Genomic DNA, 123,912 nt, shown 5'->3' with positions numbered 1-123,912 from the left:
GCTGGGGGAGGAGGGGGAAGAAGGAGAGGAGGGGGGAGTGGGAGGACTTTTCCCCCTCGTTTTTACAAAGGCACCAGGCCTCCAGCTTGGCAGATCCTCTCCAGCTTCCAGGGCTCCCTCAAGGGGTGGAGAGATGCCTGAGCAAGGCAGAGAGGGGAACTGCGAGAAGGCCCATCGCCTCCCTGGGCTGCCAGCCCAGATGGGATGAGGGTGGTGAGACAGCGCCTGGCCCCCGGGATGGCAGGCTCCCCCCGACCCCTGCAGGAGGCCTCAGCGGGCAGCCTGGCACAGGCTCTCGCCAAGGGGCTTCCCGGCCACATCCTCGTCCATGGGCACGCTCTGGGCAGCCCCTCTCTGCCCCTCTGCTTCCTGGCCGGCTGGAGCCACGCTCGAGGAGACCCACTGGGGCTCCTTGGAGCCCTGCCTGCAAAGGAAGGGTGGCCGGCTCGCTGGGCAAGCACGTGCCCAGTTTCTTCTTTTTTTCGTTTGGATTGTTTCCCAGCCGGGTGCAGAGGAAGGAGGCTGGAGAGGGAGTCAGGACGTTTGGGCCACCCTCTCACCTGTGCCAGCGCATAGCTGGTGCCCGGGGATGAGCCAAGCCAACAAAAATGGATTACACTTCCATGTGTGCCAGGCCAAGGCCCAAATGCAAACCACCCCTGGTTAGGAATGCCCACGGGAGGGGGGGGGCATTGAAAGAGGAAGAGAGCGCTGACAGCCAAGGCTTCTGGTAGGAGATACCCACTTGGGCTGATCCTTAAAGGAAGCTGGGAACTTCATCTCTCCTGGCCTCAGTTTCCCCCCCCACCCCCGGGAAATGGGTATCATCATCATCCAAACCTCCAGAGATAGCACGGAGAGTGGACAGAGAGGCAGCCTCAGAATCAAGAAGCCTTGGGTTCAAGTACTGCCTCTGACACACCCTGGGCAAGTCCTGCCCACTCTGAGTCCCCTAAAGCAACCCTCTAAGAAGACCAACCCAACGTGTAATAAGCCCCAAAGCACAGCCGAAACGGGAACTGTTCCTGTCGCCCAGAATTTTGCTCGTCTTGGAAGGACTGCCAATCAGTTCTGCCTCCCTGCCTCCTCCCACACACGTGCACACACGCACGCACAAGCACGCACAAGCACGCACAAGCACGCACGCACACACACACTGTGACCTGAACTTAGATAATGAGAAGACTTTGGGCAGGGCCATGAGCGTGCTAGGACATTGGGAGACATCCAGTCCCTCTCTGCCGGCCACTCCTCTCATCCCTCCCCAATTACTCCCCTTCCAGGGACCGTTTCACACAATTGTGGCCACAGAGACCCGGGAGAACGTCCAGTTCAAGCCGCCTCCCACACTCGTTCTACAAAAGGAGGAAACTGAGCCCAGGGAGGGGAGGGGACTTTGCCAGGGTCACGCAGCTAATAAAAGGCAGAACCAGGACTCAGAGCGAGGTCCTCAGCCTCCAGGCCAGGGGTCCCTCCACCCCATCCCACTGCCCTTCTCCCAGATTCAGGCCAGTAGAAAGAGGCGAATAATGAAAGCCGGACACCAGCACTCGGCTGGCAGAGCTGGGCTTGGCTGGTGGGATTTGTGGAGCAACCATGCTATCTGCCCATTTGGAATTGTGGGAGACAAAACGGGGCTTCACGCTCTCTGTGTTTGGCCCGAGCTCTCCCATGAGGAGGCCTAAACTCCACGGGAGCCGGATCATGCCAAAATATCCAGAGCTGCACGTAGTGTGATAGCGAAGAACAGAAAACACGGCGTGTGCCCATTTACTGCAGAAAGGCTGAGTGACCGTGGAACAAGAAAGGACGGCTGCGGGATGCAGACAAACGGGAGCAAAGGGAATGAACTGAGGAAGGGAAAGAAACCCCAGACACAATGATGTCAGCAACAGAAATGACAAGACTGGGGCAGCTGGGTAGCTCAGTGGATGGAGAGCCAGACCTAGAGGCGGGAAGTCCTGGGTTCCAATGTGGCCTCAGACACTTCCCAGCTGGGTGACCCTGGGCAAGTCACTTGACCCCCATTGCCTGGCCCTTACTGTTCTTCTGCCTTGGGACCAATACACAGTACTGATTCCAAGATGGAAGGTGAGGGTTTAAAAGGAAGAAGAAGAAGAAATTACAAGACTAAGCTACCAGGTCTGGTCCTGGAGAGCCGAGATCAGAAAACCCTTCCCTCCATGGGGAAATGATGGACTTTAGGGGCAGGAGAAGGAATAGGGAGCCACTGAAGTTTATGGAATAGAGAGAGCAGCAGTGTTCCGGCCAGACCAGTCACTACGTTGGGTGTTTTCTCTTCACTTGTTTTTTCTCTGTTTCGAGGGAGGCCTCCATTGGGGGGGGGGGGGGGGATATCCAGAAATGACCCCGATGTGAAAACAAAAATTGCCAATTAAAACTCCTTTTAGAAACAAAAAGCAAAGTCAGCCAGTTCCCTCCATTTGGCTGGGCACCGGAGAGGGCATCAGACCAGTTCTGGTGGGAGTCTGCTCTTCTGCTAGCAATCAGCCTCCCAATCCCCCACTCTAGGTGTCTAAACCATCCTGAAAACAAAGCGGGTTCTCAAGCAGAATTTGAGCCCATTGGAGCCTCATCCCGAGGCAGTGTCCCAGGCTAGGTTGGGCTGATGGCAAGGCTAGCAGGGAGGGAAAGGAAAGCCAGTCTGGTCTCCAGGGGCAGACTCTGCTTCCCCCAGTTTGAACACAGGACAAGTTGTTTCCAAGGCTCAAGGCTACCACTCAGTGGCACCTCCAAGAATGACAGCCCTTTCCCATTGCCCACACAGCACAGCCCTTGGACCTTCCCCCAAGAAGACGATGAGGGCATCTCAGGAAATCGGTCAGTCAATAAACATTGATTAAGTGCCTACTGTATGCCAAGCTTTGGGGACACAAAAAGAAAAAAAATAAAAGCAGGCACAATCCAACCAGGGAGAGAGCAAGCAAACAAATCAATCCAAACAATTTATACACAGAATTAACAGGAAATAATTAAAAGAGGGAATCTAACAGAATTAACAGGGGTTGGAAAAGGCTTCCTGTAGGAGACAGAATGTCAGTTGGACTTGAAGGAAGCCAGAAAAGTCCAAAGGAAAAAAGGAAGAGGAATGGCATTCTAGGCATGGGGCACATCCAGAAGAAATGCCTGGCATTGGAATGGGAAGTCTCTTCTTTGGGGCAATAGCCAGGCAACCAATGTCAGTGGATTAAAGTACTTGGAGGGTAGTGTAGTGTGAGAAAACTGGAAAGATAGGAGGTAGCTAGGTTGTAAAAGCTTTGAATGACAAGCAGAGGATTTTGTAGTTTGATCCTAGGGTGATAGGGAGCCATAGGTGTTTATTGAGCAGGAGAACAGTGCCTGGTCAGACCAGAGCTCTTTTAAGATAGGCAGACTCAGCAGCAGCTATTGCAATGGTCCAGGTGTGAGGTGACAAGGCCTGCATTCAAGTAAAGGCTGTATCAGAGGACAGAAGATAGCATGGGAGAGATGGATTCTGCAAAGGTGAAACTAATAGGCTTTGCACCATATTGGATGTAGAAGAGGAGACATGGTGAGGAATCTGGGATCATTCTAAGGCTGTGGAGCCTGAGGAACTGGGGGAGATAGCATGGCCCTCTACAGTAATAGGGAAGGTTGAGAGGGAAAGCTAATGGGTTCTGTTTTGGATGTGTAGAGTTTAAGATGGACATCCTCCAATCACAGAAGAAAAACAACTGCTTGATTACATGAGTCGAGGGAGATATGATTGGATAGGCAGACTCCAAATGATCATCCTTGTGCAAACATCAACCACATGAAAATAGGTTTTGACCAAGGACACATGTAAAACCCAGTGGAATTGTGTGTCGGTTACAGGAAGGGGTGGGGGAAGGTGAAGGAAAGAATATGATTCTTGTAACCAAGGAATAATGTTCTAAATTGACTAATTAAATAAAATTTTCAAAAAAAAAGATGGACATTCTCCAGTCTGAGATGTCTGAAAAACCTTTGGAGAGGTGAGACTGGAAGTCAGCAAAGAGGTTGGTACAGGATGGATCAATGGAGAATCATCAGCAAAGAAATAGAAATTAAAGCCATGAGATTGATAAGAATTAGGGTTAGACTGGAGGGATTCCATGTGAACTGGAACGACATCCAGGAACTGATGCAGAGTGAAAGGAGCAGAACCAGGAGAACATTGTACACAGAGACGGATACATTGTAGCACAATCAAATGTAACTGACTTTACTACTAACAGCAATTCAGAGGGACTTATGAGAAAGATGCTACCACACCCAGAGAAAGAACTGTGGGAGCGGAAACACAGAAGGAAAAGGACTGCTTGACTACATGGTTCGATGGGGATATGGTTGGGAATGTAGACTCTAAGTGATCAACTAGTGCAAATATTAATAAGGAAATAGGTTTTGACCAATGACACATGTAAAACGTAGGAGATTTGCATGTCAGATATGGGAAGGGGTGGGGGGAGGGGAGGGAAAGAATATGATTCTTGTAACCAAGGAAAAATATTCTAAATTGACTAATTAAATAAATTTTTCCAAAAAATTAGGGTTAGAACTGGAATTGGGGTCCCCCTCTGGCCATAAGTTCAAGGGAGAAGGGGTGTGTGGTGCTCTGCTGGGCACCGAAAGCATCTGCATGTCAATGGGGCTTGATTCAATCTGGCATCAAACGCCGTTACTCCTGCCTGTTAAATGGGCATATTGTATATCCTATAGCTGATGGCCAGGCAGCCAATGCAGAAGGAAGAAGAAAGCAGTCCAACCTGAATTTGTAGGATTTCTCAAACTGCTCGCCTTGATGCTATCCTGATTCCTGTCTACACTATTCCTCATTTCCCCTTCCAGGATGATACTGCAAGTTTCTTAAAGGAAAGGATTCATTTCTCTACGATTTTCCTCATCCTCTCAGCATGGTGCAATGGAAGGAGCTTTGGTTTGAGCTGAGGAACTTGGGTTTATCCACTCCAGACAAGTGCCGAGTCCTGTGCTCTGCCCTAAGCGAAGTCATCAAAGGACTTAGCCTGCCGCTTCCTTCAGGGAGCTTCCAATCTGGCCAGCTTCATTTTGAACGAACATTTCCTGGTCCTCCGCAGGGCACCATGCCAGGCACAGGCTGGGAGATCCAGAGGGGGTTTGCTGTAGTACAATGGGAAGGGGGACAGAGTCCATCCAAGAGGGCTCAGCTGGAATCCCAACAAACACTCCACTACTTGGGTGACCTTGGACAAGTCCTTTCACACCTAGAGGCCTCAGGTACACGGACTCTGGGAATTGAAAGGAACCTCAAACCCCGTACTCCAACAAGAATCCAAACAGACGGTGGCCCAGCCTTTGCTTAAAGCCATCCCCCGTCTCCAGAGGAAGCACCTCTCACTTCTGGGTAACTTCTGGGAACCCTTTTTCCTTCCACCATCTGCCCATTTGCTCCCTCCATCTACTACCTCAATCTGTTTTGTGGGGCCCAACAAGGCACGTCCAATCCTTCTCTCTGAGCAGCCCTCTAAGTGCACGAAGACAGCCATTGTGGGCTCCCTGGGTCTTCCAGGCTCCTTCTACCAGTCCTCATACGGCACGAGGCAGTTCCCGGTTGGGGAAGTGCCCACAGAGGGCCCTTCCAATGCATCAGTGTCCTTCCTAAAGACCAGAACCAAAGACAAGACCCTAAAAGAGATGTGACGGGAGGAGACGGGAGCAGCCTTGCACTCCGTGTCCTAGACGCTCGGGTTTTCTTTTCCTTTGTTTTTTCATCCCTTACCTTCCGGCTCAGTATTACTTCTTCAAGACGGATAAGGCTAGGCAGTTGGAGTTAAGTGACTTGCCCAGAGTCACACAGCAAGGAAGTATCTGAGGTTAAATTTGAACCCAGGGCCTGCTGGACTCTAGGCCAGGCTCTCTAACCACTGTGCTACCTGGCTGCCCCTGCAATAAAGTTACAAATGCATCAAATAAAATACAAAGATTACAAAGGAAACAGAACTATTTTAAGACCCTCGAAGGAGCGGGAGAGATCTCTCGGCTCTCCTTCAGCTATAAAGCCAATCTAGCTCCATCCAGCCTCTGAAGGAGCCATTAGCCGAGGCACTGGGAGGCAAAGACCAAAGCCTCCCGAAACTAGGGGTGGATTATGGCTGTCCTATGAAGGAGCAGCCCTCCCATGTTTACAGAGCCCTTTGCAAACACTCATTACCTAGTGTGATGCCTTGGGAGGCAGGAGCTAGAAGTGTCCCCATTTTACAAAGGAACAAACTGAGGCCAGAAGAAGCGAAATGATTCAATCAGAATCCCACTCCTAGTAAGAGGTGGAAATGGAAATTGAACCCAAGTCATCCTCGCCGGAGGCCTCGAATGCTCTTCACGAAGGTATATTCCTGTCAAACAGATCTGTGATCATGTGTGTCAGGGCATGTCTTCCCGAGTCCCCAGGAGTGCTGAGAGCGCCGCCCCCCCCCCCCCAGGACAAGAGGCCACTGAAGGCCCAAGGGAGCAGTGGTGCCATCTTGCCTTGAGCCCTTCGCTGTACAGAGGGGGAGCTCGCTGAGCTCTGGGCCTCCTCCCCGGCTTCTCGACACTCCTTCCCTTAGTCCAGACCCCACATGGGAGGCCAGACCTCGGCTGAACAGGACTCGGGGTCCCTGCTCATGGACTTTGTCCTGGGCTGTTGGGCAAAGTTGGAGAGCAGGAATGAGTTCGAGGCTGCGCAGTGAGCACCAGGGCTCAGGTGGCTTCCTGATTTATGCCCCTGAGGCCACTATTCTCAGCCAATGGCACCCAGTTGAAGAGTCGACACCCAGAGCCAGCTAGGTTGCTCAGTGGTTAGAGAGCCGGGGCTCTAGGTAGGAGGTTCTGGGTCCAAAACTGGCCTCAGCATCTTCCCAACTATATGACCCTGGACAAGTCCTTGGCCCCCATTGCCTCACCATTACCCCTCTTCTGCCCTGGAACCAATGCACAGGATGGATTCTACCACAGGAGGTAAATGGTTTTAAAAAGGCCATTTCTCCTTTCTGAGACTCAGTTTCCTCCAATGTAAAGTGGGAGGGATATTTATTGCATGCTCTTGGGAGAGGAGGCAGCGGGGAGGTGCAATGGGTAGAATGCTAAAGCTGGACCTGGGACCCTGTAGGCAGCCCCCTGATCTGTGAATGTGTGGGGCTGCATTCGATGACCCCCACGGCCTAAGGCTCGGGGTCTAGGCGCCTTAAAGGGCCAGGAAATGGGAATTACCAGAAATCCTTGGTTTTCCTGGAGCTTTGGGCTCCCAAGGAGTCTGGGCGGTTCTGCTAACACGGATGATCACATCCAAAGCAAATGCCAAAGTACTCCAAAGGGACGGCTGCCTTAGTAAGTAGTGAGTTCCCCATCTATGAGCGTATGCAAGCAAAAGGGGAGATGCCCTGGCTGGGGAAACCCAGTTCAGATGGGAGGCCCCCTGGAGGGGCCCTTGGAGCGACAGCAAGGAATTCTGGGTGATCTCTTGCTCGTTATGCCTCCTAACTGGCCCCCTTCCTCCCTCTGAATTAACGTCCCCAGCCAGTGGGCCAGGCTGCTTGTGGTCGGGCCCAGGATGCTCCCCGCCCTCGGGCTGCCCAGCTGAAGAACGCCTGTGTCCATCCTCGCCTCCCCAGGCTTTAAAAACAAGCCCACACTGCCCCCGTGTGGCCGAGCAGCAGCCCGGCTTCCAGGCTCTCATCGCCGGCTGGACCGCGTGGGCTCACCTCCGGCCTTCTCCAGCCGCGGTCCCAGCGGAGGCCCAAAGGCGGGGCGTCTGGGACACGGGGAGGAGGGAGACGCTGGCCAGGAGCCCCTCACTGCGGGCGGACGGATCCCCGAACTCAGCCCCGCCCCGCCCCCGCGGCGGCATCTACCCCGGAGGACTGCCGTGCCCAGAAGCCCTCAGCGCGGGGCCCGCAGCCCCCCCGGCCCCCGCCCCTCCACCACCCGCCCCGCCGACCCCGGGGTGGCCCCGGGACTGAGAGCTCCCCCACGGGAGAGCACCAGGACTTCTGCTTCGGGATCCACAATTGTCGGGCCGGAGAAGAGACTTGCCCGAGATCACCCGGGAGGGTGAGATTTGAACCCAGCTCCTCGGTGCTCTGACCCCGGCCCGTGCGGGCGCCCCCTCATCCTCCCTGGGCTTTTCAGTCAAGCCAGCTCCGGGAGCTCAGCGGCTTCGGAGGGCCAACGGAGGCCTGGGACACTGCCGGGAGCCACAGCTCTGGCCCCAGGCAGGGTGTGGACTCCTTCCTCTCAGGGGGACAAAGGCACGACTAGAGGGGGATGGGAAAGAGGGATCGGGTCCGAATTCCAATCCTGCCACTTTAGCGGACCTCAAACAAGGAAAGGGGAGAGACAGGGCGGCTCACTGATCCCTACCGCTGCCCCTTAAGCTCGTGCTTAAGGCAGCTACTGGCGCTGTTGAGAGGGGGTTGGACCTAGAGTGGGGAAACCCTGAGTTCAAATTCGGACACTTATTCGCCAGCTGACCCTAGGCAAGTCACTTAACTACTACTGCCTCGGTTTCCCCCACTGTACAGTGGATGTTTTGTTAGTCCCTACCCCACAGAGTTGTGAAAAAAAAATGAAATTGAAGGCGCAACATAAATGCTTGTTCCCTCGCCCCTTCCTAGGAGGTTTTTGGTTCTCCAAGATCTAAAGCCCACAGCTGGAAGAGGGGTCAGGCCCCTCCTGTTTGCCTGCCCCTCACAGCCCTGCCCCCCCCCCCAAAGAAGCAAGGAGAGCCCATGGAGGCTAGAGCGAATCTCCTAACAATTCAGGCTGGCTGTGGAGGTAGTGAGCTCTCCGTCCCTGGGGGTCTTCGGGCAAAGCCCGGATGGCCCTCTGCTCAGCTTTGCTGGGCCTCTTCGGGGCGTCTCTGTCCTTCTTTGGCCCTAGAGGGCACACCTGGGTCTGCTGCAGGCCTGGACTGGTCGGTGCTCCATGATGTCCTCGATGGTGCTTGAGGGGTTCAAATAAGAACCACCAGGGATGGGGGGGGGGCGATTTGGGCTGCTCTGAGGCAGGAAAGGGGCGCCATCACTAGAGGGCAGCAAGAAGGGGTTCATTTCCTGAGGAAAGAGGCCTTTCAGGGGCCGGAGAGCCGACCATGAAGGAGCCTCGGACAAGACCGGACAGGAAAACCTGTCAGGATGACAGCGACAGCAGAGAGCAGAGCGCCAGGACAGCTTAGAAAGTAAAGGGCGGGACTTGTCCCAGGCTCAGTGGACGGAGAGCCAGGCCCAGAGACCAGAGGTCCTGGGTTCAAATCTGCCCTCAGACCCCTCCCGGCTGGGTGACCCTGGGCAAGTCACTTTGCCCCCATGGTCTAGCCTTTACCACTCTTCTGCCTTGGAGCCCATCCACAGGAGTGATTCTGAGATGGAAGGTGAAGGGTTCAAAATATGTTTCAAAAAAGGAAAAGCCACAGAGGAATCGGTGTGGGAAACAGATGGATGATGGGGAAGACCTGAATCCACATCCCCTTCCCGTGGCTTGATTATCTGAGACTCCCTTAATCGCTATTGTGGCATTAAGCAGCTAATGCTAACATGGCTGGAGTGCCTGGAGTCCGGAAGACCTGAATTCAAATCCAGCTTCAGACACTGACGAGTTGTGTGACCCTGGAAAGGTCACCTGGCCTGTGTGCCTCCTTTCCTCAGCCGGAAGATGGGGGTAATAATAGCAGCCCCCTCATAGTGGTCGTGAGGATCGATTGAGATTGTGTTTATGAAGTGCTTGGCACAGTGCCGGGCACCCAGGAGTGGCTACAGAAAGGGATCTCCGGTGTCCTCTCATCCTACTGCCTCAAGCTACAGATGAAGAAACCGAGGCCTTGAAGCCTTTAAGGGACTTGTCCAAAGTCTCCCAGCAAATCAGGGGCCTCTGATCCTCAAAATCTAGCGCTTTTCCCTGCGGCAGCTTCTGGTTCCCAGTGCAGAGCCCTGCTGTCCACCAGTCACAGACACCACGCCTTACCCCCAGGTCATTCATACTGGGCTTGGGGGCCACTGAAACCTCCAGCTCCTCTTTTACAAGAACATCTGCTTCTCCCAGGCACCCTCACGCTAGATACAAACACTCCTTTTTTAGAGACAGAAAGAGTGCGGAAAGCAAACGCAACAACAGAGAGGGCAGAGCTTTGCCAACACCTCCCAAGAAGGACAGCTTTGGCATGGTGACGACAGTCCACTTTATTGGGCGGCACGTTCTTGCCAGGGTCCAAGTAGCCTTTGTCCACGTGGGGGTCCTCCCAGCTTCGGCATCTCCCTCAATCCTGGTCTAGAATTCGAGGAGGACCCCGGCGGGAGAGCTGCAGGGACCCGGGACACACACACAAAAGTCATCCGGGCAGTTACCAGGAAAGACTCGAACGCTCGGACTTCCTGAGCTGAGGTGGGTGGGTGCCATTTTGAAAGGGAAAAGGCAAGCAAACGCCAGCAGAGGCTCCTTCCAAGCTGAAAGGCGTCCCTTCCGGGGGGCAGGCAGGCTAGGACGAGGGGTGGGTGGGGCTCAGGACGTCCCGGCAGCCACGAAACGTGGCCCCTCACAGCATCGGGGGGCCTCAGCAGAGCCCCAAAGGGTTCAGGGCGGCAGTCTTTGAAGTCATTCTAAGGCGCTTCCAGGGGGCTGAGCCATGACCATGCTAAGCTGGAGAGCAGACACGCCCGTGGCCAGGACCGGCCCTCGCCCTGCTGGAGACGGCACCGTTGGCCGCTCTGCTTGGGAAAGGGGGGCTTTCAACAGGCTCACAGAGTGAGAACCTAAAGGGACCCTTGAACCCAGGCCCTGATTTCAGAGGCAAGGAAACAAAGAGGTAAGAGGTTACGTGGCCACGGCTAATGGGGGTCAGAGGAGGGCTACAAACTGGGGTCTAATGACTTAGATGGAGAAAGATTAAATGATCTGCCCAGAGTCACATAACTAACTAGTCAGAGTCGGAGGGATTCAAACCCGAGTCTTCCTGACTCGGAGTCCAACCCTCTGGCCCCTGGGTCACACAGTCTCTCTCTTGAAAGAAGGGGGTTTCTTTAACCTGATGGAGAGATGCCCTGGAGAGGGTGGCAAGGAGATGGCAGCTGTCTTTAAGGCTTTGAGGGTTCCCCCACTAAACTGGGCTGTAGAGGGCAGAACCAGAACTGGCAAAGGGCTGCAAACAGGGAAACCGAGGCTCCGTGTCAGCCAACCACTGGCCCTCCTCTCATACAATGGGGCTCTAGTCTCTTAAGTGTCACCAGGGTTAGAGCAGCCTCGGTCAGAAGGGCCCCATCAAGCACCACGGGCATGTGGGCGCCGGCCTCTAGCAGACTTTGCTCCCTGAGATAAACATGGGGGCGCGGGCAGGGCGGGGGGACCTTCACCCCAGTCTGGGGTGAGCTTCAGCTTCGTGATTCCAAGGGTGAGCCTCCACTTCCCCATCTTTAAAATGGGGGGAACCAGGGCTCTCATTTGGGGGTCTAGATCATCAGAGGGAGGGGACGGTCCACGTGACCGAGATGCTGCCTTGCCAGTCCAGATAGGCTCCGTGGCCACGTGGCCAACCAGTCAGAAGGAGGCAGAACGCTTGGGGAAAGCACAAATCAGGCCGAGGAAACAAGAGCGAGAGTGAGGCGCCACTCCTGAGCTGCGCCTCTGCCACGGGCAGCTTCATTCGTGCTTCCTCATCAGCCCCAGGATCTCATCATAGAGCCTCGAGGGGGCGTCCAGACCCCAGATGAAATCCAGATGTTCCCACTCGGGGATGTTCTTGTGGTACACCAGGTTGGTGATCTGAGTCAGCAGGAGGCCCGTGTCCTTGGGGTCCGCCAGCCAGTCCCGGCTGCCAGTCCACATGGCCGTCGGGACCAGCATGTCCTTCACGCGATAGAACGGAGGGCGAGTCTGGAAAAGAAAGGCCCAGGAAGGGAGCGTTTAGGCCCAGCACGAGGAGAGCCACGGTCCCAGAGCCATGTCAAAGGAGCAGAAGGAGCTTCCTTCCAACCGAGGGGCTGCCGCCTTCTCTTCCAAGCCACGGCAAGAAGCCACGCCTGGCACGGGAGGGCGGCATTCCCCGCTCTGGCTTGTTATGGGGGGTGCAAGTGTGGGAGGAAGGAAGGGAGGGAGGGGAAGGGAGACCCCACTGCAGGCCCACCCACCATCTGCGGAGCAAAGGAAGGAGCCCGCAGGGTCCTCCACTGAGGCTCATCGCAGCCCCAGAATCCTCACCTGGTTGTAGTGAAAGTAATTCTTATCTTGGCTTCCCCAGTCATAGGCTTTAAACTCCCCAGTTTTGAAAGCCTAAACAAGAATTTGAAATAAATGGAAAGGTTAGAAAGAGCTCACAGACCCATGGGAGGCGACCTCAAGGACCCGATCCCCCTGCCACAGCAACCAGCGAGCCACCATTCACGTATGGAATAAAAACCCCGACCTTCTTCCTGTCTTAGAATCCGTACTGTGTGCTGAGAGTGGTAGAGGCTAGGCAATGGGAGGGAAGTGACTTGCCCAAGGTCACACAGCTAGGAAGTGTCTGAGGCCAGATTTAAATTCCGATTTGAATCCCTGTCACTAAGCCTAGCTCCCCATCCACTGAGTCACCTAGCTGCCACTCAACCCTCATTTATCAAATGAGCTAGAGCCTGGAAATAAAAGACAAAAATGAAGAGGGCCAGTCTTTGCTTACATCCAATCCTCACATCCTAAGGAAGCCGTTTCATTCATTGACTCTAATGAACGTGGAGCAATGGAAAGCGCCCTGGCCTGGAAATCGGGGGGTCTGGACTGAGACTCTGCTTCTGCTGTGTTAGGCAAGTCACTGTACCTCAGTTTCCTCGTTTATAAAATGAGGTGATTGGGGGCAGCTGGATGGCTCAGTGGATGGAGAGCCAGGCCCAGAGATGGGAGGTCCTGGGTTCAAATATGACTTCAGATACTTCCTAGTAGTGTGACCCTGGGCAAGTCACTTTACCTCCATTGCCTAAGTTGGAACCAATATGATTCTAAGACAGAAGGAAAGGATTAAAGAAAAAGTTGATCTCCTATTAGAATGTGAGCTCTTTGAGGGCAGGGAAGGACTTCCTTTTGGTTCCCATTTGTATCCCCATCATTTAGCACAGTGCCTGGCATACAGGAGCCTTAATAAATGCTTGTTGACTTCAGGGCAACATTTTTTTCATTTCCAGCCCCTGATATTCTCTCCACATAGAAGCTTCCCTTGTAACAAAAAGTAACAATGCGCCTGCTTCCCGGTGCCCAGTGTGGAGCCTCCCTGGGTGCCACCCCTTTCCCAAGCAAAGACAAGTGTCTCCTTCCATTCTGTCAGAGGAAGATGGTGTATAAGAGGGAATGACCAGAAGCAATGAAAAAACTGAATTTTGAAGAAATGTCTCAGAAGAAGAGCAGATGGAACCCCAGATGACATCGGGGGATGGGATGGAATTTCCAGCCAGGCTCAAAAGGCCGTTGGGGGAACACCAAGAGGTCTTGTCCTGGGTTCCTGGAGCCGGGAGGGAGAACTACACTTGGCTGTGGAGATACACAAATCTCTCAATCCTTTCACCTGAGCAGCAGAAGATCTTCTCTCTCAACTGGTCACAATCTTTAGGATAAAGACTCCTTTTTTCCCTTAGGGGAACCCAGAGCTTCTTTCTAAAGAAGACTTCCTGGTTCAAACCCTCAAGATCTGTATAGGGAAAATCACTAGGGATTTCCTTTTCCATCCTGTTTACCCTTCAACCCTCTATATCTAAATAAAATGGACATCTTGATTTGAATAGAAACTTGAATCAGAGTCTGTGTGTTAGGAGGGGAAGCTCAAAAGCATCACTTCAAGAAGGAGGCTGAAGGGAAAATCTGACTTGCTCTTTTAGTCTAGTCAGACTGACTCCATTGGCCAACAGCTCAACTTGGGGGAAGGGGAGGAAGGAAGGGAGTGTCACCTTGTATTCAATCCCCAAGTGTTCAGCAACTTTGGTTCCTCCTTCAAATCCCCCACTATTACAATTTTGGCACCCCAGTGAAAAGACAGAATCTGTCTCAGGCAACAGAAAGAGGGGTTGACAGTTGGAACCCCTAAACAAGGGTAATCATTTTGAGAGGCTCAAGGACAGAGGAGTTTAGTTTATAAAAAGAGAAACAAAATGTGACAGATACTTTTGTGGGCTTCTGTATTCATAGCAATAGGAATTTACTGGACATACTGCATCATCTACAACACCGTGACATCTGTAATGATGCACACAGTGGAACTGATTGCTAATTCTACATCTTTACTAACTGTAAACCTTAAAATTTCTTAGGCTTGTGAATGATTTCCTTGTCACATAACTCAGTAGTTTGGCAGGTGGTGACTCAAATCTACGTCATCCTTATGGCTACCATTCAAACCCCATCTTATCTGAAATCTGTTTTGAGGATGCTATCACCAAGAAAGTCAGCACAAATACTAATTTAGATAACAAACTGGAAGACCTTGTAAAAAAGATGACTATTTGGCAAAGATAAGGGCAATGTTAGTGAGATGGGGACTGCTGAAACAAATAAGGATAAAGTTGAAGACAAAGTTAATCCAGGCTAAAAAAGATAAAACCAATGACACAACAGTTGTAGAAAAGGTTTCTAGCAATACTAAGGAAGGTAGTAAACTAGACAACATAACAACAGATGTCACAGGGGCTCACAAAATCATGCCTTTCCATGACATGGCACGGATCACTGATGGATCAGCCATTTTGCACACAAAGGTGCACAAGTCTTTTACCACCCAAGACTTGGAATCGCTGAAGAAACAGTTTCCAAAATTTGTCTCTGAGCCTTACAAATGTGTAAAGGAGCTGAAAAGGGTGTTCAAAGTTAATGAACCTGATTTTCAAGATACTGAACTTATAATGGAAGAAGTTTTTAGCCCCCATGAACAGAGACAATTTGTGGGAAAGACCAGGCAGGATGAGAGCTTGACTGACTGGCCTAGGGCACATTAGCATGAGGATTTTGATTTTGTAAGACCGGCTAATTTCACATACCTCAAAAGAGGCAGGGAAGACCTCCTACAAGCAATTAGATCATTTTGCTCTAGACCAAAAGCTTGGAGCAAGTTTGACAGGATGGTCCAAGACAAAAATGAACACCCTGCTAGTTATATTGACAGGTTAACTGAAAATATTGAATCAATAATGGGAATTAGCCAAGCCTCAGGAATCAGTGACCCATATCCGGAGGCAGTTTCTAAAAAGATGTAATCAGCAGTTGAGGAATTTCTTTAGGCATTTTTTCCCTAAACATGATTCCATCACAATCTCTGAACTTAGGGACATAGTCACATATCTCCATGAGAATCAGAAAGTGCAGGAAAGGGAGAAAAATGAGCTAAAGCAGAAACTGCAAGAGACCAAAGACACATTGAGACATAAAGAAATTGAAGAGGTGAAAAACTTAAATACCATCAAGACTTAAGACTAGACCTACTTATCAAACTCAGAGAGGTCAGAGAGAAACTAGGAAATATTTTATGTGCAATAAGACCAAACACATAGTTAGAGATTGTTATATGAAACAGAAATATGAACAGAGTCACAACAGAAACACAGGACATCAGACAAATACCCAGAGCAAAAGTTATTATAAGAATACCAAGAGCTATTGTGAACATTGTAAACTTAAGGAATCACACACACCAGATTTGAAATCTATGCAGGAAACTCTACTTAAAAAAGAAAAACCACATTATTCAGATGTTGTGGCAAAAGGAAGATATAAAGCATGAAGCCAGGATTCAGAATTGTTAGTGCAAGAGACTGTGTATGGGGGAAATTAATGGACTATTGTCAAAAAAGAAGAAACAAAAGGGATTGAAATTAAAATATGGAAAGGGTGATGGTGTTACAAGGGTGGTATTATAGGAAATTATAGGTTCTGTGAGGAAGGATTAAAACAAAATATTAGTAAAAAGCAGAGAGGTTATGGAGATGGAAACAGAGATCAGAAATATAATAGCAAAGATGAAACAAGATTCAGATGTGGGGAGTATAGTAATTGGACAAGAGAAAAACAAAGAACAAGTTAAAGCATATTTAGAGAATTTCTTTGAGTGCAGATTTGGTTTAGGGATTGGTCAGAGAAGGAAATGTTATACAAACTTACACCACCACTATAAATTTACATCAGTAAAAAGACAACAAAATCACAATTCTCTAAGCCATTTCAACAATGTAAAAACAGAGAAAACTGTTACAAAGAAACCTGTAACTGAATAAACTGAATATAAAGTTAATACTCTAACAGAACTAAACAAATTCCCACCTGGACTAATTGAAAGGACCAAGACTGTTTAGGGACTACTCCTATGGACAAAGGGACTAGTTTGAACCCTGAAGCTGAAATATTTCATCCATTACTGTGTAACAAGGAAAGTTCAAAGCTAAGTGATTGTATGCCTGGCAAAGGGGTTGGCATGACCAGTCAAATTCAAAATCTTGGGATGTTAACCTCATTACCAGAATATGCAACAGACATATTTGAAAATATTGATGGAATTCAAAAAATGGCAACTGCCAAGGTGGCTCAGTGTTCAAACAGCCAGCATGATGTCAACATTCGAAATGCAAGGGAAGTGTCGGACCCTCTGTGTGAGAAACAGCAGGCAGCTGTCCATGGTTTTGATTCTCATTCCCACTCAATGAAACAGTTTAAGGAACACAGAGTTAATGGAGAACAGTCAGGAAATGATTTAAACCAAGAAATTTTAATTAGTCCAACCATACAGTCAAAAGCTGATATAGGAGCAGTGCAAATCAACAATATGACAATTGGTTCATTAACAGCTGATACACCTGAACCATATGTATGGATTAAAGTGGGAAAGAAAGAATACACAGATGTCAATGATATAGGGGAAAGTGCATCTGTTCTACAGTCATTCCCAGAAGATATCACCATAAAGGGAATGGTTTCTACCTCAACAGATTCAAAAGAGGGAGCATATAAGAAAAACCCTGAGATAAAAGATATGGTAGAACCTGTGCACTTCAGTAACATCATAGCAGATCCTCAACATGTAGTAAACTCACAAGAATCAAATTTGTCACTACAGAACAAACATCTAGAGCATATTACTGGGCAACAGTGAGAAAAACAATTGGGAAATATAGAATTCACTGACGGGGTCAGACCAAGACACAAAACCTGACTTAACAACACCTGACACAGGATTATATGATACTGAACAAAATCCAATGAAAGACCTGAAGATTATAGAAATTAGTAACGAAGAGTCAGACTCAGACCCAGATGATATAGTACCAAATGGTAGAATAATAGTTGACCAAAATAGTGATGAAGAATGAGAACCCTATGAGTACATCAAGCTCTCTGATAAAGTTCACAAAGACTGGGATGAGTGGGACACAAATTGGTATAGTGAACAAATGAATTCAGAACAAACAAGCTTTTCTAACTGATTCTGATGATGAAGCAATGGTAAAAATAGGAAACTATCAGTAGACGAAATACTTTATATTGCTAGAGTCAATAGTTATGACGAATTTTGTAGGAAATTTGACTTGGGGGTAGTGACGCTGAAGAAATATGATAAAGAACAAGCTGGAGAAGAGATAGACAATAACACATCTGTTTTCTCTAACTTTGAACGTCATAACAAAACAGATATCATCTATTGAGAAGATTTGGGACCAGGACTGGTTTGAGTTTCATAAGGTAACAAATAACATGAAACCTTATGAGAACCCAGACTGATACTAGGTATAAGATCTGACATAAGAACCACTAAAAAACCTTAATTAAATCAGAAAAACCCCTAAGCTGATAATGACAAACCCTGACTACATAACTAAGAAAAGTCCAAAGACCCCAGTAAACAAAGATGGGAAATATCTTAGATGCTATTGGAGCACCTTACCGACACAGGATGAAACCATGAATCTGATATCAAAGGCACATAAAAGCAACTTACAGATGAGAACTGAAACAGGTTACCCTGATCTCTTATCCTCCACCTAAAAAACAATCTCTACAGGGGGAGGAAGGGAGGGAGGATATCCAATGGAGATATTAACTAATAGTGTCAGGTATCGCACGTAAAACAACATTATGCCCACAATATTGATAGCATTACAGAAGATCTAGAGAAAAATCCCAAAGAAAATACAAAAGAAATACCAGAATCTGAAGTAATGCCAAATGCCCTAGCAACAACTGAAATTGCCCCTATAAATGAGAATAACAAGAATGAGAGTGAAGACGAAATAACAGAATAAATGCACTACACTAAAATATAGGATAATTCTAGGTATCAAGAAATACCTCCAGTTAACAAACAAATCTCTGCTAACATAGAACAAAACTCTGCTTATATAGAACAAGAATCTCTGCTAACACATAATATCAAAAAGAATTTCTGTTTAGATCAACAATCAAGGTTAAACCAAGAATAGAAAAGTTTCCATCTCCAGATATCCAGATATCCAAATTCAAAATCTCAAAACCCAAATCATACATTAAAACCATATGATACACTTATTAGATTAGATTACATTTTTTATTTTTTTATTTTTTATTTTATCTAATATTTATATATTATATATATAAATAATAATTATCTAATACAGATTAGAAAACTGCATTGCATACACCCATACATGAAGATTGCATAATAGAAGACTGACATGCACACATGAAGATTTCATGCTTACTTACATGCACATGCACACATGAAGAAAATGAATCTTATAATGCATGCATACGATAATCTCACACACTTGCATGATCCTGTATTTTAAAATCATCAGAGAACAAAGGACTTCAATCAAGGTGAGACGACGGGCAAATATGAATGCTGTACAGAGGAAGCCACAGGACCTGTATAGTTGTATTCAATCAACACCAAGGCCACCAAGAGAACTTTAAAATCAAAGACTGATGATAATGGGTCACGTAAGATTATTTGTCATACATGTTAATTTCACATATAGGGAAATGCATTCACATATACACTAAAATCATAACATGAAGAGGATTCAGTGACAGAGTCAGTCTACAGCAACATGAATTGGCACACACACACGTTTATACACACTGATATTTTGGGGGTTGCATCGTACATAGGATCAACCTATTTGAGCTTCTGCAGGGCTCCTGCAGGCAAGAATATACAAAGATTCTTGTCTGAATGACTTCTGGTCAGGACTCATGTAAAAAGGCGTCAGAGCTGTACATCTGTAAAGTTTGTATAGGAAAACAATGTACATTTGTAGGGTACTAATGAACTGACTTACTAATATAGCTCCAGAATGCTAATATGCCGATTGTTCACACACAGGGAAAGAGGAGCTTGGGGAAGTTCGGAACTAGAGCTAGATCAGAGACAGAACGATGCTCTATCTTCGGATATGAGTTTAAAAGAAATAACAGAAATCTTAGGAAATAACAGAGGTTATCCGAGTTGCTAGATAGATAGAACATTGTTGTGGGTCACTTTGATGGGAAGATTTAGTTGGTTACAGAAAACCGTTACAGTGTTGAATATGTTCAAAATACTTCTGATTTTGAATTCTTTTTCCTGCCCTTCCACTTTCCTCTCACCCTGAATCTTAGCATGGAATGTAGAGTTTGGGATAGTGAGAAGAAAGTGGGATTTGTTATTTGGGGGTGGAACACTTAGGAGAGTGTAGTTGATAAAATAGATAGTAGAAGACATTCGCTAAGTACTGAACTCTAGTCCAGAAGTCTGGTTGACTTTGGATGAACACAGAAATGGGGGATGTGTAAGAGGGAATGGCCAGAAGAAGAGCAGATGGAACCCCAGATGACATCGGGGAATGGGATGGAATTTCCAGCCAGGCTCAAAAGGCCATTGGGGGAACACCAAGAGGTCTTGTCCTGGGTTCCTAGAGCCGGGAGGGAGAACTACACTTGGCTGTGGAGATACACAAATCTCTCAAGCCTTTCACCTGAGCAGCAGAAGATCTTCTCTCTCAACTGGTCACAATCTTTAGGATAAAGACTCCTTTCTTCCCTTAGGGGAACCCAGAGCTTCTTTCTAAAGAAGACTTCCTGGTTCAAACCCTCAAGATCTGTATAGGGAAAATCACTAGGGATTTCCTTTTCCCCCTGTCCTTCATTACCCTATATCTAAACAAAATGGACATCTTGATTTGAATAGAAACTTGAATCAGAGTCTGTGTGTTAGGAGGGGAAGCTCAAAACCCATCATTTCAAGGAGGAGGCCGAGGGAAAATCTGGCTTGCTCTTTTAGTCTAGTCAGACTGACTCCATTGGCCAACAGCTCAACTTGGGGGAAGGGGAGGAAGGAAGGGAGTGTCACCTCACATTCAATCCCCAAGTGATTGGGAACTTTGGTTCCTCCTTCAAGTCCCCCACTAATACAATGGCTCACCCATGAAATGGAATGTGGGTCTTTGCTGTTACTTTCCAATGGCCCAGTTCTGAATTCAATGCCCCCGTTCCTTTCCTTTTTGCAAAAAGGCTTCAAACCAGTCAGCTCCCATCAATCCCTCGGTCCCAGATTCTTAGGCTTATTCCAAATGAGCAGCTGTCTAGAAATTCTGCCTCCATCTCTGAGCCCTGGGAGCTCAGCCAGGACCGCCCAGGGGACCTGTCCAGCCATAGCTGTGGGCAGAGTCCACACTGCAAGGATAAAGGAGCAACAATCATCCAGAGATGCCGGCTTTGGGATCAGTCTCCCTCAGAGGCTCCTTTTACACGTCTAAAGTACTTCCACCAGGCAGCCCTCCCAGGGAGCACTTTGTAAAGCTGAAGGCCCTCTGGAAATGTGGCTCTCCAACATCCCCCAGATGCCAGCCCCTCTCCAAGGCCAGGATGCCACAAAGGAGCTCAGGCTCTGGGCCATCCCTCTGAAGCTCTCCTCTATCAGGGAACCCTGGAATCCAGGAAATGCTCATTACAGCCATAGTATGCCTTGGAAGGGGCCAACAACAACAAGGACAAATCTCCAGAAACTGCCCAGGTGAATCGAGCCTGGTTAGAGAGACTTTGTCCACTTCTCCACGGCTTTTTCAGGCTGCTCCCTGGCAGCCTATGGTTGGTTCCTCTCGCTTGAGCTATCTGAAGAGCCTTTTAGTGGGTCTCCCTGGCCCCAAGTTTCTCCCTGCTGCCCTAAGTTGCTTATGGGATTAAATCCTTTGGAGGTGGCTCTGACCCTATCAAGAAGGTTCAGAGGCTGCTTCTGCCTCTAGGATCAAATATAGACTCCTCTACTTGGCATTTCAAGCCCTCCATACTTCCTCACGTCCAGCATTCCCTCTCTGGTCTCCATTCCTCTTCCAGGCTGTCCCCCCATGCCCAGGGTGGGGTGCTCCCTCCTTACCTCCACCCCACATCTGGAGACCAAATGACAGCGGCCAGGGCTCTGGAGGATGGACAGAAGGGAGCTTTTCATTGACCTACTTAGCCAAACAAAAACTGGCCCTGAAAAGTAGAGGCCACAGACCACGCTGTGGAAATGAGGCACCCCAAGGTGGCCAGACAGACCCAAACAACCTGACGGGCCTGGCCATAACTGTGTCCACGCGGCGCACAGCCACAGTGGTGTGGGTCTGAGGAGGTCCAAGGCCAGGACTCCCACAAGCCATCGCTCCTTTGCTCATGCCCTTCCTCTCACTCCTCCTGTGTCTGCGCCTTGGGGGCAGATATGAGACAGGAACTAGCTGGACATTCCCGCCTAGCCAAGCATTCTGAAGATCCCGGCTCTGGGTTTTCAGGTTGGCCCCAATCCTGATGCCAGGATGGATGAGAAGAAGACAGAGGACTCTGGGAGAATCCGGTCATCCTCTCAAGTTCGACACTCCACTGACGACCAAAATAACAAGTATTACAACGATGGGAAGACAGGAACACGGGGCCCGTGGCGGGACTGTTTCCTGGTCCAACCACCTGGAGAAATACCAAAACAAACACTGCCCTGTCTATACTGACCCTGAGCTCGGTGAGACCCTCACTCCTAGGTGTGCCCCAAAGAGGTGAGAGGCAGGACAAAGACAACCCCAGAAGAAGATTTAGAGCCACGTGTGTTGTTGCAAAAAACCAGAAACGCAACAATAGGGGAAGTGATGGGAATCTGTAAAGGATGGAATGGAAATGACAAACAGGAAGAACTCAGAGAAGCCCGAGAGGAGCTCGATGCAGAACAGAAAAAGCAGACACAGGAGGAGAGCACACAGGACATGCACAAGACTGAGACTGACGACGAAAGGATTCAGAATAAAGCAGAGGCCCTGATGGAGAGCAGGAGGGTCAGACACGGCCGGTGCGCTCGTTGGCTTTGCTAAATGACTTTGGCTACAAGATAGGTGTGTGAGGAGGGGACGAGCCACTGGGGAGCCAACATGATGTAAAGAAATTGTACGGATTTTTTTATTTCAAGCTTATCGTCCTCCACTTCTACCCCTCCAAAAGTGCTCTTGGGCCCTGCGGGACTCAGCGGGGACATTCAGTCCAGTAAGAAGTTCCCTAATGAAGACAACGTTACAAATCTGATCTCTGCATGGCCAGACACCAGGGCTAGAAGGTGCAAAAAGACCCATTAAGGATGGAAATCAGGGGAGAAAAGCCCACTAATGAAGAAGATCTCAAAGCAGAGCAGGCAGAGGGACCGCTAGGTGGCTCAGTGGGTAGAGAGACAGGCAAAGAGATGGGAAATCAATTTGGCCTCAGACACGCTGTGTGACTTTGGGCAAGTCACTTAACCCCAACAACTTAGCCTTTACTGATCTTCTGTCGTAGAACAGATACTTAATGCCAACCCTAAAACAGAAGACAAGAGTTTGTTTTTTAAATTAAAAAAAAAGAGAAGCAATGATGGTAACTCCACATATATAACTTTTTCTAATTTCTTACTTCTAACCAGAGAAGGCCAGCCAGGTGGCTCCGTGGATGGAAAGCCAGGCCTGGAGATGGGAGGTCCTGGGTTCAAATCTGGCCTCACATATTTCCTAGCCACAGAACCCCGGGCAAGTCACTTCATCGCAAGGACCCCTCTTCTGCCGTGGGACCAATACACAGTATCGATCCTAAGACAGAAGGCAAGAATTGATTTCATAAAAATAAGACAAATGCGGGTCAGGAGGAGGGGAGAGAAGAATCCAGGTCAGCCGAGGAGCGTGGGGCGAGTGCTGGGCCCTCCAGGGCCCCTCGGCCGCCTGTATGTGCTCCAGGGTTTCGGACGGTCCAAGCTCTGGACACGGCAAGGAGGCGGCCTCCAAGAAGGGCCCCCCGAGGGTCCGGGGCCTCTGCTGTCTCCCTGCTGCCGCCTCAGGTCAGACGGACCCTGCAGCAGCCCAAGCTTCCCGTTCCTTTTCCCCAAACCCTTTCGTCTTCATATCGGTTCTGAGACAGCAGGGCGGCGAGGGCCAGGCCGTGGGGGTGAAGGGACTCACCCAGGACCAGCCAGCTAGGAAGAGTCTGAGGCCAGACTGGAACCCAGGACCAGCCTCCAGGCCTGGCCTATCCCGCGTCACCCAGCCCGGGCGGACCTGGAGTCACGGAATCACCTTCTCGGTTACCGAGGCGGGAGGTGAGCCGAGCCCCCCCCCCCCCCCCCCGGGTGAGCTCAGAGTATCCGGCCAGAAGCTGGGGGGGGAGGGGGGGCCCTAAACCAGGAGGAGGGAAGCAGAACCTCTCAGAGCCCTGCGCTGGGAGGCCTTTTGTCCAAAGAGGAAACCGAGGCACGGAGACAGCACGTGACCAACCCAAGGCTCCAGCCCCCCAGACCCTGCCCAGCGCGCGGAATCGCCCCTACCTGACTCCAGTGGAGCATGTTCTGTATCGACGTGCCGGCAGGATTGTGGCTGCTGTACACGTCCACTCTGGACTGCAACACAAGGAGACGTGGGGGGGGGGGGTGAGCCCGAGCGGGGGAGAGGCGGCCCCCCGGCCTGCAGGGGAGCCCCAAGGCCAGGCGGGGCAGCTGCTGCCTCAGACAGTCGCCCTCCGACCCCTCTGCAATCTCTGCTGCCCGTCTCCGATCCTACCCGAGTTATCGCTGCTTCCTCACCCAGAACAGGACGAGGGCCGGGATCGCCTGTGGGGTGCCTTCCAGGCCCGGCCCAGGAGCCGAAGGGGCAGATCTGGGCCTGGTCCTCGGGCCACCGGCCCTCCCGCCCCTCCTCTCCCATCCCCTGGGGGAGACAGAGCCCGGCTACCAGGCCAGCCTTGGCACGATGCACAGCTCCCTCCTGAATGCAGCTAAAGGGGCCCGGCCCCTCCCCCAACACCCAAGACTGACCCAAGGAGGAAAGCTGAGAGGAGGGAGGGAGGGAGGGAGGAAGAGGGAGGGAGGGAGGGAGGAAGGGAGGAAGGGAGGAAGGGAGGAAGGGAGGAAGGAAGGAAGGGAGGAAGGAAGGAAGGAAGGAAGGAAGGAAGGAAGGAAGGAAGGAAGGAAGGAAGGAAGGAAGGAAGGAAGGAAGGAAGGAAGGAAGGAAGGAAGGAAGGAAGGAAGGAAGGAAGGAAGGAAGGAAGGAAGGAAGGAAGGAAGGAAGGAGGGAAGGAGGGAAGGAAGGAAGGAAGGAAGGAAGGAAGGAAGGAAGGAAGGAAGGAAGGAAGGAAGGAGGGAAGGAGGGAAGGAAGGAGGGAAGGAGGGAAGGAGGGAAGGAAGGAGGGAAGGAGGGAAGGAAGGAAGGAAGGAAGGAAGGAAGGAAGGAAGGAAGGAAGGAAGGAAGGAAGGAAGGAAGGAAGGAAGGAAGGAAGGAAGGAAGGAAGGAAGGAAGGAAGGAAGGAAGGAAGGAAGGAAGGAAGGAAGGAAGGAAGGAAGGAAGGAAGGAAGGAAGGAAGGAAGGAAGGAAGGAAGGAGGGAGGGAGGGAGGGAGGACAGAGGGAGGGAGGGAGGGAGGGAGGGAGGGAGAACAGAGGGAGGGAGGGGAGGGAACAAAAGAGATGAGAAGAAAGGACCATTAAAGACTCATGAAAAGCCAATTCTTAAAGCAAAAATACCATATTGAGGTTGTGCTCATTGAACCCACAGAGCACAAACAGGAGGTTCCCGCAGAGCTCCTTCAGTAAACTGTGGGTGCACACGTGGGTCCCCAGCCACTTCAAAATCCAATTTTCGGGGAGAAATTCCTTCGTTCCAAATAAATCCTGCACAGAAACAGAAATGCCGGCAGCAAGTTTCAGGGCGAGGACGCTTCCCCAGAGCCACCAGAACGGAATCAGCGCTTGGGCCCGAGACAGCTTCTGGCTGGCTTCTCTCTTCCTCATCCTTTTCCCCCTGGACTCCTGCCAGCCAGATGGGGCCAGAGACGCCCAGGAATGGCAGGGAATTGCCCAGAGTTCAGTCAGGACATGTCGGAGGAGAGTTCACATGGCTTCTACTTCCAGGTAGGAGACCTACCAGACTATAATAGCACAAGGTGGCACCATAGCGCTAATCCAGCCTGACACTTACTAGCTGTGTGACCCTGGGAAAGTCACCCATACCTGTTTGCCTCAGTTTCCTCATCTGTAAAAGGAACTGGAGAAGGAAATGGCCCAGGAAACCCCCAACAGAGTCACAAAGAGTTCATCACGGCTGAACATGGTCATCCCTGGGCCAGAGGCTTCTCTTCCACAGAGAGGAACCCCGTCCCCATTCCTCCCAGAACTAGAGGCAGCAGAGCACAGAGCTCAGGAGCCTGGCGCAATCCTCCTCACAATTTGAAAACCAAACCAAACCCTGGACTACCCGCTCTGCGGCCCCCCTAAACCTATGGTGCCGAGCATTGGCCTTCTGTGGGCTCACTTTTTTCTTGGGGGGGGGAGGACTAAGTGGCCCAGGAGCCCCCCAGGGCTCAGTCGGTGGCCCCTCGAGCTCTCTCTCCATCCAGGATCCCTACCTTGAAGACGAAATCTGGGAAGTTCCCCAGCTTGGCCAAGGGGCTGATGCTGAACTTGACAGTAGCCGCGGGCGCCAAGGCAAAAAACATCTTGATCTTCTTGGCCAACTGGGGCAAAGTGGAGAAGGCGATGAGGGCTGCGTGGGAGGAGACACAAGACAGGGATTCAGGACTCTGTGCCCAGGGAGCCAACACGGATTGGGCGCGTGTGCGCTGGCGCCCTCCAAAGGCACTGAAGAGCCCAGGGGCCTCTCTCGGGGCTGCCCAGCTCCCAGGCCAGCAGTGTCTGCTATTGACCCAAGAGAGTGCTCGGGCTAGCCTCAAGGACGTGTTAAGTGCATGTTCCTCAAGCTGCCTCAAAAGCGGCTGGAAGGAAGCCAGGAGGCCTGGCTGGGCCTGAGCTGAGGCTGCTGCGCCATCCACCAGGCTAGAGAAAGGCGGCCCAGGCACGAAGGGGGCCTCCTGGTGCCCCCGCAGCCCATGCTTCCTAGGGCAGAGAGCCTGCCTCAGACCCCCTCCGTCAATGGTCGAGGACTCAGAAAACACTGGCCAACCCTTAAAAATCTGGGCCCAGGATAGCACTGGTCCCCGCTCCGGGCCGGGCTCCTGGCCTTTGCTGACTCCAGGGAAAGCATCCTCTCCACCCTCTTGCCTCCACTTAAGAGCGAAGGAAGAGAACTGTGAAGTTTGGAGAGACCAATGGCCCTGCCCAAAGAGCTTTCTTAGCTCTTTATTTATTGTTTGTTTGTTGATTATCTGTTAAATGAGGGCAAGTCATTGGGCAAATCACTTCATCTCCCCGTGACTCAGTTTCCTCCTCTACAGAATGGGGATGATCACAGCACCTACCTCACAGAGCCGGACCGAGCTGTGTAAATGCCAGCTCATCCTTAAGCATTCCTCTCACGTCCTCCAAGAGAAGGGCCATCGGACGCTCCTCTTGGGTCCCAGGTGAGGACGCCCCTCTCCCTCCTCCCTACAAGGCCCGGGGCTCCCCAATGGGGCTCGCCACTGCTACCCTGCCTGGTTGGCTCACACCGACATGAAGAAGCCCTACGCCCGGCGACGATCGGAGAAGGCTCTCGTGGGGGCTGCCAGCGTGCACGCGGAAGCCTACCTAGCGTGGTGCCTTGGGAATGGCCAACGTAGTACAGCTGCTCCTGCCCAGTCTTGTTCAGGGCAAAGTTGACCACGGCAGGCAGGTCGTATTTCGCCATCTCGTCGAAGCTGTAAAGCAAAGAGAGCCCGACCCAAAGGGAGCGTCATCCCCGCAGGGCATGGACGGGATGGGAGGACCTTCCCTTCGCTCGTCCAGTCCAGCCCCCTCACCGTTCAGAGCAGGACCCAGAGAGGCCCAGAGAAGTCCGGAGGTGGAGCGGACCGAAGCCCAGCGCAGGGGCCTTAATGCATGCATGAACAGGCGCTTTACCCGCCCAAGATTCAGCTTGTCACCGGGATCCATGCCAAGACCCAGGGCTCCTCCGCCTCCTCCTCCTCCTCCAAGAATAACAATAATCATTTGGTACCACTTGAATAACAATAATAGCCAACATCAATAGGGCACCTCCTCTGGGGCAGACATGGTGCAAAGCCCCTCATTTGAACACCTGCTATCATTGTCCACCTCTTACAAATGAAGAAACTGAGGCAAACAGAGGTTAAGTGACTTGCCCCAGTCACAGAGTTAGTAACCATCTGAGGGGGATTTTGACTTTAAGTCTTCTAGACTCCAAGTTATACTTTGTCCATGGTTCTACAAGCCGCTTAAAGCTGGCCCCTGCCCTCGAGCCTCCCAATACTCCTGCATGGTAGGTTCCAAAGGTACGGATCATCCTCAATTTACAGATGAGGAAACTGAGGTCCAGTGGTGGGACATGCCCAGGGTCACAGAGCTGGGACCTGCTTGAGGCAGATTCAAATCCAGGCCTCTCCAAATGCCAAATCATAGTGCTACCGACCCTGTGTCTCACAGGCTGTCTCAACTGCTGAGTGTCAGCCCATGCACTGTGATTCTTAAAAACTGCTCAGACTCTACCTTGGAACATTTGGTTAAGGCTATTCCCCATTTAAACAATGGAGGTACTTGATCAGGAATGTATTGGGAATTTTACATTACTCCACCCATACTTAGGCATACTTTAGGGGAAGATAAAGTTGTAAAACTCCTTACTGAACAATGTAAAAGTCCCTAACTCATACTTACAGTGAGGCCAAGCCCTTAAGCTAGGTCTATTTTTAGATCTAATACAAAAGGGTGCTAAGTACCTATAAAGGTTAAATTAATCACTAAAAGGTCAAGCAACTTACAAAATGCAAGCTTAGCAAGAGGTGTGAAGTTTTAGTCTTCTCAGAGAAGGTGATAACAAAAGAAGATGTGAATTAAGAATGGTCAGTCCTATGGAAAGCATCTACTGTGATTGGTATATGTGAAAATTTAGGGGAGGTGACATAGGAGAAAATTCTCTTTAAAAGGAGGTCAGGAGCTCAGAGCTGAGCTCTGAACTTAGTTGAGTTTGAAAGCTGAATTGGAGGGTCTCTCTGAACACTGGAGTCTTGCTTGGGACAAATCTTGTGGCGAGTTGATAAAAGACTGACTAGTCTCTCTTAAGGCCTAGGCCAATTGGCCTACGCCCTTCCTACTATAAACTCATCTCTCTATTCTTTTTCTTCCCTTAATTCCTTCATTTGTATTAGTTAAAAGCTCCATAAAACCCAGCTGACTTGGGTACTACATATTTGGGAATTTTTCCCATGGCAACCACTTATTTTTGATATAAAATCAAGACACTAAAATTTATCTTTACCAGCGTGGCCAAAACCTTACAGTTTGGCCATTTATACATTTTCGCGGTCACAGCACCAGCCTGCACCATGGGAAGTACAAGTAAGGGGTGCATTTCTGGGGCATTCATTCAGGGGAGCACTCTCCCTCCAGTGCCTAGTCAGTGTGAATGAACACTCCCCCCTCCCAGTCTCCACTTCATCCCTACCTGAAAGCCCAGAACTCATCCTGGAAAACAGAGAGCGTCCGGTGTTTGCGGGACCAGGTATTCCCTCGGCTGTTCCCTATCCACACATCGTAACCGGCATCAGCCAGGATGAAGCCCAGGCTGTTGTTGTCCAGATTCGTGACCCAGTTACTCCCATCAGCAAGCAGACCGTGCTGCAGAAACACCACCGGCCTGGGACCTGAAGGACAGAACACACATGGCAACAGAGCACTGAGCTTGGGTGTGAATTTTAGATTACTCCACCCTACTTAGTCTAACAAAATCAGGAATGTCTACACCCATACTTAAGGATTAAGTATTTAGGAGGGTGGCCTATGACAGACACATGTGCTAGCAAATGACAAATCAGAAACAACTGACAGACCCCTGGGCCTTCCTAAGTCAAGCTTAAGCTACCATTGGTACAGGTGAGATGCAGGAAAGTGATGTAAAATAGTCTATATATTTCACGTCACTTCCTCTCCCCGGCCTCTTTGGGGTAGAGAGGTGGCTAGCGGCAGCTTGCTAAGCGTGCTAAGTGTTCCGGTATCTTGGAGTGGTGGCAATTATTGTCCGGTTTGGCAGTGAGTTTTCCTTGATACTATACTGGGAGAAGCTGAGTAGCCTAGTTCAGGTGAGGCATCTTCACTGAGCTCTATTGGAGTTTAGGCTGATTCTTTCTCCTTTACCTTACAAACACTATCCTCTTAGAAAGCCACTAATCTTCAGAGATCTCGTGGCGGAGGACTTTGAACTCCCCCTGGCACAGGTCAGGCGGGAGAAATCCTACACCCTTTCCCTCTCCCTTCTCCTTAATTCCTTTCCTCTATATCAATTAAACCACCATAGATTTACTAACTGACTTGGGTATTTTATTTGGAATATTCCCTGGTGACCAAAATTAATTTAGATTAGGTCACAACCCTAAAATTATCCTTACATGGGGAAGGTCAAAAAAGGAGAAATGCTTCCTCTCGGTGGTACGCCTGGCCATTGGGAGACCCTAGGCAAGTTCTGGAGGGGGCCTCGGGCCATCCAGAATCACCAACTCCCACCTTCCCCTACTCAGAAGCTATTGGGATGGTAGACTCACGACAGCGAGGGGCCAGAGAGCGGAGGAGCCCTTGACCAGCAGGGCCTGGGCCATCAGGGCACCCCACATGTCATGAGATAAAAAATGGCAACAAGGGCCCCAAAGAAGTCAGAAGGCCAGAGTAAAAAGAGGCCTGTGTCCATCCCCTTCACCAAAGAGAGCGCATCAATGAGGGGCCAAAAGGTGCCCACAGACAAGGCAAAATGTGGGCACTGAAGTACTGTTGGTGACGCTGTGAACTGGTCCATCTCTTCTGGAGGACAATCTGGAACTGTGGAAAATTAATACTGAATTCTGATATTCTTGTGAAATGGTTTTCCCCTTAGCAGAAGGCAGGGCTAACACAGCTCCCCCCTCCGACCTCTCTTCTCCTGTTAAAATCTTAAAAGAATAAAAGGAAGAAGGCAGCATGGAGCAATCATGTGAACCCTGACCCAGGTGAGAGATTAGGGGAAGTCGGCAAGTTCTGGCAGCCATGCTGGACTGGCTTAAAGTAAGTGGGCTGTGCCTGAAGGGGAGGAGGAAAGGTCGAGCCGGCATTTCCTTTGGATGGAAGAAGAGCCATCTTCTCCCTCTCCAAGTCCACCTCCTCAGTGGCTATTTGCCCATCCGAGATGTCTCGGAATGTCAAGGGGAAGAAGGGAGTGAGCGGCGAGCTCCCCTGGGTCAGAGGACGGAAGCTTGCTTTCCTTCTGTCCATTTGTGGAGTCAGCTGACCAGCGAGGATGTCTTGGCCACTTGATTAATGAATAATTCTAAAGTCCAGAAATGCTGCCTCTCGAGGACTTCAGTCACTCTAAACTACGCCATGAAATCGTGCCTGCCCTTTGACCCGGAAGAACCCCGCCTTGGCCTGTATCCCAAAGAGATCAGACAGGGTCTATTTGAACAAAACTGTCCAAAGCCGCTCTGAGTGGTGGCGAAACACTGGGAAGGGAAGGGACGTCCATCCCGTGGGGAGCCTGCGATCATGATGGGACACTCTGAGCGGCACGACGAGAAGTGGCGAGCGGGACAGGCTCAGAAAAGCCTGGGGAGGCTTATAGGCTAGGAGGCGAAGCAGATCTCCACCGTAACAGCAGCATCGCGGCACGCTCAGTCCAGAGGAAACGCCATCCACCTCCTGACAGAGAATGGATGAACCGAGTGCCGGCGGAAGCAGACTGTTTCCACTCTTTCTTGTGTGTGTGTGTTTCCTTTGGCAGCGTGGCTCATATGGAGATGGCTTTGTATGTTTCCACGTGTAAAACTGAAATAATGCTTCCTGGCATCTCAGTGGGTTGGGGAAGAGCGGAAGAGAGGAAGAGAATTTAGAACTCAAAAAAAAGGGTTTCAATGAAATTTTAAAATGGTTTTTAAGGCGAAAAAAGACCACTTCTGGGAAAGAGGCAAAGAAGAGAGAGAGAGCAGAGCGTCTCGGCGCTCATCTTGCTTCTATTCTCTCCCGCAAAGAGAAGGATTTTGGCCTGGGATGGGCAGAGCCACCACTGCCGAATCCGAGGTAAGTCGGGGCAGAGCAAGGGAACGTCGAGGTGGTCCTGAGGAGGGCAGGTCCCAAGGGGGAGATTAAGGACATCTCCACCACGACCAGGACAAGCTTCTGCGATTAGGGAGCGACTGTCAGAGAGACGAAAGGCCGGAGGGGAAGGAGAGGTGCCCCAGGCCTGGAGATTGGGAAGCAGCCCAACTTTCGGGAAAGGAACTCGGATGGATTCTAAATGTCGGGTTTTGTCGCGGGCGGGCAAAATGTTGGCGTGTTATGACCAAAGGGACGGTGAGCTCGCCTCTAGAAAGGGAGGCAGCGATCCCAGAGACTTCGGCGCCGGCAGGCACAGTCACACCGGGCTGCACCGAGACTGAGATTTTAGAGGGATGGAGCTGATAGTCTCACGGAAAACTGGAGAAAGCGAGGCTAATGGCAGAACAATTGGCCACCTGCCAAGAGTTGTGATTAAGAGATCAGCATCCCTTTGGGGGCGCCTCGGGGCAGGCAGTCGGTAAGCCTGGCCCCGGGCCCTTGGAGAGGGTTCCGGGCTCTTTCCTTTGGCCAGTGCCATGCCGCATCTTGACTTCAACAAGAGCACAGAGGGCAGGGCACCGCCAAGGGGAGCCGGGAGCTGAGGGATGCAAACTAAGCCTGTCCACAGCCTGGAGAACTGCACCGAAGGCTTGTCCGGCTTTAAACAATGCCGTGGGCAGCCGAGAGCACCCCGAGGGCTGAAGGGGCTCCCATTTCGAATGTCTGGAGGGCTCTGGGGCAGAAGAGAGACCAGCCTGAGCAGTGATCTAGGATCCAGAGCCCGAGTCGGTGCCATCCTAAGACGGCTGGGCAGTCCTGGCAGGCAGTCAGAAGGGAGCCCAGAGAGCAGGCAGTCCAACGCTTTCATTTGGCAGATGGGGAAACTGAGGTCTGATAAGAGGCACAGTTGGGTTTTGAACTTGGGTCCACCGGCTCCAAACCTGGCTCTTTCCACTGCCTCCCAGGCAGTACCTGGCAGCTCCACCACCGAGGGGGCGTTCAAGCAGACCTACCAAGGGCGCGTGGGGCAGAGCCAAGGGGTTGGACGGCTCAGCGAGGCGTCGCCCTGGCAGACAGACGGACTCACGGGTGGATTCACCGTAGTTGGTCCTGGGGCCAAAGTTCAGTTGTCTGAAGTGGAAAGACCTCACACCGCCTGCCAACGCCCCCAAGCCCACCCCCAAGCCCACCGCCCTGGCAGAGGAAACGGGGCAGATCAGAAACTGGCCCGATGCGAACAAGCAAGATGCCCACCACTGAAGAATGAAGGCGGAAAGTGCTCAAGGCAGAAGGGATGAACGGAGGCTGCTCTGGAAACTTCCCAGAAGCCTTTGGGCCGCTTCTAAATATTACATCTGACCAACCTGGAGACCCTGTCGGGGCAGCAGGAAACAGACCCAGCGAGGCAAGGGGCCAACACACAACGGCTGCCAGGACGGACGGTTGCCAATGTCCAACCCCCAAATGCTATACTACAAGGTCTCCTGATTGCCCCCACTGGGATGGGACTCCAAAACCAATCCTCCTGGCCCTGGGCGCGCCTCACTGCTCCTTTCCCTATTCCCCCACCCCATGGCACTCCCCCTTCTGCTCCTCCCCATTAAAGCTCTGCTGTTTACCTTACTTTGCCCCTCCTCCTGTCCAGTGCCAGACCCACAACACCCAGTCCTTTTTAGAATGCAGCCTCAATACTCAATCCAGATCAAGCCAACACCACAAAAGGAAAGCTGGGGTCAATTTCCTTAATGAATACAGCTACCAAAATGCAAAACAGGGGCAGGTAGGCGGCTAATTGGATGGAGAGTCAGGCCTAGATCAGGAGGTCCTGGGTTCAAATCTGTGTGACCCTGGGCAAGTCACTTGACCCCCATGGCCCAGCCCTTACTGCTCTTCTGCTTTAGAACCAATACACAGTATTGATTCTATGACAGAAGGTGAGGGTTTAAAAAAAGAAAGAAAAATGCAAAACCAAACTGTCAGCAAATGGAACGTCGTGACACGTTTAAACAAGCATCAGAGCCAAATAGAATCCATTTCAGTAACAGAAGGGCGTAACTCAGTATTAGAAGGGAAAGCCCAGCACATCACACAGAAGAAAAACCATTAAAAATCACTTGATCACCTCAATAGATATAGAAAAGGTCTTCAATAAAACCCTACCGTCCTCATAAAGTCCTAAAAGCACCGGGAAGAATAAATGGATTCCCCCCACCCGCAGCATAACAAAAATGCTGAAAGCCGGCATGAATTGTACATAGGAAGATCCCCTAGAAGCCTGCCCACTCAGCACGATTGCAAAGCCAGGGGATCCACTTCCTCCCCAGGAACACTAAAACTGCTGGGACAGGAAAAAGCAATTCAAGGGAGAGCACGGCAGAGGAAGAAAATAAGATTATCTGTATAGACAGGGACCAGAGTGTTTATGGACTGAATTCAACTGTTTGTTTAGATCAGACTTAACAAAAATTAACAGGCGAGGAGTGAGTTCAAACAAGTTTAGAGATACAAAACAGGGCCACCAAAATGAATTGAATGTGATAAGCAATTGGCAGAAATCAAGAAGAAAATAAATGTGATCCATATAGATTAACTTAAAAAAAATAAGAGGGAAGAGGGAGGCCTAAATAATTGGGAGAAAAACCATGTTGAAATAATATAGTAAAAAAGAATACCTTCTAAATAAATGTATATGTTTAAAGTGATATCAATAATAACGACATTTATAGGGAAGGAGAAACAAAAGCCAAAAAGATTATGAGCCAATCGAAAGGGGACACAAAAGCTGATCAAAGTGGGTTTGCTATTCCAGACTTGAAAATATATTATAGGCTTTGTCTGCTGTAGACAATTTAATATGATGATTTTTCATATTAAATTGTCTACATATTCTTTATTTTTAGCAAAAAAGCAGTATGACGGGATGGGAGAAAATTGATTTCTTGGCCTATTGGTTGATTGATAAGACATAAATCTGTCCACTCCGCAGCCTCCTCTTCTGGGAAATAAAGGCATTTGTTCTAGAAGGTTATGTCCTTTCTCGATGGAAATCTTAGGAGCCTTGGAAGAGCTGGGCTCAGTTGGGGAAGAGAAGGCTCAGGGAGGACCTGAGAGCTGGGTTCAAGTCGGTGAAGGGCTGTCTGATAGCAGAGAGAAATTAAACTTGCTGGGCTTGGCCCCAGGGGCAGTGAATGGAAGTTGCAAAGAGGCAAGTTTAGGAAAAACTCACATTCTATAAGGTTTGAAGGTTTACAATGCAATTTTCTGCAAATAACACTGGGAAGAAGGCAATATAAGTTACCATCCCCTTGTATGCTGAAGAATGGCTGGATGGACGGACAGATGGATGGATGGACAGATGGATGGACGGACTGATGGGCGGATAAGTTTCTGAGATGGAGTGGCTTGCCCAGTGTTCCCCTCACTAGCAGCTGTGTGGTCTTGGCCAAGCTGCTTCCCTTGGAACTGCCTCACAAGTTTCCTGCTCCCATGAGTCTTCGAGCAAATGCTGGGTGGCCAATTGCTAGGGAACAGAGTGGCCCAGCTGAGGCTCCAGACAACCTCCCTCGTCTAAGCTCTGTTATTCTTTCCTAGAAGAACTCAGCCTTTACCCACTGAGCTCCTTATCAGGCCTGGAGCCACCTAGACTGCCAGAGCTGATGGCTAACCAACAGCCCTTCTGGAGCTCTTAGCCCAGGAGGGGGCTCAGGCAGAGAATGAGTCCCCGCCCAGGAGGCCCAAGTAAACAAGCCATTCCCCAGAGCCTGCAGATAAGCGATCCCTCAGAAGGCAGCGACAACCTATCCAGCAACCTAGCTAGGTCTACTCTCTGCCAAGGGGCCGGCCGGCTCACCAGAGCTCGTCCCAACAGGCTCAGCTCAGGATCCAGAGGCAGCCTCCGCGTCCTCATCAGTCAGACGGGGAGAATAACAGCTCCTACAATACCTGTCAACTAAAGGGTCCTTTGCAAACCCCATGATGCCAGCTGAACTTGGGGGTGATCCGTGGTTCCTCTCCTTCCTTCTCTCTCGCAGTCTGACCATTCCTTCCTTAGCCACAACCAACCACCAATAAGGTGTTTAAGCTCCATTGGGGTTAACAAGGACTAGAGGGAGAGAGAGGCAGAGAAAGGGGAGGAGAGACAGAGACAGAGACAGAAGGAGAGAGTCAGAGAGAGACAGAGAGGAAGGAGGGAGGGAGGTGGGGGAGGTGCAAAGGGGGTACCGCCAAGGACCAAGGAGGCTCTTCCGTTTAGAGCTCTGCAGTAAACATGGTCAAAGTTCTTATGTCCCAAAAACTCTGCACTGTGGCCAGAGCTCTGGATCTGTAGGAGGAGAAGAAGGAGACAAAAGGGAGGAGGGAGAAGAGGAGTAAAAGGGGGGAAAGAGGAGGAAGGAAGGAAGGAAGGAAGGAAGGAAGGAAGGAAGGAAGGAAGGAAGGAAGGAAGGAAGGAAGGAAGGAAGGAAGGAAGGAAGGAAGGAAGGAAGGAAGGAAGGAAGGAAGGAAGGAAGGAAGGAAGGAAGGAAGGAAGGAAGGAAGGAAGGAAGGAAGGAAGGAAGGAAGGAAGGAAGGAAGGAAGGAAGGAAGGAAGGAAGGAAGGAAGGAAGGGAGGGAGGGAGGGAGGGAGGGAGGGAGGGAGGGAGGGAGGGAGGGAGGGAGGGAGGAGGGAGGGAGGGAAGAAGGGAGGGAGGAAGGGAGGGAGGGAGGGGGAAAGAAAGAAAAAATGGAGCCAATTAGGAGTTGATCCTAGAGTCAGGAAGACCTGGGTTCCCTTCTTACCTCTAATACATCCAGGATCTATGGCCCTGGACAAGTCACTTGGCTTCTCTCTTGGTAACTCAGCCCTAGATAACTCTCTAAGACTCCTAAGTCACCAAAGAGGATATGTGAATCAGTAGAGGAGGTGCCTCACTGTTTGCTCCCTGTGTTGATGAAATCATAGGTCCATCCTAATCATCATGGTTAGTTTGACATAACTCCTACTGATAAAGAGCTTTGCAGGTGGACAAGTCCTTTATCTCACTTAATCCTTACAACAACAAACTTTCTTTCTTTCTTTCTTTTTAAGGAAACGATACAAAGCAGGGACTGCCAGTTTCCCAGAGTCCTCTCATTTTATTCTGCTGAGTAAAAGGAAATGCTCTCTTTCCTGCTCCTTCAGTTCTGAATTTTTGCAGCCTCCTTTCCCCTACAGAAGGGAGGGCAGAATAATTGGGGCCCAACTCAAAATCCTCCAAGAAACTCTCAGAGGCCTGGCTTGGTCTTGCTCTCTCTCCAGTGACCTCACTCCCCAGCCCCTCTCAGACTCTAAATCCCTCTCAAAATGCTCAGACAAACAAGTCCACCCTGGGACTGAGCCTCACTGATGGACCCATCGAAGTTCCGGCTGTTTCTTCCCTCTCCCAGGCCCTCTGGGTGATTTCAGCCCCAGGGACGGAGCCCTTTCTTTTTCCTGGAGACATGGCTTGGCCAGAGGCTCCCAGTGTCCTCTTCCATCTATATCACAGCTGGTGATAGGACTGATCCAACTTTCCTTCCCTGAAGAGATGTGCATTTGCCCTTTTTCAATCAAGTGGAAGAGCCTCCCTTTGGTGGGTTTCCTCTTCCCATCTACAAGGCCTCCCCTTGTCCCCCTGCTAATAGTCATGAGGTTAGTTTGCTCCATCCCAAGTCTATAGCCTGGTCCACCGTCCCATCTTTCTGTCCCAGTGACTCTCCTCTCCATTCCCTGATTGGTACAGTGGAAAGAACCTTGGGTTTGGAATCTTGGAGATGGAGTCACACAGGGATGACTTTGACTAAGTCCCTTTCCCTCTCCTAGACTCAATAAAGTGAGGAGGTTGAATCGAATGATCTCTAGAACTTTTTCCAGGTACAAATTCCAGGATCTCCTCCACCCAGAGCCCTCTCTTGCTCTCAGTTAGCTGCCAACTAGTCTACTTAAGTGTTCATTCATCCCAAGAGTGTTTGGATTCTTGCTACAGTTTATAATGCAAAGGACTGAATCCAAAATGGCAGGCGTTTGGGTGACCGGCAGTAACAGTGCTTTGGAGAGTGACGGGGACCTTCCAGAAACAGTGCAAGAATCAAATGAATCATTTTCCAGAGAAGGGAACTGAGGGCACATGAGGTAAAATGGCTGCATCCTCATTGCCTCTTCTTCATCTTCAGAGGCCACCCAGCAGATGGAATTACTCTCTGAACAGACATCCTGCTCCTCCATCCTCCACTCAATGGCTTTTGACCACAGGAATATACTGAGTCACAGAACTGAAGAGCTGGAGGGGACTTCAGTGGCCATCCATGTAAGCCAATGCCTTCTGCCATACTCCCCCAACAAGTTCATCCAGCTTCTGCTTGCAGACCCCCGAGGACAGGGTACCCACCACCCCTCCAGGCAGCCCGTGGACTTCTGGACGACCCTAATTATTAGCAGAGTGCTCCTGGTCTTCAGCCTCGGTCTGCCTCTTTGTGCCTTGTACCTACTGCCCGTGCTAATGGTCTGGGGAACCAAGCAAAGAAGTATGATGGCCCATCAGTCATCCCATGAGTCTTCTCCAGGCTGAGTAATGAACAACGTGGGGTCCTTCCCTTCTCTCCAAGCCATTTTCCTCTCCTGGGAAATGAGTCTCCAACTGGCCAGTGGTCTTCCTTTCATCCTCTGCCGTCAGACTTCCTCCTACATTTCTAAGATGCTGCTACAAGCCAGTTTTCTTGGTGCCCCCCTGGAGCCCCAGGAATGGTACCCTCCAGGAACCAGAAGGAGAGAAAGGCAGAGGAAGGGCGGATGCGGCCCCTTCGATGACTTAGCCTTGGGGTGTGATCTCAGAGCAGCTGAGAAAGTGAAGGTCCCCTTGATGGAACCAGGAGGCAGGAGGGGCTCAGCCTCAGGAAGCCTTCCCTAGTGCCTGGGAGACCGAGGCGAGGCTCCAAATGGCAACGACCAGAGACGATGGCCAGGCCCCCTTGGGTCAGTCAAGCCGTGTCTTCATGCATGCAATACTCATTCAGTTCCACGCATCTGAATTCGCGAGCGTCACTCTGGGCCAGTGCCACTTGGGACCAGGATCCCGAATTTGGCAGGGGAAGGGACCAGAGGATATCTAGGCCAAGCCTCTCATGTTGCATGGGAGGAAACCGAGGCCAAGGGAAATTAAGGTGGCAAATGGCAAAGCCAGGACTAAGCCGGGGCTCCTCTCCCCCACCCCAATTTTTTTCTTAGCCCCTGCACCTAGCATGTAAGTGTTACGTGGTCTACTTTTAGTATTCTAAAGCTTAGCAGGAAAACACAAATGCCCACAGGATGGATTCACGGGGGAGTCAGCAGCTGGCTGAGAGGAGAGAAGGCCCTGGGAGGAGGAGGGCCAAAGAGCAAAGGACTGGAAGGGAGCCTCCTGTCCCACCACTTCCGCCGAACTCTGAGGAAAGAAGGAAAAGGAAGACTTGCTGACTGATCCGTGGCGACCGGCCATGCCGCAGGGGGCAGAACTTCTGTTCAGCAGCTCCCCCTCCGGTGAGGGCTCAGGCTCTGCCTCCGACTCCTCGGCTCCGGCCATCCGCTCCAGCCGCTCCGCATCACTGAGGCTTTCTACGAAGCCCCATCGAGGACCTCGCAGGTAAAGCAAGCGGCTGTTGGAGCCCTTGGCTTGGCTCAGAGGACGTTAGGAACCGGGCATGAGCTTGGGCGAGCAAATGGCTCCGATGCCAACACCACCACCGCTAGCGAGAGGGAAATGAAGTCAAGAAGCCCTTGCTTTGTCCCCTCCCCCACCAGGACCTCCAGAAAAGAGGCTTCTCCTTATTTGGGCTATTCTTCTTCTTCTTCCTTTTTTTTAATTAAACCCTCACCTTCTGTCTCAGAGTCAATACTGTGTATTGGCTCCAAGGCAGAAGAGTGGTCAGGGCTAGGCCATGGGGGTCAAGTGACTTGCCCAGGGTCACACAGCTGGGAAGTGTCTGAGGCCAGATTTGAACCTAGGACCTCCCGTCTCTAGGGCTGGCTCTTAATCCACTGAGCTACCCAGCTGCCCCCTTTTGGCTATTCTTCAAAAGAGGATGTACTTATAAGCCTCGCTGGCAAAAACCGTCTAGAGGAGAACTTCTGAGCTCTCAAGCTGAAGAAATCAGGACAAAGGGCAATATGATCACACTCCAGCTGAATGCAGTCTTTAAGGGTGCCTCTAGCCCAGAGGCTGCCCTTCCTCATTCATGTATTTATTACATAAGCATATTTTTAAAGCCTTATCTTCCATCTTGGAATCAATACTGTGGATTGATTCTAAGGCAGAAAAGTGGTAAGGCCTAGGCCATGGGGGTCAAGTGACTTGCCCAGGGTCACACAGTGCATAAGAGGGAATGACTAGTAATGAAAAATTGAATTTTGAAGAAATGTCTCAGAAGAAGAGCAGATGGAACCCCAGATGACATCGGGGGATGGGATGGAATTTCCAGCCAGGCTCAAAAGGCCGTTGGGGGAACACCAAGAGGTCTTGTCCTGGGTTCCTGGAGCCGGGAGGGAGAACTACACTTGGCTGGGGAGATACACAAATCTCTCAATCCTTTCACCTGAGCAGCAGAAGATCTTCTCTCTCAACTGGTCACAATCTTTAGGATAAAGACTCCTTTTTTCCCTTAGGGGAACCCAGAGCTTCTTTCTAAAGAAGACTTCCTGGTTCAAACCCTCAAGACCTGTATAGGGAAGATCACTAGGGATTTCCTTTTCCCCGTCCTGTTTACCCTTCAACCCTCTATATTTAAACAAAATGGACATCTTGATTTGAATAGAAACTTGAATCAGAGTCTGTGTGTTAGGAGGGGAAGCTCAAAAGCATCACTTCAAGAAGGAGGCGGAAGGGAAAATCTGACTTGCCCTTTTAGTCTAGTCAGACTGACTCCATTGGCCAACAGCTCAACTTGGGGGAAGGGGAGGAAGGAAGGGAGTGTCACCTTGTATTCAATCCCCAAGTAGCTCAACTTTGGTTCCTCCTTCAAGTCCCCCACCAAAACAAGAGCCAGGAAGTGTCTGAGGCCAGATTTGAACCCAGGCCCTCCCATCTTTGGGCCTGGCTCTCCATCCACTGAGTCAACCAGCTGCCCCCTACATAAGCATTTATTAAGCACCTACTAGGTACAAAAGCAGTCCCATCGGAGGAGGGAGAAGTTTCAAATTGCCCATACCCAAGTTGGTCATTTAGTATTCCATATGAATCTAGCCATCATCGACAACAGACACGGCACGGAGACGGGATCCCAAGGCCTCCCCCGGGAAATCTCCGTACCTTTATCCCATCGGTTCTTCCTGCCATGCGGAATTCGGTTAACACTGAGAATGTAGCCATCGTCGGTCACCACGTTATACTCCTCGCTGGGGAAGCCCCAGTGCGAGATGATCTCACTCTGTGGAGAGAAAACCAAAGGGGGACGAATGCGGGAGGAATCCTGAAGGCCAGCCCGGGGGCAGCCGGGGCCGGACCCCGTCCGACTGGACGTCCTTCGTGAGTCCGCCCCCTCCATCTTTCAGCCGAGAGGATCACGTCCGGCTCGGTCTCCTCGACGTCCTTGCAGGGAGCAGGCACGGACTCCCCGATCCTCTGCCCGTAGCCAGGGGCTGCAGGGTCCAGAGCCTGCCTCAGACCGACTCTCCATCTGCTGACCGCACGCATTCCCCTCATTCCCCCACCCGGCCAGTCGGTTGATTTGCTCTGCTGGGCTGGATGCGTTGCCAGGGAGGACCTGGGGCTCGGGCTGAGCGGCGGGTCCTGCTGGGCCGCTTTAAAAATCATGGAAGCCCAAAGAAGCTCAGACAGGAGCCCTGCCATTAACAGCAATTTGGTTACGACTGTTACGATGAAGAGGCGCTGTTTTCCGTGCAGTAGAGGCTGCCCTGCCCGGCCCCGTGTCCTTGTGGTGACAGTCACGTTCAGAAGGAAAAAGGACTTTTCTAAGCAGAGCCCCACTTGGCCAGCCTCTGGGAAGCTTTCCCATCCCTCGGGCCTCTGCCTCCCAAGGAAAGGAAGAGAGCTTTCTCTCGGGGGCTGAGTGGGACCTGGGAGCCCCCCTCTTTGCATGCTCTCCCTCCTCCCCTTCTCTGGCTCTCCTCAAGATGCCAGTGGCAGTGCTTGGCCCTGCCATTGCTGGTGCCATCCGCCATCCCCTTCTGTCTCCTCTGCATGCATCTTGTGTTCTCTTCCATTCCGACGGGCCCTCCTTGAGGACCAGCATCGGGGGGGGTCTGTGTGTCCTCAGGGATAGCCCATTGCTCAGGCAATGTTGACCCCGGTGCCCCTTACAAGGCTGGGACGTCCGAGACTCCGGACTCAGACTGCTGCCCTCTGAAGTCCTGAGCCACGGGGGAGCCCCCACCCCGCCTTCCCACGACTGCTTAGTCCCACTCCATAACTCCATTCGGCTGGAGCTTAACGATCTAACTGAGAGGGAGAGGGACCCGAAGCCAAAGAGAAAGAAGCCAAGCATCGCTTCCCTGTCCCTCCTCCAGGGACCTCCCCTCCAGATTCCAAAGGAGCAGACTAAGGACTGTTTCTTGGTTGCTCAAGCAGAATCGCCCCACTAGTGCCAGGGGCCCTTCTACCGCCCCCGTGGCTTGTGTGGGCTCCAACTTCTCATTTTCACCACCTCAATTAGAGAAGAGAAAGGAGAACAGAAAGAACCAAAAGTGGCTTGTTTACAATTCTCTTCAAAGGTCCTGGGAAGAGCAAGGGGTGAGAGGTAGCAGGAGGCAAAAGGTTAAACTGGAAATGAAGGCCAGAAAGCAAGACCAGTGGGCAAGAGCAGCAGCCCTGACTCAGCAGCACGCCCAACCCCAAGTCACGGAAATGTCCAAACCGAGAGCACGAGGCCACACATCACCCTCCTTGAACCTCAGTTTCCTTAGCTGTAAAATGAGGTCAGATTAGATGGCCTTGGAGGGCTCTTCCAGAGCTGAAGACCTGTGAATGTGAAGATGGAGTCTCATGTGTTGTCTAAAAGTGTCAGCCGTGCCACTTGCTCACCACCCTGGAGACGAGCAACTTTCCCCGACTGCGCCAAACTCAGTAGTGGCCATGAAACAGCCAAGGCCAAAACTGTTCAGTGAAGCCCAGAATGGCCTGAGGTGGCATGTGTGGGTATGCTTCCCGACCTGCGGGAAGAGGGGACGGGGAAGGGAAGCATTTAAACCTGAATGAACCTAATCTAATTATTCTGGCTGGAGTGAGGGAGAAAGCAAAAAAAAAGAGAAGGGAAAAGGGGAGAAAAAGGAGAGAAGGGGGAGGAGGAGAGAAACAAGAGGAGAAAAAGGAGACAAGGAGAGGAAAGGAAGAGAGGAAGAGAAGAGAGATGTGAGGGAAGAAAGATGAAGGGGAGAGAGAAGGGAGGGAAGAAAGAGAGAAGAGGGGAAAGGAAAGGAGGAGAGGGAAGAGAGAAGGGAGGGAAGAGAGGAAGAGAAGAGAGATGTGAGGGAAGAAAGATGAAGGGGAGAGAGAAGGGAGGGAAGAAAGAGAGAAGAGGGGAAAGGAAAGGAGGAGAGGGAAGAGAGAAGGGAGGGAAGAGAGGAAGAGAAGAGAGATGTGAGGGAAGAAAGATGAAGGGGAGAGAGAAGGGAGGGAAGAGAGATAAAAGGGAGAGAGGAAAGGAAAGAAGAGGAAGAGGGAAGAGAGGAAGAGAAGAGAGAAGGGAGGGAAGAGAAGAAGAGAAGAGAGAAGGGAAGGAAGAGAGGAAGAGAAGAGAGATGTGAGGGAAGAAAGATGAAGGGGAGAGAAGGGAGGGAAGAGAGACAAAGGGGAGAGAGGAAAGGAAAGGAGGAGAGGGAAGAAAGGAAGAGAAGAAGGCAGGGGAAAGAGGAGTCAGGGAAAGAGAGAGAAAAACAAAGCCGATGGGGTGGGAATGGCATCTTAAAGCTTAGGACAAGAGAAGGATGGGAGGCAGAAAATGCAATTAGGAGCTGACTCTCAATGGCAGCTTCTCAGGGCAGCCTGAGCAGGCCCCCAGAAGGAGGCCAGGGACTCTCTTCTCTCAAGCATTTCCCAAATCTTCTTAGAGGAAACTCACAATGTTCATGTACGCCTCGGGATCCACAGATCTCTTCTTCCTGGACTGTCCCTCGGAAGGCGCCACGCCAAGGAGCACGCAGGCCACCACTGCCAAGAGCCACTTCTGCATTCTGCACAGAATAATGGATCTTTCATTAACGAGGGAGCACTGCAATCACCATGATCAAACCTGGCCCTAAAGGAAAGAAGAGAAAATTCACCTCCTTCCCTTAGACTCTGGGTGGGAGCCGTTGTTTAAGACGGCCCCAACTGTAGGGACTGACGACCAGACCAAGAGCTCCCAAAGGACACGGCCCAGGTCTGATGGAAGCTTCGCCTCCCCCTCGGCCCCTGCCAGTGAACTCTGCGCACACAGTCGGAGCTTACTGAATGCTGTTCTGAACTGGGCTGCAATCCTCCTAACAAAGCATCAAAGACCATTTTTATGGCGACTGAATCAAAGGAAAAAAACCATTCTGTCCCTGCGACTAAGCCAAAACGTGCCTGAGATGAAGAAGGGAAGGGAAGAGGGAAGAAGGCCTCCCCCCAGGCCTGACCAGCATCTGACCAAGTGGCCATGGTTTCCGCCCCCCCTTTCCCACACCCCTTGCCTGAAGGTTCAGGAAGCCAGTCCTTGTTTTACTTCCCTCTTTGAAAGCCTGAGTGGGTGATCTCCGGAACAACCTCGGTTACTCCATCTCCCCTACACCCATCTGGCTCTCTTTCCCCTCTTCCCTTCTGAGATTTGAACCTCACCCCACACACCCCTCGCCTGAGGTCCGGCCTCCCTTCCCTCCCGGTCCCTGACGGAACCCCAAGACCTTCATCTTTCATTCTCCAGGAAAAAGTGAACGGCCACGTGGGAGAATTTGTGACAGAGAGGGAAAGAAGAGTGAGAGCAGGCCTCTGGCTTCTGGACCTCCATCCTCCGCCCACACTCAATGAGGGGCCCTTAGAATGGCGGAGCATTAAAGCTGAGAGCTTAGATACAAGCTGGGACAAGGCTTCTTTTTTTGTTTAAACCCCTTCGGGCTTGACATCAAACTTGTGTACAGGCTGCAAGGCAGAAGAGCAGTCAGGGCTAGGCAATGGGGATCAAGTGACTTGCCCAGGGTCACACAGCTGGGAAGTGTCTGAGGCCAGATTTGAACCCAGAACCTCCCACTTCCAGGCTGAGCTCTCCATCCACTGAGCCACCTGGCTGTCCCCTGAGACGATGTTTCAAAGGAGTTCAAATCCTACTTTTGTCACCTCCCACCCCTCCTGTGCTACCTTCAGAGTCACCACTTCTCAAGGTCTCAACCTCCTCATCTGGACAAACTCCCTTGGGGCTCTGAATCCCCCTCACCAGAGGCAGCAGGAAAGGGGTCACATGGGCTGTCCACCACCCTCACCCAGAGGCAGCTCAGGGTCACAGCAAAGGCCCCCCTTGTTTTATAGATGAGGAAGCTGAAGCCTGGTGAGGCTGGGAATGGTCCAAAGTCACACAGGCAGAGAGAGGATGATTCGAACCCAGAGCTGGGTCTGCTGACCCCTGGTTTGCTCTTTCCAGGCCAACCAGGCCATCTCACCAATCGAGGGAGCCTGCTAGGTCACCTCCCATCCACCCGTTCACAAGCGGTCATCAAGCAGCTGCCATTGCTAGTCCGCATCGACTTCCCTACCAGAAAACACTCCTTGGCTTTGTCCTCTCTTTGTATCATCGGAAACTGGCACAGTGCCCTGCGCATAGTAGGTGCTTCCTAAATGGCTGCCAGGCTGTGCTGGGCATGGGCTACCCAGACTAAAGAAGAGAACTCTTTCCATGAGAAAGCATAAGCTCCGGCTAGAGTCTGGGAAGGAAGAAAAGCTGGGGAGATGCCTCCAGACACAATCAAACCCAATCGCTTAAGGCAGCCGGTCGGCCTCCGACCTCCCCCTCCTCCTCTCCAAACCCGCTTTATCTGTCTACACCGATCACCCTTCCCAGAAGCCCTTCCGAAAGTCTCCACTTTACTCCGAGAGGCTCTCCAAGGGGGCTGGCGGGACGCCACTTGAATGTGGGCCCCGCATCACTGGAGAAGCTCCGAAGCTCCAAGAAACTGTGGTGGTCCTGCCAGAACTTTCAGGAAGAGCAGAGGGGGAGGATCTGCATTGGAGGCACCAAGAAGCCGGAGCAAAGGAATTTCGAGGAAACTCCCCGCGCCCAACACACGCGCACACGGCCCTCCCAGCCCCCGAAACCTTCCTAACGGCCATCGAGGGGAAACTGAGGCTGCGGGGTGCTGGCTGCCTTGCCAGTGGTCGCAAGAGCTTCGAGCTGGGATGGACTTTGGACGTGCTTTGCAGAAAACAGCCCGCCGCGTCTCGCAGAGGGGCGAGTGGAGGCAGAGAGAACTTCGGTGCGTGGCCGGAGGGCAGGGGTCGGCGCTTTTCTGCAGCGCGGGGCTAGAGCGAGCTCCGGGATTGTGCACCGCCCCCCGCGCCGGCCGCCCTCTCCAGGCAGCGGACTCACCTGAAACCCAGAAGGGGGCCCAACCGGCACGCGTAGCGGGAAGCTCTGGCCGAGGAGGAACTGGCCGGCCGGAGACTGTGGGTAAAGAGAGGCCAGCCCCAGCCCCAGCTTCTCAGGACCCAGCTCAGCCTATCCCCTAGGCGGCCAATCAGCAGCGCCGGCGCATGTCGGCCAGCCCCCCGCGGCCCGTGATTCGCTGTCTCCAGCAGGGGCAACCCCCAGCGTGCTCCGTCAGGCCGCGCCGGCTCGGGGCGGGGCGGGGCCTCAGGAGGAAAGCGGGGGGGGGGGGGGGGGGGGGGGGGCAGCGCTCCAAGGGGCAGAGCGCTGCCCTCGGGCCCCCTCTGCACCCCCGAGAGCCTTAGGTGGCCAGGCTGGGAGGGCCTTTAGAACGTTGGAGCTCGGATCGTCCCAGGAGCTCTAGATCCCCCCCTGGCACGTAGGCTGTCCGTGAGCCAGAAGCCTTAAACCCCGGGCTGTGTCCAAGAACGAAGGGCTTAGAACATTGGACCGAGCCTGGAGCTCTAGAACCCGGGAGGCTTTAGAACTGTGTGTCGGAACCAATAGAATATAGACTGGCGAAAGGGAAGCGACCTGACCATCCGGAGTAGTAGAACCCAGAGGAAGCAGAAGCTGGACTGTCAAAGCAAAAAGGATTCTGAGAAATGGAACTTAGAACTGAAAATGGCTGAGCTTGGAAGGGTAGAGTGGAAGGAAAGAGACTGTCTGAACCAAAGGGGTTTGGGGTCACGACTTACTTATTAGCTGTGTGACCTTGGGCAAGTCACTGGACCCGATCTGCCTCCGCTTTTTGTTGTTAGTCAGTTTTCAGTCCTGACCCCGTTTGGGGGCAAAAATACTGCCGTGGTTTTACCACTTCCGTCCTGGCTCGTTTTAAAGATGAGGAAACTGAGGCAAACTGGGTTCAGTGATTGGCCCCAGTTCACACAGCTAATAAATGTCTGAGGCCACATTTCAACTCAAGTCTTCCTGACTGGAGACCCTCCGTGCCACCTAGCTGTCCAAGTTTGCCTCAGTTTCCTCATCTTTCAAATGAGCCCAGCCAAAGTGACAAACCACGACAGTATCTTTGCTCAGAAAAACCCCAAATGGGGTCCCAGAGAGTCAGACAGGACTGAACAGTGAATCAACATAACTAGAACGTTCTCTGGGGAGCGAGAAGGGAACTTTGAAACCCAGGCTGGAACCTTCATAGAGTGTTGACTGGAGAACACAAACGGAGGGAAAGGGAGTGAAATGTCCATTCACAGACTATCATGGGATCCTAGATGGTGAGACCCCTCTTAGCTCTAATGCCTTCCCTCTCTTCTTATGTCCCATTTAGCCTGCATTGTCTGTATTTGTTGCCTGTCGTCTCCCCCACTGGAATGAAGCCCCTTGAAGGCAGGGACTGGCTTTTGCCTCTTCTTGCATCTCTAGAGCTTAACAGAGTGCCTGGCATGCAGTAAGCACTTAATAAATGTTTATTGAATTGAATTAAGGTGTCTCCAAGGCTATCAAATACCCTCATTTAACAGCTGAGGAACTTAACAAGATATTGAGGTAGCAAGCTGTCAGATGTAGAATTTGAACCCAGGTCTTCAGACTCCAGAGTCCACTGTAGCATGCTATCTGGGTAGAAGACTTTAAAGTGCAAAAACAAGACAAAACAAAACCAAACCCGACATGTTCCCCCTTGACCTATGAGGAAACCAAGAGTCCAGCAGGGGATGAGTTCTACCCAAAGTTCCCCAAGTGGGGTTTGACTCTGAGTCATCTCTGCCTCCTGACCTTCCTTCAAGTCCCAGCTAAAATCCCCCCTTCTACAAGAAATCATTTCCAATCCCCCTTAAGGCCAGGGCCTTCCCTCTGTTGATTAGCTCTCATTGTTCCTATCTGGAGCTTTTCCCATTGTTGTTGGCTTGTTTTCGGTCATATCTGACTCTTAGTGACATTATTTGGGATTTTCTTGGTAAAAAAAAAACTGAAGTGGTTTGCCATTTCCTTCTCCTATTTATTTGACAAATGAGGAAACTGAGGCAAATGGGGTTCGGTGACTTGCCCAGGGTTACACAGCTAGGAAGTATCTGGGGTCAGATTTGAACTCAGGAAGAGGAGTCTTCCCGACTCCAGGCAAGATGCTCTTTATACAAGGCCACGTCCAGCCCTCCACAAAACAACAAAAACAACTTTTTCCAGGCAGAGCTATTTTCATTGCTGTGCTTCCCAATGGATTTAAGTACACCTCAAAGTCCACACAAAACAAATATGGACTCAGATAGGCCATTTAGATGGACACAAGCAGCTGGGGAAAGGGGCAGTCAGGAAAGGTCTCCATGCTGTTTCCTAGTTATCAACCCATCAGCAAGCATTCCAGCTTCAACACAGATACCCTGGGCAAGTCACTTAAATGCTGCCTGCCTCAGTTTCCTCTTCTGTAAAATGAGGGTAATGATAGCACCTACCATATAAGGTTGTTGTGAGAATCGAATGAGATCATGTTTGTAAAGGGTATGACAGACAAAGCTGGATAAATGTGAGCTCTTATTATTTAGACCCCAAAACAATAGTGAAACTGTCCCTGCCTTCCGAGAATCCAGTCTACCAGGGGAGACCCTATGATTATGGGCTGTTCACTCCATTTCTTTTTTTTTTTAAACCCTTACCTTCTGCCTTAGAATCAATACTGTGCATTGGTTCCAAGGCATAAGAGAGGTAAAGGCTAGGCAATAGGGGTTAAGTGACTTGCCCAAGGTCACACAGCTGGGAAGTATCTGAATTGTTCAATTTCTTATGGCCTCAGTTTCCCTATCTGTAAATGGTGATGTTGGCTCAGAGGTCCCCTCCAAATATAGATCTATGATCTTATTGTAAAAGTGGTTTGGCTGCCTAGGATGCCATTGCCCAAGCAGAAGATGTTAGAGGGCTGCTCTTGGGAGCCTGGAAGGCCAGGGCCATCATGGACATTCTGTGGGGGCCTGCTATGGGGTTGGTATTAGCATCTTTCCATTGACTGTGTAGGAGGAATTGTCTGTATCCAAGATACAACCTGATTCCATGTTTGAGTGAAAATGAATGTGAGACCATGTGGGAAGAGAGGAGGGCACCAAGGTTGCCTCCTCCCTCCTCCCCCTTAGTCTTGGCACCCCAAGAAACAGGCTCAGGAATTCAGGCGAGTTGTTATAGGCAGCCCAGCCTCAAAGCTCTAAGGCAGTGGTTCTCAACCTGTGGGTCACAACCCCGGCGGAATGACCAAAACACAGGGGTCACCTAAAGCCATTGGAAAATACACGCTACTTTATGCTACTTTACAGCAAGATCTCGGAAAGAACGGGGACCCTGCTGCCCGCACATTGTACTAATATTAGTTACTTATCAGCAGCCCTCCCCCTATGAGGGTGATGGATTTACCCTGTTGCCTGGAGACGGGACTCAAACAGAGACCCAGAGAGAACACCTGGGCGCTGGCTCCAGAGGGGTTAAGAACAAGTCCTGGAGCGGATAACAGAGCCGAGTAACCCCAGCAAAGTGAAGCCTCAGCTCGAGCTGGAGGGAGATGACAGGAAGAAGAAGGCAGCGTCTGTGGACCCCCTCCCCAGGCAGGACTTACCTCCTGCCCCAGCGCTCAGGCTGCCTTCTGCTGGATTAATATTTTTCAACATATAATTAAATATTGTTTTTGTGATTAATCACTGTTTAAATTATGTTTGATTTGTAGCAATGAGAATACACAATGCATATCAGGTATTTACATTCCGAATCATAACTGTAGCAAAATTACAGTTTTGAAGTAGCCACCAAAATAATTTTTTGGTTTGGGGTCACCGCAACATGAGGAACTGTATTGCGGGGCCACAGCATTAGAAAGGTTGAGAACCACTGCTCTAAGGAGTCCCAAGGATCTCAGGAGGATGCCAGCTCAGCAGGGGTAAATTTGGCTGCACTAGTGTTATATATGCCTGGAGCTAAGCTATAAGCCTTTTTTTCTCTTTGTGTTTCCTAGAAACTGAGGCCATTTGGGACATGCTGGGAGGATTTCATGCCCCAAGGGATTGGGAAAGTGTTTGTAAATCTGTCCTTGCCACATCTTATTGCACATTATTGTATTTATTTATTTAGAATATTCTTCCAAGCTTACATGATTCATGTTTTCTCCCTCCCCCCCTCCTGGAGCTGACAAACAAGCCCACTGGTTTTAAATGTCTTATTACTCAAAACCTATTTCCATACTATTCATTTTTGTAATAGAGTCATCTTTCAAAACCACAACCCCAAGTCATGTACCCATATAACCACATGGTCAATCCTATGTTTTTCTTCTACATTTCTGCTCCCACGGTTCTTTCTCTGGCTGTGGAGAATGTTCCTTCTTTCTCCTGTCTCTCTGGATTGTCCTGGGTCATTGCGTTGCTGCTAGTAACAAAGTCAGTTACATTTGATTGTGCTATAATGTATCCGTCTCTGTGTACAATGTTCTCCTGGTTCTGCTCCTTTCACTCTGCATCAGTTCCTGGAGGTCGTTCCAATTCACATGGAATCCCTCCAGTTCATTATTCCTTTCTGTACAATAGTATTCCATCACTAGCATATACCACAGTTTGTTCAGCCATTCCCCAATCGAAGGACATCCCCTCATTTTCCAGGGGTTTTTTGCCACGACAAAGAGCATGGCTAACAGACTTTTTTTTCTCTTTGGGGTACAAACCCAGCAGTGGTATTGCTGGGTCAAAGGGCAGGCACTCTTTTAAAAGCCTTTTGCACAAAATTCCAAACTTCCCTCCAGAATGGTTGGATCAATTCACAACTCCACCAGCAATGCATTAGTGTACCAATTTTGCCACATCCCCTCCAACATTTATTACTTTCCTTTGCTGTCCTATCTCCCTTTGTAAAAGCAAATCCAATGTTAAGTAATTAAATAGAACTGGGAAGTGAGTTACTGCCCCAGAAGGACAGAACACAACCCAGACCTGGCTTGGATGGGGCCAATGGAAACTCATTATGTTGTATGTGCTTGTATCTAGCGGTATACTACAGAGATACAAAGTAATCATGGCGGAGACACTAGTAGCATCTATAGGGATGATACTTCCTACAGAAAGTGGTGCTTGAGCTGAGGAAATCAGCAATCCATGAACAGGACTTGAGGGCTTGGGTTCAAGTCCCACCCTCTGACCTAGCAGCAAGGTAGCTCCACACTGCACAGAGTGCTGGGTCTGGAATTAGAAAGCCTCATCTTCATGAGTTCAAATCCAACCTTAGATACTTAGCATCTGTGTGACCCTGGACAAGGCACTTAACCCTGTTTCCCTCTGTTTCCTTATCTATAAAGTGAGGCAGAGAAGAAAATGGCAAACCACTGCAGTATCTTTGCCATGTCACCAAGAGTCGCCAGCAAAAACAACCTTGTCTGATGGATGAGTCTGAGGAGCAGAGAGGCCTTCCATGCCTGGTCTCCCTTGCTAATGACATCATGGGGCCAAAGGAACCAGGCGTGATGCTCCCTATAGACTCTGAAGCTCGTCGTGTCTCTCCCCAGGAGCTCCCACTCTAGCAGGCTAGAGTGCACACAGAGCCGCCATGTTTCCTGGATTGCTGTCTTCCATCATAGCAGCCTTCTCCAGAAGTCTGTGGGCTGCAGAGAAGCCCCTGCAGGCAGACAAGCACTGGCCCTGGCAGCAGATCTGAGTTCAAACAGTACTTCTGACCCTCCCTGGCTATGTGGCCCCTCTGAGGGGTGCTGGGAAATGGGAGGGGTCCTTCCTGCAGCAGCTGCCCCCCAGACTTGTGGGGAGCCTCGGATAAGATAGTGCCTGGAAAGCGCTGTGCCAGGCCTGTAAGCCAGAGGAGCGTCCGCTTTAGGTCTGATCTCCAGGTGGCCCTCACGGTGAGGGCTTTCTGGGACCCGACATTCAGCCAAGGAGAGGAGCTGGCGAGGACTGGGAGGGCAGAATGCAGAAAGAAGGCAGCAGCGGGCCCAGGAAGGAAGCCTCCTCCCAAGCGTGGCTGCCAGCCTTGGACAACAAGCGCCCCACTCCCATAAATGTTGGGCCAACCATGGGACAATCGGATGGGTGGCAGGCAGAGTGGCCTGTCGAATCAGAAGTGCCGGCCGCTGCCTGGACACCAATTCCAGCCCTATCGCCTCGAGATGATGATAAGAACAGCAACAGTTATCCCTGGAGCAGCGCTCACTGGCTCACTGGAGCCTTGGAAGCAGTTGGGACATGCATTCATTCCCCTCCTTTCACAAGCGAAGACAGTTGGGCTCAGAGAAACTCACCCACCCAGGAAGTGGGGGGCCCGGGAGGCTTTTGCCTTCTCGCTTCTCCACTCCAGCCCCACGAGGGCCCTGAAGCCCAATTTTAGTCAGCTAGGCTGGAAATCAGGCCTCCGACATAAAGAAACCAAGTGACCCTGGGCAGGTCACTTAAACTTGCCTCATTTTCTCATCTGTAAAAGGAGGAGGCTGAGCCTGCCAGCTCCAAGTGTATGATCCCATGACCCTCTGATCTCTGCAGTCCGCCCCCACCAGCCTCTAGCCCACTCGGTAACCTCATCTACCAGCATGTTGGTGCAAGAAATGAGCTGGAGGCAGCTGAGGCACCAGTGCTATTTCTCAAGGCCCGTGGATCTTTCCCAGGCCTGGTAAGCCTTGAAGCTCATGTCCAGGGAAAGAACTCTCTACTTCTTAATTCTGCCTCCCCCAGCTCTCTTATCTCCATAGAATTTTGTATGCTTTTCCCTCCCTTCTTCCTTTCCTCCTTTCACTCCTTTCTTTATTTCCTTCTTTCTCTCTGTCTCTCTTTCCTTCTTTCTCGTTCTCCCTCTCTTGCCTTCTTTCTTTCCTTCTTTCTCTTTCTCTCTCTTGCCTTCTTTCTTTCCTTCTTTCTTTCTCCCTCTCTGTCTCTCTTTCCTTCTTTCTCTTTCTCTCTCTCTGTCTCTCCTTTCCTTTCTCCCTCTCTGTCTCTCTTTCCTTTTTTCTCTTTCTCTCTCTGTCTTTCCTTCTTTCTCTTTCTCTCTCTTTCTCTCTTGCCTTCTTTCTCTTCTTCTTTTTCTTTCTCCCTCTCTGTCTCTTTCCTTCTTTCTTTCCTTCTTTCTCCTTCTCTTTCTCTCTCTGTCTCTCTTTCTCCCTCTCTCTCTCTTTCTTTCCTTCTTTCTCTCTCTCTTGCCTTCTTTCTTTCCTTCTTTCTCTTTCCTTTCTCTTCCTCCCTCTCTGTCTCTCTTTCTTTCCATCTTTCTCTTTCTCTCTCTTTCTTTCCTTCTTTCTTCTTCCTCTTTTTCCCTCTCCTTCCTCCCCTTTGGGATTATAGGATTGCCATCATTAGTAAAGGGGATGATTTAGGGAGAGTCACAGGAACTCTCAAAGATCATCTCCCAGATTACTCAGGGATTGGGTTTGACTGTGGTTCAGGAAATGCCCATAATCACAAAATCAGGGATTGCCAAATCATTACTGAAATGAAGCTGAAGGTTACTTAGCCAGTGGGGCTGGACATGTGTTCTGCGCTCTCTTTCTCCTCCTAGAGCTTTCCTCTGTAATGTAATGGACCCACTGCTTGGCCTCTGGGGTGTGGTTGGTCTCTGGCAATGGGCAGAATTGTCTCAGGTTCCTGGATGGGGGCTGGCTAAAAAATGAGTTCAAGAATCCAGAGTCACTCAGAGTTTCAGAGCTGCCCTTTGGGCCCCGCCTTTACCCACTTTCTTTTTTTACTCCTTCTCCCTTTTCTTTGTGTGCTCCCATAGCTTCCTTTTAATGCACCTTCATCCTTTTCTTTTCGTTAGTCAGTCAACAATCATTTATTTAAACACCTCCTATGTGCCAGGCATCTGGCTAAGTGTTGGGGCTACAAAGAAAGCCCTTCCCCCCCCAAAAAAAAAGAAAAAGGAAAAGAAAGAAAGAGAGAGAGAGAGAGAGAGAGAGAGAGAGAGAGAGAGAGAGAGAGGAGAGAGAGAGAGAGGAAGAGGGAGGAAGGGAGGGAAGGAAGGAAGGAAGGAAGGAAGGAAGGAAGGAAGGAAGGAAGGAAGGAAGGAAGGAAGGAAGGAAGGAAGGAAGGAAGGAAGGAAGGAAGGAGGAAAGAAGAGAGAAAGAGGAGAGGTAGGGGGGAAGAGGAAAGTAAGAGTAAGGACAAACAAAGAGAAGAAGAAAGTGGAATGGAATAAGGAAGTGAGAAAGAATCCGAGCCAAGGGAATGGGACTTTCTCTAATTTATTTCCTCCTCTCCTTTGGCCCCAGGAGCACCTGAAGCAGGCAGAGTCATAACTAAGGACGTCTTTCCGGGGGACAAGTGCTCGGGTTGGGGGTGCTGCATACACTATCTGAGGCAGTCACTTGAGGGACTTTTCGGCTCGGCCGGTTCTCTTTGTTAGGGGTCCGAGGCTTCAGGATCCTCCCCACAAATGATTCTGATGACCAGACAAAAGCCAGAAGTAAAACATTTTTTGCAGCCCATCACAGCAAAGGGGCCCTTCTCAAGCACCTCAGTCCGAGCCTTGGAGGGAGGTCACCAACCCAGCCCCTTCTCTGCCTGGAGCCTGAGGCGGGCAATCTCAGGTCCAATATCGCCACCTAGTGGCATTGAAGGGAACCTTCATTCTAACAAATCTTCATTACAATTATTTTTCCTTTAAGTTTTTATTTTTTTAATTAATTTATTTATTTTTTAACCCTTATATTCTGTCTTAGAATCAATACTATGTGGTTCTAAGGCAGAAGAGTGGTAAGGGCTAGGCAGTGGGGGTCAAGTGACTTGCCCAGGGTCACACAGCTCGGAAGAGTCTGAGGCCAGATTTGTTCATTAACTTTTTAAAGAAACGATGTCTCTTACCCGGCTTGCTTTTTGCCCCTTCCCCCTCCTTCTCCATAGGTTTTGTCTCCTGTGCCCAAGTTTAGACATTGTGCTTCTGTAGAGCTGCAGTGCCTCTCGGGAGAGAGGGTCTTCCTCACCATCCAGGAGTGGGTTCAGGACATAGAGATGAAACAGGATGGAGAGATGGTCTGCGGCTGGGCCAATGCCCCCAGCTAGCCTCAGGCCACCCCAAGAATCCCTGCTGTTCTTTCAGATCCGGACTAAGACTTGCCACTGGGGCACTGGGACATTCGATGCCCTCTCAGGCATCTTTGGAGAAAGCAGAGTAGCCAGGAGGCTTATTTCATCATTTCTGACTGTCCCTCCTTCCACCCCAGACAGCCCATCTCCTTTGGGTTGGGGGTAAGGGGCTGGAGCCAGTGAGAAAACCTTCTGATTGCTAGGGAGAAGGCAAAGTGATTCAAGATCAGCAAACCCCAAGGGTCAGGAAGTCTGGGGATGGGGACTACTGTGATCTTAATTCATTCTGACATCACGATTCCCTCTCCTCCTCTCTGTCTCTCTCTCTCTCCCTCTCTCCTTCCCCCTGTCTCTCTCCATCTCTCTCTCTCTCTGTCTCTGTCTCTGTCTCCCCCTCCCTCTCTGTCTCTATCTCTGTCTCTTTGTCTCTCTCTCTCTCACACACTCTCTGTCTCTCTCTCTCCCTCTCTCCTTCCCCCTGTCTCTCTCCATCTCTCTCTCTCTCTCTGTGTCTCTGTCTCCCCCTCCCTCTCTGTCTCTATCTCTGTCTCTGTCTGTCTGTCTGTCTCTCTGTCTCTTTGTCTCTCTCTCTCACACACTCTCTCTGTCTCTGTCTCTCTCCCTCTCTCTCTCCCTCCCTCCCTTTCTGTCTCTGTCTCTGTCTCTCTGTCTCTCTCTGTCTCTGTCTCCCTCTCCCTCCCTCTCCATCTCTCCCTCTCCCCCCCCCCCCCCCCCCGTCTTCTAACTGGTCAAGTTGGATAGGATGGGGCACAGATTTAGCTCTAGGAGGGTCTCACAGGTCATCTAGTACAATGCCGCCATTCTCAAAGTGTGGAAACTGCCCAGGTAAGGGACTTCCCCAAGGACTAGACGTTCTCATAGGGCCCTTCCAGCTTTATCTTCCAAGCTTTGGGCAAACTGTGCTGTGATCTTTAAATGCTTTTATCCAATCTTCGGAGACTCCCCCCCCCCCAATGTGACCCTGGCCAGATGTGTCCTGAGGGTGTCTGAAGCCTCCCCGCTAGAGTTGCCCCTTGGGGCACTTGGGACTCACAGCAAGTTAGGCTGAACTCTTTCCGTCAACTAAAAAGGACCGCAGGAGGCAGTCTGAAAGGAAGGGGGACATCTTGGGAAGGGACAGTTTGACATGGAGAACAGCCAACACTGAGGGTTAGAGAAGTGAGGACGATCCTATGGAAAGCGGGCAGAAGCAGGGCAGGAGGTGTGCCCATGAAGGAAGAAGAGTCCCCATCTGCTTTTGGGGGGGATAATGGTGGGGAGGACTAAGGTCAAGGCTCCTTCTCCACCTTTTCTGTGTCCTGGACCCCTTGGGCATTCTGGGAAAGCCAGTGGACCCCACTCTGAATAAGATGCTTAAGTACATGGAAATCCTGTGCTCCTAAAGCTAGGCTCCCATGGGCTAGAAGCTGGAATGACCAAGCCACTTCCTCGTCAATGAATAAGCATTTATTAATCACCTACTGTGTGCCAGGCATCGTGCTAGAGTGTATATTACCAGGTCAAAAGGGAAGAGGAGGGGAGACGAGTTACACACAATGAGCAAAACCATGAACATCACTGGCCATGCCAAAGGTATGAGACAGAAATGCAGATAAGGGCTGCCCGAGACTTAGGGGAGAGGAGTTCTGTCCAGCTGCTGGGGAATGAGGACACTTGGGGAGGGTAGATGGGATTTCCGAGGCTGGACCTGGGAGGTGGGAGCAGGGGAACCTTGATTTCCCTCCTCAGAGATGTGTCTAGTCCAGGCCAGAGACAGTGTCCAGGGCTTGAAGCGGGAAGGTGCTGTGAGGGGTCCAGAGGAAGGACTGTGCAATTTGTCAAAGCCTGGACCGAGTTTCAGCATTCCTTGGGGGCAATGGGGAGCCACTCAGGGATTTTGAGTGCTATCAGTGCGGTGGAGGAGGCTGTCAGTTTGGGAGCAGAAAAGACAGAAATCCAGAGCTCTTGGGCCCACTAAACAATGTCCTCCAGGCTCTATATCTCCTTTTGTCCTTACTATCTAGAGAATCCCAAGTGTGTCGCTGGGACCAGAGGGAGGCGACTGGTGAACAGCTGGCCTCCAGGTCAAGCCATCTTCACGGGCAGCCGTGGCCTCCTGGCTTCTTACTCGGAGCTGTTCTCGCCATTGAGCCCAGAAGTGGCGCCATGACTGGCCCAGGAGCCTGGGAGGTCTCCTGGACACTGAGCTCTGTCTTGGTCGGCAGCCTCTGCCCAAGGACGAGGACGGGAAGGAGAGGGGAAGAGGCTTCCAATGCCGGAGGCCGAGTGCTGGAGCCGGCTGCCCAGAGCTCTCTCATAGCACTTCAAGGCGAGCTCCTTGTCTCCGTTCAGCTTGGCCAAGAACCCTCGCAGCCTCCAGCCCTGCAAGGACGCCGGGTCTTGGGACAGCTGCTTCTTTGCTATTGCTTGCAGTCTGGATTTCATTTTCTCTGCCTTGGTGGGGTCTTCTTGTATTTTCAGACCTTCAATGTAGTACTGAATGGCATCCTCTTCCTGGCCCTGGAAATAGTCCTGGAAGTTGCCGTAGCTCTGGTAGAGCAGCTGCCTCTCCTTGTCTGTGAGCTGCTCAGAGCGGAACAGCTTCTGGAAGATGGCCTCAGCCTTCTCCGAGTGGCCCAGCATCGCGTACATGGCCGCGAGGTCTGTGTGCATGTTCAGGAAGCAGCCCTTCAGCTCCACGGCTTTTTCCATGGACTCCAGGGCCTGCTCCCTCAGCTCAGTCACCTTCTCTGGGAGCCCAGGGTACCTCAGCAGCCCCTGTTTCTCCTTGTACAGGAGCTGGTGGGCCAGGCTCCGATAGCAGCACCCGATCTGGTGGTAGAGAGTGGCGTTGGCGGGCTGGAAGTCCAAGACCTTCTTGAACAGCTCCACGGCTTTCTCCAGCTCACCTTGATTCCGGTAAAATATGGCAGCGACCCAGAACACCTCGGGGGCCTGGGCTCTCCCCAAGACTTCCTCCATGACCTTTTCTCCGCTGGTCTTGTCGTTCATCTTCTGGAGCTTCAAGGCCAGAAGAGCTTTCAGGTAAAAGTTGTCAGGGTTCAGCTCGATGGTCTGCCTCAGCAGCTCAGTAAAGGGACGCCTCTGGGACCTGCCAACATCTTCACAGTAGGCCGAGATGGCCAAGCCCACCCGGAGCTCCATGTTGTCAGGCTCATCTTCCAGAGCCCTCTCGAAGCAGGCCTTGGAGCGCTCTGCCTGCAGCTTGCCGCACTTGAGCCTGGCCCAGCCTTCCTCACAGTCCATCTCAGGGCAGTCCATCCTGTAAGGGCTCGCAAACCTCCTGCACGTCTCTGCCACCTTGTCCAGGTAGGCCTGTGCGTCCTCCAGCTGGCCCATGTGGTAGTAGAGCCAGGCATAGTTCCCCCACGTGACCAGGTTCCGGATTTCGGCCTGGTCTGGGTGCTCCAGCTGGGTCAGCTCTTCGGCTTGCTTGAGGTAGCTCAGAGCTTCCTGGTACTCCCCTTTCAAGCACTTCACATAGGCCAGGAGGTTGTACCCAGAAGCTTTGGACTGGAAGCACAGGAACCCGATGCTATCAGTGACCTTCTCCTCCAGGCTTCTCCCGTTGTCCCTCCCTTCCTTAAAGAGCTGCCACGTAAAGGTGCATCTCAGCTGCCTCAGAGCTGCTTCCAGGGCCTCTCGGGTCTTCTCACTGCACGGGTAGGAATAAAGGCTTGTTAGCACTCTCAGAGAGGTCAGAGAGATGCCTCCCCAGGCTGCCCTGGCCTCGGGCCCCCACTGTCTGCTTTCCTAGCACATCCATGCAGAGAGGCATTTCTGCCAAGATGACTCTTCCCAACTACATGGAGAAACCAGTTTTAACATTTGGTGGCCCTGGCCTAAGGGAGCAAATCAGATTCTGACAAAGAATCTGAATGTGGGTCTTCCTGGCTTCAAGTGTATTTTTTTTCTGTCTTAGAATTATACTAAGTATTAGTTCCAAGGCAGAAGAGTAGTAAGAGCTATGCAATGGGGGTTCAGTGACTTTTCCAGGGTCACACAGCTAGAAAGTATCTGAGGCCAGATTGGAATTCAGAACCTCCCGGCTCTAGGGCCTGCTCTGTCTGCTGAGCTATTTAGCTGCCTCTGCAAGTAGATTCCCCAGTCACTAAGTAACCCACTCAAAGAAGAAAAAAGGCTCTTGCCAAGGGGCAGGTAGTACAGTGGGTCTGCTTTCTACACTTCCTAGCTCTGGGATCCTGGGCAGGCAAGGACCTTGGGGGACCTCAGTGTCCTCATCTGTAAAATGAGAAGGTTGGACTGAATGACTCTTAAAGTCCCTCCCTGAGAAACTTCCATGGCCTCCATTGCCTAAAGGATGATGGAAGCTTCCTCTCCCAGCCTTCCAAAACTTGTAGTTAGTCCCAACCTGCCTTTCCAAGCTTTTCCATGAACCCTCTCCTCAAGTCATGTTGGTCTACTAAACAATGCCCCATCACTACACAATTGGCACTTGACACTCTCTGTCTCTCAGTGTCTCTGTCCCCTCTCTTTCTATCTCTTCCTCTCTTCCCCTTCTGTCTCTCTCCCTCCCTCCCTCCCTCTCTCTGTCTCCTCCTCCCTCTCCCCCTCTCTTCATCCCTCCCTCTCCCTTCACTCCCTCTCTTCCTACCTTCTCTCTTTCTCTCTCTCTGTGCCTCTGTCTCTCCCTCCCCCCCCCCCGTGTCTCTCTGTCTCTCTTTCTGTCTCTGTCTCTCTCTGTCTCTCTCCTCTTCAGGCACCCCCCCCATTTCTGTCTCTGTCCCCTCTCTCTTTCTCTTTCTGTCTCTTCCCCTTCTGTCTCCTCCTCCCTCTCCCCCTCTCTTCATCCCTCCCTCTCCCTTCACTCCCTCTCTTCCTACCTTCTCTCTTTCTCTCTCTCTGTGCCTCTGTCTCTCCTTCCCCCCCCCCGTGTCTCTCTGTCTCTCTTTCTGTCTCTGTCTCTGTCTCTCTCTGTCTCTCTCCTCTTCAGGCACCCCCCCCCATTTCTGTCTCTGCCCCCTCTCTTTCTGTCTCCTCCTCCCTCTCCCCCTCTCTCACCCACCCTTCCCTCTCTCTGTCTCTTCCCACCTTTCTCTCTCTCTCTCTCTCTCTCTCTCTCTCTCTCTCTCTCTCTCTCTCTCTCTCTCTCTCTCTCCTCTTCAGGCACCCCCCCCGTTTCTGTCTCTGCCCCCCCCTCTTTTTCTCTCTTTCTGTCTCCTCCTCTCTTCCCCCTCTGTCTCCTCCCTCTCTCTCTGCCCCCCCCCCTTTGCCCAGTCTCTGTCTCTCTCGGTGGGGGGAGGGGAGGACACCAAAGCATTTGGCTAGAGAGATGGTCACATGTGTCCCAAGGGTGATGACGACTCTAGTTCCCTTTCTGCTATAGCCCACGGCCTTACTCCATTGAGAGCCCAAGTCAGAGCCTGTCACAGTCAAATCGGCCCAAATAGCCGAACCTAAATTAGCGGGTCTCCAGCGCCACTCACTGAGAGGAGACATCTAGGCTCAGCGCCCCCGCCTGGGCAAATGGGAAAGAGCCGTTTGGGGGGCAGGGACCCTATCCCGCGGCTCCTGAAGCTTTCTAAACCCTTCTCTCACAGCAGCCCAGAGAAGGAAAGCCCGCCCCGCATCATCATTCCCATTTGTACAGATGTGGAAACTTAGGTCTGCAGAGCGTAGGTGATTTGCCCCAAGTGGCGCAGCTAATTAGGAGCAAAGCGAAGCTGGGGGTTTGGGTCTCCTGGGTCCAAATCCAAAGGGAAAGGGGAACGCGGAGTGGCCCGCATGCAGAGCCCCAGAGTGGTTCGTTTATTTACCTCATGGCTGCAGGGCGGAGCCGCAGTCCTCAGGGAGTACACTCGGGCAGCTCAGGCTGGAGATTGCGCTCCGCCAGGAGCTCTGTCCAACTGCTGCGCAATCTGACTCTCCCAGGCTCGCGCTCCCGAATTTAAAGAGTCCCGGGCACGTGACCAGCTTGGGAGTTTCATTACTCGAGGAAAAGAAAAGGGAAAATGAAACTCACACTCCAGCCCGATTTCCGGGAACCGAAAGTGACAGCAGCTCGAAGCACTGAAGGGGAACCAGCGCCTACCGCCCCCCCCCTTTCTCTTCCCCTCTCCACCCCCTCTCCTGGGCCTCGAAGCCACCCCGGCTAGTACCCACAGCCTACCGCCCCCAATAGACATGCGCAGGAATCAGTGCCCAGACGGGGCTGACAAAGGAAAGTGGGTAGCAGGGGAAGGGGAAAGAAGGAGCAGGATTGGAATTAGGAACCCCTCGCCCCGTCGGAAGGATTCTTTGGGATTCTCCTGTCCTTGGAAGCCTCCAAGGAGAAAGCAGGGTCACCCCCATTGCCTAGACCTTCCCTCCCTTCTGCCTTGGAACACAGAACTGATTCTAGAATGGAAGATGATTGGGGGGGGGGGGTTAACTCTGTTTTGCTGCTCCCCCTCAGGTAAAGTCCAGGGACCTTTGGGCCCCCTGGTCACCTCATCAGCACAGGAGCTCCTGGGGAACAGGGAGGGTCTGACTCTTCTCTTTGTACTCCCAGAGCTCTGCACAAAATGCATGCTTAGATCATTGGTTCATTCATTCATTTCTTCCTTAATAAGGCCAGTGCTTGGCTCCACCCCAGCTTCTGCCTCCATACAAGGAACCTTCATGTGGACAGCATTGGCCCTGTGTGGGACGGCACGGCTTTTGTGGTTCCTTTTCTATGTTGATGGACAGTGAAATTCTTCTTCTAATCGTGATCTTTTGTCGTCTCTAGTGGCCTTGGCCTTCTGGCCACTAACCCTGTCCACCATCTTTGCGGCAGTCTTCAGTCCCCCCTCATGCACCCCTTCCTCCTCCCTCATCTCCACCCCTCAGGGAATCAGTCCAATTCTCTATGACCCTGTCCACATGCATCCTATCCTGTTCCTGCTCACGCCTTGCCCAAATCCAGCCCCAGACTCTTCCCACCATCCACTGTCAGCCCTCCTCTTCTTGGGCCCCTGGACAGAGCTGGAGGGAACCATGGCACTGCACTGAGGGGGTCCAGGACACATTTTTCATGGCATCTCAACTGGGTCCTGACTGACAGGCACTCTTTTTTTAACCCTTCCCTTCCATCTTAAAATGAATACCATGTATTAGTTGCAAGGCAGAAGAGTGGTAAAGACTAGGCAATGAGGGTCAAGTGACTTGCCCAGGGTCACATAACTAGGAAGTATCTGAGGCCAGATTTGAACTCAGCACCTCCTATCTTTAGACCTGGCTCTTAACCCACCAAGCTCCCCAACTTCCCCCCTCCCAGAGCAATCTTTTTTCCAGCTTCCTCATTGTTTAGCCAGCCTGCTCAGGTGGTAGCTGTCTCCAGTGTTCTTATCCTTCCCATCAGGCCTCTCAGGGGACCACTTCCCTGGCCACTTCCCTGGCCACTTTCCCGTGAGGAAGTCTGAGGTCCTTTGCATCCTTACGTCCCTCAGGGCTTAATAGCAATATCTTTGCCTGCACTTCTGTCCACCTGGCCAGACGCCCCTTCCTCTACATTTTCTTCAGTGTCTCTGCTGACAAGCTCCCGCTTTAGTGCCTGTAAAACCTGCCCCCATCTCCCTCCTCATTAAAAACAACAACCTGACTTCCAGATCTGGAAGATCTCTGCAAGATGGAGGGCCAGGCGCTTCCTCCAATTCTCCTGGCCTCCCAGATTTCCCCAAGATGGGACCTATGTGTGAGCGATACAATAAAAGATGGCATCATCAATGTTTGGTGAGGGCCAGCCCTGAGCTAAGTGTGGGGATAAGCTAATGGAAAAAAGAGACAACTGCTCTTTATAATGTAGTATCACAGACATAAACTCGGAAGGGGCCTCATCAGCTGGCCAAGCTAACCCCCTCATTTTACCAAGTCCAGAAAAGGGCAAATATCTCATCCCCGGTCATATGGGGGCAACCAGAGCAAGATTTAAAGCCAATTCATGTGACCCCCATAGTCTCTCTTCTACAGCCCCTGTCTCTTCTAGTCTTTCCACTTAAAGGAAAGGAAACAGATTCAGAAATGAAGTTAATCTCTCAATCATTCACCTCCAAAGGGTCAGAGGAGGAATTCCCACCCAAGCCCCAATTGACCTAAAGTTCAGCACACCTTCTGGCCTCCCATCCTGCTGAGGACCCAGAATTCCTCCCTTCTAGAAATGGATTTCTGTGAAGCATTTCTATCTATGCTGGCCGAGATCAGTCTTCTGAAAAATGGCTTCAGGTTCAATTGAATAATATTTACTGGGAGGCTCTCCCAGCCCAGCTAAAATCTGAATCCTAAGGACATTTTAACCATCCTGCATCCCCTCAGTTTCTTTGAAGTCACCCATTTGTCTCCCCAGCTCAGTCCTCCCCCAGCTCCAGATCACAGTCCCTGTTTTGGCCATTTTAAGCATTCCCCACCTAAGGATTCTACTCTGGCAGTAAACAGCCCAGCTCCTGCCAAGTCTGCAGCTCCCAGAGTCCTCTCTGCCCAGGGCCCACAGAGCTTTGATTTCAATAAAGCTACCGGGGAGAATGCCATAGTACTAGCTCCCCTGGCCCTACCCAAGATTTTTTTCATTTCCTCCTTCCTCCCCACCCCAATTCCTTCCTACAGCTTTCTCCCTGCCCTCCAGCTAGACCTGGATCTGGAAATCTAGATGAAATAAAAGAAGAAAGTACACAATTACATTGGAGGTGTTTCCTCTGATTTTTCTTCAGAAGGCTGGACATCTGCCAGCATTCAAGCATGTAACTGAAGCTATGAAGCAGGCAGGCCAGGCAGAACCCAGAGGTCATATTATCTAGTTAGTTCACTGTGGCCACCCTCACAAGTGGGGAGTAGGAGGTACTCTTTCTTTCCTTCTTTCCTTCCTTTTTTCTTTCTTTCTTCCCATCTTCCCATCTTTCCTTCCTTCTTTTTTCCTTTCTTTCTCTTTCCTTTTTTCTTTCTCTTTTTCTTTCTTTCCTTTCTCTCTTCCTCCCTCCCTTTCACCCTTCCTCTTTTCCTTCCTTCATTTTTCTTCTTTCTTTTTCTTTCTTCCTTCCTTTCTTCCTTCCTTCCTTTCTTTCTTTCTTTCCTCTTGTTCCCTTATTTTCCATCTTAGAATCAATTCTGTGTATTAATTCCAAAGCAGAAGAGTGGTGAGACCTAGGCAACAGAAGTGAAGTGACTTGTCCAGGGTCAAACAGCTAGGAAGTGTCTGGACAGATTTGAACCCAGGACCTCTCATCTCCAGACTTGGCTTTCTATCTATTGAGCTACCCAGTTGCCTCTAAGGGAGAGCTTGGGATCTGGAGGAAGTTGGCTAGAGTTTAAATCTGAAGCCCTTGGCATATCTATAACCCAGTTTTCCCAATTGTAAAATGAGCATCCCCTCCCTCCATTTAGCATTCCCTGTAAATGAGGAGGCAGGTCTTAAGGAGTGCTAAAAAGCCCTTTCCAATGTGCAAAGCTTCAGAGGCACCGGCTTATCTGAACTTTACAGCCGCCATGTCACATCAGAGCTGCAGGATTGTAATCTCTTCTCACATTTCTGTGGCACATCGAGGTTTGGAAAGGCATCTGAATAACACCTCCGGTGGTCCTCTCATCCTCTTGAAAGTGCTGTTATGATCCCATTTCACAGATTCCAAGCCCAGCACCACCTCCCAGCCTCAGAAGTGTCAGAGGGAGAATAATGATGCACGGGTCCCAAAGAAATTTTTTAAAAAGAGGGGGTGGGGTGGGGAAAGGACCTACTTGCACAACAATATTTATAGCAGTTCCTTTTGTGGTGGCAAAGAATTGGAAATGATGCGAATGTCCCTCAAATGGGGCATGGCTGGACAAATTGTGGCATGTGACAGTGATGGAAATCTATAAGGAAGGAAGAACAGGAGGATTTCAGAAAGAGCTGGAAAGACCTTTGTGAACTGATGCAGAGTGCAATAAGCAAAACCGGCAGAACGGCGTACACAGTGACCACAATATTGTGGAATGATAAAATCTGAAGGACTTGGGACAAAAAAATGCTCTCCACCTCCAGAGAAAGAGGAAAATGATGCATTTGGGGCTGCCTATATCCATGCACTGCCTCAGAGGGAGGCTCCTCAGCACCTTGGCCCCTCTCCAAAGCACCCCAGTATCTGGGAGTTCTCTGTTTGCCCCTTTTACTGCCCTCCCCTATTTAATCCACAAATGATCTATGGAAAGCAATAAGGAAACGGGCAGAAGATAACAGGATCCCTGCTTCAGCACTTTTCCCTGGGTAATTATCTAGGAGTCAGCATGGCGATTGTAGAGTCAAGTGCTGGAAGGGGTCCTGGAGATCCTCCAGCCCAGAGATTCTTAACCTGAGTGTCAAGGACCCCAGGACAGGCTGGTGGAGCTCATGGGCCTCTTGGGGGTTCATGGATCCTGGATTAAGAACCTCTCCTCTAGTGCCAATGGCCTCATTTTACAGATAAGGAAACTGAGACACCTTGACTAGTAAGTACTTATCACAGATATCAAATGCAAACACATTTCTCCCAATTTAAAATGTTGTCCTGGTGATCGCTGGGTGGCTCAGTGGATTGAGAGCCAGGCGTAGAGACAGGAGGTCCTAGGTTCAAATCTGGCCTCAGACACTTCCCAGCTGTGTGACCCTGGGCAAGTCACTTGACCCCCATGGACCACTCTTCTGCTTGGAACCAATACACAGTATTGGAAAAGGAGGAAAAGTAGGGAGGGCGGCCAGATGAACTCTACCAGAGAAAAGGGAAGGAAAATGCAGGTACCCAGGAGGGCAGAGAAGGGCCGGCCAAGCGGGCCCGGGAGCACCCACAGCTTGAATCGGCTGTTTCAGCAAAATGGCGGCATTCACAGCCAGACTGCCATGTTTGGGATGGAGGTGGGGAAGCGGAGAAAAGGCCTGCACAGGCTCCAGGAAGCCCCAATGGGGAGGAGATGTGAGCGTGGCCAAGTCAGGCCACTGAGTCGTTTTTAAAGGATGGGGAAGACCTCGGCGTGCCTGTGGGAAGCGAGAGGAGAACCCACGGATGAGAAAGCGAGGATGGCAGAAGGAAGGCCGGCCCGAGGCCCTGGAGAAGACGGGCCGAGGCGAGAGGCCTGGCTGCTCCTGACACTGGAGGAGACAACGGGTGGCGGGGGAAGGGTTTGGGGGGCCCATGGCAGATGGCTTCCATCTTCTCGGATCTCCCAGAGAAGCCCCCAGACTGCATCCGGAGAGGATGCTCAAAGTGGACGTGTCAGCTCTCCTTTGCATGGAGGAAAGTGGCATGAGCTCTGCCACACTCACGTGCGCATGGCATCCATGGCGAACCCTTCTCCTCCACTAAGGGCCCCCCATCGCAATGGCCCTGGTGTGCTCTGCCACGAGGGGAGGATTTGTACTCTGGCCCAGGCTGGACTCCACGTAAGCAAGGACCGACCAGAGACCCAAAAACATCCCCAAAGGTACAGCCCGGGCTGGCACACAAGTGTCCGTCTCCTGTCCCCAGGTCTTTCCAGGACAGCCATTTGTCCCACACTGGCCTGGCAGTGGGGCTGCCATTCTTACAGCTCTGTCCTGTCGCTGGATGTAGAAACGCTCCTCCAACTTACCCATTTGGCTAAGGGCACGGCGTCCTTCCACAAGTCCCCTCGGCAAGGGGGCCACTATCCAGGGCCCTGGGCTTGGAAGTCAGGGAGGCCTGGGTTCAAATCTCAGGGCAGGTACTTCTGAGCTTGAGACCCCAAGGGAGTCACTCCACTCAGGCCTGTTGGCTCATGCGTAAAATGGGAAGAGCATCTACCTCCCCACTGTCCAAGGGACAAGCCCTAAGTGGTGGAGCCTTTGGTCAGGAGATGACCTGTCCCAAGAACACCAGGGACGCTATTTCAGGGGCCTTTTCCTTTTTGCCCTCTCCTCCTCTCCTTCCCTCCCTTGGCTTGGCGGAGGCCCATCTCCTCCGTCTCGGGACTTCAAAGGACGCCCTGGCCTGGGGAAGAGGTTGGGTAGAAGAGCAGTCATAGCGAACTAGGGGGAGGGGCCAGGGTGAAGTGCCAATCACTCAAATCACTACGGATGTCTGAAGCGCCTCCGGGAAGTCAAGGGTCCGCCCCTGCCGGGGTCCTCAGTGCTCATCGGGCCGGGGGAAGGCCCCCTCCAGAATCCCGGGCTCCTCAGGACCATCGCCAGTGCTGGGGGGCCCCGAAGAATCAGGGCGTGTGCGCCCCCTACCCAACCAGGCCCACCTGGCAGTTCCCCAGGTTCGTGCCACTGTCTGATAGGGAAGACCAAGAGACTTCTGGGTAATCCCGCCCAACGCTCCCCGAGAAACGTCCTGTGGATAGCTCGGGTGGGAGGGGGAGGGCCAGAAAATCAAGGAGCTCTTAAATAAAGGCTTTATTTATTTTTAGTGTAAACATGATTTTGAAGCTTCAGAAAAGGCAGCAGGAGAATGACCGAGTCCACTCTCTGCACTGCTTGAAGGGGACAGTCACACGCACACACGCGCACACACACAGGAATGCCAGATGCCTTCCTCGTCGCGTCGGGCGGGCTCAAGAACAAGCTGTGGATCCGACGCCCCCAGAGCCCAGCCACCGGCCCTTCTCCGTCCACCTCTCCTCCACGGCCCTGGAGTCAAGGTCCGGGACAAAAGCTTTGGCCCTCTAGGAAAGGGAACGTGACTAAGGGGGGAGTATTCACGCACCCCACTTCCGCCCTCGGAGGCCGTCCACACACAAATACACGTCAGCCGTCGGGCTGAGAAAGAAGACAAAAGTGAATTGAACAGAATTTCTCGGTTACGTTACACAGCAAACTGCGGTGACTGGATTTTCACTCTATTATACAGACACCTGGGAGTGATCGCGCTCGCCGAGCGCCCGGGCTTTGCAGCGCGCGCATGCGCACGCACGCGCACCAGCGCACACGCTGCTCAGAAAGACAGGATGGTCTTGTTGATGATCTCCACCGACTCCCGGATCTCATCTTCCTTGATCACGAGGGGCGGCGCCAGCCGGATGATGTGGCCGTGGGTGGGCTTGGCCAGGAGCCCGTTGTCGCGGAGACGCAGACACACCTTCCAGGCATTGTAATCTAAAGAGAACCGCTGCAGGGTCAGGGAAGGCAAGCAAAGTCCCCCCCAGTCCAAGCCCTCTTTGAAGAGCAACGGCTGACCTGGCAGTGAAGCCCTGCCGAGCCCCAGGCCCGCCCGCCCGCCCGCCATAAAACAGAGGGGCCCACAGGCCGGGCAGAGTCCTCAACGGCTGCCCGGGAGCCAGAAGTGCCCCGGCCAAAGGCCGCCAAGGTGTTTGCCATGAGGTGGAAACCCAAAAGCGGGAGGACGGGCTCGGAACGAACAAGCCCCCGCCAGCGGCTCCACGCAAGGAGCCTTCCCTGGGGACCCCAAGCGCTGCCCCCGCTCCCATCGGCTGGGAAGTGAGGCCCCATCTGAACCCAGAACCTCCCGTCTCCAGGCCTGGCTCTGTCCACGTTCAGCAGCTGCTCCAAACTTAAGTCCTCTTAAGCTCCGGGAAACCCAAAGCAGGTGGCAGAATCCCACCCTGACAATGCGCCCCCCCCCCAACATCCGGGGCGTGCGCCTCCCGCACCTTTAGTCTCTCGGATAACGACGGCATTCAGCAGCCCTTTTCCTCTCACGGCAGTCACGATGTCAGACGGCAGCTTCATCAGCTCGTTCCTTAGGAGGGTCCCCATCAGGTCTGCGTTCTTAGCCAGGTTCTCCTCTTCCAAAACCTTTGAAAAACACCCACCAAGTAGAGGGAGGGCCCTGGGGGCTGGCATACCCGACCCTGCTCGATTTGTGGGGATAAAAACACGTCTAAGAAGGTATCTGCCTCTGCCCTGAAGGAGCCTCGGGTCAGTCTAATAGGGAACCGGAGAACCCTCACTTTGGAGAAAGATAGAGGACCCCCATTTACAGCCACACGGCGCGTTCGGAGAGCATCATCCGGGGTCTCCAGCTGGCCAGGTCGGTTTGTAGTCCAGACCTGCCCTACTGGTGCGTGCTCTCTGCCATATCTCCCCTCTGATTCACTCCTTTTCACATATGTACGTCTCTTGCCTCATGGCTTCTGTCTCTTCTACTAAATCTGTTCCCCGTTTCTTTTAAACAAGGCATTTCGGTTTTATGATCCTAACAAATACCAACATTTCAACACCCCAAGTAGAGGGAGGGCCTTGGGGGCCAAGGGAGGCCCCGGCAGATGGGGAGAGAAAGGAAGGTGGGCCTCTGCCCTCCGGCCCCGCCCAACACACCTTCCCGGAGGATCCAGACCACAACTTGCTCCCTGCCCTTCCTGGCCCTCCCCTTCTCTCCCCGGCCAGTGGGCCTCGTCTCCCCATCAGGGAGTAAGCCCTGTCCCTGCGCACGAGCTGGCCCCAGAACAAGCCAGACCCTCCGGCGTGGCCACGTTCTCCCGGGCAGCCCCAAGCCGTGTCCCTGTGCACGAGCCGGGCCCGAGAACAAGCCAGACCCTGTGGTGGCCACGTTCTCCCAGGCAGCCCCCTCCGGAGACAAGCTCTGGGCCTGGGCTAAGGCTGTGGAGACCTCGGCCGTGGAGGCTTCTGCACGCGTTCAGAGCCTGACTTCTCCGCCCCAGCGGGCCGCGTCTGACAGACAGGGAAGGCCTCCGGTCCTACCTCCAGAGCTGCCATGGCCACGCGGCAGGCCAGGGGGTTCCCGCCGTAAGTCGAGCCGTGTTCGCCTGGTTTAATGCTCAGCATAATTTCATCGTCGCAGAGCACAGCCGATACCTAGGAGGAAAGAGGCCTGAAGGAAGGGAATTCGCACCCAGGGCTCCTGGCACGGGGCAAGAATTCTTATGCATGAGACCGAGTGCTGGAGGACAATTCTGGGCCTTCGGGCTGTGCCAGACAGACGGGCCACAAATGGACCGAATGGGAGGCCCTCGAGGCGCTGCTGCCTCCGAGCCTCTGGGAGGTGGTCCCGGTCACAGGCCGACTTCCTGCTCCGCAGACCCGGGAACGGCCTCTGCAGCAACCAGTCAGCAGAGCGCCTGCACTTCAGCACGGTTAATGGTCAGAAACGGTCATCAGCACGGCCCCCGGGAATGCCCCCAGCAAGTCTAAGGGGATCCCGCTCCCCTCACCCCAAGGGAAAGACTCTGCTGTCCGAGCGGGGCCGCCCTTCGCCACGAGGTCGTGACCGCACGCGCTCCGTGCGGAGCAGCCAGGGACGAAGCTTACTGGGTACAAGCCGCCAGAAAGGGCCTTTCCCAGGAGGACGATGTCGGGCCGGACATTCTCGTGATCCACGGCCAGCCACCGCCCGGTTCTGGCTAATCCCGTCTGTATCTCATCAGCAATGAAGAGAACCTGAAAGGAAAACAAAGCGAGCTTACTGCAGAGCCCAAGCAGCTCCTCAGTGGGCGAGTCGGGGGAAGGGAAGGCTCCGGGGCACCTGAGAGCCGCCAAGGCCAGACAGGCTGGGCCCGCGTGGGGCAGACGGACTTCTTGCGCTCCCCCAGAACTAAGCCCAGAGCCCAGCACACAGCAAGCGCTCAATGAAGGCTGCTGACCTGACTTCTCACGCCGCCGCGGGGCAGCCATTCCCTAACTGCTCCCGCCAGGCCTGCCACCCTCTGGAAGCACACGGGGCCTTGTCAGGAAGACTTCACTGTCTGAAACACCTTTATTTTGCCCTTTGGTTCCCCCACCCCAAGCCCACAGTCTATGCCCCATGATGGAAGGCCTGGGAGAAAGAGGGCGGACGGCAGCCAGATGGACCAGACAGACAGACAGACACTCACCCGGGCCACCAGTCACCCGCCTGCCCCAAACCCAGCCCCCTGACTGCGCCTGTTGGGCACTGTGGGGGACGTGCAGGGTTGGGGATGAAACCTGAGACCCGCTTCGCTTCCAGGACTCTCAGGGACCAGGAAGAAGGCTTTGACAAAGCCCTCTGACCGCTGGTGGCCAGGCAGCAGGGTCTGGCCACCATCAATGCCTACATTCCTTCTTAACTGGAAACAATCCCAATAATCTATTCTCTGGCGCTGATAACGTCCAATCCTTGCTCAGCTGACAGCTGGGAACGGAGGTGCTCAGCAGAGAATGTCTCGCCAACAAGGACTGGAGACTATCAGCAAAGATAAGAAGGATTACCTGGATGACTCCTTCATCGGGCTCAAAAGGAGACATCGGACGAAGATTCCCCCTTTTCTGCCAAACTGCTTCCCAGCTGTCCCAGCAATTTTGCTGAAAACCAAGTTCTTCCCCCAGTTTCCGCAATGGCCAGACAAGTTACGTGGATGAACGCAATGGAATGTGGGCAGAAAAGGGATGGGCTGGTGGGGGCAGGATGGAGGTGACCCCCCAAGTGGCTACTGCAGGGACAGGGAGATACAGCCCAGCTTCTCCTCCAGGAACAGCTGCTCCCACCCTCCCCCTTTAGGGTCGGGCCAGAAGCCCCATTTTGGAGCCCTAAGATGAAAAGGAGAGAAAGAAGGGTGACATGTTTCTAAACTCCCTTTTGATGAGATGTTCTAAATATTTAGTCTAAGGTTGCTGTGTTCAGCCTTTCAGCCGTGTCTGACTTTCCATGACTATTTGGAGTTTTCCTGGCAAAGGTACTGGAGTGGCTGGCCATTTCCCTCTCCAGCTCATTTCACAAATGAAGAGATGGAAAAAAACAGGGTGAAGGGATTTGCCCAGAGTCCCACAGCTAGTGAGTGTCTGGAGGATGAGTCTTCCTGATTTCAAGCCCAATGCTCCAACCACTGCACCACCTAGAGTAGGCAAGTCCCAAGGAGAGAGAAGGAAAGCTCTTAGGCCCCTTGCTAAAAACATCTCAAGGTACTTTTCCAGAAAAAGAAGAATTATTTGGATTAATGGAATCTTTTGCAAAGAAAAACCTGTTGGGAAAATTAAAGCTTTTAGTCATTCCTACTTTAGTACCTTTCCCATCAATGACCAAGGTGAAGAGGGGAAACCTTGGAACCTGGGGCACATGCTTCTCAGAATGAGGGTGGCACCAGAGAGAAGCCCCACTGGACCCAGATGCTGTGCCTCAGTATGCTCATCTGTAAAGTGAGGGCGCAAGACTGCCTGGCCTCTAAACTATCCTTCAAAGAGGAGATGAAGGAAGGAAACTGGGGAAGCAGCCAAAGGGAAATGGGAAGGCCTGAGACATTTAACAAGTGCTATGTGGCAGATTTGAGTAGAGGTAATCATGGTGGATGCAGGAACTCCCCAAAGGGAACATCAGCAAAGGCATTGTGGGGAGGCAGCCAAAGGGAAATGGGAAGGCCTGAGACATTTAACAAGTGCTATGTGGCAGATTTGAGTAGAGGTAATCATGGTGGATGCAGGAACTCCCCAAAGGGAACATCAGCAAAGGCATTGAGGCACGTGGCACAGAATTACAAGTATTTGTTTCAATCTGAGTTGGACCATATCAACTTCACAAAAAGTGGAGTTTAAAAGTACCTTCTGAGAAATGCAAACCAAAACAACCTCACACTTAGAAGATTAGCCAATATTGACAGTAAAGGAAAATAATAAATGTTGGAGGGGACACTAATGCACTGCTGGTGGATCCAACCAAAAGGATTTTAAAAGAAGGCCTGCCCTATGATCCAGTCATACCACTCCTAGGCTTGTACCCCAAAGAGAGAAAAAAATGTTTGTACAAAAGTATTTACAGCTGCGCTCTTTGAGGTGGTAAAAATTGGAAAAGGGGGGGGGGGTGTCCCTCGATTGGGAAATGGCTGAACACATTGTGGTATCTGTTGTGATGGAATACGATTGTGCTCAAAGAAACAATGAACTGGAGGGATTCCATGTGAACTGGAAAGACTTCCAGAAAGTGATGCAGAGAGGAGCAAAACCAGGAGAACATTGTACACAGAGACTGATACATTGTGGCACGATTCAATGTAAATGACTTTGCTACCAGCAGTAATGCAATGACCCAGGACAATTCTGAGGGACTGAGGAGAAAGAATGTATCCACACCCAGAGAAAGAACTGTGGGAGCAGAAACACAGAAGGAAAACATAGGCTCAATCACTTGTTTATATGGATATAGGATGTGGGGTTTGGTTTTAAAAGATCACTCTACTACAAATATAAATAAAATGGAAATGATAATACTCATATAACCCAGTAGAACTGCTTATCAGCTCTGGCAGTGGGGAGGGAAGAGGTGAGGGAGAGAACATGAATCATGTAATTACGGGAAAATACTTTTAAAAATAAATCAAATACCTCCTGGGCACCAGGCACACATTCCAGCAGCCCCTACAGAAACCCAGTAGAGCCAAGGGCAGGCCATCGTCCCCAGGCCTAGAAGACTTGCTAAGGGGAGGCTGGCAGAGGAAGAGCACTGCTGGCTGCACCTGCTTTTCTACTGGATGGCTAGATGGGAGCCTGCAGAGAGAGGGCAGGGGGTTCACCCATGCATGGAGTCAGCCTCCTTTAGTACTCCATTTGCCCACATCCCGCTGGATGTCACACACCTCTCTCCACCTAGACACCTGCCCTTGTCTTAAGCTCATCTCTCCCCTAAACTAGCTCTCCTTCCTGAATGATTCCTCATCCCCCTGATCACCCAGATAAGCCCCCTTAGACTTTCCAAAGCAATCCTCACTTGGGTCTGGTCAGCAATTGGTCCTCTTCAAACTAACAGTCCTCTGCCCAGATGGACTGTCAAGGGTACATTCGGGAAACACAGCTATGAGATCAGTCATGACTGCCCCCCACACCTTTAGCACCCATTGTAAAAATGGAGATTTTGAACCCTAGACTTCAATCCCCAGAAGTCCTTGGTATTTCCCAGAATTCCCTATCGAGATCACAATTAGTATTTAACTGGCTGTAACACCTACCTCTCTCTTCACTCGGCTCTTCCATTGCAATGATGTAGTAAGTACGCTTTGAATGGGCTAATCAGCCCTGGTCACGTGGTTTATTATTTTGTATCCTTGATTTCTAATAATCCTTAACAAACCTCATATATTTTATTACTAGACACTAATTTAATTTTTACACCAGTATCCACATTACACAAGGCCTCCGAGGCCATTCAGGCCCCAAAGCCACCACTGACGTTCTTTTATGTGAATGAAAACTATAGACAAATTCACAAAAAAAACCAGAGGGAAGAAATCTGGGACCTCAGTCTGGTGGTACTAGCTCTGTGGCTTAGGCCAAATCAACGAACTCCAGTGTCTATCTCCCCATCTGGAAAACGGGGCTAAGAGTGCCTGCCTTTTCTGGCTCCCGGAACTGAGGCAAACAAGAGAGCCAATCCACATTTAGGTACCAGGCACTGGACAAGGCTCGGGGACACACAAAATGAATCGATACTTGCTCAAGGAGCTTGCTGGATAAATACTTTAGTAGTGTGTGTAGACCAAATACGAAGCTGTTTGGGGGCTGGGAGAGGCTAAAGGTCCCTGAGCTATGACTTGAGAGGAGAGACTGCAGGAGACAGAGGTGAGCAAATTCATTCCAAGTCCAGGGGGAGGGCGATCAAGGGACGGATGGAGAAGGGGACGAGCCTGGGGGCAGCTGAGAAGGGCCCAAATTGATCCCAGGATATCATTCCATCACATTCAGCCCCAGAAGAGACAGCCTCTAATCTGTCCTGGCCTTGAGAGCTCCAAGCAACCCTCTCTGACTCTAGGCGGCAGAACAGGCACTCTGAGTGGAAGGAGTTTTCCTCAGCCTGAATCCCAATGAGATTGGAGGAGTCTGTGATGAGTTCAGCTCATCAAATTATTTGTAGGTCACGGAACGGGATGAGAGGAATGAGGCTGGGACCAGGAGGGTCACAGACAGACTGACAGAGACACTCCAGGCCTCTGGCTGATCAATGACAAGTTTACTGATTTCAAGAAGGTCCTTCTAGAGAAAGTGGCGCAGGCTAAGGGATGAGGTAAGCTTTTCCCGGGGACGATGGGTAGTAATGATTTATAATCCTAGTACAATGGCTTAGTTTACATCACCAAAGCTTAGACAGAATTTTCTATAGGATAATAAATCACAGGTAAATAGGTAACCATCCAGCCAAGCTTCTCACAGAATTCCTGCATCAGTAATTTCTGGGAAGAACATACCGTTTTTGTTTTTTTAACCCTCACCTTCCACCTTAGAATCAATACTGTGTATTGGTTCCAAGGAAGAAGAGAGGTAAGGGCTAGGCAATGGGGGTTCAGTACTTGTCCAGGGTCACATAGCTGGGAAGTGGGAGGCCAGACTGGAACTCAGGACCTCCCATCTCTGGGCCTGACTCTCCATCCACTGAGCTACTCCGCTGCCCCCAAGAACATACAGTTTTTACAAAGTACAGCAGGGAGGGGTTAGGTTAGAAAGGAGGGGGGCCCTTCGTGTAAGGAGTGACTCTGGCCAGACCATGGCTTTGATTTTACTGGGGTCCCTCTCACTACTAGAGGCTAAACATTTGTTTGTTTGGGTTTCCGTACATTAATTAATTAGGGATACTTTTCCATGGTTCCATGATTCATGTTCTTTCCTCCCCCAAGCTGACATTTTTTATTCTATCAAACAACTCTTCTCCTGACTTAGTTGTGTGTTCTGAGACTGAACGGAACAAAGCTCTCTTGTAGCTCTCCTGCTCCCCCAAATCCCGATACCAATACTTGTGGGCATCTCTGTCTGAGGGGGCCTCCCCCCCTGTGGACACTCACCAGCACTGCCACTACGGACGGACTTCTAGAAGGGCAGTGCCCCAAACCGGACCCAGGCCCTCCGGCCTCTCTCCTCCCTGCGCCTGCCCACCGCTAGCGCTCCTTCTTCCCAGAATCCTCTTCCTGCAGCCTGGCCGCCACGCCCAGGGCCCACTCCGCCCGGGCTGCTCAGACTCCTGCGAACCTCGACTTGTACTTCTAAGGCTGATTTTCTGAACTCAGAAAAAGCCAAGGTCGGTTTGAGTGCCCACAAGTGACAAGAGCCCAAAGGAGGCAAAGGGGGGTTCGCTTTGTTTACCTCTCAAAGAAGCGCTCTGGTCAACCGAGAGGCACAACAGGCGTTACTGTTTCCGGGACAAGCTCAGCGGCCAGAACAGGGGTGCCACTCGCAATGCATCAACAGAGCCAATTTTCTTTGCACGAGTCTCTCGTCCATCTTATTTTAAACGGGGGAGTCTGAGTGCTTGAAGCTGCCTGCAGCTGCCTGCAGCAAAGGCTGGTCAAGAATGAGGGCAGCAGAGGGAAGCCTCCACATGGGCCAGAGCCATCTCCACAAGGACGTCCGAACAAGAATGAAGGCCCGGCAGCCAGCCTCCCGCCTCTCTTAGAGGACGTTGACAGGGTTGGCCCCACACAGAGAACTCTTCAGCCCCAGCTAGCGTTGCTTACCTGGAACTTGGTGCAGAGATCTCTGACTCCGGAGAGATAGCCCGGATCAGGGACGATGACGCCGGCCTCCCCTTGAATGGGCTCCACCATGAAGGCCGCCACGTTGGGATCCTGGAGTGCACGCTAGCCCGAGGCAGAGAGAAACAAGGAGGTCACTCCACGCTCGCCCTCTGTTGAACACCTGCCGGGCTGGCCCATCGTCCCGAGACGCTCTAAACGCCATCCTGTTCCCGCTTCCTCTTGGACGGAGGCTCCATTCGAAGGGCTCCCAATACGCCAAGTTCTTTGTGCACCAGATTTGGTTTTAAAAAATGCTACACGGACAACCTTTCTGGGCTCCCACATGGCGCTGGGTATCACCCTGTAACTTCACGCTCGCTTTGCCAGCCCTCTCCGCCGGGCCCATGGGCCCTGGCCACTGGGGACTGCTCGGGACACCTCCTGCCCCACTGGCTGACAGACTCCCCTGAGCCAGCTTGGCAGGGTGGCCAAGAGCCTCGGTGCTCCTCTAGGCGCAAGTCCAACCCCCAAACGCTGGCCTGAGGTCTAGCCGAGGGTTCACCACCCACAGACAGGCAAAAGGGCAGGCTGGGGCCCCAAAGAGGAGTCCCTTCCCCCCACACTGACCCCAGGGCTTCAGACGACAAAGCCTGGTAACCCCAGAGGAGCTGCTGCAGAAGTACCTCAAGGGCAGGCAGATCATTGTAGGGGATGATCTCAAAGCCTGGCACAAATGGCCCAAAGCCTTCATAGCTTGATGGATCCGTTGAACTAGAGATGGCAGATAAAGTCCGACCCCAGAAGTTCCCAGCTGCAAAGATGAAAAAGAAAATGAATTATTTCAACAAAACCCAAACACCTAACTAGGCAATTCCCGCAAGCAAATGCTAAGAAATTCAGGTAAAAAAATCCCCAAGCTCCGATGACCTGTGACTCCACGGGGATTGTGAACAAGGAACCGGACTGTAATTCAAAGAATGAATCCTACAAAACGGGAATTGTTCCAGGCCTGGTTTTCTTGTTGCTACAAATAACTGCCACGAGCACCCGAAGCGTCCCGTCGGCATCACTCGTCTCTCCCATATAGTCCTTCAAAGTCTCGGGCAATATCACAGGCCTCCGACTACCCCCACCTAGCACAGATCTTAGAATAAAGCCGCTTCTTTGGGGAGGAGGAGAGAAACCGCTGAATGTCAAAATCTAGTCCCGTGCCTGGAGAATGCCCCAAGCCCCGGCTCGTCTCGCTGAAAGATGACAAAGCATCACCGTCAGACGGACCCCCGAATCCTGCAGCCTGGCCTTCCTGGAAGCTCAACGGGAGCCCCGTCCACCTTGCTCTAAAAGGCGCTCATCGGATAAGTGGGGAACAGGGCCAGGAATGCCGCCTCATCTCTCGACCTATGAAGTACTCCATCGTGCCCTTAGACTCAAAATCTGAACGGCTGTCTTGATCCCAAGAATCTACTTCAACGCTTTGTGGGGCGCAGCTCGATGGACGGAGGGCCGGCCCGGAGGAGAGCCCCCATGTGCCCTCAGACAGGGCTAGCTGGGCAACCCTGGCCAAGGCACGTCCCCCCGCGGCCTGGCCCTTCCGAGTCTAAGAGGGCAGGGAGGACGCTTTCTGAACGGGGCTTGGAGTCAAAGGCGGCCGCTGCTCCAGCCTCGCCTTCGCTACCCCCTTCCACAGAAGGGCTCCTCCTGAGCGGGGCCGCTGAAAACAGCCCTACAGAAAAGGCTGCAGGCACACGAGGGGTTTGCTCTGAAGGGAAGATCACGACAACTATGAAGCCGATCGACGAAAGCTGTGGCAAGAATCGTGCTTTATGGGAAAGGCTCAACTGAGGGCGAGAAAGAAAGCTTGAAAACCGAAGCGCTAATGTCGGGACCCTGATAAATACTCAGCAAATGACTCCCAAGTCAAGCTTGGTCCTCAAGCACAGGCCTTTCCAAGGAGGAAAAGAGCGCAGGCAGCTGGACGAGTCAGCGACGCAGTCAGGTCTGGCAGGGAGGCCCCGCTTCCAAGGTAGCCTCAGCGCTTGGCACTCCAGAGGGGGAGGGGGAGGAGGAGGACAAATGTGCCCTTATCTAGGGCATCTGGGAATAGTCAAGGAAACGGAGCCCTGCAACGGCTCGGGACCTCTCAACAACCTTGCCAGAAGCACGGGGAAACCCCACGTGATCCTCTGACCAGGCAAACCCTGTGACCCGAGCCCCCCCGTGCTGTTGGAAAGTCGGGGTCACGCGACAGCCCCTTTAGAGGACTGGCGGGACGGCAGAGGAAGGCAGCCAAGTGCCGATTCCTTCCCCAGTATTGGTCCTCGTCAACACGGGGGCTTCCCTTCTTAGAAGTGTGCCTGGGGACCCTCCTCTGTGGGGCCTCCAGGAGACAGACAGACCCTCGGCGACCCCTACAAGGCGGACACCCGGCTTGGAGATCGCCGCCCCCAGCCACGCCAATAAAGCCCAGCGTTACGTACCTGCAAAAATAATCTTCGCCTTGTACCTCTGAATGCCCTTCACGCTGTAGGCCCATTTGCGAGCTAATTTGCAGGCCGTTTCTCCAGCTTCCACCCCTTCCACAGGTGTAAAAAAAAAAAGATCTCCGTTAAGTCTCCACAAGTGCAGCCCGAAGGGGAAAGGAGGGACTCCCTTGGCCAGCTCCGGCCGCCCGCCGGGGGACAAAGGCAAGAGGGCCCCGGGAGCTCTCACCTGTGTTCATGGGCAGCACCTTGTTGTAGTTGAACATCTTGGTGATGTACTCCTCGTACTCGCCCAGCACGTTGTTGTAGAAGGCCCGCGACGTCAGGGCCAGCGTGTCCGCCTGGCTCTTGAGGGCGTCCACGATCTTGGGGTGGCTGTGCCCCTGGTTGACGGCACTGTAGGCGCTCAGGAAGTCGAAGTACTTCCTGCCTTCCACGTCCCACACGTAGATCCCTAGACACAAAGGCCATTTGGCAGGCCGCGTGACGGCCCGCCACCCTCCGCAGCGCGGGGGACTGGTCAAGACACAGTCAGGCGGCCGGCCCTCCGGATGGGACGGCAAAGAGCTGAGCCTGAGGACGGCAGCGCCCACAGAGACACGCGGTCAGGCGGCCGGCCCTCCGGATGGGACGGCAAAGAGCTGAGCCTGAGGACGGCAGCGCCCACAGAGACAGCCTGAGGACGGCAGCGCTCACAGAGACAGGCTCTCCTGAAGGGGGCTGGCACCTGAGCTGGGAACCCGTGCCCGAGGCCCGAGGGGGCGCCGTGCCTCCAGACTTGTGGAACGCTGGCTGGGGGTGCGGGCGGCCCCCGAGGGCTCACGAGGCCAGAGCAGGATTAAGCGATACACGGAACACAGTGATGGGGGGCCGAAGCGCAGCACAACGGCGGTAAAGTCTATTTTTAGCTGCCTAGCTCGGCCCTATCGGGGCTGCTGGCCAAAAGCCTCCTTTAGCCTAAAACGCCAGAAGGTTCACCTGAATCTTGTTACTGTGGTTCAATCATGTCTCGTTTGGGGTTTTCTTGGCAGAGATACGGACCCGCTTGGCCTTTTCTTCCTCCATTTCATTTTACAGACGAGAAAACGGAGGCAAATGGGGTTAAGGGACTTGTCCAGGGTCACAGCGCTAATACGTGCCCGAATCCAGATTTGAATTCGGGCCCCCCCGCTCTAGCCCTGCACCCCAGCTGCTTCTGAACGAGGTGAACAGACCCAGCTTTTAACCCACTGCCAGGAGTCCAAGGATGGCGCGTTGGGTGACCAGAATGAACTCTCGCCAGGTCGCCACCTGCCACTGGCTTCACACAGATTTCAGGGTCCCCTTGGGCGTTCGGGAGCCGCCCCCCAAAGCCGGGCGCCTACCTTTGCCTCTTTCCAGGGCGACGGGCAGAGGATGGTAGTTGTGGGCCCCATACTTGGCCTCTCGCTCAAATATCTGCTCGGAGCTCGGAGGGCCCTGCACGGTCTTCTTGGTGGCCACAGACGCGGCGGCAGCCCCAGAGGCGTGAACGCCGCGCCGAAGCACAGCCAGAGTCTGCACGTTGGCCAGCTTGGAAAACATTCTTCTGGAGTCTCAGGCCTGCCAGGGGACGAAACAGACGCCAGTGAGGCACCAGCAGGGGCAGGATTCCAGCAGGCCGGTGACCGCAGCTCTGCAGAGCCAGGACAAGCCCAGCCCCAGCCTCCTGGGAAAGCCTGTGCCTTGGGGGGGGGCCACCCGCCTCAGGCCTCCTGGGAAAGCCTGTGCCTTTGGGGGGGGGACACACCTCAGGTGTCCATAGGAGGAACCTGCCTATCCTGCCCTGATACTGAGCAAACGTGGCCCCAAACAAGGGTGAAAGAAGGTCTATGTCATGCGTCAGGCATGTGGGAGATGCTTTTGGGAGAACAATTGCTGCCCCTCACAAGGTAGGGCACACAGAGCCTCCGTCACTGGCACCACCCCGGGCTCCAAAGTCAGGTCAGTCAGCCTGTGCAGCGTGGCTGGGTCAGTGCCTGCTACTAGGGACCTGGCATTCCCCACGTCCCTCCCAGCCCCACAGGCTAGAGCTGTCTCCATCCTCCCCCTGGCTTCCCTAGAGGCTCAGGGGGATGGGGGGGGGGGGCTCTAGTCCAGTCTGCTGCCTGGGGCTCTGGGCCCTACTCAGTCACTTGAGACCCTTTTGAATTTTGGGGTCCTCCTCTGTTAAAATGGGGGGCTTGGTCCAGACTCCCTGAAGACACCCCACCAAATCCTGGCTGGCTGGCTTCCTTCCAAGAGCCCCCTGGGGGCTGGGAGGGGAAGGGGGGTGAGAACTTTAAGCCGCCCCATTCCCCCCCCCCCCAGGCCCAGGGAAGCCACGCAGCCCAAGCTAACTTGTGGGTCTTCGGCCTCTCCAGAAATGGCAGCCTCCGCCCCTCAGCCCCTCCGCGTTTTTCCTTCCTCTACCTTGGGGGTAAAGGGCTGACAGGGGGGCAGGAGGGCAGGAGGGCAGGTGATGGGCCTGAAGGCCCCACCCGTGTGGGTGAGGAGCCCCTTCTCCAGGCGGGCCGGCCCAAGGCTTAGCTAAGGCCTGGCCAGCTCTCCCCCGCAGGGCCGCCTCGCTCCACCTGTCAAACATTAGCGCCTCCGCAGCACCCTCCTCCCAGCCAGGGTCTGGCTAAACTTCAACAGGGGGCGGCCATGAGCCCCGGGCGATTGGCTGTCCTGGCCGGGCCCCCCACACACCCTCCACACACCGGTAGGCGCCTGACCCGGGTGAAGGGCTCAGCCTCCCGGCAGCGCCTGCCTGGTGGATGCTCCAAATTCCGGCCCTCCGGCCAAAACCTAAAACCCGCGGGCGGTGGGGAAAGGCCAGGCAGGGGCATCCTCGGCCCCCTCAGCCCGCCTCGGCCTCCCCCAGCTACCCCACAAAAGCAGCAGTCCCGGCGGCGGGAAGTCTCTCCAAGGCGCCCAGAGATGCCCAGCTGCGGGCGGTTCCCCTGCTGAGCTGGCGCGGCTGCTGGCCGCTTTTCCCCATCACTCTAGGGCAGTGAGGCTCAGTGACTTGCCCAGGGTCACCCCGCTGACAGCGTCTGGCCATCTTGGAACCCAGGACCCCCATCCGCAGGCCTGGCGCTCTTTCTGAAATCTAAAGGGGGGTCGGGGTGGCTGCGTGGGAGCCCGGGGTGGACTGGTTCTGCCCGCGGGGCCTCCTCGATCCTTCCTTTCTGGGCCGCGGGGGGGGGGGGAGGAAGAGTGACTGTGTGCGCGCCCGATCGTGTGCGCGCCTGGCCGCGCCCCACCCCCCACAAGCGAGGCCCGCCGGAGCCCAGGGATGCCCTGGAGCCGTCAGGACTCCGCGGAGAGCTCAGAAGAACCCTGGGTGCTGGGGCAGCGGGGGAGGCGGCCTCAGGCCATGCTATCCTGGACAGACGAGCAGCTGGGGGGGATGGGAAGGCCTTGGGGCTTCTCCCTGGCCCGCTCCGCGGCGGAGCCCTAGCGAAGACTACAGTGAGGGCCCCGGGGGCTCCGGAGAGGCGAGGACTCGGACTGGAGAAGCCAAAGCAGTCGGTGCCCCGAAGCCTGAGCGCGCTCCTCCGCGTCCTTCCTCCCACTCCACCCCCGTCGCCTCCTCCCTCCACACTCCCGCCCGCACTTTGCCTTCGGGATGGGGGGAGGGGAACTCCCCGCCTGGTCAGGCCGCACCACCTCCGTCCGCACCCCCGAGGCCTCCGGGTCAAGAGCCCCTCCCCCTCGGACAAGCTGCCCAAGACAGAAGGGGAAACTGAGGCATGGCTTCTGTACCTGCCTGGCAGCGGCGGATACGGACACTGACGAGGAGACGGCAATGACACGCGGCACCTGTGGTGGCGACGACAGAGCGGCTGAGGCGACGTCACAGCCGCCCTATAGTGCCGGCGCCCCGCCCCCATATGCACGCCCTCGCCGGCCATTGGCCGCTCGCTGAGCTCCCTACCAATCGTGAAGCCCGCCCCCGCCCCACCCCGACCCTTCGGGGGTAGCCGCGGCACGAGCATCCTCCGGGTCCTAGCGTCCGTCCCTTTCTGCCTCTCCGTGAATCAGAGAGGTGTCAGTTCTAACCCCCGGGGGGGACCTGGGTTCAGATTCTACCGCTTCTGGTCTTTCTCCTCCCCGGACCCCCTCCTCTCCTTAACCTTTAGGCTGCAATCTATAAAAGGGGAGGAGGGAGATGGAGAGTGAAACCAAAACAGGGTCCTCAGAGGAGAAGACATTCGAGGAGAGAATTAAAAGGCTCGTCCTGGAGGGAGAGCCACGCCCACCCTGGCCCTCTATTTTCTCCTCTGCTGGCCTTTAAGGTTCCCCTCGGGGTTGGCCCCCTTAAATGGGGACCCTCCGCCGCCTCCAGAGGGCAAGGCAAGAGTTGGGGCTCCCGCCCCAGAGCTTAGCTAGCGTGGTGCATGGCACACAGCAGGGACTCAATAAGTGCTTCTAGACCAGGCCGGCCCTTCTCTGGGGACCCTTAGCTCCCGCAAAACAAGCTCTGGGGTACCCCACTTTGTGCTAGAAACAGTGGAGGAGGAAAAGAAGAATCCCCCATTAACCGCCTATTGTGTGAGCTAGATGCTCTTGGGATGATCAGTTTACAGTTAAGGAAACTGAGGTAGGGGGAGGTGAAGTGACTTTCCCAGGGTCACAGGGGGTCTTCACTGGGTGTGGACTCCGAGCCCAGCTCCCTATCCCCTACTCTCCCGGCTGGGAGAGGTGTTGTCTTTGCCCCTTAGTGACTGTCGCCATGTCAGGGAAGGCCAGTAGGGTCATCTCTGGCAGTTAAACGGGTCATTAGAGCATCTCCCCTCCCTTGTTTTACAGATGAGGAAACTGAGGCTCAGAGAAGGAGCTATTGGACACAAAGAGTTAACTTCCCAGCCCAGTTCTAGCCCCACACGCCGCCAGCCCCTCCAGGTGTAGAGTATTCCTGGGACCTTCAGCTGCAGCTTGGGCTGCTCCTGGGAGATTTCAGAAGGAACTCCTTTAGCTCTGCAATCCATCCTTCAGTCTGCATTTAGTAAGCGCCCAGGGCTAGGACCGAGAGGCCAAAGGCCGCCCCTGCCCCGAGGAATGGACAGTCTGAAACCTAAAATTGGGGGAGCCCCATCCAAGGACCCAAATCTTTAACCACCTCCGCCTTCCCAGCACACAGAAGGTGCATAATTAATGCGAATGGACTCAGATCCTTAAAGTTAACGCCAGAAGCTTCCAGAGATAGAGAGCCTTTATCCACAGCCTCTAGTCCTCCTCCCTCAGGTCACTGCCAGCCCCTGCTGGTGAATCCAGACCCTCTGACTTTGGGCCACCTGGGAACCCGGGAGCCTGTGGGAGGGAGTCATCAGCATCCTAGGACGGCTCTGTCAAATGGCAATGGGGTAGTTCACTCCCTGGAGGGTGGCTGCTACCCTCGGGCAGGGGCAAACGATTCTGATCTCCTAATTCTGTAGCTTATGAGCCCCCCTCTAAAAAGGGAATGATCCTCCTTCTAGAGGAGGAAGAGCTAGCTTCTTCACAGGCTATATTTTTTTCTTCCTTCCTTCCTTCTTTCTTTCCTTCTTTCCTTCCTTCCTTCTCTCCTTTCTTCCTTCCTTCCTTCCTCCCTTCCTTCTTTCTTTCTTTCCTTCCTTCCTTCCTTCCTTCCCTTCTTCCTTCCCTCCTTTCTTCCTTCCTTCCTTCCTTCCCTCCTTCCTTCCTTCCTTCCCTCCTTTCTTCCTTCCTTCCTTCCTTCCTTCCCTCCTTCCTTCCTTCCTTCCCTCCTTTCTTCCTTCCTTCCTTCCTTCCTTCCCTCCTTCCTTCCTTCCTTCCCTCCTTTCTTCCTTCCTTCCTTCCTTCCTTCCCTCCCTCCTTCCTTCCTTCCTTCCTTCCTTCCTTCCCTCCTTCCTTCCTTCCTTCCCTCCTTCCTTTCTTCCTTCCTTCCTTCCTTCCTTCCTTCCTTCCTTCCCTCCCTCCTTTCTTCCTTCCTTCCTTCCTTCCTTCCTTCCCTCCCTCCTTTCTTCCTTCCTTCCTTCCCTCCTTCCTTCCCTCCTTCCTTCCTTCCTTCCTTCCTTCCTTCCTTCCTTCCCTCCTTCCTTCCTTCCTTCCCTCCTTCCTTCCCTCCTTCCTTTCTTCCTTCCTTCCTTCCTTCCTTCCTTCCTTCCTTCCTTCCCTCCCTCCTTTCTTCCTTCCTTCCTTCCTTCCCTCCTTCCTTCCCTCCTTCCTTTCTTCCTTCCTTCCTTCCTTCCTTCCTTCCTTCCTTCCTTCCTTCCTTCCTTCCTTCCCTCCTTCCTTCCCTCCTTCCTTTCTTCCTTCCTTCCTTCCTTCCTTCCTTCCTTCCTTCCTTCCTTCCCTCCCTCCTTTCTTCCTTCCTTCCTCCCCTCCTTCCTTCCTTCCTTCCCTCCTTCCTTTCTTCCTTCCCTCCTTCCTTTCTTCCTTCCTTCCTTCCTTCCTTCCCTCCTTCCTTTCTTCCTTCCTTCCTTCCTTCCTTCCTTCCTTCCCTCCTTCCTTCCTTCCTTCCCTTACTCCTTCCTAAAATCACTAAGAAAAGGAGGTGGAGCAACTAGGTAACCCAGAGGATAGAGAGCCAGGTCTGCAACCCAAGGGTCCTGGGTTCAAATATGACCTGAGACACTTCCTAACTGAGTAACCCTGGGCAAGTCACTTAACCCCCATGGCCTAGCCCTTACCTACCGGTCTTCTGCCTTGGAACCAGTATTGACCCTAAGACAGGAGTCGAGGGTTTAAAAAAGAAAAAGGCGGCGGTGACCTGTGGGACCCTGGACAAGTCACCTCATCTGCTCTCAGTAGCCTGCTCTGGAAGAGGAGGGGGTTGGACTCAGTGGCCTCTGGGTCCCTTCTGGGGCTCCATGGCTGACCAGCCAGGCAGGGAGCTCCGATTCCTGCTAACAGCTCCCAGAGCCTTTTTGCCTAGGCCTTTGGGTGGCCCTCATCCAGCCCAGGAGCAGGGCTGGCCCTGGGGATCTCACCACCTGGTCCAAAGTGCTTTGAGAAACAATAGTTCCAGGCAGCTCGAGCACAGGACCGGCTGAGGAGGCTGCTCCAACGGCGGCCACAGGGACAAGGGCGGGTGGACCCTGGCTTTAGGAAGGTGCTGGAAGGCTGCGGCTGCCAATGGGACTTGGAGGGTCGTTGTAGGGGCCTCAGTTTCTCCATCCGCCCCATGGGAGGCCTTGGGGCTCTCTGGTTCTACTCTCCCTCTCATCCCCATCACAGCGCTTTTGGTGCCTCAGACAGAGCTCAGGCAGAAGCCTGCAGTGGGAATCCCGTCTGGGGGGAGGAATCTTTTGGTCATTCCCGCTGGCCTGAGCATCCTCATGAGCATCCCTGAGCAGGCCCCTTGGGAAGGAAGGCAGAAGCTGCTGGGCCGGCTCTGGGGGAACTTCTTTTGTGGCCAAGCCAGGGAGAGAGAGATCCTGGCGGGCCTCCTGGCAGAAGAGAGATGTCTCTCTTGCCAAGGTGGAAAGACAAAGCTGGGGGGCCAGCAGGAAGGGCCTGGAGCTCTCCTCTGGGACCCAGCAGCTTCCAGGCCTGTGGGAGCCCCTGGACGCTCCATTCCTTTCCTTGGTGGGTCCCTCCTTTCTTCCCTTCCAGCTACTGGGAGGTATGGGAGGGAGAGGCTCATCCCCCAATCCTCCCTGGGCCCCACCTATGAATGGAGCTGATCCTCTAATGGCCAGAGCCCTGGGTTCAGATCTGGCCTCAGCCACGACCTTTATTAACTGGGGTAGACGCTGGAGCAAGTCCTCGCGGCGCCCGGGTGAGGCTGGAAGAGCCAGGCCGACTCCCAGCTACGGCAGGCGTGTCTGGGCAGTACCCAGTGGGGAGCCAAGAGCCTGAACAGGAGCAAAACAAGAGGCTGCCCTTTGACTCCCAGAGAAAACATCTTTGTTGGTGAAAAACTGCTGAGGACTCTGGGGCAGCCTTATCTCTGCCCCCTTATCAGGAGGGAGCAAGAAGCCAGGAGGAGGGGCAGGGCTTGTGGCTTCTTGGCCTACAGACAAAGCTCCAGTCTCTCTGACCTTGACAGTAAGACCCAGAGTGCCCGGCTTCAGGCTTTCCTAAACTCCAGGAAAGGCCAAAGGGCTGACAGCCTGCCGTCCCACGCTGCTCAGAGGCCTCCTGAATGGTCCCGAATGACGGCAAAACTTGGGGTTGCAGAGCCAGGCACTATCACTGAGTTTCAGAATTCTATTTCTATTTTTCTTTCCTTCCTTTTTTCCTCTCTCCCTCCCTCCCTTCCTTCTTCCTTTCCTTTTTTCTTCCCTCTCCCTCTTCCTTCCCTCCTTTCACCCTCTCTCCTTTCCTTCCTTTCTTCCTCCCTCCCTCCCTTCTTTCCTTCCTTCCCTCCTCTCTCCCTCTCTCCTTTCTTTCCTTCCTTTCTTCCTCCTCTCTCCCTTCTTTCCTTCCTTCCCTCCTCTCTTCCTCTTTCTTTCCTTCCTTTCTACCTCCTCTCTCCCTCCCTCCCTCTCTCTTTCCTTCCTTCCCTCCTCTCTCCCTCTCTCCTTTCTTTCCTTCCTTTCTTCCTCCTCTCTCCCTTCCTTCCTCCCTCTCTCCCTTCTTTCCTTCCTTCCCTCCTCTCTCCCTCTCTCCTTTCTTTCCTTCCTTTCTTCCTCCTCTCTCCCTTCTTTCCTTCCTTCCCTCCTCTCTTCCTCTTTCTTTCCTTCCTTTCTTCCTCCTCTCTCCCTTCCTCCCTCTCTCTTTCCTTCCTTTCCTCCTCTCTCCCTCTCTCCTTTCTTTCCTTCCTTTCTTCCTCCTCTCTCCCTTCCTTCCTCCCTCTCTCCCTTCTTTCCTTCCTTCCCTCCTCTCTCCCTCTCTCCTTTCTTTCCTTCCTTTCTTCCTCCTCTCTCCCTTCTTTCCTTCCTTCCCTCCTCTCTCCCTCTCTCCTTTCTTTCCTTCCTTTCTTTCTCCTCTCTCCCTTCCTTCCTCCCTCTCTCCCTTCTTTCCTTCCTTCCCTCCTCTCTCCCTCTCTCCTTTCTTTCCTTCCTTTCTTCCTCCTCTCTCCCTTCCTTCCTCCCTCTCTCCCTTCTTTCCTTCCTTCCCTCCTCTCTCCCTCTCTTTCTTTCCTTCCTTTCTTTTTCCCTCCCTCCCTTCCTTCAAGACTAGAAAGCATTCTCTCAGCTGGCAAAGACAGCAAGCCCCAAACTTCCTTTTCCCACCATGTTTTGCAGGGCCAGAGGAGGAGGGCTTTGTGCCTTGCTCTCAGTGGGCACTCAATGTCTCTTAGAATGAACCGTGCTAACCAGCCCTGCAATGATGGGGGATGATTCCCCAACTGGCAGGAGACTCGGGAGTCCAGAGAGAGAACAGATCAACTCTGCTGGGCGCGCAGGCAAAGCACTCTGGGTTTTCACCTGCCTTCTTTCACGTTTTGCAAGATCTCCAGGTCTGGAAAGAGGGTGGAGGGAGGGAAAGAATGTGAAACTGACTTGTGCATTATTCAGTGCTCTGGGGGTTTGGGGTTGCGACTCTGCCTCCCCCCTCCCCCCCCCCCCCAGCTGTGTATTGGTGTCTCTAGAAACTGAAACTTCCCTTGGGCCAGTGAGGCACTTGGCTTGTAGGTTAGGAAAAGGAAACTAGAAAGCTTGGTGGGGAGAGAATGAACTCAAGCTCCTCCCAAGGCTCCGCTGGACAGATGACCCAAGCTACCACTTCAAAGGCTTAGGAGGTGCCCTGGCCCCTTCACAGAGCCCAGGGGAGGGAGCCCCAGGGGAGTGGGCAGGGGAGAGTCCCAGGCGATAGGCATCCACCCCATACGTACTCTTTGGGTCCCCATAATGCAGCATCCCAAGCTGCCCAAACCCATCCCTCCATTCTCCTGTCCTTGGCCCACTTTGGCATCCCTTCCAGCCAGCTTCTGCCATCTTGGTTCCTTTCCCAGCCACACTCCTGGGAAAGTGGCCGACATGTCCGACTCTACCACCTCCTAGAAAATGTCTGAGCTCCTTCAGCCCTGGTCCAGGAACACTTCCTCCAAAGGTCTAGACTGAGGAGATCTGGATCACTCCTGGGACAGCCATCTCCAGCCTCCGGCTGTTTAATTCCTCCAGACCTGTGTTTTGTCTCCTTGTTTAATTAGACAGCAAACTCCTTGAGGGCACGACCTCAGCATATGTTTCCCTGATAATAACCAGGACAATAATCCGGCATGTAGCCCAGAGGTAGCTTTTGGGTGATAAGAGGGACCAGGCCAAGGGGAGGGGAGCAGTATTTCCCAGATCCTGCCATATAGGCTGGGACAGCTTTTCCTTAGAGCCTTTCCCACTCAGGGCGGGCAAGCTCCTTTCCTTAAAAGGGGCATATCGATAGCTCAGTAGTAGAGAGGGAAAGGTTCTGGGTTCCAATGTGGCCCCAGACACTTCCTAACTGTGTGACCCTGGACAAGTCACTTCACCCCAATAGCCTAGCCCTTCCTGCTCTTCAGTTTTGGAACGAATACACAGTATTGAGCCTAAGAGAGAAGATAAGAGCTGGTTTGTTTGAGGGGGGCATTAAAAGCTCAAATCACAAGTCTAGGATTTTCCCACTGGAAAAGTCCAGTGGAGGAAGGAGACTGAGATTTGGGGAGCATCTTTTCCTCAGAAAAATAGCCTTAGAAATCCAAGAAATAGAGTTACAGATTTGTATAAATGGAGCCCCTCAAGCCGACAGCCAAAGACAAGATGAGCCTCACCGATTTCCATCTTGAAGAGGCTCCACCATCTTGGAAGTCTCCACTGGGATATTCGGATGAGATTATCTAGAGAGAAATATTCCCACTGGAACAACCTGATCCTTGGCAGCTCCCGAGACCCCGAGGTTAATAGTCCCCCCCCCCATCATTGGACAGCCTGTCCTGATTACTCAACCTCCCAAATAAGGGAAGGATGTGGGCAGCCACCCCTCCCCTGATGGCTCCTTTCGCTGCCAATGAGGGCTCATCCGCTGAAGCTAAGTAAACGTTCTCTCCCTCTTCTCACCTCACCCTCCGATTATTGACCCAGGCCCGTCCAACAGACCAAGGACGAAGCATGACTCCCCACAAGGATCTTGGGACATCTATGGGGAAGAATTGCCCCATTGTCCTCAGAGATCACTGGCGGCCGTCTAATGCCCTCCTTGAAGGGAACCTGCCCAAGGTGCCAGCCACCTGCAGGAACTGAATCTGAACCCAGTGGCTCTGGCAGTCATTAAACACTCCCCATTATGACTACTTTTTGTTAACCCCTTGCCTTCGGTCTAACAATCCATATTAAGTATCCATCCATTGAGCCGGAAGGGCTAGGTAGCTGGGATTAAGTGACTTGCCCAGGGTCACACCGCTAAGAAGGGTCTGAAGCCAGATTTGAACCCAGGACTTTCTATCTCCAGGCCTGGATCCACTGAGCCATCTAATTGCCCCTTTTACTACTTGGAAGACTATGTACTTGGCTCTGTGCTAAATGCTTTATTATTATCACAATATCATTTTATCTTACAACAGCCCTATGAGGCTGATACTATTATTATTCCCATTTTGCAGATGAGGAAACTGACTGACTTACCTAAAGTCACACAGGTAGTCACTAACTGTCTGAAGTCATCTTTGAACTCAGGGCTTCTTGACTAGAGGGCCAATGTTCCATCTACTGTGCCACCCAGCTATCTCTTGGGAGGAGGGATGGAAAGGAGGGAGGACCTCTTCCCTCTCTTCTTCCCCTTCCATCCCCCCACTCCCAGCACAGCCAGAAGTGGTGAACACTTGCCTGGGGTGAGCATGCCAGAGGGAGAGGTAGCCAGGCTCCTCTTACCCCTCTCTTTAGCCCATTCCTGACGCTTGTCCAAGTCACTACATTTCAGCTCAACTCCCAGTCTGAAAGAACCCAAATTTTAGGGAGATGGTAGGGAACACTGAAAAGAGAGCCAGTTTGGGAGGGAGAAGACCTGGGTTCAAATCTCCCCTCTGGCTTTTGAATGGCCACCCCTAAGGCCAAGCACTGTCCCAGGTATAGGGAAAAGCTGAAAATAATGCCTGCAGGGTCTATCAGAGAAGACAAATAGAGAAAGGAGGAGGATTGGGAGGGCAGCTGGAGGGCACAGTAGCCTGGAGTCATCTTCCGAGTTCAAATCTGACCTCAAGTCCTTTACTAGCTGGTGACACACCAGTCTCTTAAGTCTGTTTTCCTCAATGTCCTCATCTGCAAAATGAGCCAGAGAAGGAAACAGCCGACCACGTGGAGATCTTGGCCAAGAAACCCCAAGTGGGGTCATGAAGACGACACAAATCGGGATGGGGCAAGGGCACGGGACCTGGGGAATGAAGAACGCCCGTATGCATCCCCTGCAAGAGCATGGCGAAGATGGGAGATGACGTAGCATGTAGTGCCCCCCAACACTGATGCATACAATCACTCAGAGGGCCTTGGCGATCACCTGGCTGACTCCCTTTCCTCCTCAGCCCCTCGTCTTCCCCAACCCTCACCACCACTTTGCCCTTGAGGAAAGAGAGGGTTCAGAGAGAGAGCGACTTTTCATCCCCTTCACCGGAGTCAGGGCTAGACAGGACCCCAGAGATGGTCTAATCCAGCCCCCAATTTTTCAGAGGAAAATGGGTCCCTTCCGAAATGGCCCAAGAGAGCGAAGGGATTTGAACCCAGCAGCCCAGACCCTTTCCGTGGCTCCGTCCGGTTGGATTTGGAAAAGCAACAGAAACCACCTGGGAAGAAATCGGCTGAAATCAGAAGTTCAACAAAGTCCCGGTGCTGAGCCGGCAGATGCCGTTGGAAATGCTGCGAGGTAGGAGGTACGCCTGGCGATCGCAGCGCCGATAAAGCCGCGCGCCAGGTAAACATTGATCCCTAGTCAGCCGGTTCTCAAGGCGCTCCGAGAGTTTTGCAGTGATTTCTATTGATTCTCCATCAATCATCTCTCTGGAGCATTGCTGTCGGTTGGGTTTTGGCTCAAGGAGAGGGAAGGCAGGTTGCCAACCTCTAGCGCCTTCTGCGTGCAGGCAGGCTCCTGGGGACCCGCCTGGGTCCGTTCTTGATGGGTTTAATTCTGTCTCTCAAAGAACCGTTGGGAGTCAGAACTCGGAGGAAAGCAGCCACTTTGGTAAAATATATACAAATATTTATATATAATAAACAAAATGTATTTTATTAATTATTAACATTAAAAGAAATCATATATAAAAGAAACAAAGAATAAATCCTGTGTCTCTTTGGTGCGGGTCCCCTTTATTTTCTTTTTTAAAATCCTTTCCTTCCATCCTATGTAGTGGTTCCAAGGCAGAAGAGTGGAAGAGCTAGCTAGGCAATGAGGGTTAAGTGACTTGTCCAAGATCACACATCTAAGAAGTATCTGAGGCCAGATTGGAACCCCCTCTCTAAGCCTGACTAATCCACCGAGTCACCTAGCTGCCCCCTGAGGGTCCCTTTTCAAAATGGTGGCCGTAGCAGCCCCTTGGTGGCTGCTTGAAGGTCAGGGAACACTTTATACACACCCCCTCCTTGGAATGTCCTTCCAAACACAAACCGTCTAGAGAGGGGTGCAAGGATGGATGAGGCTGAAGGGATGGAGAGAGTCTCAAGGCTCAGAGAGAGAGAGCTCATGTCTGATCGAGTGAGCCCAAGCAAGGGGTTAGAGGAACATGGAATGACTTGTCCTGGGCCTTGAGGGATGGACAGGACTTCAAAAGGTGGAGGTGAAGGACCATTTGGGCAAAGGCTTGGTGGTGGGAAAGAGGAGAATAAAGTTGAAGGGGCTGCTCAAAGATCCTGTTTGGTTCAGCAGAGAGGGAAAGGCCAGAGATCTGTATCTGGAAGTCCTTCACGTCACAGAGAAGCCACAGCTGCAATCACCAAGTGAGAAAATGGAGAAAGCAATAGCAGCTATACCAGACAGTCAGGGAAGAACATTGACTCTGGGGTCTGAAGAAGCCTGGTCAAGCTGTGTGACTCTGGGCAAGTCCCTTGACCTCTTTGGCCCTCACCTTTCTTATCTGTAAAATGGGAGGAATCTTCACACAACTACCTTCCTGGGCTGTTGTGATCCAAAAGGGATGTGATGTGGGTCTCGTCTGAAGCATCTCACAAACCTCAGTGTGCCTAGATATGGGGGTTGTCAGGCAGCCCTTCACCTAGACGGGGACAGAGAGGGCCAAAATGACTTAAACAAAGTCTCGTGCCCAACAGATCCAGCAGAATAAATTCAAGGTAGTTGGAGAGGGAGGACCCTCGCCATTGGGGGATCTGGTAAGGCTTCAGGGAGAAGGCAGTGCCTTGGCCAAGGTTCGAGGGCAGAGGGGTGCTCTATTCATGTAGAGGCAAGGCATTCCAGGCATGGGGGATGCCAGACTTTAGGCTCGGCAAAGGGGTGGGGAATCAGGAACCAGAAACAATTCAATTGGCAAAGAAATCTGGGAAACCCTTGGGTGACCAAATGAAATTAGTCACCTGCTTCTTTTTACTGAGGCCCATCTGGCAACTTGCCCCAGGTAGTAAACAGATGATCAGGATTTGAACCCAGAACCTCTCAGGCCAATCAGTGTTCTTTAGGCTTGTCTACACTGCCTCTCTGTTACTCCCTAGTAGCCCCGAGGTCTTTCCGACTCCCAAGGAGTCTCTGAGTTCAACATAAGCCCATTCTGTGCTTTCTAACTTGTGTAATCATTGTTTTTGGTGTTCCAGGCTCTGTTCCCTGGTGCTGGCAAGAGAACTGAGGCCGCCCAGGGGAAAGACGAATGAGCCCCGAGTGGGGTTGGCAGGGGGACCCTTGCGGGGGCAGGGCCCACGAAGGATGACGTATTGTCCTCGATAAGGCTCCCAGAACGACCCAGGCCTTCTGTCCTCAGTCAACATGCGGGTTACATAAAGGCGTCTCTCCTGAAACACAAAGAAAACACTGGTTGAAACCCAGCCAAGCTCAGTTGTTTTTACCGTTGCAGTCAGTCATCCCCGAGGAGGAGCTGACGTTGGTGGGCTGGAGAGGGCATCCCGGGCCTTTTGATGCAGAAAGATCGTGTCCAGAGAGCCCTGAACGCACCTGACCTGTATTTAAGTGACCGTCGGGCAGCGGAGTCACCGGGCGGCCATTCGGTGCCCACTGCAGTCCAGGCACTGTGCCAGGGGGCGGCCAAAAGAGGAAAAGCCAAAACAAATTCTTGCCCTCCAGGAGCTTCCATTCCAGTGGGAGAAGCCCTGCTCAGTCAGCTAGGGCCAGGTGGGAGGGAGTCTCAGCTGGGGCACAGGCGGGGAGACCTCCTAGCCCGAGATGGAGAGCTCTGAAAGAAGGCAGACAGAGGGTTGTGTGTGAGGACATGAGATTCCTCTTTTCCCCTTCTCTGCATTGATATGTTCTCTTGACATCATCCTTCATCTCTCCCCCTCTCCTTTCCTCCCTCCCTCCGTCCCTCCCTGATTTTCTCTCTCTCTCTCTCCCTCTCCTTCTCTCCCCATCTCTGACTCTCTCCCTGCTTCCCTCTCTCTTTCCCTCTCCCCCTCTCTCTTTTTCCCTCTCCTTCTCTCTGTCTCTCTCCCTCTCTGTCTCTTTCTCTGCCTCTCCCTTTCTCTCTCTGTCTCTGTCTCTCTATCTCTGTCTCTGTCTCTCTCCCTCTGCCTCTCCCTTTTTCTCTCTGTCTCTGTCTCTGTCTCTCTATCTCTGTCTCTGTCTCTCTGTCTCTCTATCTCTGTCTCTCTGTCTCCCTCTCCCTCCCTCTCTCTCTGTCTGTCTCCCTGTCTCTCTCTCTCTGTCTCTCCCTGTCTCTCTCTCTCTCTCTCTCTCTCCCTCCCTCTCTCTCTCTCTCTCTCTCTCTCTCTCTCTCTCTCTCTCTCTCTCTCTCTCTCTCTCTGTCTCTCTCTCTCTCCCTCTCTCTCTCTCTCTCTCTCTCTCTCTCTCTCTCTCTCTCTCTCTCTCTCTGTCTCTCTCTCTCTCCCTCTCTGTCTATCTCTCTCTGTCCCTCTCTCTCTGTCTCTCTCTCTGTCTCTGTCTCTGTCTCTGTCTCTGTCTCATCCCATCTCATCAATTTGAAAGGGTTTTGTTTTCATCTGTCTTCCTCCAAGCAGGTGATTCCCAGATGACTGCTGCCCTCATCTTTCCTGAGCTCTAGTTGGCATCACAAGCTGCCCCTTGGCGATTTCAAACTGGGTCTCCTGTGACTTCCCCAAACTGCCCTTTCCAAAGCCGGATTCATTTCCTTTTCCCCAAACCCTCCAGCCACCTCTTAAACTTCCCTCCTCCCATGGAGGACTCCGATCTCCCAGGTACACTTTGCTCTCATTCTCACCTCCTTGTTCTCTTTCCCCCCACGTAGCCCATCAATGGGGCCCTCTTAGTGTGGCCGGGGCATCCCCTTCACTCCTCTCCTAGGCAGGCTCTCGTCGCCTCTCACCTGGACCAGGTCTCCATCCTCTTCAATCCATCGTCCAGTCAGCTGCTAGTGTAGCCATCTAAGCTGATCACTCCCCTGCCGCAGAAACCCCAGGAGCTCCCTACTGCTCGGTTTGGCTTTTAACAATCCTCACAGTCTGTTCCCAACCTACCTTTGCAGTCATGCACATTGGCCTCCTTCCGACTGCCCCCAGAGTTCCAATGAACCCTGCTCCAGACCCACGAAACTCCATCTCCCACCATCGCGCCTTTGCACACCCTGTCCCCCTGGCAGAATCCCTTGTTTCCTTCACACCTTGGCTCAAGGGACACCCAGAGGAAGCCCTCCTGATCCCTCTCCCTGCCCATTCCCTCCCCACAATTCACTGAGGGCATATTTGGTCTACACATACATGCATGATCAGCTTCTCAAGAACGGGGTGGCGTCCCTCTTGGCTGTGTGTCCTCAGCACCCAGCAGAAAGCCTGGAACGTGGGCGCTGCTTCAGGAATGTTTATGGACTGACTACATGAGAGATTTGGGATGAAGTTTATGTCAGGTCTTTAAAGGAGGGTGTTGTGAAAATGTTAAACATATAAAACAATCACATAAATATCGGAAGAGATAGACAGAGACAGAGATAGACAGAGAATGAGAGATGAATGGATAGACGGATAGCTAGGAAATAGAGATAGAGATAGGCAGAGAGACAGACAGAAATGGATAGGTCAATGGATGGATAGAAAGACAGAATAGAGAGAAAGATGAATGGATAGATAGATAGACAGATAGAAAATAGAGATAGGTAGAAAGACAGACAGACAGACAGGCAGAGAATACTTAGAACTAGAGGTGTTAAGCATAATAGAAAGCCCCCTGGATTTGCTGTCAGGGGACCTGGACACAAACCCCAATTGTACCATTTGTTCCATGTGGGATCTTGGCCAAGCCCCTGGGCCTCAGTTTCCCCAGTCTAAACGAGGTGGTTGAACCAGCTTGGCCTCTGAGGCTCCTTGCAGCTCAAGGCTCAGGCTGGTCATGGGACTGGACGTGTCCTGATCTAATGCTTGAGGCCGGCACGCTGGGTTGGGCAAACTTCAGTTTGCATTGTTCAAGGTAAGCTGTGTCTACAAGACTTGCATAACTCTCCCAAAGTCCAACTTGGAGGAAGCCTTGAAGCTGATCCCAGAGCCAAGGTCTGCCCTGAGGGCAAACAGGAATTTCAGATCCCTCACGTGGTCAGGGGCCATGACGGCAACCCAGGGCCTTCAGAGCCCCCCCCCCCCATTCCTCTGTTGCTCTTCTATCACGTTTGAGTTCTAATTTAAAATCAAATCAAGAAAATGGGCAATGCTGAGTCAAGGGGGAGAAGGGAAGGTCCGGAATTGGGAATTCCAAAAGAAAGGGCGTGTGTGCTCTCTCCACACTCCACTGGAAAGAATGCTCCAAGTCGATGCAGGTGAGAACAATTCTTAGGAGGGGGCCAGAGGACCTGCGTTCCAATCCTGGCTCTGCCCTCCCTATCTGTGGAATGAATGGAATGAATGTGACTGAAGGAGCACCTTCTCCGGCTCTTACTATGCCACGCCAAGCCCAACAGAGGCGAGGAGGAGGGGTAAGATGGTCCCTAAGCTTAAAGAGCTTCCCTTCTAGGGAGGGGGGAGCAGGGACAGCTAGAAGAGCCCCAAGGCAGAGGGTTGACTTGTCCTTCCCAGCAGTGGAAGTCTTAATTGGATAATATTTCCCAGCCCCCCATGGCTAGGAGGTGGCCGGAGTGCCCCGCGTTGTGTCTAGGTGCATCTAGCTTGGGAGAATTCTCATCCATGGGGTGGGAGCTGGACTGCCGGGTTAGAGGCGGAGAAGATAAGGAAGTCCCCTCCCCTCACTGGGCCTCAGTTTCCTCACTTGTAAAATGAAGGTGCTTGTCTAGGTGACCGTCCTCTCCAAATCCAAATCCATTCCATTATGCCCTCCTATGACCTCACACCGTCCACCTAGCAAAGACACGGAAGGATAAAAAACCCTCCAGAAGGCAGACGGGAATTGAGGGACTCTTGGGGGAGCCTCGGATGCATCCAAACCTGGAATTAGCCCTTGAAATGCTATTTTATTTTTGGCCCAATTACAGGTAAAAACCGTTTCCAGCATTTTCCCAGAATGCTGCGGCCCCGACTGTCTCTCTCCCTCCTCCCCATCTCCCTTGCGCTGGTGAGCAATCTCAGGGATTTTACGAGCGCAGCAATCAATCGAGGGCAACATTTCCCCGTGTTAATCCTTTTGTGGAAGGAAACCCAGACAGAAAAAAAAATAATAAGGAAGTGGCAGAAGTTTGCTTTGGTCCAGATTCCGGGCAGTTCTTCTTCTCGGGAAGGAGGTGGCTCTGGGGGGTGGTTCTGGCTCTGTATTCCTGAGAATGGCTGTCATCCTCCGCCATTCAGTGTGCCACACGTTACTGGACTTCGAAAAAAAGCCGGGACTAACTTGGGCCTGTTCTCAGCCCCCGATTCACTGCCGGCTGGCCAGGCGGGCCGGTGGTGTCCTTAAACAAAACATTCATGGCTGCACGTTTCGTGGCAGCAAAAACTGGAAACAGTGAGTTTTCCTCAAACAGGGACCGGCTGAGCCCACTGCGGGGCAGGAGGAGAACGGAATATTCTTGTGCTGGGACAGACAACACACGGAGGGAAGGGAGAGAAATGTGGGAAGGCAAAGACCCCAAAAAGGAGAAAATACAGGGGCAGAGACCAGGAGCGTGAGATCTAGAGCAGCCAATCAGGGCAGAGGGCGGGACAAGCCGGCTCCTGAATGCGGCCCATTTTGGCACCATGAGCATGGAGCCAGTTTGTTTGGTCAGCCATTCCCTGCTACAGGAGAGGATCCTGGAGACGCGACAGCATCAAGAAAACATTTCTTTCTTTTTCTTTTTTTACACTTTTACCTTGGGGGCAGCTGGGTAGCTCAGTGGATTGAGAGACAAGTCTGGAGATGGGAGGTCCTAGGTTCAAATCCGACCTCAGCCACTTCCCAGCTGTGTGACCCTGGGCAAGTCACTTCACCCCCATTGCCTAGCCCTTACCACTCTTCTGCCTTGGAGCCAATACTTAATATTAATTCTAAGATGGAAGATGAGGGTTAAAAAAAGAAAAACTTCTTACTTTCTGTCTTACTACCAGTCTTGAAGCAAGCAAGACAGAAGAGTGGGGCAAGGACCAGGTACTCAGGATTAAGTGACTTGCCCAGGAACACCCAGCTAGGAAATGAAAGAGGTCAGACTTGAATCCAGGCCCTCCCATCTCCAGGCCCGGTTCCATCTACTATGCTACCTAGCACCCCCTTCCCTTTTTTAAAAAAAATTAATTTAATTTAATTTAATTTTTCAAACTCTCACCTTCTGTCTTGGAGTCAAATTGGCTCCAAGGCAGAAGAGTGGTAAGGGCTAGGCAATGGGGGTCAAGTGACTTGCCCAGGGTCACACAGGTGGGAAGTGTCTGAGGCCATATTTGAACCCAGGACCTCCTGTCTCTAGGCCTGACTCTCTATCCACTGAGCCACCCAGCTGCCCTCATTCTTCTTCTTCTTTTTTTTTTAACATTATTTGATTTGGTCATTTCCAAACATTATTCATTGGAGACAAAGATCATTTTCTTTTCCTCCCCGCCCCTCCCACCACCTCTCCCATAGCCAGCGATTGCACTGGGTATCTCATCCTTCTTTTTTAAAGAATAGGAAGTCAGGTTTTTTCTAAAAGGAAAATGATTTTGATCGTTTGTCCAAGATGGTACAAAAGGCAAACAATGAAATCACATCCTTCACTCTCTGATCTGAATAGTCTCCAAGACAGAAACCAAGTCAAGGGCCCTGAAGCTCAAAGGGCAGCCCTGAAGGATGTCTCTCTCTCACTCTCTCTAGGTTTGTCTCTCTGTCTCTCTCTCTCTCCCCCTCCCCCTTCTCCTCTCTCTCTCCCTCCCTCCATCTTCTCTTTTTCTGTCTGTCTGTCCCTCTGTCTCTCTGTCTCTCTATCTCTCCCCCTCCCCCCTTCTCCTCTCTCTCTCCCTCCCTCCATCTTCTCTTTTTCTGTCTGTCTGTCCCTCTGTCTCTCTATCTCTCCCCCTCCCCCTTCTCCTCTCTCTCTCCCTCTCTCTAGGTTTGTCTCTCTGTCTCTCTATCTCTCCCCCTCCCCCCTTCTCCTCTCTCTCTCCCTCCCTCCATCTTCTCTTTTTCTGTCTGTCTGTCTGTCCGTCTGTCTGTCTCTCACACACACACACACACCCCTTCCCTTCCTTGAGTTCCTCACATTCATTATCAATGGAAGGGAGGGAGGGAGGGAGGGAGGAAATGAGCATTTATTAGGGTCCCACCCTGTGCCAGGCACTTTGCAAACACGCCTCATTCGCTCCCCACAACAACCCTGGGGGGCAGCATGGGGGTTATGATGATCCCCATTTCACGGAGACGGACAGACCCGACCATTTTGCCCAGGGTGGCCGGCTGTAAGGACCAGAGCCTTGTGGATCCCGGTCCAGGGAGCGCTGCACTCTGGCTCCCCCTCGTGGCCGCAGTAGCGCACTACTATTGCCTTTAGCCTTCCTCCTCGTGGGGTTCCTTTGTTTCTAGTTCTTGGCTCCCCGAAGACGCCGTAGGTAAGAACACGTGGATGGTGGCTCATTTGGCCAGAGGCTGGGGAGCGCACCCCATGGGGCCAGGTGGCCCGGTGAGGGAGGCCGCCATCTTTAAGAAGGCTGGGGCTGGTCCAGAGGGAAGAACTAGGAGAAATGGCTTCCCCAAACAGCTTGTTATTGGACCCAAAGGATAAGCAGCCCAGTGAGGCGTCCAGCAAAGTGACTCTCGCCAGGGCCCTGAGCGTTCCGGGAGATCACCCTCCTGGGAAGAAGCTGCCCCGGGAGGGATGCTGCTGTCACCGGCCAGCTGGGGGACCCTGGGGGAGCGGCTGACCCTCTCAGGGCGCTAGAACCGGAGAGGTCCCCGGCAGGCCTGGAAAATGCCTTGTAGGTGTCCAAATCTGAGCCCCGAAGGTCCTCCGGGAACCCTCTAGAATCAATGCTCGGAGTTCCGGCTCCTGGGGCCTTGGACGTGCCTGGCGCTTGTTTCGGCTGCTCCATCTGAGCTTGCATCTTGGATTCCCCTCGTTCTTTGGCTTCCACCCACACGTCATTGACTGTTTACACGGACTGATGCAGCTCCAGCTCCCTCGGTTACAAGTGGCCATGGCAGCCAGATTGCTCCGCTGTGGTTCCAGTGTAGACAGCCTTTCCAAAGGTCTCCCTAATGGGAAGCTTCCAGAGCCTGGCTGAGAGGGAGCTGCACCCCTTCCTTCCTCGCTCTCCTCTGCCAAATGACCTCTTTCTAGAAGGATGTCCGCCTTGGGGGCCGCTCTCTGTACAACCGCAGTCCTCCTGCCTGCCCTGGAGAAGTTGCTGTTTGTCCATTTGTTTACTAAGGAGCCTGTTCTCTTGTTTCCTCGCTGTCAGAGTTCTGGCTTTGGAAGGAGCCCTGTAAGGCTGTACAAAGAGATAATGGATGCGGGAGCCCCAATTCTGAGCCTGAGGGCCAGTCTGGAAGGACCCTGTACAGAGGAGGTTTGGAACCCCTGAGTCAGAGCATTAATCAGGTCCTACTATGTGCTGGGCACTCTGTAGACTCTGAGGAGAAGCAGAGAAGAGCAAAGTGACTCTGGCACGCAGGGATCAGACACTCCAGTGGATGAGAGGACAGACTCCGACCCCAAACACTCCCAGCTCGAGTCCATGGAGCGAGGCTCCTACTCCCCCCCCAGGAGCTGAGGGTGACCTCCCGACATGGACCACAAGTCCACATCCTCCTTGTCCCCCACGAGGTCACTTTCCCAGGGGACAGACAGACAGGAACTAATTCCCATCTACCCACTTTACAGGGGTAAAGGAAGGATGGAGGCACTCCCTCGCCTGGACCCAACCATCCATTGATGCCTAGGGAGAGCGGACTCCATCCATCCTCCCCCAGACCTGTCACTGCTGGGGGTGGCACAGAGGATGAAGGCGGCACTGCCCATCTTCAGAACACAGGCTTGGGGCCAGGCTGGTCAGTCGGGCACTCCTCAGGCTCTCAGATGCTCCATTCCCGTCTCTCCTCGTTGGGCTTCTGCTGCTCTTATGACCCACCAGAGGCCACAGTTTCCAAGATCAGGAAAAAGGAAACCAGAGACAGAAGAAAAGGGCGCCCTGCGTTCACGGCCACAAGGCTGCTGGGAGGGGGCTAAGGCGGTTGTGACCAAGCCCCTGTTCCCTCAGCCTGGAGACCCGCACCATTTCTTCTTCTCACTTAAAACCACCTAGAAAGAGAGCAAAAAACCCCAAACAAACAAAACCCTGACCTTCCATCCTAGTATCCATAGTGTGTTTTGGCTCCAAGGCAGAAGAGTGGTAAGGGCTAGGCAATGGGGGTGACGGGACTTGCCCAGGGTCACATAGCTGGGAAGTGTCTGAGGTGAGATTCGAATCCAGGACCTCCCCTCTCTTGGCCTGGCTCTATCCACTGAGCCCCTAACTGCCCCCAAAGAGAAGAATTTTAATAATAATCATAACATTTATGTAGCCTAGACTATATGCCAGGCACTGTGGTAAGTACTCCATAAATATTCTCTTTTGGTCCTCACAATAGTCCTTCAAGGGAGATGGGTGCTGTTGTTATCCCCATTTTACAGTCAAGGAAGCTAAGTCAGAGGTTAAGTGACTTGCCCAGGGTCGTGAAGCCAGTAAATGTCAGCCCTCTTCTCGTCGCACTATGGCGCCCCCTCGTGGCTCTCCCGCTCTTTTCTCCGCCCTGGCCCCTTCTGCTCTGCAGCCAAGCCCTGGGGTGACCTGCCTGAATGGATCCCTCCGCTTCGGAGCGAGAGAGCTTTCCAAGACTCCCTACGACTTGGCTGCCAGAGAACGGCTCGACCGCTGGGCTCCCACCGGCCACTCCCGCCTTTGCTCATAGAAAGCCGATGCAAGGGCATCTTGGGAGGGAGCAGAGGCCAAGGTGGGGGACCCGAGACGGGGGACCGAGAAACGCCGCCGGAGCCCCCCTTCAAAGCGGGCGGGGCACTCCGGGCAAGGAGGGCAGCCTTCCTGCTGTCAGAGCGCCCGGAGATCGCGTCCGGAGTGACGGAAGGCAGGAGCACGTCGGCCCTGGGCTGGGAAGAGCTTTAAAAGCCAAACGGAGAAGTGTCTAGTAGATCCCCGGGGTAAGAACAGGCTGGAGCCCCCGAGGGTTACTGAGGGGCGGCTTCGACATAGGCAGAGCTGAACTGTTGGGAAATCATTTGCCCCGCGGATTCCCGACCAGACAGCTGGTCTTCTGACATCCCGGGGGGGGGGGGGGGGGGGCCGACATGGAGGAGCCTCCAGCACTCCGGGAAGCCGAGCTTCCGGCCCTAGAGGCTCCCTTCCCCAAAGGCTGAGTGGCTCGGCGTGAACTTCTGTCTTAGAGAAAAATCCTGACCTGTGACCACTCGGGCTTCCGAAGAAAAGCATCTCCCGGCATCCCCAGGGTGCCCGTCAACAGTATAAACCCCGCAGCTCCCCCAGCCTGCTTTCCCTCGAGGGTCACAGCCCAAGAGCCATCCTCCCCCACACACCCATCCGCCCCCTTTACGGATCTTACCGTTTCTACGTTCAGGACCTACTTCTGCCCCCTCACACAAACACCACCCGCCAAATCCAGTTCAACCCGACATCCCACCCACCCAGATCTATTAGACCACAACTGTGAGCAAGGGGAGAGGCTGAGTGACTCCGGGGAATTGGGTATTCAAAAGAAAAGGAGAGAAGGAAGGAAGGAAGGAAGGAAGGAAGGAAGGAAGGAAGGAAGGAAGGAAGGAAGGAAGGAAGGAAGGAAGGAAGGAAGGAAGGAAAGAGGGAGAGAAGGAAGGAAGGGAGGGAGGGAGAAAGGAAGGAAGGGAGGGAGGGAGGGAGGAAGAAAAAAAGGAAAAAGAATGGAGGAAGAAAGAAAGAAAAGATAAAGGAAGGAGGGAGGGAGGGAGAAAGGAAGGAAGGGAGGGAGGGAAGGAGGGAGGAAGAAAAAAAGGAAAAAGAATGGAGGAAGAAAGAAAGAAAAGATAGAGGAAGGAAGAAGGGAGGGAGGGAAGGAGGGAGGGAGGGAAGAAGAAAAAAAGGAAAAAGAATGGAGGAAGAAAGAAAGAAAAGATAAAGGAAGGAAGGAAGAAGGGAGGAAGAATGAAGGAAAGAAGAAAGGAAGGAAGAAGGGAGGAAGGAAGAAAGAAAGAGGAGGGAGGGAGGAGGGGAGGGAAGAAATAAGCATTTATTAGGGTCCCACCTTGTGCTAGGCACTGTGCTAAGCACTTTACAAATATGCCTCATTTGTTCCTCACCACAACCCTGGGAGGTAGTGGCATGGGCATTGTACCCCCAGAAGCTCAGGCAAACTATTATCAGGGAAATTCCTTTGCTCCCTTACATCCTTGTGACTCCTAACCCAAAACATCTGATAACTCCTATAAGACCCTGAGGGGATTCTCCTCCTTGGATTGTCCTTGAGATTTGAGATGAACTGGGAGATGCACCTCCGGGCTACACCTCCATACCATCAGGCTGTATCTCAGACGTCCATCTGTCCCCTAAACTAGGAGGGTCACCCCCTGTCTCCAGGCAGACCTGGTCAGATGACCACTGAATGCCTGAGTGACACAGCATCACGCCTACACTGTTGTAAAGAGTATAAAGTCCTCAGAACTGATGCCATCAGGGGGACAGCTTTTCCATCCATGCTGTCCTCCCAAGCAGCAGTTCCCCATCTTGCTGTTCCACCTTGCTATCCTCCTGGCCATTCTCAACATTACTTTCTAAATTAATAAATATCTCTTTTTATTTTTAAGCTAAGTTTCAGCGTCTTGCAGGGGGGGGGGGGGTTCAGCTTTAGTTATGATCCCCATTTCACAGATGAGAAAACTGAGGCAGATGAAAGTTGACTATCTTGCCCCCACAGCTGTAAATGACTGAGGCCAGATTTAACTGCCTTCAGAAAGCATCGTGTCTCCTGGGAGTGAGGATGCAATATGTAAACAAACTTAGTTCAGGTCTCTTCCCTCTCTCCTGGGTTATGGCCTCCTCACAGTCTCCATCTCCTCTCTCCTCCATGTGGGTACCAGATTGATCTCAATAAGGCATTGGTCAGACAGGTCACGTCCTGTCCCAGGAGCTTCAGGGATTCTCTGTTGTCACTTAGATAAACTACAGACTGCTCAGCTTGTCCCTCAGTCTTCCGTGGTCCAGCCTCAGTTTACTCTCTTAGACTTACTTCACATCCTTCGTCTTCACACAGTCCATCTTCAGCCTGCCCTGGTCTGTGGCTGTTCTTCAAACTTGTCATTAACTGTCTTGTTTGACTTAACAAATTGAGTGTTTTGTGTGCAGGTTCACGCTCTCTGGTGAGAGCCAGGAGCCCGCAGGGCTGCCACCCATGCCTGGGAGACCTTGGCCCTTCCCTTGGCCCCTTCCAAGCTTTGGCTTCCTTCATGGTTCAGCTCAGGCTCCACCTTCTCTGGGAAGTCAGTCGTGGCACCCCCAGATGAAAGGCTCTTGGCCTGCTTAGACTCCCCCAGAATCTCTGGGGAAACCTCTGAATCTTGGCAGAATCTTGTTTTTAAATTCATAATACATCTGTAAGATCACAAATGAAGCTAGATCGGCGTTGTGGCCCAAAGTTTTGAAGCAAACGTTAAGAATCCTTGCCCTGCTTATGGATGCTCTCCCCCTCCTCCCCCTCAGATGGCCTTATGTCTATGGGGTGGGGCAGCCTCTCCTGCAGTGCAGTAGAGAGAATGCCAGGCCTGAGGGCAGGAAGCTCAGATCCAGCCTCAGTTGCTCAACTGTAAAATGGGTTGGAGAAGGCAACTGCTCCAGTATCTTGGCCAAGAAAAGCCCAAGTGGAGTCACAGAGAGTTGGACACGACTGAAGATGACGGAAGGAGCCCGTGGCAGTGAGGGTCAAGAGCTGACTGGCATTCCTGGCCTTGTAATTCCAAAGGCCAAACCTAAGGGCCCAATGACAAGAGAAGGTCATCGTCTGCGTGCTTGCTGTGTTACCCCGGAGGAGGGGAGCTCCTCCAGAGAAGGGGCAGTTTCTCATTTGTAGCTCGGCATTCTCCATGCCAACCAGGGTGCCTGGCACTTATTAAAGGTTTGCTAAATTGAATGACAGACGTCGTTGCTGAGCCTTTCCAACCGGGTCGGATATGCCCGAACTTTACAGTTTTCTGAGCCTTAGATAACCCTTGGGGAAAACAGAGAAGGCCATGGATCCCATTCAAAGAACATTTATTACGCATCTACTATTTTTAATTTTTATTTCTTTATTAAACACCTACAAATAAGGAAAATAGAGTCTCTGCCCTCAAGGAGTTTACAATCTAATGGGAGGCAACATGGAGCCCAAAGAAGCCTAGCATAGGGGAGTCCATCATGGAGTTCCCAGCCTTGGGGGCCTGGTATTCTGTGAAGGCAGAGCTGCCAATGACCAATGGAGTTACCCAAAAGTTTGTGAGCCCTCTAGGGGGCTCACGTGGAATGGAAACCATTGGGAATTAGATGTGTGCCTTAAATTTGGACTCGGACCCTTCCCTGTGTGCTTTGAGGGACAAGATCCTCTCTCTGGGATGTGATGCCTTTCTCCATAAAGTGAGGAAGTCAAACTAGACAATCCGAAATGATGTGCTCAACTGCACTTAGCACAGTGCTTTGCACAGGGTGGGACCCTAATAAATGCTTATTTCCTCCCTTCCTTCCTCTCTTCCTTCCCTCCTACTTCCCTCTCTCCCTCCCTCCATGCTTTCCTCCCTCTCTCTCCTTTTCTTTCTTTTCTCTTTCTTTCTTTTCTTTCTTTCTTTCTTTCTTTCTTTCTTTCTTTCTTCCTTTCTTTCTTTCTTCCTTTCTTTCTTAATTTCTTCCTTCCTTTCTTCCTTCCTTCCTTCCTTAATTTCTTCCTTCCTTCCTTCCTTCCTTCCTTCCTTCCTTCCTTCCTTCCTTCCTTTCTTCCTTTCTTTCTTCCTTTCTTTCTTCCTTCCTTCCTTCCTTCCTTTCTTTCTTCCTTCCTTCCTTCCTTTCTTTCTTTCTTTCTTCCTTCCTTTCTTTCTTTCTTTCTTTCTTTCTTTCTTTCTTTCTTTCTTTCTTTCTTTCTTTCTTTCTTTCTTTCTTTCTTTCTTTCTTTCTTTCTTTCTTTCTTTCTTTCTTTCTTTCTTTCTTTCTTTCTTTCTTTCTTTCTTTCTTTCTTTCTTTCTTTCTTTCTTTCTTTCTTTCTTTCTTTCTTTCTTTCTTTCTTTCTTTCTTTCTTCCTTCCTTCCTGTTTTTTTTTTTTTTTGCTAACTCTAACCCTAACCTTAAATTCATGCCAGGACCTACTCCAATGATCCACTGGGACTTAGCAGTGTGACTCATGGCTATCAAAGGTTCTGGTGAGCCCCTCCTAGAGATTTTTCTTGAACTGTTGCTCTACCCACCAATCCCTGTGTTCAGACTCTCTCTCCCTCCTCTTCCTTGAAACTATTTTGGGTCCCTATTGTATTTATTGGTGTACTTATTGCATCTTCCTGGTGGAGTATAAGCTCTTTGAGGTCAGAGACTATTTCCTTTTCTTCTCTGTATCATACAGCAGGTAGGGAAAAACATGTCTGGGTCCTGTTATCATTATCAAAGAATTGATTTTTTTTATTTTTTTATTTATTTTTTAATTTTTATTTGGTCATTTCCAAACATTATTCATTGGAAACAAAGATTATTTTCTTTTCTTCCCTCACCTCCCTCCCACCACCTCTCCCATAGCCCACGCACAATTCCACTGGTTATCACATGTGTTCTTGACTCGAACCCATTTCCCTGTTGTTGGTATTTGCATTAGAGTGTTCATTTAGAGTCTCTCCTCAGTCATATCCCCTGCACCCCTGTAGTCAAGCAGTTGCTTTTCATCGGTATTTTTACTCCCACAGTTTATCTTCTGCTTGTGGATAGTGTTTTTCTCCTAGATCCCTGCAGATTGTTCAGGGACATTGCATTGACACTAATGGAGAAGTCCATCACCTTCAATTGTACCACAGTGTATCAGTCTCTGTGTACAATGTTCTCCTGGTTCTGCTCCTCTCGCTCTGCATCACTTCCTGGAGGTTGTTCCAGTTCACATGGAACTCCTCCACTTTATCATTCCTTTTAGCACAATAGTATTCCATCACCAACATATACCACAATTTGTTCAGCCATTCCCCAATTGAAGGGCATCCCCTCATTTTCCAATTTTTGGCCACCACAAAGAGTGCAGCTATGAATATTCTTGTACAAGTCTTTTTCCTTATTATCTCTTTGGGGTACAGACCCAGCAGTGCTATGGCTGGGTCAAAGGGTAGATATTCTTTTGTCGCCCTTTGGGCATAGTGCCAAATTGCCCTCCAGAATGGTTGGATCAATTCACAGCTCCACCAGCAATGAATTAATGTCCCAACTTTGCCGCATCCCCTCCAGCATTCATTACTTTCCTTTGCTGTCATGTTAGCCAATCTGCTAGGTGTGAGGTGATACCTCAGTTGTTTTGATTTGCATCTCTCTGATTATAAGAGATGTAGAGCACTTCTTCATGTGCTTGTTAATAGTTTTGATTTCTTTGGCTGAAAACTGCCTGTCCATGTCCCTTGCCCATTTATCAATTGGAGAAAGAATTGATTTTTTAAACCTCAACAACAGTGAACAACAATTCAACAAAAAATAATTACAAAAGCCAATTTATTTAGATAAACACACCAAGAGAATTGTTCTTTAGACAGATTGGAAAGTCAGGAGACACTTTAAACATCATGAGACCAAAGGAGAAAGCAGAACAGAGTTCCAGAAAAACCTAGGGTACACAGGAGGCAAATCATTCCAATGAACCCAGGTCACGGGGTTCAGGGACAATTAAGTCTGTCCCATTTTTTCAGCTCTCACCACCAGCACCACAATAGCAACCATGACCACCACCACAGCCAAACCGCTTTTTATTTTGACATGTACAATATTTAAGATGAAACACTGCCCAGAAGCTTTATTCTGTTTCTTACTCTCATCTGAAACTTAAAATTAAATTTCTGTTTCAGCCTCACCTTGGCTTCTGCACACTGAAAACTATATTCTCCTGGCTTCCTATCTGAATGTTGCCTTGGGTGGTCCCCTTGCTGAGAATTTCAGAGAGGACGGATCCCAGAGGTGATATACACACAGATCAAAAGCCAGCAAGTTCCCCAGGAGCCCCATGTGCTGCAGGTTGGATAGGACAGCATGCTGGTTTAGGAATGTTTCAGCGACTAAAATGATCTTTTATATTTCATATAACAACACAGGCATATGAAAATGAGCATCTTATTGGTCACAAAGGAAAGGGAACTCTCTGCTATTCCTAAGAACAGAAGGTGGGGGACCCTCAGAATCTAAATGGGGAGTAACCTATATGTTAGCAAAATACTGTACAAGTGTTGTTTTGAGATAGTTCTGGGCAGGGGTAGTCTCCCCATTTGACCAAAAGGAATAAATAAATAAATAAATGAAACCTCGACAAGCCTTTATTCACTCACTTGCTCTCCTCTCTCACAGTCAAAGAATAAGATTCTTAAAGACAACAGTGGTCTGGCTTCTCCCTAGGAGCAGACTGAGTTTATCACTTATGGAACTGGCCAGTGAAATAGAAGCAAGAGGGAAATTGAGAGCCTCATAAGGAGCTAAAGGAGTCTTTCAGGGAAGATGACAACCAAATAAAAGTGAAATCCATCAGGGACTCTTGGTAGTAAGGGAACTCCCTTTACACCCATCTATAACACAGTCTTAGAGAGTTGTCTGAGGTTTGAGTGATCTGTTTGAGTGTAAGCCACAAGTGGAAGTGGGATCTGAATTTAGATCCAGCATTTACCCTATCCACTGTCATAGTACTTGTAGGGGAGTCAGCTGGTAGGTTAATCCAAAGAACCTTGGATTTGAAATGTGAAGAGGAGTTGGATTCATGATCTCAGCTCTGCTACTAGCCCCTGTGACACCATGGCACCCATCTGAGCCTCTCCTCCGTCTGTAAAATGGAGACAAGTTTGGCCTTCACTAGACTTTTGGGACTCCCTGTTGCTCATCTTCATTTTGTCCTGTACATAGCTTGCTGGTATATAGTTATTTTCATGGTGTCTCCCTTGGTAGACTATGAGCTCCTTAGAACAGGACTGTCTTTTGTCTTTCTCTGTGTCCTCAGTGCTTGGCAGAGCCCCGCACCCAGAGCCTGACTTTCACAGGCTCCCTTACCAGGTGTTTGAGAATCAAATGAAAACAGATCAGAGCACTTGGAAGCCTGAATAGAATGGGTAGTGTCTGTCCTCTAGTCCCATCCCCCTCATTTGACGGTAAGAGAAACTGAGTCTTAGAGAAAGGAAAGGACTTGATGGAGGCCTCCCAAGTAGGAAGAGGCATAGCAGGGGCTCACAGCCCAGCCTGACCCTTCTCCCTCTGTGCCTGGACTGGCAATATACAAAGTATATTCCCACCATGGATGCCAACTGCCCAGGAGCCCTGGAAGGGGGCTTGAACTTCAAAGTGTGCTACAAAGACAATCACGATCTCATTTGTGAAAAGAAACTCCAAAAAGGCATCTTTCCTTGTGGAAAACCGATCAATCATTACAGAGTTCCAGTTCAGGTCAAAAGCCAAACAGGCTTAGAACTTCAAAAACAGCTTTTTGAACACTCGCCATTCCTTTTCCAGCCTCGCACCCCCTTCCTGGGCCACCACCAGGGCACAAAGCATTTACTAGTTGCAGGCGGTCAGAGGACCACAGACCTGGGGCTGGAGAAGACCCCAAAGGCTGTCGAGATGATGTCAAGGACCTCAATTAACCCCAATGGACGTTTTCCCAGCCCAGAAGGTCGGCAGAGCCTTTAAACCACAACAAGCTGGGGAGGAAGGTACTCTAGGAGTGCTTAATCCCACTGGACAGATGATAAAACTGAGGTCCACCAGGACGAAGCCCTTGGTTGGCCCAGAGAGCTAGTCCTTGCTGAATCCAATTGGTGCTGCTACCTCTAGAAAAGAGGATCCGAATAACACTCCTCGGGTCCTCGGGGGCTCCAATGGAAGCCTCCTGTATGGAACGGGCAGGGACGACAACATAAGGAGAAGGCTGGGCCAAATCTGGGCAACAACAACAAAATAGGTAGACCAAGGATGGTGCTGAGGAGACCCAAGCACCTTCGCTGCTGCCTCCCTGACAAGTGCCCGCATTCTCCCAGGGGTGCCCTACACAGAATGATGGCTGCTCTAAATGCCTGAAGTCCAGCCGGGCTCCCTGCAGAGTTTAGGGCAGAGCTTTGGCAGGGCACTCAGCCCCTTTCCTGACAGAACTCACGGAGGAGCCAGGGGGGGAACCACACACAGAGGACTGGGGAAGCTCCCCCGAGGAAGTCACTGGTCAGAAATGGATTGTTCTGCAGCAGGCATTGTACTAGGGCAGCCCCCTTTGTGCCCTGGCCACATGGCAAGAGATTCCCGAGACACTTTGCTGGTTCCTGTGGCCCCACAAACAGACATAAGGGTGGATGGAACCTCTGAGGTGAAGCAGCCCAAGGCCAGACCTTCTTCCTGGAGAGTTCTGGGACAGAGAGGAGCCCTGGGGGTGCTCAGAGCATCTAGTTCACCTGGGCTGGAGCTGGAAGGGACCTGGGCAATCTTCTCCTTCTTGGAGGTCTGCCAGGAAGGAAGGGAGGACCTGAGGCTCGAGGCCAGGGCTTCTGACTCCCAAGCCAGGATCCTTCTGCTCACCAGACCTGCCTCTTCTTCAAAGGGCTTCTTGGGTGCCATGCCTTCCCTTGGCCAGACTCCAAGAGGGGCCAGATTAGATCCCATCTACCAACTCAGTCCAACTGGGCAAGTGGGATGTTAGGGGAGAGTAAGGCAAGTGATCCAGGGGCCCCAAGGAGGCCTCAGTGCTGAGGAAAGAAGGGCAGCTTGGGAGGCAGGCGCCTGGTTCCTACTCCAGCTCTACCACTCCGGGGTCCCTCACATCTCCTCTCAGAAAACAGCTGCCACTAGATTTCGGTTTCTTAATCAGCAGTGGGTGACCTTGAGGTGTCTGCAAATGAGATTTGGGGAGCTGGGTTCCATCAGATTGATTTCCTTGGGAGCCCTGGGTATTTGGGGGGGGCCCGGACTCCCCCAGACTGCTTAGCCAAGGGGTCGAGGCCCCAGAAAAGGGTTTGGGAAGACAGTGTCACGGCTGCTTTCCAGGTCTGTCTCGGATCCCAGGAGCCAATCCCCTTCCCAGAAAAAAAGATGGATATTCCCATGTGTAAGAGCTGCAAGGCTGAACGGCTCACACACAGGGGGCTTCCAAGTGGAGGGTTCGGTTGGAGGAGGACACCCGCCCAAGAGCGGAGAAAAGGACTCCGTGGGCACTGGCTTAGCGGTTAGCCGCTTTTTTCTCTTGGTTCCTGAAACAGCTACATGTCTGTAGTAGCAGAAAGGGAGCTGGAGGCAGAGGATTTGGGTTCAAGTCCAGTCCCTGTTGCTTACTTCTTGGGAGCTCTCTCCCTGGGGCTCAGGAGAGGGGGCTGGACTAGAAGGTCCTTCCAAAGCCCCACCACCCTTAGGGCGGAAGGGGTGCAGGCCCCGGTCCCCGCTGCCCCTGCATTTCCCGATGGCGGAATGCCCGTCCCGCCCCCTCCCCCGAAGGCCAGGCTCTCTCAGAGGTGCGGGGCATAAAACGGGCTCAGGTAGGTGGAGCCCAGGAAGGGGCCGAAGGGGCTCCCGGCCGCTGCGGCTGCCGCCGTCAGAGGGAAGGAGGCGGCGGCGGCGGCCGGGAAAAGGACGTTGGCCGCCGAATAGGGCGGGAACGTCTGGAAGTGCAGGGCGCTGGGGCCGGGCGGGCTGGGGCTGCGGCCGGCCGCCTGCCCGGAGGAGGCGGCCGGCGGGGCGGGCATCGCGGCGGGGCCGTCGGCGCCGGGGTTCTGCTTCTTCCACTTGGTGCGGCGGTTCTGGAACCAGATCTTCACCTGCGTCTCCGTGAGGCTGAGAGCCAGCGCCAGGTTGAGGCGCTCGCACACCGACAGGTAGCGAGTGGCGCGGAACTTGTTCTCCAGTGCCACGAGCTGCTCGTACGTGAAGGCGGTGCGAGCCCGCCGGGGCTTGGCACAGCCCCCGCCGCCGCTGCTTCCGCCACTGCCCTCACTGCCGCTGCTCTCGGGGGGCCGCCGGCGCTTCGGGGGACGAGGGGGCGCCGGCGGAGGCGGCAGAGACGAAGGTGATGATGGCGGTGAGGAACCCTCACGGACTGGACCCGGCGCCCGCACCCCGCTGTCGTGGAGGCTCTCGCCGGCCCCCGCCCGGTCCCGCCGGTCCCGCCGGCCCCGCGCGAACCCCGAAACTTCCCCCTCCGCCTCGGCCTTCTCTCCGTCTTCCTCTTCCTCTTCTTCCTCTTCTTCTTCCTCCTCCTCCTCCTCCTCCTCGTCCTCTTCCTCTTCGTCCTCCTCCTCCACGGAACCGGCCAGGACGCTCACTGTTCCGCTATCTAAAGAGGAGAAGCGAGAGCGGCTAGCCGGGACTCGGTCCTCACGGCTAAGGATCGTAGGACTGCGCTCCCCCGCCCGGCCCTGAGGGCCAAGGACCGGAGAAGCTCGGACAGGTGTCCAGCTGTGTTCCTGTTAGACGTGATCTGGGCCAACCTCCTCACTGTACAAGTGGGGAAACTGAGCCCCAGACCAGTCCGTCTGCGGGATCCAGAGAGGGAAGGATCTTTTCTGACTTAGCCTACCTCAGCTTGTTTCCCCAGCTGTAAAACGAGGTCCCTCAGTTCCCTTAGGGAGTGAGGAGCCTGGATCGGCCAACGTCATTCAGCTATCCCCCACCCCACAGGACTTAGAGCTGGAAGGGCCATTGTAGATCATGCTGTCCACCGCGCTCATTTTACAGAGGAGTAAACTGAGGTTCAGAGAGAATCTACACATAGTTTGCTGCCTGGATGTAAGTGGAATCTGGGGCAGCTTAAACTTTAGCCCTTGCTGGTATATTGGAGGTCTCCCTTCCAAAAGAGGGCTAAAGGCAGCTGGGGGCGAAGTTAGGAGGCAGAGGCAGTGTAGGGGCCGGGGGAGGGGAAGTTCTTATTGCAATAAGACCTGGAGATGTCAGCTGCTCGGGAGGGTTCGTCTCCCAAGTCCCGAGGAGCCGATTTTGGTCTGTGACCGTCAGAGATTTGGAAGCAATTAAAAAAAAAAGAAGTTATTAAGATCCCCTCCTTCCCCCTCTCCCATCTTCTCTCCCCGCCGTGTTAATAGAGTTTCAGATTTGTGAGGGGCCGGATCGATAGATGTCATCTATTAAAGGTAAGTTTTAATCGAGCAATATTCGGATCAGACAGGCAAAGGGGGTTTGAAGTGCGCACCTGCAAGCTGTGGGAAGGAGATATGCGGGAGGCAGTAATAGAATATCGATCAATGGGGGGGGAGCTCGGCCCCCTCCGAGAGGCGACCTGGACAATTATCGGGCCTGGCCTGGCTGTCCCAAGCCCAATCTCCCTTGGCCGAAAGCATCCAGACCCCAGACAATTGCGGCTCAACTTTGGGTCTGCCCACTTCCAGGGCTTGGGGAGCTGGGGGAGGGGGGACTGAGATCCACCACCCGCCTTTCCCCTCTTCTCCCCCGGGCTGGACTCACTCTGCGCCCACTGCCCCCGCCCAGTACCCCGCATCTCGGGATGGCCCTCTCTTTCACCACCGCCCACCCATCCATTCCCCAAATGATGGTATCAGGACGTTCCCTCCCCTTTCCTTCTCTGCGGTTGGGGAAAGACAAAAGGAAGGGGTCCAGAGGAACCCACTTCCTCAAGGCAGCCAATGGCCCAGGGCTGGCATTCTGGCCGAGGAAGTTGGCCAAAGGAACTTGGCTCCCAGAGCGTGCCAGAAGTGAACTTGGTCACTGGCTCCCCCTCCATCTCCATCCCTCTTCTCCCCACAATGCCTGGCAGGTGTATCCATCTCCAGCCACGGAGTCTGACTCCCTCACAGCTCCAGTGGGACAGACATCTTGGACCAAACGCTGGCTCCCTCCCTCCGCAGCTGGCCAGCCTGGGACCCCCGCCCCGCTCCCGCCCCTCCCTTCTCTTTTTTCCTGTTCTGGTCTGGCTTGCTCTGGCATCTTCATAGACAATCCACTCCCTCCTACTCTCCTTCCGTGGCCTGACGTTTCTAGGGGGGACAACAACCTGCAAGTGGCAGGTGAAAAGTTAGACCCCCGGCCACCCCCAGCCACCCCTCAGCTCCTGGCAGGACAGGGAGGAAGGGAGGGAGGGAGGGAGGGAGGAAAGAGTAGCCGCAGGCCTGGGGCATTGGCGCTCCCGACATCCTTACCGGAGATCTCGGCCTCGCTCTGGTTGCCGGGCTCCATCTCGGCAGCCTCCGTCTGCCCCAAACTTTTCTCTTGCTCGCGGGAGGCGCAGAGGCCACCCCGGGCTCCGGGGCCCCTCCTCCGGGTGAATTTCTGCGGGTCCAGGATGTCTAGGATGGAGAAGGAGATCTTGTGGTGGCCAGGGGCCACTTTGGCCCCGCTGTTCTGACATGCCAGCATGCTCGCGGTCCTCGGAGAGATGCCCAGAGACTCGGGGGAGAGACGGCGCCGAGTAGATGGGGCTGGAGGTCCAGGGGGGTCGTCGCTGTTAGGATGGACTGATGCTGGACCGACGGACAGAGGGACGGATGCGGGCCGAGAGCGCACCTTGGTGCGGTGCTGCCGAGACTGAGGCCGGGGCTCCCGGAGGAGAAGGAGAGGGAGGAGGGGGAGGACTGCCAAGTGAAAAGCCTTGGGGGAGGGGAAGGCGGGGGGCCGCGCGGCGATTGGCACGCGCTGAGCTCTAGGGTCTCCGGCCACGTGGAGGGGGATGGGGGGCGGGGGCAGGGGCTGGCTTTCGAAGGGGCGTTCGGCAAACACTCCCTCCCAGGGGTTGAGGGCCCTGGCGCGCAGCTGCTTGGGGTCTGCACCCTCGGAGGCTCCCGGCGTCTTTGACCAGTCCAGCTTTTCCAGGAATGCTGTGGGTGCTGGGGATCAGGGGAGGGGGACGTTCGGAGGAATCTGGGCCCCAGCCCGGGATGATGATTCTTCTCCTTCCTCCCAGCGCGCTTGGGCAGGTTCGGGACGCCCACCTCGGAGGAGCAGAGCAGACAGCCGCTTTCATCGCCGCTGGGTGGACATTGTCTGGGCTGGGAGCTGGTGAGGAAGCAGCCGGGAGGAAGAAATCGACCCGGGCGAACCTCAGCTTCCCAGCTCTCCACATCTCCCCACACACACCCCCCCCATACTGGGGGGGGCTCCCAGCTTCAGAGGGTGCCATAGCCACCTTCCCTCTTGGACCCCAGACACCTCCCAGATGCTGCAGAGTTCTGGGGATCGCACTGATCATTGCCCGGGGGTCGGGGGGGAGGGAGATGACTTTCTGATGAGCTCTGAGGCATTCGGGTGCAGCCCAAAGCGGGCTGACTGATCTGGAATGCCGGGAGACCAGGGAGAACAGGGTTCCAGTTTTCCCTGGGACTCCTACTAGCTGCGTGACCCTGGGCAAATCGCTTCACTCTCGGAGACTCGCCTATCCTAGTGGGAGGCTGGCCCTGGCCTCTGAGGCTCCCTCGAACCTCCAATCTTTGAACCTGATAGATGAAGAAACTCCAACCACTTAGCTCCCATCCGGAGCAGTCCAGAGCCCCCCCCCCCCCCCCCCCCCCCCCCCCCCCCCGCCCAGTCTGGGCGATTTGGTGGTTTTGTTTCCCATCCGTGATTTCATCTTCCCAGCCAAGTCCGGCCCTGGAAGCGGGTGGGAAACTCGAGATCTTGGAGAGGTGCCCACTATGGCACTTGTCCAGGGTCACTCCGCCAGGGTACTTCCCAAGGGACTTGAACGGTGGGATATCACAAGGTTCAAATAAGCTAACACAGACTCAGAGTGGTGCAAATGTCCACTATTGTGAGTGTTACCCCAGCGAAAGAAGACGGTCTACCCAGGCTGGGAGTCCAGCTTCAGTCATTTACAGTAGAAAATGGAGGAGGGGGGAAGAGGGGCTGGGAGGGGAGGCTTTGAAGTGAATGGACAGCCTGGACTCTCCTGTAGTCTGGCCCGTTTCTCCCTGCTTAGAAAGGCTTGGCTCCAGCCAGGATTTCAGGTCCTGAAATGGCTAGTGGAAGAAGACCTGCCTGCCTTTGCAAGTGTCACTTGAGGGCACTGCCCTGACTCTGAAGCTTCTGCATTGTCCAGATTGGAGAACTGAGGCAGCTCCACACACTGGGGGGCTGCACTATGTACGCCGCCCCAGACACACACACACACACACACACACACACACACACACACACACACACACAGTACTAGAGCTAGGAGGCCCTCCCTTGCTCCCTGGGGCTCCAGCACAATGCCGGGGCAATTAGGATTATCAGAGCAGGTAAGGGAGAGGAAGAGGAGGGGCAGCCGACTCATTCCAGGCCCCATCTGTGATGAAAAAGGAGCCTTTCCAGGGAGTCCCTTTTTAGTCTTTCACATTCAAAGCCTCCCTTCTCCACCCCTGGGTTGCCGGGCTTTCACTCTGGGCTTGAAAGAGTGAGCCGACCACTCTTCTGCCCAGTCTCCATAGAATTTCAGATCATTGGGGAGGAAGGCTCCAAGGAAGAATGAGGCCTTCTCCCCACATCTGGACAGGTGCAGGAGCTTCCCTTGGCCTGACCCAGGGATCTGGGAGGGAGGAAGGAAGGAAGGAAGGAAGGAAGGAAGGAAGGAAGGAAGGAAGGAAGAAAGGAAGGAGAAAAAGAGACAAGGAAGGGATCGAGAGAAGAAAGGATGCGAGGGAAAGAGAAAGGTAGGGAAGAAAGAAAGAAACAAAACCAAGAACTTATTAAGGGTCTCACATCAACCCTCTAGAAGTTGGTGCTGATAGATCTACTTTATAGTTGGGGAAACCGAGGCAGACAGAGTTTAAGTGACTTGCCCAGGGTTGCTGGGCTTGTAAGTGTTGGTGGCCACATTTGGATTCAAATTTTCCTGACTGCAGACCCAGTACTTCCAGAAAGGAGCAGCGCCCTGCTAGGGAAGGAGATATGCACCTATTGGGAGCCCAAGTGATGAATCCACAGAGCCTGTGCACTGCTAAGTCTCCCAACTTTCTCTCCTCACATCTTTCTCTGTTTCCTTCTTCCTCACTCTGATTTGGGCTCCTCCAATCTTTTATTCATTCCATTTCATTCAATTTAACAAACACTTATTAAAGTGGGCCATGGAGAATGAATAAGGAAATTATTCATATTTATTACACTATTCTATAATAATATATAACAGAATAGAATAAGGGGTATCTGTGGAGACAACTTAGAAAGAATGCTGTTCCCCGGGGGCAGCTGGGTGACTCAGTGGATGGAGAACCAGGCCTCGAGATGGGTTCAAATTTGGCCTTCCTAGCTGAGGGTCCCTGGGCAAGTCACTTAGTTCCCATTGCCTAGTCCATATCACTCTTCTGCCTTGGAACCAATATACAGCATTGAGTCTAAGACAAGGTCAGGGCTAAAAAAAAAATGCTGCCTTCCTGGCAAGATGCAAGCCATTCTTTCTGCCTTCTTTCCCTTTGTATTTCCCTGTTGTATTTGGGGAAAATACAGCTTGGGGGGGGGGGAGTATTTCTAGAGATGACCGTGGCCCAAGAACAAAAGGAATAAATAATCAAACCAAACCAAAGCAAAAATGCGTTTGACAGTGTATGCTCCAGTGCTCTGGGATCTCATTCATTTGGGTGTCCCTTCAGGGGCACGGATCTCTCCTCCGCTGGGCTTGCCCATCCTTAGGACTTCTGTCTGTGGTTCCACAGTCCAGGGAAGCCATGCTCGCCCTTCTTCCTGTCCCGTACAATGGGGCAGCATCAGGCCCTCCCCTCCCCTTGGAATTCATTCAGCCAGTTCCTTAATGGCAGCTCTTGCTCCTGTTCTTTGAAATTCCTAATTCCATGTGTAGACATGGGAAATGACCACAATTAGATGACCAAAGGGTTGTTACCCTGGACTTGGGATTCAAATGGTGTATTGTTCCTCCTTCCTTTTCAAAGAGGGAGTATAGAAGCTCCCCGGAGCAGTAGAGCCAGCACTTAGGCACTTCCAGTTTTAGCAGCTGCCTAGAACAGCACCAGGTTAATGGACTTACCCAAGGGCACATAGAGAATGTAAGAGGCACTAACTGCTCTCTATCCACTGGACTTCACTATCTTTCAGGTGCAAGTCAAGAATGACCTTTCCCTTATACTTAGATGAATGCTTCCCTTATGCCTTTGTTTCCCAGGGCCTGATTGGTGAGAAGAGCTTCATAGATATTGGTCACTGCATTAATTCAACTCCGAAGGCACTGCCATTGAAGTTTGCACATCATTTTAGAAATGTTATCTAATTTGAACCTTGTTATGACACGGTGAGGACAATACAGCAGGGACTGTTGGCTCCATTTTCCAGATGGGGAAATAGAACAGAAGAAATTCCTGGAAGGTATTTGTCCCAGGAGAAAATCTTGGAGTTTCCTCCATCCATTGTCACAGGCAGGACTTGAATCCAGATCTTCTCAACTGCAGCACCCTATCCTCAATGCCAGAAGCTTGTTCAGTTTTATGAAGCTTTGTCCAAAAGCCCCTTGATAACATCTTGCTGCCTTCAAAGTTCAAGGCTAGCTGCATGTTGGAGTGCAATTCCAGCCACTTTTCAGTGGGTGGGAACTGGGGAACTGAGGGTCAGATAGAGCTCCCTGAGCACAAGTTGTGGACTAAAATGATGTCCTTTTTACCAGAACCTGAGAATTGCTTTGACATTTTTATTGTTGTTGTTGACGGAATCACCTTTTCATAAAGTTTGTGATGCTGGGAGCCCAGGGAAAGAGAAAATGGTTTCCCTGGAAGGCATAAAGAAATGCCAAATGAGAAAGAATAAATGATGCTGCCACATTTACTCTCCCATTCAAAAATCATCAAGCTGGTTCCTTAGAGTCCCCTCTAAAAACGTTGATACACTTTATTTTGACAAAAACAATTCCTCCAAATGCCCAAAGGATCTGCCTTACCAAAAACGGTCCCCAATGTCAACTGGCCCAGCCATTTTAGAAAGCAATGTGAAATTGTGCCCCCAAAGTCATTGAACTATTCATACCCTTTGACCCAGTGATAAAACCAGATCTCTTCCCCAAAGAGCTCAGAGAGAAGAAAAGGACACACACACACACACACACACACACACACACACACACACACACACACACACACACACTTACAGTAGCCTTTTTTGTGTGGTGTCAAAGATCTGGAAACTAAGAGGGTTCCCATCAGTTGGGGAACAGCTGAACAAACTATGATAATGGAATGCTATTGTGTCTCAAAGAAAGGATGAAAGGGAGGTGGTCAGAGAAACCTCAGAAGACTTGGACGAACTGGTGCTGAATGGAGTGAGCAGAACCAGAAGAACCACTTACGTGACAACAACAAAAAGTCATAAAGACAAATGACTGAAAGACTTCAGGTCTCTGTCCAGTGCCATGGCCAGCCCCAATTCTAGCCCACTGCTGAGGATTGATGTCAGAATGAGACATGCACTTTGGAACACAGAGGATTTGAGGACCTGTTTTGCTTTGCTATGGATATTTTTTGTAAGAGGTTTTTTGTTTTTTTGTTTTTCTTTTCAATTGAGAGGATAGGAGGGAGGGAGGAAAAAAGAATTAAATTCTTGTTGATTGAAAAATATAATGGGAAAAATGCATTCCTTCATACACAACAAATTATTGATCATTAACAATATTGACCATTTTCATTGGAATCCTTACCATCTGTCCTGCCCTGGTACATCCCCTCCCTTCCTTCCTTTCCACCTTATGTTCTTGTTCTGGGAACAGTAATCAAATTACTTTTGCTATTGGTACTGGAAAGAGGCTTATAATCCAGAGCCTTATAACCATCCTAACAATTGAGCTGGTTCCTTAGACCAAAACTCCCCTCCTTGCCTTATCGCATACTCTTCTGTGCCCTGGGAATCTTAATTATAGTTTCCCAAATTTCCCCTTTATCTTTTATTCAATATGAAATGAAATTCTAGAGTTTACTACGCATATACACACAGTAATTATTTACCAAATATCTCCCCCACCCCTAGCTTTGGCCAAGTTTTTCTTACCCCCTCCCTAGGGGCACAAATACCAACCCAAGTCAGAAACTCCTGTTCTTTTAGAAAACCAACTCTTTGAGATAAAAAAACTACCATGCTTGTGTTTGCCTCTTTATCTACTAGCCAGGTACAAGGGAACATAATAGAGGTTTAGTGAATGTCCGTTCATTTATTCATTCATTATAATTGACTAGTTATTGTATTAGCTTTTCCTTCTCTTTTTAAAAGTTTTAAAAAATTGTTTGTTTTTGCACGTTGGTCCTTTCCTGACTTTCTTTCCCCTCATCCTTGTAACAAAAGAAAAAGGGTAACCCCACCCCACCGGGCTCCAGGCTCAGGAGAATCTCACCACCTTCCTCACCTGTCCTGGCGTACCTGGTGTACCAGGATATGTTCCATCATCTCTTCTCTGAATATGAGCTTGGCGATTGCAGACAGTCAGACTCCAGCTGACTCTGACCTTCCCACTGTGGCAGTCAGTTCTGTTCAGACCTGGCTTTCGTCCCTACGAGTCTCCCGATTTCTCTGAAGTCCTCCTAGTCATTCCTTCTCATGGTAGAACTAGATCCCATGACATCCAGAGCCCATCCTGTTCAGCCACTCCCAACGGCCTCTTCTTCCTTCATTTCTGCTTGCTCTGTTTGGTACCAGAGAAGTCGGAGGCCACCAGGCTGCTGTACCTGGGACCTAAGGGGGGATCAACTTGGGAGGGAAGCAACCAGGTCTCCAATTCTCCATAAATCAAGGGGATTCCCTGGCGTCGGCAGCCCTCTTGTTCCCTCCATTGGAAGAGAAACCCCCAAGCAAGCTAAGTCTGCTGGAATGCCAGCCTGGAAATGGAAATGGAATCCCTTTGACATCCCGCTCTACAGGGCAGCCAATTCCTCCTGCTGTTTACCTCCTCCAAGGCTCCGACATATACATGCATTTTGAGCAGCCTGCCTTCCCCGGCTCCTGGCCCGGCTTGTTTTCTCAGCCTGGACATTAAAATTCTGCCCGAGTTCTGTCTTTAAATTGCTTTGATGCGAGGTGGGCTTCAACCCTGACCTGTCCTGATGGCAAGTGATGGCTGTAACAAGCTGCGGATCAATATTCATAGCGGGTGTCCGGGGCTGATAACACTGCCCAAGACAATGCTCGCCATCCGCCGGACAGCTGAGATATTGGACCATTAGGGATGTTGTTTTAAAGAGCGGCTCCCTGGCTGGGGCCATTGGATGAATTCCACAGTTTAGATAGTATCTAAGGAGAAGCCAAAGGCTATTCGGAAGGCGCTGATGCAAATCAATGATGCCAAGCGCTGGGGAAAAACAAAGAGGTTGCCTAGAATTTCCACCCAGAATCCTCCAGGCGGCCTGCCCTCTCCGTGATGGAGAGCCTTTGGAGTTCATGCTTGGAGTGAAACACCCATGACAGCATCTTATCATCTGCCCTGCGCAGTGAGGCTCCTAGGCAGAAATGGGGTGCCTGGGGGCTTGCCCCAGGGCGTAGAATTTAAAGGGCATCCCTATCATAAACGCCTCAGTTTAGGAACAGAAGAGACCTCAAAGACCCTGAGTCCCACCTCCTCCCTTTTTCCGTTGAGGAAAGAAAGGAAGACCCGGGGAGGTCACCCAGATGGCAAAGGGGAGATTTGAACTCGGGTCCTCTGGTTCCACTATGCCACTCTTCCTCCGTCATATTTTTATAATTTTGGTTTAGTTCCACAGTTCTGGTAATGCTCTTTAAGTCTGAATCATGTCTAGCTATCACCCGTACTCTCGCGACAAAGAAAACAATCAAGCAAAACCAACCTAACAAGCACATGCCCCATTCTGCACCCCAACCCCCCACTGCTCCCATAACCCGAAGCAGCTCCTTCCTCATCTCTTCTCAAGGGTGGGCGCCAGCATTAGAGTCCTGACAGCACCTGTCGTGTAGCAGCCGAGCTGGTCACCAGAAAGCCAGCTCCAAGGCTCGTGAGCGGAGGGTGGCCCTTCCCAGCCTTCCTAGCTGGGCGCCAGGGGCTATTATCCTGACTCCCCCGAGGTCATGGAGCCAACCCGGGTCTGCTGACCTCCTAGACCAGGCTCTACCCACTGGGCCCCTCGCGCCCCTTTCTTTCTTAGGGGGGGGGCCATGGCTGCGGAAGGCGGAATGCATTGTCAGACGGGCTGCTGCTTCAATTTGGTTTTCATGGCTATTCTTTGTTACTGGATGAATTGGGGAGTTGGGGGGTGTCTGGAAATAACTGTGATATCAAGAGGATAAGAAGATGGTGCTTTTGGGTGCTGTGTGGCGTTGTAAAATTAATTATGTAGCATTCATCATCATTTTTAATTAAAAAGAGGGAAACTATAACTATTTCGGGAGAGGCAACCAAAGACAGACCTTTCTGAGCTTCTCTATTACTCATTTCAACCATCATGACCCTCACATATTTTTTAAACCCTTCCTTTCTGTTTTAGTAACAAGGGCTAGGTTAAGTGACCTGCCTAGGGTCACACAGCCAGGAAAGGTCAGAGGTCAGATTTGAACCCATGTTCTCCTGATTCTAGCCTAAAACATTTTCTAAAAAGCCCTTGCCTTCCGTTTTAGAATCGACACTAGGTGTGCGGTCCAAGGTTGGAGAGCAGCAAGGGTTAGGCAGTGGGGGTAAGTAGTTCGCTCAGGGACACGCAGCCAGGAATGTCCAAGGCCACATCTGAACCCAGGACCTCCCGTCTCCAGGTCCAGCTTTCAGTCTACTGAGCCACCCCGCAGTCCCTCTGAAAACGTTTTTAATGTCACATGGGGGAGCCTCTCCCCAACTCCTCGCACTTCTCGCTGCGCACATTTTGTCCCCAGCCCTCCACTCGGTCTTGGCTTCCGTCTTCACCTGCTGCGGGTCTCCCTCAGGCCTGTAGACCTTCCGGCGGCGCCCCCATTCTTAAAGGAGACCATTTAAAAAGCCCGCCATGAACTACATGGGCCAACCAAGCTTCCAGACAGCCGCCTGCGGAGAGCCCCAGCACGGCCGAGGGCAAGGCAGGAGGTTGGAGGGCAGGGAAGCAGGAGGGGGCCAGGCGCCCCTCCCACTCAATCCCTTCCATTTAAAAAGACCGGCATGGCCGGCTTCTCCCTGGTCTGGGCAGCCCCGACCTTCTGGCGTTCCATCCCAGAGCTTGATCAGCAGAGAAAGAGGCAGCCTCGGGCCAGGAGGCCCAGGGGCGGACGGAGGGCCAGAGGGAGGGCAAGGGAGCCTCCGGCCACCAGCGAAGCCGCGGGGCCACCGGCTGGGAGGACACCGACAAGGATTGGTCGCGGCAGGCCGGCTGCGGTTGTCCTCCTGAGCCCCTCATCACGCCGCATCCTTCATGCCCAGCCAAGCAAGGGCCAGAAGGTGTGAGATCAGTTATGGCGGTTTTAGGGTTCACGGGGGAGGGAGGGGGCATGAGGCCACTTAAAAGGAATCGTGACCCCTTTGGGGCATGGGGGAGGGGCGCAGGGAGCCGCGGGCAGACCCCCAGGGCAGGCTCCAAGACTTCCGGGCCACCCAGGGTTGGTCCTTGCCAGGTGGAGCGGGAAGGGCAGAAACACTTGCAAAGGATGCTTTGGGGCAGGCAAGCAGGGAGCGAACAAGCG

The 123,912-nt window shown here is 52.3% G+C and overlaps 4 protein-coding genes and 2 long non-coding RNA genes across 7 annotated transcripts; 2 read left to right on the top strand and 4 right to left on the bottom strand.

Annotated features, from left to right (window-relative positions):
• Positions 1 to 10,178: 10,178 nt before the first annotated feature.
• LIPA (lipase A, lysosomal acid type) lies at positions 10,179 to 46,144 on the bottom strand. Its single transcript, XM_056795414.1, has 10 exons — positions 45,961 to 46,144; positions 43,486 to 43,597; positions 40,719 to 40,836; positions 28,832 to 29,030; positions 26,959 to 27,068; positions 25,842 to 25,978; positions 24,961 to 25,107; positions 23,771 to 23,842; positions 12,208 to 12,279; positions 10,179 to 11,883 (listed from the first exon to the last, which is right to left on the bottom strand). Exons 2-10 carry the CDS (start codon positions 43,594 to 43,596, stop codon positions 11,650 to 11,652), a joined length of 1,200 nt encoding a protein of 399 aa, XP_056651392.1. The 5' UTR covers position 43,597; positions 45,961 to 46,144; the 3' UTR covers positions 10,179 to 11,649.
• LOC130453870 (uncharacterized) lies at positions 30,764 to 40,227 on the top strand. The gene is made up of 2 exons (XR_008911508.1): positions 30,764 to 31,425; positions 36,509 to 40,227. It is a non-coding gene; the product is annotated as an uncharacterized LOC130453870 (long non-coding RNA).
• Positions 46,145 to 56,458: 10,314 nt separating the features above from the next.
• On the bottom strand, positions 56,459 to 61,172 carry LOC100026959 (interferon-induced protein with tetratricopeptide repeats 3-like). The gene is made up of 2 exons (XM_056795398.1): positions 60,806 to 61,172; positions 56,459 to 58,683 (listed from the first exon to the last, which is right to left on the bottom strand). The coding sequence occupies exons 1-2, from the start codon at positions 60,808 to 60,810 to the stop codon at positions 57,132 to 57,134; spliced, it is 1,557 nt and encodes a 518-aa protein (XP_056651376.1). The 5' UTR covers positions 60,811 to 61,172; the 3' UTR covers positions 56,459 to 57,131.
• A 6,175-nt stretch (positions 61,173 to 67,347) lies between these two features.
• Positions 67,348 to 82,713, bottom strand: OAT (ornithine aminotransferase). Of its 2 annotated transcripts, none has more exons than XM_007478300.3 (10): positions 82,577 to 82,713; positions 80,173 to 80,389; positions 79,038 to 79,262; positions 78,806 to 78,901; positions 77,012 to 77,139; positions 76,329 to 76,451; positions 70,195 to 70,323; positions 69,628 to 69,741; positions 68,577 to 68,721; positions 67,348 to 68,061 (listed from the first exon to the last, which is right to left on the bottom strand). In XM_007478300.3, the coding sequence occupies exons 2-10, from the start codon at positions 80,369 to 80,371 to the stop codon at positions 67,901 to 67,903; spliced, it is 1,320 nt and encodes a 439-aa protein (XP_007478362.1). In that variant the 5' UTR covers positions 80,372 to 80,389; positions 82,577 to 82,713; the 3' UTR covers positions 67,348 to 67,900. The 2 variants fall into 2 exon arrangements, with proteins under 2 accessions (XP_007478362.1, XP_001363028.1); XM_001362991.3 differs by having other exon boundaries at positions 82,581 to 82,695.
• Positions 82,696 to 88,467, top strand: LOC103101296 (uncharacterized). The gene is made up of 3 exons (XR_008911505.1): positions 82,696 to 82,859; positions 83,624 to 83,957; positions 87,967 to 88,467. It is a non-coding gene; the product is annotated as an uncharacterized LOC103101296 (long non-coding RNA).
• An 18,080-nt stretch (positions 88,468 to 106,547) lies between these two features.
• On the bottom strand, positions 106,548 to 115,307 carry NKX1-2 (NK1 homeobox 2). The gene is made up of 2 exons (XM_007478340.3): positions 114,504 to 115,307; positions 106,548 to 112,669 (listed from the first exon to the last, which is right to left on the bottom strand). The coding sequence occupies exons 1-2, from the start codon at positions 114,718 to 114,720 to the stop codon at positions 111,846 to 111,848; spliced, it is 1,041 nt and encodes a 346-aa protein (XP_007478402.2). The 5' UTR covers positions 114,721 to 115,307; the 3' UTR covers positions 106,548 to 111,845.
• Between the last annotated feature and the right edge of the window lie 8,605 nt (positions 115,308 to 123,912).

Source organism: Monodelphis domestica, chromosome 1, assembly GCF_027887165.1.
Source record: "Monodelphis domestica isolate mMonDom1 chromosome 1, mMonDom1.pri, whole genome shotgun sequence".
Lineage (NCBI taxonomy): Eukaryota > Metazoa > Chordata > Mammalia > Didelphimorphia > Didelphidae > Monodelphis > Monodelphis domestica.
Note: the sequence above shows the minus strand (reverse complement) of the source record. Positions and strands in the feature narration are given on the sequence as shown.

Excerpts from the sequence above, each read along its gene's own strand:
- LIPA (XM_056795414.1), bottom strand. The coding sequence starts at position 43,596 with ATGCAGAAGTGGCTCTTGGCAGTGGTGGCCTGCGTGCTCCTTGGCGTG. Across the intron at positions 40,837-43,485 it reads CCGAGGCGTACATGAACATT|AGTGAGATCATCTCGCACTG; the intron begins GTGAGTTTCCTC and ends TTCTCTCCACAG. Across the intron at positions 25,108-25,841 it reads TCCCAGATTTCGTCTTCAAG|GATTTATTTGGAACGAAGGA; the intron begins GTAGGGATCCTG and ends GTTTCTGTGCAG.
- OAT (XM_007478300.3), bottom strand. The coding sequence starts at position 80,371 with ATGTTTTCCAAGCTGGCCAACGTGCAGACTCTGGCTGTGCTTCGGCGC. Across the intron at positions 78,902-79,037 it reads GGTGCTGCCCATGAACACAG|GGGTGGAAGCTGGAGAAACG; the intron begins GTGAGAGCTCCC and ends CACCTGTGGAAG. Across the intron at positions 70,324-76,328 it reads ATCTCTGCACCAAGTTCCAG|GTTCTCTTCATTGCTGATGA; the intron begins GTAAGCAACGCT and ends TTTTCCTTTCAG.
- NKX1-2 (XM_007478340.3), bottom strand. The coding sequence starts at position 114,720 with ATGCTGGCATGTCAGAACAGCGGGGCCAAAGTGGCCCCTGGCCACCAC. Across the intron at positions 112,670-114,503 it reads GAGCGAGGCCGAGATCTCCG|ATAGCGGAACAGTGAGCGTC; the intron begins GTAAGGATGTCG and ends TCTCCTCTTTAG.